The following is a 116,405-nucleotide window of genomic DNA, read 5'->3' as shown; positions in this document are numbered from 1 at the left end:
AGTAGTTTTGAGAACATCTTCCTTAGCACTTATTAGTATCTAAAAGGAAGATTTAACTTAATGAATTAATATTTTTTCCTTAAATGATCTAGAAGATTAGTAGTGTGAGTAAGAGGGTATATATTCGGTAATTCACTTCATTTAATGAACGATAATCAATATTTCTCAAAACCCTAAACTGCTAGTAAACACTCCTTTGTCGTGGAGTAGTTCACCATTGCTGGTTGTAATGTATAGCTAAAATATATGAATGCTAATAGTCATCATGCTTCTTTGCCAATAACCTATAAATGTCTAAACATGAGAAAAGAATAAATCCCTTATAAAACAAGAAAAATATTTTGACTGAAAAGGCAATAAAAAATTCTAGATCAATCAGATCTAGAATTCATCCAAGACAAAAAGCCAATTTATTAAAATCAAAGAAATTGCAATAAGATCTTAAATATGTAAAAAAAAACTAAGAGAAATAGTTAGTTGAAATTTACCATTATTGATTCTTTGATTTATCTCTATAAAAGACATGATGTTTTAATTTAAAGGATCCCACTACATTTGCCATCTGTTGTGAAAGAGTCTCAAAACCTCACCATGCACCTAAAATTCCTTGGAAATGTTCTCAATCAATTAAGAAAATGCTCAATCTTTCTCTAGAAACCTATGACCAATTTGTTATTAAATTCTAAGCTATGTAAGGAAGATGTGTTGCCTCTACTAGGCATTTTGTGCATCAGCTGTAAGTCCAATTTAATTACAGAAACATATATCTAGTAATTTATAGTCAGATGAAATAAAAATTATTAATTTATAAAATTAGAAAACATCTGAAGCTTTAATTCTTGTTTCAAATATGTGGTAGTGGGACTAGAGAGTGGGCTTATAATAGGAGTTCATTTTCTCAAAATAGTTTAATATTTTGCAATTTCAAGAGACTCTATCTTTTAAGCAACCTATATGATTACTAAGTTTTATTCTCCACCAACTATTATTTGGAGCTGAAGCTTCATAAATGACAAAGTCACAATTATCTTCAATAATAAGATATGTAAGAGAAATGCATTTCTTGCAATATTTGTTTATAGACCATAAAACTCTTTTTGTGTCTGTATATATAACAAGATTTCCATCAATTTGTAAAATAAGTACACAATTGAATTCATAAAATAAAATATTTTCAGATTGCCATAAAATAGTTTTACCTGAAAAAACTACAAGCTGACAATTTGATTTCAAATATAATATATTTCTACCATTAGATGATATTAAAAAGTTGCCTTTATATAAACGAAATTCTTGAAAACCAGCATTTAAAGTGGTTAAAGTCGTATCACAATCTTGCCTAGAATAAATATTTTTATAAGAAAATGGAAATGCCTTTATATTTTGTAATTGAAGAGTCCACAAAAATTGAAGAATGTACTCAATTATATATTTTGTTAATGTTATTTTACATTTATCTGATCATTGTGATAATAATAGTGATTTATATTCATCTATTATATATTTTATTCCAGATTTTATTCTTGATCCAATCACTTGTTTATTTGTTGATTTACCAGATTTACATTTATCTCCTAAACATTCAATCCTTTCAAAAACAGCACCTTTACTAATTTCAACCATTCTTGCATCTTTATAATTTGCTGGATAATTACTATTATAATTTAAATTACTTGTTGTGAGTGCATGGAATATGGAAAGGGAATACAGAAATGTGCATATCAATTAGCCCAAAAACCCTAGCTTATATACAGGAGCGAGTGGTCCGGATTGAAACCAATCCGACGGCTACCAAAATCCACTACGCTAATATTAGTATACGGCATCGTAGCCGTACACTTGGCCCTCACATCATCCCCTCCTCTTGGAATAATGGAAGGCCGTCAGGGTTCTCTTGTAGATGGGCCGGGATCTGGAGGAACGTCAGGAGGAGGCATTGGTGGATCTGTAGACGGTATTAACTGCTCCTGATCCCTTTGTATGAAGCGTTTTAACCGCTGCACATGCACAATCTCTGGAAGATCGGCCTGCTGAACGTCATGCCGAACCTCATAAACTTGTGGTCCAACTTGCCGCAACACCCGATACGGTCCTTTCCACTGCGCAAGGAGCCCCTTAGATAAACCACGTACCGTAAGATGGGGAAAACGGACTAACACCAAATCATCCACTTTGTACTCCGCAGGTGGACGATGATGGGAATTGTAGCGCCGTTGTTGTCCCACTTGTACGCGGCCTAAGTGTTCAGCAGACTCTGCTCGGACAAGTGGAAGAATGCTTGTCAAATATTGATCCCATGACCTAGCATCAGGAGCTCGTGGCAATCGCGAAGGTAAACCCAGCTCTGTTGGTAATATTGGATCATGACCATATAGAAGTTTATATGGTGAAGCACCAATAGAACTCTGCACCCCTGTGACATAGGCATACCGAAGAGACGGCAAATAACCATCCCAATCCGAATGTTGAAAGTTCACATACTTCGCAATCATCCCTTTGAATGTTCGAATGAGCCGTTCCACCAGACCGTCTGATTGTGGATGATAAGCACTCATAAAAGTGTGGCGTATCCCCAACCGAGATGTCAAAACATGAAATACCTCAGCCATAAATACAGGACCATTATCCGAAAGAATCCGCTCTGGACAAGAATGCTGGAACACCACTCGATTGAGGAGGAAGTATCCAACAGCAGTTGCAGAGGCACTAACAAGAGCACCAACTTCCACCCAACGAGTCAAGTAGTCAGAAGCAATAATAATATACTCATTGCCAGCAGTCGATCGCGGAAAAGGTCCCATAAGATCAAACGCCACCAACTCAAACGGACGAGAAATTGCAATTGACTCCAACCGTCCTTCCGCAGCACAAGGGGGAGTATTACGAGCTTGGCACCAAACGCAGCTACGCACATACCGGATAATATCACGTCGCATCTCTGGCCAATAGAAAGATCTACGCAGCTTCTCGGTGACATGACGGTGTCCCATATGCCCACCTAGAATAGGAGAATCATGGTAGGCATGGAGAAACCGCGGAATAAACACCGAAGGCACCACCAGCCATAAATGATCAACAGGATCCGTCCCCACAAAATAAAGAAGGCCATCTTCAAGGCGATATTGAGAATGTAAATGCCGAAAAGGCAAGTCATTAGCAAGTGATGTAGGATTCTCAAACCCATCTCAAAGCCTTCGAATCCACGGCTCAATCTTTTGAGCCTCGCGAACCTCATCAAGAGAAGGTAGATCTTGCTCTACGCCCTATGGACACTGAACGTCAAGGACAACAACCGCCGACGGCACAGAATCCTCATCTAGAAAATCCACAGATGCTGGAACAACAGGTTCGTCAGAAACATGAGAAGTGAGTGGAGAAGGAAGAGGAGCTCGAGAAAGGGCATCAACATCAGCCATAGAACTCCTTGGGCGATGAACAACATCGAAATCATATATCTGAAGCTTCAAAGCCCATCGAGCCGTACGACCAACCAGGTTCTTCCGCTTCAATAATGAAGTAACAACAGCATGGTCACCTTCAAGTAACGTCCGAGAACCATGTAGATATGTATGAAGTTTCTCGAAACCCCAGATTGCTGCTAAACACTCCTTCTCCGTCGTGGAGTAGTTCATCTCCGCTGGTTGTAATGTACGGCTGATGTATGCAATGGGATGGCGCTGACCAGGCACACTCGAGCTCTCTTGCATCAACACACCTCCAAGACCAATGTCAGAAGCATCCACGCACAAAATAAAAGGTCGAGTGTAGTCAGGATATGCCAAAACCGGAGGTGTCGTCAATAGCTCTTTGAGATTCACGAACGCCCGCTCACAATTGGGAGACCAGATGAAAGATGACGTTGATGACTTCAGTAACGCTCGCAATGGTGTAGTGCGATCGGAAAGATGATCCACAAAACGACCGAGATACTGCACCTTACCCAAAAAGCGCTGCACATCATTCACACACTTTGGAGTAGGGAACTTTAGAACAGCCACAAGTTTGTCAGGATCAACTTGCAAACCCTCACGAGAAATACGGTACCCAAGATAAGTTGTGTCCTTGGACCCAAACACGCACTTCGACCGCTTCAGCTTTAAACCAACGTCGCGTAGCCGATCCAACACTTTACAAACATCACGAACATGCTCCTCCCACGTCCCCTCCGAGTGGATCAAGATATCATCAATGAAGTCAGCCGTCACCTCCGGCATATCGCAAAGAACCTCGTCCATCATCCGCTGAAAAGTTGCTGGAGCATTGTTCAAACCAAACGGCATCACCCAAAAACTCGTACAAACCAAATGGTGTACGAAAAGCAGTCTTAGGAATATCTTCTTCAGCCATCGGTACTTGCCAATACCCAGAAGCAAGATCTAGCTTGGTGAACCAATGACTTCGCCCCAGACGATCCAAGAGATCAGCAGTGTGAGGAAGAGGGTACACGTCCGGGATCGTCATTTCATTTAACGGACGATAGTCGATGCAGAAACGAATACTCCCATCAGGCTTCGTCACAAGATGAGGTTCACATGCCCAAGGACTCCGCGACTTCCGAATAACACCCTTCTCCAACATCTCCTTGACGTTTGCACGTAAAATCTTGATCTCCTTGGGTGACCGACGACGAACAGGAACCTTGATTGGACGAGCATCCCCGGTTGGAATGGGATGACGTGTGGCAATTTTGGCCCCAGACGATAGGTCAAACTCAAAGAGATCAGAATACTCCTTCATGAGCTGGTCAACAGCTGCAACACAAAGATCATCGGAGGGATCGGAAAAGGGAAGAGCAGAACAAGATGGAAACACAAGAGGAAATAGTGGGGGAACAAAAGTAATGGAAGCAGAGGTAGAAATAGAGGGACGAAGAGGTACGGAAGTGAGAGGAATGGATGAAACATAAGGAAGTATGAGACAAGGGGGAGAAGCTTCAAAGTCACACTTGGCATGATTGTGCTGCAACCAATCCATACCAAGAATGAGGTCAAAAGCTTGACTCGGCACCACCCGCAATGACTGCAACTCAAGCTCGAGATCGCCCACACGCACAACCAGGTCCGCCTCATCTCGTGCACATGCATGTGTACGGCCGTTGCCATAAAGAATGAAAACTGGATCCGCCGCACGACGCAAGTGTAGACGACAACGTGTGGCAACAGGTCGAGCAATAGAAGATAAACTCGAACCTGTATCAACCAACACGGAGAGAAGAATAGGAGACCTCTTGTTATAAAAACGAGCTTGGAAAGTAAACACTGGATGAACCGGTGCCGAGTGAACCCCTTGATGATACTCCCGAAAGAAAGATGGAGGGGTCACTAACTTATTCGCGCAAGGTCCCTCCATTACTCGCGCGACTCCTCGTTTCCCGAATGCACCTCGGTATCCAAACTTTCCACCGCAGCAGCACCAACGGGACGTTGCTGACGCCAAGGTCTCCACCCAGGAAATGGAGGTCGCCAATCCGGAAAGCGCCGACAACGCCGATAAGTATGACCAACTTCATCACACGCCCAGCAACGAACGTCACGGCCATGACCACGTCCTCGCCCTTGTCCTTGGACTCGAGTAGCAGCAGCATCAACCTCAATGGGAACAGGACCATCACTCATAGGAAGTGGAGCTGAAGGACGTGTAGCAAGAAGTGGAAGAGGCGACGTCTCATAATGTTGTGCCAAGCGAAGAGCATCGTCAAGAGTGGCAGGAGCAAGTGCATGCACAAGTCCGACAAGATCTCGACGAAGTGCTGGCCACAGCATTCCTAGCTTGATCCGCTCCGACATATTTGGCTCCGCACGAAGCAAAAGACTTCGGAAACGAACGCCAAATTGCATCACCGACTCAGATGGCCCTTGGCGAAGACGATGCAATTGTTGGAAGGCATCATCACAATCGTCGGCGTGTCCGAAGGCGCGTTTGAAGACGTCCGGAAGAACACTCCAATCGCCACGAGTAGCTGCGCTCAATCCATTGTACCACTGCAATGCCGTCCCTTGGAGACATGTGGGGAACTCACGCAAACGTCGAGCATCATCCCAAGAATGATATGTGGCAATCACCGTGAAGTGATCGAACCAATGGTACACATCATCCCCAGGATTCCCACGAAAGAACTCCAGCCGAACGCGAGGATTGGCACCAAAAGCAGGAGGAGTTGTACCATGTGCCGTGAACACCACCATCAACTGAGTTTGGTTGTTCAATTGCAAGCGCATAGCATCAAGCAATTGAACCAACTGCTGCTCTAGAGTCAAAGGAGGAGATTGCGGATCGGCCATGAAAATGAATGAAAAAGAAAGAGCAAAAGAAGAGAAATGACAAAAAGCTGGAAAGAAATGGTAGATCTAGACAATGCAAAAAGCTAGATCTAAACCAAAATCCTGAAAGGAAAGAACAAAAGAAAGGAAATGGAAAAAGCTAGATCTAGCCAATGCAAAAGCTAGATCTAAACCGAAATCCCAAATCCAAGCACTCCCAGGGACAATCAAAGATGCCCCTCAACTCCACCAATGTGAGTGCATGGAATATGGAAAGGGAATACAGAAATGTGCATATCAATTAACCCAAAAACCCTAGCTTATATACAGGAGCGAATGGTCCAGATTGAAACCAATCCAACGGCTACCAAAATCCACTACTATCCGCTAATATTAGTATATGGCATCGTAGCCGTACACTTGGCCCTCACATTGTTAAATTTAGAAAACCTTGATCAATTATAATTTGAATATCTTGTTCACTAAGAACTTTTTTCCCCCCAGTCTACATTTACTCCATATACAAAATTTATATAAGAAAACACTACTATATATATTCTTAAGACCATTAAATACATTAGAAAACTTTTCTAATAAATAAACAGTTAAGAAATTTTATAACATAACATGTAGTAGGATTTATAATATTTTTTAATTATTTTTTATTATATAAAAATAATTTTAAAAAATAATATAAAATAATAACTATCTAAATACTTTTAAATTTACTTTTTTATTAGCCTTTTAAAACTAAAATTTTAATGTTCTTCCAAATGTAAAAGAATGTTTTTATTTCTCTATATTCAAAGGTGTGAGGGCCAAATGTATAGCTACGATGCTGTATGCTAATATTAGCGTAGTGAGATTTTGGTAGCCGTTGGATTGGTTCAATCCAGACCACTCGCTTCTATATATAAGCTAGGGTTTTTGGGCTAATTGATATACACATTTTCTGTATTCCCTTTCCATATTCCAAGCACTCATATTGGTGGAAGTGAGGGGCACTTTTGATTGTCCCTAAAGAGTGTTTGGATTTGGGATTTTAGTTTAGATTTAGCTTTTGCATTGTCTAAATCTAACTTTTTCCATTTCCTTTTTTTTATTCTTTCCTTTCAGGATTTTTGTTTAGATCTAGCTTTTTGCATTGTTTAGATGTACCATTTCCTTTTAGCTTTTTGTTTTTCTCTTCTTTTTCTCTTTCTTTTTCGTTAATCTTCATGGCAGATCAACAATCTCCTCATTTGACTCTGGAGCAACAATTGGTACAATTGCTTGATGCTATGCACTTGCAATTGAACAACCAAACTCAGTTGATGGTAGCGTTCACGGCACGTGGTACAACTCCTCCTGCTCTTGGTGCCAATCCTCGCATTTGGCTGGAGTTCTTTCACGGGAATCCTAGAAATGATGTGTAGCATTGGTTCGATCATTTCACGGTGATTGTCACATATCATTCTTGGGATGATGTTCGACATTTGCATGAGTTTCCCACGTGTCTCCAAGAGATGGCGTTGCAATGGTACAATGGTTTGAGCACAGCCACTCATGGGGATTGGAGTGCTCTCCCGGACGTTTTCAAACGTGCCTTCGGACATGCCGACGACTGTGATGATGCCTTCCAACAATTGCATCGTCTTCGCTAGAGGCCTTCTGAATTGGTGATGCAATTTGGCATTCGTTTCCGAAATCTTTTGCTTCGTGTGGAGCCAAATATGTTGGAGTAGATCAAGCTCAGAATGTTATGGCCAGCACTTCGTCAAGATTTTGTCAGATTTGTGCATGCACTTGCTCCTGCCACCCTTGACAATGCTCTTTGCTTGGCATAATGTTATGAGACGTCACCTCTCCCACTTCTCTCTGCATGTCTTTCAGCTCCACTTTCTAAGGGTGATGGTTATGTTCCAATGGAGGTCATACTTATCGGCATTATCAGCATTTTCCGGATTGGCAATCTCCATTTCCTAGGTGGAGACCTTGGCATCAGCAACGTCCGTTGGTGCTACTGTAGTGGAAGGTTTGGACGCCAAGATGCATCCGGGAAATGAAGAGTCGCGCAAGTAGCGGAGGGACCTTGCGCGAATAAGTCAGTGATCCGATTCCAACTCGTCCAACAAAGGTTTCTATTCGTCGTCGGTCACCCAAGGATATCAAGATTTTATGTGCAAACGTCAAAGAGATGTTAGAGAAGGGTGTTATTCGGAAGTTGCAGAGTCCTTGGGCATGTGAACCTCATCTTGTGACAAAGCCTGATGGGAGTATTCATTTCTACATCGACTATTGTTCGTTAAACGAAGTGACAATCCCGGATGTGTACCCTCTTCCTCACACTACTAATCTCCTAGATCGTCTAGGGCAAAGTCATTGGTTCACCAAGTTCAATCTTGCTTCTGGGTTGTGGCAAGTACCATGCTCCAGCAACTTTCCAGCGAATGATGTACAAGGTTCTTTGCGATATGCCAAAGGTGACTGCTGACTTCATTGATGATGCCTTGATCCACTTGGAGGGGACGTGGGAGGAGCACATTCGTGATGTTTGTAAAGTGTTGGATCGGCTACATGATGTTGGTTTAAAGCTGAAGCGGTTGAAATGTGTGTTTGGGTCCAAGGACATAACTTATCTTGGGTACTGTATTTTTCATGAAGGTTTGCAAGTTGATCCTGACAAACTTGTGGTTGTTCTAAAGTTCCTTACTCCAAAGTGTGTGAATGATGTGCAGCGCTTCTTGGGCAAGGTGCAGTATCTCGGTTGTTTTGTGGATCATCTTTCTGATTGCACTGCACCGTTGTAAGCGTTGCTGAAGTCATCAACGTCATCTTTCATCTTGTCTCTGGATTATGAGCGAGTGTTCATGGATCTCAAAGAGCTATTGACGACTCCTCCGGTTTTAGCATATCCTGATTACACTCGACCTTTTATTTTGTGCATGGATGCTTCTAACATTGGTCTTGGAGGTGTGTTGATGCAAGAGAGCTTGAGTGTGTTTGGTCAGCACCATCCCATTGCATATATAAACCATACATTACAACCAACGAAGATGAACTACTCCATGGCAAAGAAAGAGTGTTTAGTAACAATCTAGGGTTTCAAAAAACTTTATGCATATCTACATGGTTCTCGGACGTTACTTGAAAGTAACCATGCTACTGTTACTTCATTATTGAAGCGGAAGAACCTAATTGGTCGTACTGCTCGATGGACTTTGAAGCTTCAGATATATGATTTTGATGTTGTTCATCGCCTAGGGACTTCTATGGTTGATGCAGATGCCCTTTCTTGAGTTTTTCTTCCTTCTCCACTCTCTTCTCATGTTTCTGACGAGCCTGTTGTTCTAGCATCTGTGGATTTTCTAGACGAGGATTATGTGCTGTCAGTGGTTGCTATACTTGACGTTCAGTGTTCACAATGTGCAAAGTAAAATTTACCTTCTCTTGATGAAATTCGCAAGGCTCAAAAGATTGAGCCATGGATTCGAAGGCTTCAAGATGGGTTTGAGAATCCTACATCACTTGTTAATGACTTACCTTTCTGGCATTTACATTCTCAATATCACCTTGAAGATAGCCTTCTTTATTTTATGGGGATAGATCCTGATGATCATTTATAGCTAGTGGTGCCTTCTGTCTTTATTTTGTGGTTTCTCCATGCCTACCATGATTCTCTTATTCTAGGTAGGCATATGGGACATTGTCGTGTAACTGAGAAGTTGTGTAGGTCTTTCTATTGACTGAACATGTGATGTGATATTATCCGGTATGTGCGCAGTTGTGTTTGGTGCCAAGCTCGTAATACTCCTCCTCATGCTGTGGAAGGACGGTTGGAGTTAATTGAGTTTCCCATCTATTTGAGTTGGTGGTATTTGATCTTATGGGACCTTTTCCACAGTCGACTGTTGACAATGAATATGTTATTATTGCTTCTGACTACTTGACTCATTGGGTGGAAATTAGTGCTCTTGTTAGTGCCTTTGTAACTGCTGTTGGATACTTCCTCCTCAATCGAGTAGTGTTCCAGCATTCTTGTCCAGAGCAGATTCTTTCGGATAATGGTCCCGCATTTATGGCTTAGGCATTTCATGTTTTGACGTCTTGGTTGGGGATACACCATACTTTCACCAGTGTTTATCATCCACAATTAGACAATGTAGTGGAACAGGTCGTTCAGATATTTAAAGGGATGATTGCGAAGTATGTGAACTTTTAGTATTCGGATTGAGATGGTTATTTACCATCTCTTCGATATGCATATGTTACAAAGGTGCAGCATTTTATTGGTGCTTCACCATATAAACTCTTATATGGTTATGATCCAATATTACCAACGAAGCTGGGTTTACCTTCGCGATTGCCATGAGCTGCCGATGCTAGGTCATGGGATCAGTATTTGATAAGTATTCTTCCACTTGTTTGAGCAGAGTTTGCCGAACACTTAGGCCGCATACAAGTGGGACAACAATGGCACTATAACTCCCATCATTGTCCACTTGCGGAGTACAAAGTGGATGATTTGGTGTTAGTCCGTTTTCCTCATCTTACGGTACGTGGTTTATCTAAAGGGCTCCTTGCACAGTGGAAAGGACTGTATCGAGTGTTGCGGCAAGTTGGACCACAAGTTTATAAGGTTCGGCATGATGTTCAACAAGCCGATCCTCTAGAGATTATGCATGTGTAGTGGTTGAAACGCTTCATACAAAGGGATTAGGAGCAGTTAATACCACCTACAGATCCGCCGATACCTACTCCTAACGTTCTTCTAGATCTCAGCTCGTCTACAAGAGAACCCTAATGGTCTTCTATTATTCCGAGAGGAGGGGATGATGTGAGGGCCAAGTGTACGGTTACGATGCCGTATGCTAATATTAGCACAATAGGATTTTGGTAGCCGTCGGATTGGTTTCAATCTGGACCACTCACTCCTGTATATAAGCTAGGGTTTTTGGGCTAATTGATATATGTAAGCTCCTGAGTTTAGACTTCCCAAGAGGTCATCCAACCTAGTACTATTCAAACCTAAAGACACTTAACCCCAAATATCCCAAGACCTTTAACCAATTGAAAAAAGGGGTGCACTCTTATTCATGGGCCTTTTCCTTTTATATTTGAACTCTATAGATTTTTTCTCGATTCGTTCCCTTTGGTTGCTTATAATCTATGATGTTTCCCTACAAGTTCACACCCTCGTGAACGAAAGCTGAGAGCCACAGCTCACCCGAGAGCCCTGCTCTCTTGACACCCTATTTCTCGGGTCAAGCCCAGCAGGAGCAAATTGGACCAACTAGATGTCAATTAACATATAGTGTGATTCTCTTAGCCAGCCAATAGAGTCGAACCCGAAACCCTTTTGATACCAAATGTAAGCTCCTGAGTTTGGTCTTCCCGAGAGTTCACCCAACCCAATACTATTCAAACCCAAAGACACTTAACCCCAAATATCCCAAAACCTTTAACCGATTGGAAAAAGGGGTGCACTCTTATTTATAGGCCCTTTCCTTTTATATTTAAACCCCATGGATCATCTCTTGAGTCGTTCCCTTTGGTTGCTTACAATATGCACACTTTCTGTATTCCTTTTCTATATTCCAAGCACTCATAATGTTTATTTTATTAATAATAAATTTTAAATATGTATTAGAAGAAAAATTGCTAAATATTTATAGCTCTCCTCTTAGAGCTAACTGAAAAGCTTAATGAAAGAGTGTGTTACCTTTACCAAATTTAACTAGTGGATATATTTATACACCATTTGTGAGTGCATGGATTATAAAAATAGAATACAAAAATGTATATATTAGATTAACCTAAAAACCCTGAAATAAGTAAGTGGTCCACATTGAAATCATATCAAAATCTCATTACACTTATATCAGTATACAATTATAGTTATATATGTGGACCTCACATTATCCCTTGCTTTTGGAAAGATGAAAAGTAATTAGGATCCTCTAGTTGATAAGTCAAAATTCAAAGGAAAATTAGGAGGAGGCACTAATGGATTTGTACATGGTGTCAATTGTTCATAATCTCTTTGTATAAAGTGTTTTAGCCATGATAAATATCATGCTAAACCTAATAAACCTGTGGTCCAACTTGCTACAACACTTTATATAATCCTTTCCACTGAGCAATGAGCCTTTTAAACAAACCATGTATTATAATATTGAGAAAATAAACCAACATCAAATCATCCATTTTATACTCTGTAAGTGGATAATGATAGAGTTTAATTTAGATATTATCCCACTTATATGTGGCCTAAATGTTCAATAGAGTCCACTAGAACCAATGGAAGAATGATTGTCAAATATTAATCTTAGAACTTAATATTAGTAACTTATGGCAATCATAATAATAAATTCAACTCTATCAAAAATATCATATTGTGATTATATAAGAGTTTATATGATGAAACACTAATAAAACTCTATACCCTTATGGCATATACATACTAAAGAGATGATAAATAACCATTCCAATCCAAATGCTGAAAATTCACATACTTCATAATCATTCTTTTGAAGGTTCAAACAAGTCATTCCACCAAACCATCCATCTGTGAATAATAAAGATTCGTGAAAATATGGCATATCCCTAGTTGAAATGATAAACACTCGTGAAAATGTGGCATATCCCCAGATATCAAGATGTGAAATGCCTTATTTATAGATATGGGACCATTATCTAAGAAAATCTACTTTGAGCAAGAATGTTAAAACACCATTTAATTGACGAGGAAATATTTAATTACAATTGCAAATACACTAGCAAAAGCATTGATTTCCACTCATCAAATCAAGTAGTTGAAAGCAATAATGATGTACTCATTGTCAACAATTGACTGTGGAAAAGGCTCTATTAAATTAAATGTTACTAACTCAAATAAACAGAAAAACACAATTGACTTCAATTATCCTTTTACAGCACAAAGGGGAGTATTGTAAATTTGGCACCAAACATAACTATACATATACTAGATAACATTATATTGCATCTTTGAATAATAAAAAGATCTATATAGCTTTTTAGTCATATAATAATATCCCATATATTTACCTATAATAGGTCATGGTAAGCATAAAGAAAATATAGAATAAAAATAAAAAACATCACTAACTACAGATAGTCATTAGAATAAGTCCTTATAAAGTAAAAAAGATTGTCCTTAAAGTGATATTGAAAATATAAATACCAAAATAGCGAATCATCAGTAAATAATGCAAACATCTGAAGCTTTTGAATCCATAATTTAACCTTTTGATCCATTAAGAGAAGGCAATTTTAGCTTTAGACCTTGGATACTAAACAATCAAGTATAAATACTATTGATAATATGGAATCCTTGTTTATAAAATAAAATTCATTAATGGTAGAATAATTGATTTTTCAGGAACACGAAAAGGGAGAGGAGCTCAAAAAAGGTATTAGCATTAGCCATGGAACTCCTCAAATAATGAATGACCTCAAAATTATCTATTTTAAAAGTCAAAACTTATCAAGTAGTACAACTAATCAAATTCTTCCACTTCAATAATGAAATGATCACAGCATGATGAGACATATAAGTCTTTCATGGTGGTGGGAATGTGAGACCCCCTGCATAATTCTTCTTTATTATGGAGGTTCTAACGAGTTTAATAAGAATATATTCTAATGTCATATTAAATATTACATCAATCTGAAGTCAAATTCTAAATATCCTGAAAGGGTGCTCATGAATTGAAAAGTTAAATAATTGAGCTCAATTTTCAATTGTAATTTAATATAAACATTATAAACTAAGTTTGCCATGACCTTAATACTTTAAAGTTTATAATATTTATATTAAACAGGTGCTAACTAATTTAATAAGAATAATGTCATATTAAATTACATCAATCTGAAGTTAAACCCTAAATATCCTAAAACCCATAACCAATTAGAAAAAGAGGTGCTCATGAATTGAAGAGTTGAAGAGTTGAGCTTAATTTTCATTTATAATTTAATATAAACATTATGCCATAACTTTAATACTTTAAAGTTTATAATGTTTATATTAAATTACAATTATAAAATTTAAAGTATTAAGGTAACTCTTTAGATAAAAATGTTCTGGAAGAGACTTCTTTCAGGTCGTTGCAGCCTCAAGTAACAAGAGTGAGGTACATAATTTGCTTAGCTACTTAATGTTTTGATGGAATGGTTTCTTTCCAGGTACATCGAAGATCAACAAGGTGTTGCAAAGAAGTGACTATTAGATTAAAATCACTAAACTTTTATACATTTTGGATATTTACTGCTAACACTTATCCCCCAAATCGAGTGCTTCTCTCACTGATAGTAGTTGTCAGATGGATTTAGGCTACAAAATTCCAGTAGTCATGAAAATTAATTTTAATTTACAGTTTGAATCTTTAATAACAAGTTCCTCAAGACCTAGTACCACCACCGCAAGCTTGTCAAATCTCGTAGTACTTGCACAGACGAAGCCATCTGCTTTGACTGGAGAGCAAGAAAACGAAGAAAAAAAAACCTGCATCCCTACTTGCTTCTGCAGCTAAAGAACTTTGGGCAGCAAACACCGCCCAATCCACCCTTATCCCTGACGCAGCAGCAGTTCCTCCACAATTCTACACGACTAAAGAGAAAGAAGCGATCTTCCAACGTTGATTTTGCCAGCCTAATAAGATCTGAAACGCAGAAGAAAGAGTTCTAATGTACTCCTCTGTGTTGCCTCCATTCCCATTGAAAACCAGGCCCAAAGAAATCATGGCACACGGTTTTAAACCATGAACAATTCTGGCTCACCATGTTGTGTTCTGTAGAGCGACCTGCTTCATTATATCATCTCTAAGAAAAACAACCAAGAATCGTTTAAGCGCAAGAGCTGCAGCTCCCTGTTCTTTCTCAAAAACTTTTAGTAGCAAGGAGCACTCAAATTTGTAATATGACGGCTCCAAACAACCTATCCGTGCCTTGGTTAGTATGTAAATATAATACAGGTATGACAAGAGACCCGTGCCGATTACACAACTCGAAATATGCCCGTGCCGTCATCCTGTGTCCTGTGCAAACGAGCTTACACCCATATTAGGCTTTCTCTTCTCTTTATAACACCAAAATGCTTCGAGGTGTAAGTTGCTCCAGCTGCTGAGAAACTTGGAAAGCAATTCAAACCATAAGTAAGCCTACTTGATTTGGATGGACGCCGTACGCAGTTCCAAAGAATCTCTCCAAAAAACATTGAGAATACGTGCATAGTATATAACAAGCGTAGAGTTTTTTTGCTATCCAAATCTGAGATTCTTACAAACCAGATTAGCTGCTATCCTCGCTTTTTGACTTGTCTTTCTTCAGCACTTTCAGTGCAAGAGAGTACACTGAGTTTCGCCTCACAAAAGTTTCCTCGCTCACCTCTTTCACAGCCTGCATAGAATTTTCAGCGCTTTATAAATCACCACAATATTCACCTCGGACAAGCTCTTTCCAGATTCGAACAGTATTTCAAGTCTATCTTCCAGTTCTTCGTTGCTCGGGAACCTCTCGGCAGCTCTTGCTGGTAATCCGTCAATCAGCAGAGTAACTTCTCCTCGAGGCTCGCTTTCTTTAAAACGAGCTTGCGCTTTGCCAAGTGTTCCGCGCCAAAACTGTTTCAATCGTCGTCAGAAAGTAACAAACTTCTTGAAAACAGTTATTTACCTCTTCGTAGATCTTTGTTAACTCCCTTGCGACCACACAATGCCTGGCAAAAGAGAAATTAGAATGACACAGCCTAGTGCTAACCAACCTGTTCGAGCCAAAAGCAGTGGCGCATTCTGCGAGTATGCTGCAAAGCTTGTTTGGAGGAACGAAAAAAATCTGTGTCGATGTCTCTTCCGCAGCAACAAGGAGCCGTTTGTGCCTGGTGCTCGCATGCGTCGATAGAAATCCTACTGCCTCAGCCTGGCTTTTTGTTAGCAAACGCTCATAAAGAAACAAAACCCGTAGGCACGAAAGACTCACCAAACGAGAACTCGTTTGTTGGTAGTCCGGAGGCGATTAGTGCTGTTAGAGCTGCAGATGGTCCGGGAACTGGTATTATTTTATAGTTCTCCTCGATACAAGCTCTAACCTGATAGACATCACGTTAGCACGAAGAGGAAACTGAGAAGGAAAAAAAAAACGGAGCGTACTAGCTCAGCACCAGGATCACTGATTCCTGGCATTCCGGCATCGCTCACAAGGGCCAATGCCTCACGGTTTGCCAGTCTTTCCAGGATTTCCTCTTGTCTCGTTTGCTCGTTAAACTTGTGATAGCTCATCTGGAAAGAAAAAACAAACAGTTTTTCTTTCTAAAGGAAACATACTTGAGAACCAGCCTTTGGAGTTTTGATATCGTAATGCTGCAACAGCTTTGAAGAGTGCCTTGTATCCTCTGCCAGTATCAGATCAACTGATCGTAATACTCTCAAGGCGCTGGAGCCAGGAAAACAAAGAAACGAGAATACTTTTAGAGCAGTAGGCAGGAAGAAAAGAAAGAAAAAAAAGTAAACGAGAACACACCGCATTGTGATGTCTTCGAGATTTCCTATTGGAGTAGCGACCAAGTAAAGCCCGGATTCGATCTTTGGCTGCGGGACAAGCTGGAGAACGAGAAAATTAAATAAAGGAAGAATTCATGAAGAAAATCATACCGCTTGCTCTTGCGCTGCCGCTAATGCTAGCCTCCCTTTAGCAGAACAGTACGTTGCACGGGTGATCCTCCTATGGCAGCAACTAAGCAGAGCTTTGGCGGCATTCAGCTCCATCGCCATCGCCATTGCGCATCCAACCTAAAACCCCTAACTAGGGTTATTCATAATGAACGGCCAGGATCTCTTCCCGCGCAACTCTCTTCGATTTCACTCGATTTCCATCTCGCTGCTGCTCATCTTCCTCTAAATTTTGACTTCTTTCTCTGACGTCTCGCCCGCCGGGCTGAGCATTCCAAGCAATCCAAGCAAAGAAGAAGGCTTTTGATTTGCCTCCACCAAACATTGAAACTCTGTGAGTAAACCAGCATGAGAACAAAGACATCGTCCAATCTTTGCTCAAGGACACTCGAACTCACAAATTCGAGCTCAGGACTTACCGAGCAAGTGTTGTATACCACTATCTCCGAGGCAGGAACTGATAGATTAGGAAATTTTGTCATAATTTAAATTATTATTATTGGCAAATTTACAGAACTAACCAATTGCCTTCCATAACACTGTACGAGTTTCTAAATTATAAATGAAAACATTTCCTTCTCCTTTTACCACTGCACTTGCCATTGCGAAACAATTTAAATGCAACCTACAATCCACATTAGCTTCCCAGAAAACATGATTTGCAGGGCTCTTTATCACAAGCTTTCCATCATACTGCAAATGTGCAAAGCATCCACTGATAGGATCATAAGAATGCTCACTAATCCACAAGATTAGACCATCTATTTTGCGAATTAACACCAGCTTGCAGTTCTTCTGTTGCATGGTGAGTCTATACAGTCCATTTACTGAGTTTAAACTATTTCCAGCGGGAAGATATGATCCTGAAACTTTGATATGATTGCTTATGATAGATGATCCAAAACTCCAGCAATCACTTATATCATGGTTACTTTGTTCTCTGGTGACAACACTATCTAATCTTTTAATATGCAAATTAGTCTTTGGTGGCACATATACGAGTTGATAGTGTATAGCAAAATTTAAAAATTCTGTACGTATCTCAGCACAAAAGGTTACTCTAGTTCCATTGTCATACATGGCATCCGTGAACATCTGACTCCTGATGTAGCTGAATGCTTGCCGCACTTCATGTGAGGCAAAACGAAATGGTATGGATGGATCAGCCACACAAATACCAATAGAATCAACATGTAAAAGCGGGGCAGTGATGTGAAATGAAATTCTCACCGATGTCGCTCCCAAAGAAAACACAGCAGAGATGCTTCCAACTCCAAATGTATTATATACTCCATCGTCAGCATAAACAGCATCAATACAGTTATCAATCATGTTCATAACTTCTCTAAACTCTACTAGTGATAAGGCATTTAAGCCTACACTGAAGATGGTTGTGGGCAGAGCAGGATACCAGTGTGGCGGGGGCTGACCAAAACTAGTCAAAACTAAAGCTAATAATGCAAAGGTGGAGCAAATTGAGAACATGTTGGCTAAATAAAATCCACTCAAGAGTTTGGAGTTCTTGGTGCTTTCAGAGGCTAATGTGCCGAGTGTGTTGAACAAAGCTACAACGGAAAGACCAAGAAAGTTTACATGGCTAAGTTGGATTCAATACTAGGAAACAAAATTTGGTTGTTTTCTTTCTGACTAGATATATTCAATAAATTAAAGGAATTTACTATTAGGAATTTAATTTAAGTTTATCTGACCTAAAACCGTTTGTGAAACTTATTAAAATCCGCTATAAAATTTGGTGCTTTTCGATTCTGAACAAGCAAAAGTTACAACGCCAAGAAAGTTAAATATTAAGTACACAATATTTAAAAATTAGCTTAACTTGCCCGCAAAACAAAATATCCATCAGTTTAGTTTCTTTTGTTTCTTCTTTTTCCTCTTAGTTTTCCTCTCTTCGATTTCACTCGATTTCCTTTTGCGCTGCTGCTCAAAAGTCTGGCTCCTTTCTCTCACGAAAAGAGCGACGAAAAAACCATCGGTTTTGTCTCGCAAGGCATCCGTCCGCAACAAATGCTGCGCTGAGCATTCCAACGCAAGGCCTCAGTTCCTTTGGAGAAGCAAGAAGAAGAGTTTTGATTTACCTCCATCAAACACTGGAAGTCCTCTGTGAGGCCAATCTGGAAGAACAGTCCCGAGCTTGAATTTGTGAGAGCGAGCGTGCTCGAGCACGGATTGGATGACATCTTCGTTCTCACGCTGGTTCACCGAGCAAGTGCTGTATACCACTCTCTCCACGGCAGGAACTGGGAAAAAGAGGCCAAAGACTTAGCCTGGAAAAACTGAGAGACTGGCTGCTTACAGGACAATGCGTGACACAGAGCAGCCTTTTGGAAACTGGCTAACCGATCGATCCTTTGAAACTCCGGATCGTCTGGAAACTTTACAAGGGCATGAGATTATACAACTGAGAAAACAAATGACTGACCGTTTGCTACTGGAAGCAAGTGATCCATTCTTTGCACTGTAGTCCCGGAGCCAGAGCAAGACGGGTCCAACAAGATCGCACGAACCTGGAAACCACTTTAAAACTTTTTCCGCAAGAAAAGAGAAACGAAAAGAAACAGAAGAGACCTTGCTGTAGTCCGACGCGTTTGGATCGAGTTTAAGAAAGTCCTGATGCTTCACTTGTATATCTTTCAGAGTGTTGTCTAGGAAAAAACGACGGGTTTTTCAGCACAAATAGGAAGGATACTGTTTGCTCCGGCACGTTTGACCGTGTCTTGCAGCACCTGGAGGCGTTTTCTGTGGAGCTCGCAAGCCGTAACCCGACCTTTTCCTTTCATCAGAGCAGCCAAATGCACGGTTTTGTTCCCAGGAGAGGCACAAGCATCCAAAACCTCGAGAACAAAACACCATAAACTTGAAGAATAAGGAGGAGAAGAAAAAAAGTTTAAGATAAAAGAGTACCTCCCAATCTAGATCTGGGCAAAGAACATGTGCTGGAATACAACTTGCTTTGCTCTAAGAAACAAAACAACGAAGAAAAAAAGCTCTTAACACTAAGAATTCAGCTCAAGTAAATGAGTCACCTGTAGGAAAATGCTACCTTGTAGCACAAGAGAATGGTCGTGCAAATCCGTGCCGGGCGGAAGCACAAGCAAGTCAGGAAGCAACTCGTCAACCTTGGCCTGCCAGCTAAACAATGTCAAAACGGAAAAAGATCTCACGAAGGAAACTTACGCCAAGTTCTTCAAGCTTCTCTAGAGCTTCGTCGACTGTCATTTGCAGAGTGTTCACTCTCACGTATCTGGGAATGTCTACCAAAATCGGTTTGAGGCGAGATATGAATGAAAAAATTGAAACAAACTTACCACAAGATTGTATCTGTCGAGTTTCTGGTGGCAGCAACCCATCAATCTCAGTGACATTTTTCTTCATCATCAGCCTCACAAATGCTGCTCGAAGTGCTGCCTTTCTCGACAGCACAAAGATTTCTTCTTTTCCCGACGGCAAAATCTCCTTTTTCCAACGTAGAATCACGAAAACTTCAGTATCATAGCACAAGGAAAAGAAAAAGGAATTTACTTACTTGCTCAAAGAGTAGATCATGCGTGAGCACATAGAAAAGTTCATCCTGACCCTGGCGAAGAGAAACAAAGAACTGATAGAGAGAAACAAACACCCAAACCTTGTTTTTCCTTCCTTGAAGAAGACCCACAGAATGCACAATGTCCTTGATCACGGGAAGATCTGTCAAACACATTTTTTACACGCGAAAAAGTTCAAGAAGACAAGTCCTCTTACATTTGAGAGTGTTGCAAATGAGAGCAAGGGTAGCCTTTTTCGCGACGATGGAAGGCTTGTAGACGAGAGACTTGATAGAAGCGAGCGCCCTGTGCTGCGTATTGCCCGCCAAGACTTGCCTGAGAATCCGAGCTACCTGGCGGCGCACAAAATGCAGCGCGGGCTTCTTAGCTCCCATAACATTTAGGGCGAAAATTTTGCTCTATGTATTGAAAACATCATTTCTTTTACAGCCTTCCACCATTCTTGACGAGTTTCTGTGAATATAACACATTGCTCGCATCGTCTTTGATCATAAGATTCCCATCTTGTTCGAGGTGTGCAATGCATCCACTCACAGGGTTGTGAAAATGCTTGGGTAGCACCATCTGTTTTTGTTAAGACCAACTTGCCATCCATGCACAGTGTCAACCTGTAAAGCCCAGAGCTGTTTCCCTCTAGAAGATAGGATCCTGGAATTCTTTCTGGATTTCCAACAAGACAACACCTGAAACTCCAACAATCACTTTCTTTGCTTGCTAAGATGTGCTATAGAAACGTGATCTATTGCAAAATTTAAGTGTTCTGTGCGTATTTCAGCATCTCTCTGTCTGCTGCCTGAGACCTGCAATCGATACCCATCGGATTTCTAATGGAGAGAAATGTTTCTCTTACGTAGAAACGAAATGGCAAAGAGGAATCACCAATGCAAATCTCAAAGTTTGTTCTTATTAGTAGGGGCGCATGGATATGAAAATCAACTCCAATTGATATAGATCCAATTGGAATCACAACAGAGGAGCTTCCTACTGGAAAATAGTTTAAACCATTGTCATCAGCATAAAGCAGATTAACATGATTAACTATTTGGTGGATAATTTGATCAAACTTGGACGTAATGTGATGGTGGAGATTGGCACAAGGCAGGAGCTAGTGTAAAAAGCAATAATTTCAAGAACACATGCATCATTATCTAATTACTCTTCAGCGGGCTTTACTATAACACAACATTAGTTAATTGTCTTTTATTTAAAATAACCAAACTTATAGTGCAAGGTGGAAAAAAGGTAAATAAAAGAAAGAAAGAAAGAAAGAAAAGGTCATTGTATCAATAAGAATTTTTCATAGGGGCATAAGGTTCTGCATTGATGATGAATTTGCCTTCCTTTAGTAAACAGGTCCATCAGAAACCAGATGGAAATTGATGGAGATACTGTGCTGATCCGCATTGAATTGTTCGACTTTGCCATTTGCTATTAATTAGTGCTAAAGGGGTTAGAGAAGACGGTGAATAGTTGAAGTTTTTGATTCCAGGATCCTATCTTCGATCAGGGAACAGCTTAAGTTCTGTGATTGGCATTGCAGGATGTTTTGCACATCTCCAACAGGATCTTGTGATTAAAGGCAATGTTTTCTACGGCAGCCTTTGACCCTAGATCTAATTTAATTTAGCGGTAAAAAGTATAATATGTGACTAGTTAGATTCCAGACAGTTGGAGGGTGGTCCCAAGACACAATTGAGTGTTCAAGATGGAGTCCATTCCAGCTTTAAGCTCACTGAGAGATTTTAGGTAACTCAGGCTCCATTCATCGCTGCTATGGCATTTTTTTAAGGGATGAGCAATGACATGCAGCAACTACCTGGGCGTCTCAAAGACAGGGCAGGGCGTTTTTCGTATAGTCCTTTCTCAGCCGTTTGTTTATCCGTGTGTTACAGTTTAGGCGACAATAGGCAGATTTCAGGTAAGTCCTCAATTGCATCCAGATTTTAGGAAGCTCAGGCTCCCTTGCATTTGTATAAAGATGCACATCAGTGAAGGGATGCATACAGAGGGGGTTTTGGTCTTTGGTTTTTTGTTTATAAATGGTTGCTCATCTTTGGCATTTGTTTAGAGATGCACAAGGATGATGGGATGCTTACTGAGGAAGAAGAAGATGTGTTTAGTGATGCAGACATCCTGAGGATGAAGACGACAAGCAGTACATGTGCAAGCTTGAAAACGTCCTTCTATATCCCCTGGAAGGAGTTTGTGGCGAACAATTCTTTGACAAATTGGCCTTAATTCAGCACAGAATCAGAATCGTCATAAGTTGTTTGTATGCTGTTTTTTTCAAACTGTTTACATTTTCCAGTGGGAATGGACATGGGAAGAAGTGTAAACAGGAGACTTCTTCCAGGTAAAGACTCCTCCTCAGGTAACTAAAAGTCTTTACCTGGTATTTCCTGGAAGAAGTCTCTTGTTTACACTTCTTCCCATGTCTAATATGATTTTACTCCTTTTAGTTCCTTATATTAAAATTTTTATGCAGACTCTGGAAGAACAGTTGCAAAAGCTTGATAATGATAGGCTACTGTGCAAACTGGAGAACAAGAAATTGAAGTTCCTAAATAAAGACATAAGCACATAGATAGCCATGAAATTAAAGTCCTATAGGATCTAAGGACATGGAAAAAACACTATGCCAGTTTGATAGAGTGCCAACATGCTACTCAATTTGAGGTAATTTTCTTATTATCTCTGCAGAAAACACAAAGTAAAAACGATTCAGAAAGAGGAAATGGGAAATAAGGAAGAACCAAGAAGAATGGAAGAAGAAAAAGAGAGGACTGACAAGTAGCCTTTAGTCTAAACTATTCTCGTTTTTAACTCTTTTATATTGTGTAACAGGAGGAGGATGCTCACATTGAGCAGCAAGTTGTCACCTCTCCTGCTTCTTCAGCATCAAACTGGTGTAGTCACATCCTTCGATCATACAGGACTTCAATTTTGCAGCTGTCTTCATTCTCGTCATTGGCAAGCTTTTGCAACTGTTCTTCCTAAGTCTTTAATTTTTATTTTGAGGAACTAAAAGTCTTTCCTACATCCTCCCATATCCATTCCCACCTTCTACTATTCTCAACTAGAACTTGTAAACAGTACAAACAATTGGTTGTGGATTCTGTAAGGCAGACTTATCATTAACTTGCTCACTATGCCACACTCCTAAAGACATTTTCAAGTTTGCACATCTTTCATCCTCAAGATAGTAAATCCCAAGTTGCTGCATGATCCCTTCACTGCTGTGCATCTTTAAACAAATGCCAATGAAGGGAGCCTGAGCTTCCTAAACCTTTGGAGTTGTCGTGGACTGAAGAAAGGACGTTTTAATTAAGTTAAGAAACCCGTCATCTCCATGAAGTAGTTTTAATCAATTGCGCTGCCTTGGCTTCCGGGGTTCTTCCAGCCTATAAAATCCTTTGAGTTCCGTCTTCCATCTAAACACCTCGTCTCTTACGTTCTTGTCCTTGAAAACAATCCTTATGGGCTCGGGCTTTCCAAACACTGGCTCTCGCAATCGCAACCTCTCAGTCTCCACAATCCACTCCATGTCAAACTCCTCCGCCTCGTAGCCCAGCCCGTCGTAGATCACGCTCGCGACGTGATCCCGCAGCTCCTCCTCGTCCTGCTCGTCGCTCTGGAACCAAAGCCGCGGAGCAAACAGGATCAAGCTCCGCTCCCAGCGCTCCCACGCCTTGATCTTGTTCATCTCCTCCATCTGGGCGCGAGTGTAATCCTCAGAAATCGCGAATCCCAGCTTCCGGGCTTCCTCCTGCTTGCCTAGCAGGTGGCTCCGCAGCTTGGAGCCGGCGGCAAATTCGACCAGGATGTCGCGAGGTCTCCTTCGATCCTCGATCTCGCGGCCAAGCCTCTGGGCGCTCTCCTTGATCTTCTTCGAGACGGTGACCAGGCCCAGTTCCTTAAGGATCGCCTCCACTACTTGGCCAACGCCCTCGCCTTGCTGCTCCGCGACGCCTTTGAAGCGGAGGTTATTGGCGCGCCTCTCACGCTCGGCGGCTTCGTCCCGCGACTGGACCATAGTTGACTGGGAGGTTTCGAGCTTTGACCGGACGTGGCTTTTATAATTGAAAACTTGACTTTTCTTCCACGGCACACCAGCCTTTTTAATATTAGAAAAATTAGAAAATAACTTAACTTAGCTTAATAATTAGAAAATTTGTAAACGACAATGAATCAATTTAAATATCCAGAATATTCTAATATATTTAATAGATAATTGTGGGAACAATACAAAATTAATTTACCATTTAGTTGTTCTCTAAATCCGTCACTATATTCGTTTTTTTAAGTTTTGTGAACAATGATTCACTTTTTGATTGTTTTGCTGGTTTTTATTTTGCAAAAGTTTTCTCATTCTTTAGTTCCACCACCACCCTACTATTCCAATCCCACAACAGTTTTTCAGCTGGCTTCAGGTGCATTATCACCTGAACAATTCCAAGATGTAATTCGGCTCATGTCTAATTTTATTACAACTCACTACGCTGATGCTACTGGGAATAATCCTTACAACCTCTTTCCAGTGGGAAGCACATCAGTGGAGTTTCATATTGGTGCAATGACACTCAGGATCACATTTTATATCAACGCCCCTGTTGTTATGTTTTGTGTTGCAGATCCCTTAATAGCAATTGATTTTCCCTCCCATTCAGTGCGAGCCACTTTCAGAAATATCAGAAATCAAATATTTTCAGATGCCTCGACTTATATTGGAGGAAGGCGGAGGTTTTGTGCCGAAATACGCACAGAATTCTCAAACTTTGCCATACACTATCGAGTAAACTTTGGTGTTTACCAAGCACAAAACTATGGTATGGCCTTTATTTCTCAGACACCCAAGGTAATTAGAAATACGTCTAATGTGATGGAGGATGATATTGCTGGAAGTGAGTGTTGGAGCTTTGAATCATCACTTATAGGGAATCAAAACAAAGTTCCAGGGTCTTTTATTCCTGCAGGAAATAGCTTGAACTCGGTGAATGGGCTTTACAGGCTGACCCTGCGCATAGATTGTAAGTTGGTGTTAATTGAGAAGAGCAATGGAAGAATTTTATTCTTGAGTAAGCACCCTTACAAGCCTATTGATGGATGCTTGGCCCATTTACAGCAAGATGGGAATTTTGTGATTAAAAACCCTCAAGATCATCCTTTGTGGTCATCTGATAAATATTGTAACCCACAACCCAATTGTGTTATAACAGCAAGTTTAGTGGTGAGGGGCGATGGAAATATTTTCATTTTTAACTTTGATACTAAAGAAATAATTTGGAGAGCTAGATAGATAGGGACCATACTAAAATTTGCTAATGTGATGTTTTCTAAGCTAAAGTATACAGTCTGGATCTGTTCTTTACACGCAAATCCTTTCTAGGACAAGAACAATCCTGTCCACCATCTTCTCAATCTTATCAATCCTTTGGGAGAGCTCCTCGATTTCTTTCAATTTCGCGTCAAAACATGCCTGCACCTCGTTGCTGTCATGCTTTCCACAATCAGCTCCAAATCCTAAGCTTTTCTCAAGGTTGTCAAATCTCGAAGTACCACCACATAAATCTTTTACAAGCTTGTCAAATCTCGCAGTACCGCCATTACTATCAGAAGCAGAGTCAATTCCCAGCCTTTGTAATGAATCCATTCTCTTGACAGGACCCTTCTCAAACCTGAGCAAACCTGATTTATACCAAAAACTCGAAAGGGAAAAGGGTTCTTCCGAGTTTCTGAAAGGTTTACGTACCTGCAGCTGCCCAATCCAAACTCACAGCAACAGTAGAAAAAGCTTCGATGGGACACTTTGCAAACCACGCTCACAGCACAGCGGCCGGGGAATCGCGTTCCAGTCGCATGTGGGAACTCCCACACGAGTTTGTTTTAACGATCCAATACTTCCGGCCGTAGCCATGAGAAGTGGGATCTCGTCGTGAAATCCCCTGCCAATTATCATATCGAGATGTGTAAGGAAAGAAAGCCTTTCTTTTCTTACTCTGAAGTCTTGGCGTCCGCGACAGCTTTCACGGAATGCTTTGCAACAGCTTCTAAAGATCTCCCAAACGTTGTCCGATCCCGATGGTTTACTCTGGTTTGAAATAACTTTGTAAAGAACTGTGAGAATGCTTACTCTTTTCTTGCAGCTTCCATGTTGTCGGGTACATGTCAATCTTTGAGAGTCCTTCAGCTTCTATCAAGTAGTCAAACGTGGTCCGGAGTTCCCAACTTACATTCGATGAACAGTTGTGCGGATAGATCCACCTGCAGTCCGGTTGAGATCTTGTTGATTGCTTCCACTGCACCAGCCGCTGCAAATACCCAGCTCCCACCTATCACATTACAAAAGAAGAAAAAAAGCAAGTCAAAAAGAAAGAAAAAGAAGCAAAAGCATACCAAAACAGGCTTGACTCCTGTCACAGCTCCTTCGCTTCTCCAGTCCATCGAAGCTGGAGCGCTCAGCTCCCTGCTGCTGCTGCTGCTGCTTCCGTACATTCTGATTCCCGGTGTTTTCAAAGTAACCAGCGCCTCGTTTAACTCCTCGTTCGAGCGGTCGGACATCTAGTTTAATCCCAGCATGTACGATTTGTCCGACCGCTCGTTGTGCTTGCTAACAAGCTCCAAGTTCTGCTTGAGGATCGCGTACCTCATGACTCATGAGACTCTTCTTCACTGCTGTAATGCCTCTCATGGTCAATGCACCACCGAGCAAACAGCGCACGACTTGCGTAGGAGCAAACCAGATCAGTCTCATTCTTTCGGAAAAAAAGAAAAAAGAAACAAAATGGAGGATATCACGAGAATTGCGCGAGGGAGAGGCTCATAAACTACAAACGTTGACGCTGCATCACCTGCAGCTAATTTTATATTATGGTACACAGAACAAGAGAACGCTTACTTGGTTTTATATTTTCTTTTGGATCATGTTCTCTTGAGGTTTAAGGCTGCAAAGTCAACAACGAAACCAATTTCCATTCCCACGTCCATCATCATATAAGCTCATGTATGATCCCAGACAGTAAACACAGTAACAAACAATCGAATAGTAACAGCAGTAACTTACACTAGCAATCCAATCTGTTGAGCATTCCACTAATCCATGCAATGCCCAGGACTCTGCAAACCATCTGACTACCTTATAAGTTGAAAAAACTAAAATGTACCATAATGAGAAAAAAGCTTCAGACCAAAATCTCCGGCACCGCAAGCTCACTCGGACACCAGAGACGGACTTCGAGGCGCAGGAGACCCTCCCTGTCAAGAACAGTCGTAAGTTGACGTAAATACAGATAAAATACATACATTAGCCTCGGCTTTGGCGCTGGCTTCACTTGAAAAAACATCCCTGGCAGGACTCTTTTCAGCCTACACCACCGCCAACTTGTCAGTACAAGCAACAGGTAAAAGCAGAATTACCGCAGGAGAAGGTGAGCGTGAGCGACGCGGGCTTGGGCTTGGGCTCAACTCCTTCACAGGAGACCTCTACAAAACTCAAGAAAACAATTAAGAAAATATAATGACAATTCACCCCAGCTTACCGACGTCTGAGGCGAGCGTGACCTGCACAACATCAATGAAGGTCAGATAATTGTGAAACCGTACTTCTAAATAATTTTACCTCGACCGTGCTACAGGAGACTTGGACACTGACTTCGAGGGGGACTTGGACCTGCTTCTCGGAGTCCTTGACCGTCTGCATGTACATGGTAAATGGTAAATGCATCCCATAAAGAAAAGAAATGCCATACCCGCGGCTGCGACTTCGGCTGCGACTTCCGCTGCGGCTCCTGCTTCGGGTATAGCTGTGGCTATGACTCCTGCTCCGACTTCGACTCAAGCTGCGTGAAGTGCTTCGTTTCAAGCCCTGAGACTTGTCTTCTTTGACACGAATGTACGAGCGAGAAAATGGATTCCGAAACTCCGAATCATCAAGTTTTTTTATCTGTCAAAAAACACTAGAATCAATCTCCAGTCCAGCAAAAGAGAATATACAGAAAGAAAAATTAACCGCGTATTTCATATCGTCATAATTGGTGAAATCCACAATGCCAGTAGTTCCTGAGACGACACAGTTAAAACAACTTTCCCCCAAAAATAATGCACTGTTACCATTTCCCTCTCGAAACACTTGTGCAAAGCAAACGTCGCCAGCTCGGCGCATATGGTCCTATAGTTGAGAAGTTAAGTGGCGACAACAAACAGCAATGGAAGCGCAATACCTTCAAATCCTGCCACGATGCCGACGAGGGCAATCCAGTGATTATAACTGTCGCCAAGAAACGTTAGGAAACCAGGTAGCAAACTTCATCCAAAGCCTGTATACACACCTCTATACTCCGAACGCCTGGACACACTTCCGCCCCGGCCGCCATAGCTGCTGTATCGATCCGAGGACGGAGGGCCTCGGCCACCGTGAGCGATTTCAACCCGTAAACGGTATCCATCGAAGTTGTAGCCGTCACGTCCGCGTATAGCATCCTCGGCATCTCGAACGTCTTCAAACTCGATGAAGCAGTAGCCTGGAGGCCTCGGTGGGAGTTTCAAGTCAATGTCTACAATGGGCCCATACTGCGAAACAAGATATGTGGGTTGAGCCGAGCAAACCGAAAACGAGAATACCTTGTGAAACAAGTCGTCAATTTCCCGCTCTCTCACGTCTCCCGGGAGGTTCCCGACATAAATAGTTCGGCTGGACCGGCTCATGACTTACAGCTGGCTGCTTGTAACAGCTCAAAGCCTTCACAGTGCAAGGAAACAAAGCGTCAGTGCCACAGAGAAAGAAAATCTAGACACAGACGACCACGCAAACCAAAAAGAGAGAGCCTTTGATCCACACGAGCTCCAAAAGCTCCCTCCATGGCTCGATCTCAAGGCTCCTCCCCAATAGAAGCGATGACATACCCTCCTGCTTCATCATCCTCTTCCTCCTCCCCTCAAGACACACACGCCAGTTCTAAAGTAAAGGCTAGCTCCTGGCTCGAGTCCAAGCGCCACGCATCTATCCATGCACACAGGGGCAGTGAATAAAAATGGGCATTCTTCTTTCTCTCCGGACCACTTCCACAGGCAAACCAGACACGAAAACCAGAAAAAAGCTCCAGCAGCACGAAAGAGAGCTCGGGGAAGGAAGGAATCGGATAATCTCCAGCTCCGAGCCAAGAAATCAAAGACGCAAGCTCTTCCTCACCTCGATTCGCGTGAAATTTCGGTACCGCCGCCGCGCACCAAGCGCCTTCGCTCCGCCCGGGCAAACAAAGAACAAGCGCTCCAAACCCTAGTGGGGCCCAAGATAGAGAGTTTCCGTACAAGCGCACGGACTAGTAAAATTTCACAACAAGAAATGTTCCTTGGAATCTTCCGCGGGCTTCAAATTTTCAAACTTTCCCGCGCTTTTCCGAGCTCCTCCCCCTCCTCGCACCTTTTGCTCGGCCAGCATCCGGTACTTGTCCCGGCGCGTGAATCCTGTGCACTGGAACCCTAGCGCGCGCGCGATCCGGTGCTGGATCATGTTGGCGATCTCGAAGCTGCTGGCGCCGCGATCCGTCAGCTCTTGCAGGCTCAGCCTCTCCAGGAAATTCACCTCGTACCTGGGGCGCGGATTGAGCGCGAAGAAGAAGGGATCCATCGCCTTCCACCCGCGCACCGACGTCCCGTGGAAGAGCTGGATCTCGCAGTTCATGGCCACCGGCACGACGTTCTCGGCGATCTCCACGAAGAGCTTGGAGAAGCGCAGGAGATAGGGCTCGCGGCAAGTGGTGCCCTCCGGGCAGACGATTAGGTCACCCCTCCTCAAGTGGTTGCTGATCGTTCGGGCGTCGTGCGATCGACACCGTGTGAGGCGGACGGTCCGGATGGGCGATAGCAGCTCGCTCACCCAGCTGATGCTATACGTGACGGCCGTCACCCGTCGCAGCACCATGCCCGACAGCATCACCGGGTCGAGGAGCGTCCGGTGGGAGCACACGAAGAGATTCCCAGTGGCGGAGGATATTCTGCTCGGACGGGACGACGGAATATTCTCCGGGGGAGTTCCACTGTAGCGCAGCACGATACCCAGCAGCGCCTCGGCGGCGAGGATGAGGGGGATGTTAGGGCAGAGGACAAGGATTAGGGATCGTGGGATGGCCAGCGCGATGCCGATGGGGAGCCAGAGGAAGATCGTGAGCGCCATAGCGGGCGTGGGGCGGACTGCGAGGCGGCCGTCGTGAAAGATCAGGGGTTTCAAGTAGTGCTTGCGCGGGACTGGGCGCGCGTGGGCGCTCGCCTCCACCACGAATTCTTCCTGGAACAAATTTGAAACAAGGAGCTTGAGCGAGAGCGATAGAAGAAAATAAGAGAGAAGAGAGATTGATTGATTGATTGATTGATTGATTGATTTCGATCTATGGAGTGGAATGAAAATTTTGCCAGAGAGACACAGAGAGAAAGCGATGGATTGATTGTGATGGAGAAAGAGAGAACGTCGAAACAAATATCATCCGAGAGAAGAGGAAATTCTGCGAGAGAGAATGGAAGAAAGACAAGATTTCGCTCACCTTGCATTGCCTGACAAGATCGCGATCGCTGGAGCAGCAAATACCGATATCCGCCTGGACAGCCGGTGCTGGGATCGACGACGCGATGATCAACCCTGTGCAATACCCGCCGTCAGTGATCTGGAGCTCCGGCCCTAGAATCTGCTCGGCCCCCAAGAATTCGCGCAGGAAGGGCTCGATCAGCTGCCGAGGGCTCCTCGTCGCGACGACGCAGCGCCTCTTGCAGTTGACAAGCTTGCTGTAGCAATCCCAGCGCAAATCCTCGAGGTAGAACTTCGGCAGCACGGCCCTGGCCACGGATTCCACTGCCGACACCTTGAGCCCGCCCAGCGCGATGAAGACGAGCGCTTGATCGAGGAGGCAAGACTCGAAGATCTTGGCGGCGACGAGCAGAAAGGGATAAGCAAGAAGCAGCGCAAACGCGCGGATAATGCTCCCGGCCTCGAACGCCACCAAGAACAAGTAGGGAAAGCCGCAAGACGATCGAAGCAGAGCTCCCTCCAAGACGCACAATCCCATCGTCTTTCTCGTCGGCGCCATTGCCGCCGCCGCCACGATCCTGGCGCTGCCGTTAGCCGTTGCTTGTGCCGGGCTCATGATTTCCCCCCGCTCCTCGATCTTGCTGGATTCTTTCTTGCCCGATCCTCCTCGATCGTTGCAGCGCCCCGCAAGAATCTTTAGAAATCCGTGAGCGCTCCTCTATCTACACTACGATCTCATCCGCGACTGCGAGAGAGAGAAACCTTTCTGAGCTTCGCGCTTCCCAATGCGCGAAAGAAACTTTTCTCCTATCACTTAGGTTTGCCAATAGCTTTCTTTCGTCTTCTCATCTCTCACGTGTAGCCACAGCCTCTGGAAATTCCGCGCCGGGAATGTGGTATCGAAATTCCCACCCGGAATGCGCCACCCTTTCAAATGTTTGGAGCTACTCTATGTGGCTTCATCCAAATCTCTACCTAGCCAAGAACCGATTCTACTTAAAATGACTAGCCAGTCAAACAAATTTCACCTGTGCTGTGCGCCTTTTTTTACTCTCTTTTACCGGAGCGATGTATGTATCGTTGTCCGTGAGATTTTACTCCCATGGAACAGATATGTTTGCAGTACTTTCACAAGCATCGAGACGATAAATCTTTTTTTGTCCCGAGAACGAAGAGAAAAAAAAATTGGGACGAATTATCCAATACATTAATCTGTACGGTATATATATACTAAGCATTTTGATCGATTGATCGCCGGTCGGCCGATCAATCCAATCGTTTGAATAAATAAATTCGCTAACTCTTTTGTCCGTAGCTCCAAGAACACATGACCCCCTTGTCCGCTGCTCGCATTTGGCTCTGGAGGATTTTGATCTGCTGCTGCTGCTGCTGCTGCTGCTGGACGATCGAGAGTGGAAGAACAGCGTGAGATGGAGTAGCGGCGGTGGCGATCTGGTGGTGGTGGTGGTGGTGGTGGCCGTGGTGGTGGTGGTGGTGATCGCTGGAAGTGGAAGAAGTACCTGGACCGGCGAGGACGATACCGTGATAGCCGGAACCATCGCCCGGGAGAACCGGAGTGACCAAGATCTTCGCTCCACTCTCGCCACCACGCCCAGCACTGCCGCTGCCGCTGCTACCACCGCCGCCACCCTCGCCATCGTTGCAAAGAACAAAGCTCCTCCCGGACGCGTCCCGGACGAGCCTCTTGCCGAGAGCCATGCTCTCCGCCGCCGCCGCCGCGGCCGCCACAGCAGCGGCGCTCTCCGCCGCCGCCGCCACCGTGATCATCTGCTGCTGCTGCTCCGCCGCCTCCATCATGTGGCCATTGACAAGCAGGCACTGCTGCCCGTCTTCGAGCTCGATGATGTGACAGTCCTTCCCCACCAATAAACTTAGCTGCTGCTGCTGCTGGTAAAGCTGATGGTGATGCTGTCCCAGTCCTCCTCCTCCTCCATGCGTTATATATCCGGGTAGTAAATCACTACCACCACCACCACCATTACCACTGCCAAGAGGAGCTTGGACCGGGATCAACCTGGGAGCTCCTTGCTGCTGCGAGAGCTGATATACACAAGACCCGGGTGGCAAGCTTCTCTGCTGCTGCTGGTGGATCTGTGCTGGATTGGCGTCACCGGAGCTGTGCATATACGCCTTCATCATCGCGATTCGTGCCTTGTACGCTTGCGCGGTGGCTCCGCGCTTGGACTGGTTGACACTGCCGCTGCTGTCGCTGCTGGAAATCATCCAGGTCGGGACCAGCACCGGAATTCCCATCCTGTTCGCCACTTGCGGGGAGTCGCTGGTGGTGATCTTGGCCGCTTTCTCGTGCGGCTGCTGGGTCCAGTCGCCGCCAGCCTCTCTCTTGTGTGGCGAAGCTGTTCCCGGAGCATAAGTGAGTCGAGCTGACGTCGATTTGTCGCTCGGGCGCACAGACCGTTCCCCAGTGAATTCGACCTCTGACGGCGAAGCTCCTCCCTTGGCAATGACAGCCGCCTTTGAAACCGACGTTGGACTGGCCTTCTCTTCGTCCGCGTCGTCGTCATCAATGACAATGACGTTTGCCTCTGCCTCCTTTTGTTTCTTCGCAGCTAGAAGCCAAGGCGGAAGATCGCCAGCGTTTTTCTGATCGCCACCCGGCCGAACTTTCTGCGGTTGCTGCTGCTGTTGTGGCTGATGTTGTTGGCTGCAGCTTTTATGAAGGCAGCAGTTCAGTGGTGCACCTCCCAGCTTGGCGGAACCAAGATTTATCTGGTGTCCATTGACCTGACTCAATATCCCATTCGGCAGAAGCCTCCATGTACCTGGGAGCGGGATCTGGGAGATTGCACTGTTGCTGGTGTAAGGAACTGGCATCTCTTTCCCCAGAGCAAAAGCTATATGCTCGGCTGGTGCGGCCGACCTCGACGAGCAGCAGCAAGGAGTATGATATCCGGTGGCAGCAGCGTGTACGCCAGGAACCGAGAAGCTGTAGGGGCTTTTAGCTCCTTGCACATCTTTGTGACCCGACTCCACCATCACGTTCTGACCGAGGAGCCGCAGGACGGGTTTCTCCGCTTTGGCATCGCTGGACGAAGCCTGAGCCTTAAAAGAAACCTGGTCGACGTCGATCACCGCTGCACGATCGCCGCCTTGCATCCACCCGGGCACTTTCGGAATTTTGGTGGAGGAGCTTGGAAAACACTGCACTGCTTCTGTTGGATGGCCAACATTCTGGAACGGAAACTTTGACTTGTCCAGAGCCGATACTCGTCCGGGTAACGCCTGATAGTATCCATGCACGCCTGTTTCTTTGAAGGCGACTCGATCGGTAGCTGTTGCCTTGGCTTCGCTAACCGGATTGTCTCTGTTGTAAGGACCCGCCTTTGAACTTGCTTCGACAACAGGTACCACCGAGACGCAGATGCTGTCAGAAGCCTGGCTGCACAAGTCGACCCTTGGTGCTGAAGCCTCGCTGTTTCCGATACTGGTAACAACAGAAGCGGGCGTCGAGGGAGTGCTGTTAGTCTTCGCCAAGGAGGCTCCTAACGTAGCCATCACAACCGCTGCCTTCCATGTTGGATTGTTGAAGTGGCTGTAGCCAGTTACCGAGTCGACTGAGGTTGATCTCAGGCTGGATATCATAGAGTCGTAGAGCGGAATAGACCTGGGACGCTGCACAGCATTCTGCTTACAAGGCGACAGCGTCATGACCTCCGCTACGATCTTGTTCTGCATGCATACCTCAGATTGCGCGGCTGTTGACACAGCCGGAGGGGCACTTGTTGCGACTACTGCCGGATCAGCAGGTGGAGGATCAGGGTTTGCAGCTTCCATACACGCCTTGGCTCCCTCCGCTGATCTATCAGCATCCGCTTTACTTTCCACCACCGCAGGTACAGGAGGACCTTCAGGAATCTGCGTATCCGGGGGTGGCAAAGCGTCCGGAGCATCGATGGACGTATCAGTCCGGGTAGGTGCCTCGACTCCTTGAGGCTTTTCGCAATCTGCTTTGTTGGAGGAGGAATCGTCAGTGACATTGACTGGCCCCGTACACGCTGATCTTTTCGCTTTTTCTGGCGTCTTCTCCTGCTCCACACCAGCAGGCTGCAAACTCGACGGATCCAAGCAGTTCGCAGAGCCGTGGCTCTCCGAAAGCTCGCAAGACTTCTCCAAGTTGTCTTGGGCCTGCATCGGGGGCAAGTTATTAGAGCAGAAGAGAGCAAAACAAGCAGAAAGCAATCGCAAACTAGCAAACTAGCTCTCATCCTGCTACAACCAGCCCTGCTTCACTGTCCTGGTAACTATAGAAGTCCAAGTGGCGGACACGCCTGGCAAAACTCTCGTGATCACGTCCCGTCTAAACAATTCTAACAACGATGTCTCGGCTGAAACCAAGTGGCAAACCCGCAAAGTCCTCGTTGTTCCCGTCCCGATGCTTGAATGCAGGCATCCACGTGGACAGGAACCTGGACCACAAGGATTGCCCACCAACCAACTCCTGCCACCTGGAAAGGCCAAGCTCCCCCGCCAATGGGCCCTCAATAATGCTCTCGACGACGTTGCCATGCCTACTCTTCCCCTTCTCCTGTCGTTTCCGTTGCTCTACAACTCATCCATTTTGCGCTCTCCCACCGCATAGATGCCCATGCACCTCTACTTTCAACCTCGCATCGGCCTTACCTATCCCTAGATCTCGCAGCATTCTTCGTGCCTGATCCTGTTCTAGTGCCTGTATCCCCCTGGAGTATCCCTGGAAATCCCTGCTTCCACCTCTATAAACTCTAAAAGCTACGAGCATATCAAGCATGAAATGAAACAAGAGTAAAGAGAACGTACCTTGGAATGGCAGTAAGTTCCCGAGCTGATGGACGGAGTCCATGAGCTTGTCACCTCCACGGAGTTGCCGGAGCAATGACGCATCTTCTTGTGCGGCTCCGACCACTCGCCCGACTTCTGGACGCAGTTCCCTGTGCACTCCCGCCGCCGCCTGCGAGCCGCCCGCTCCCCGGCGTCCGGCTTGATCGGGCTCACCAGGATCATCGACCGGGAGCCGCGGGACCTTGATCTCAAGTTGCGCTGCGCTTGCCCCGACGAGCTCTTGCTCACGGCCGCCTCCTTGTCAGCCAGGACGACGACATGGTTGGGCGCACGTCGCTCACGTACCACTGGCTCGGCGTGCTTGGCAGTCGAATCGGACTTGGGAGATGGAGCCGGATCGGCAGCAATTATATCTGTTATGGACCGCATTTTTTGCACCTTTGCGCAGGAGCCCTTGTTGTTGGCGGTGGTGTTGGTGCTGCGCAGCGCTACGACTCTCTGGCACTTGTCAGTTCCCGGCGCCGCCGAGAGGCACCCATCGATGTGAGCGTTGAGAGCTGTTACGGAGTGACACGAAAACGAGGCGCAAACCGGGCATACATTCTGCTGCTGCCCATCCTCTCCCACGCCGTCGTCACCTGTGGCTGGCTTGGAAGCACCAGCGTCATCTTCCCTGGCCGACCCTTGAATTGCTTCCACCTCTTCTGCTCCCGTGTCGGAGGCCTTGTCTTCTATGCAGTCGAGGCCCTTGTCTTTCGCTTCCCCTTCCTCTCCCCCCGTTTTGCCTGCTGCTAAAGTCTCTGACGCCACAAGCGAGACACCGGCTTCCATCCTCTTCGATTCCTCCCCTGGGCCGTCCAACCCCTTGGACCCATCACGGGCCTGATTCTCAAAGTGGAATTGCACCTCGAGCTCTTGCTCGCCGGGATGGACCACTTCCGTCACCACGGCTCTAGCGTCGACTTCGTCCTCCCCAGAAGAAGCTCTTACGGTTGCCACACTCGTCGGCGGGGTGGCATCTAGATGTGGCAGTGACTTCCCCTCACTCAGGTATCTCTGCAAGAGCTCCTCGGAAAACGGCCAGGTCTGCCTGATGTCCTGCTTGCGAACTAACGAGACGAAACCTCTGCAGTCACAATGATCAAAGAAATGATCACTAAGAGAAGAAGAGAGAGAGAGAGAGAGAGAGAGAGAGAGAGAGAGAGGAGCTTCGCATCTAAAAGTAAAGGAAATGGGAAAACGTACCGTATGGTGAAATTTGACGTCAAGCAATTCTTCTCGGGAAGAGCTAGATCGAATTTGTTGCTGCTATCGGTGGCGGTGGCGGCGCTCGGCGCCACTGCCGTTCCTCCTGCAGCCTCTCCAGCTCGAAACGCAAAGATTTCGTCTCCACACGAATGGCGCTGCTGGTGCTGCTGGCATATCGGCGGTGCCACCTCCATACTCGTTCCCGCACCTTAATCCCGCTGCTGCGCCATTCGATCGGTCGCCAGGGTCAAGAACACGACGAAATATCGGCCACTGCAGAGAATGGAGACGGCCCTGCCGAAGAAATCACCACTCGTTCTTCTGGAAAACCTTGCCGCCGGGCCTTGGCTTCTGGAAATCTAGATATTCTCCATCCCAAACTACAATGCGCGCTCTAGCTATGCCGATCTACAGTCCATGACCTAGCGCCGCCGAGCGCCAGCGCTCCATCGCGGATCGATGGCACTAGGGCATTCGTATCGAGAGAGAGAACGAAGAGAGAAGGAAAAGGGAGGAGAGAAAGCTAGGTAGACCGATGAATGGAAAATGAGAACTGGAACACCACAACAATGGGGGTAAAATAAAAATGAGCGCGGTGACTTCCCACGCGGTGTACTGCCAACCGCTGTTCACATTCACCGCGAAAATATCCTAGTGCCCATCCCCGCCGTTGAATCGACGCCGCCCTAGATTCGATCATGCTGACGTGGATATTCCTGTCATCTTTGCCGTCCACGTGGCCAGATATCCGGCCCTTGCAGTCTTGTCAAGGAAGTGGCGTTGGGTCCCAATGCACAAATTCTTTCCCGGTGATAGTTCGCGTAGAGATTATTTTTAGGGCTATATAAACAACAGCCGGTGCTCGATACACCAAGAGCTCGATTGACTTGTATAATGCGAGGAGCTCTCTTTTGTATTATTGAGTGTTTAGTCAACTCGAGGACAAGGCAATGGCCTAGATTGCTCCCCCAATCGTTGGTTGGACTTGGGAGCCGTCGATTGACGTATGTGCCCCAGGGGAGTCCGCCACCTTTCCGTTTGGAAAGGGCATGCAAACAAGGGGTTAAAAGGGGCGAACGCTTCGAAGGTCCAGGAACCATCCGCCCTAAAAACCGTCGCCACCAAAAGTCTCCTCACAAGGCGACGCTTTGGTGCCCCGCCAATAGCATAGCCGGGCCTCGGATTTAAATCTCGGAGCGTGACGGCTCGCATGAATATGCGAATGTTTCGGTCGGCTGATGCCTCCCCCAGTCAAGACGCCGCCAGTCATTACCTGATGGCCGAATAGGAGTTTGTGTGTTTTTTGACAGGCCCACGTACGAAACTCCCACGTGGCTGTCCCATCTGGCTTGAATGTATGGTATGGCCGGGCCATGCATTCATCGGCATGGGCATGGATGGCCATGGGGCCGTTACCAAGGGCCTTTTCTCGGAGTCTGGAGTTTCAAAACTGGGGCTATCGCATCGCTCCATTGAATTAAATGCTTTTGCATTGTTTTCTCACACTCTTTTTAATGCTTCTTTTTTTCTCGATTTTGAAACACACGCCCGACAACAACTTGTTACCGCCCCATGGAGGCTGCCCGTGCTGCCCGTACGAGAGGGAGGGTGCTATGTGCAAATACGTACCTTGCTGCCCATCCCGCCCTAGCTACTTTTATTGTAGGTTAGTTGAGGTTAGTTCAAAAGGCTGGGAAATATCCTACAGTCCGTGCTGGCACAAGAAGCTTTTCCTTTTTCAGAATATAAAATGACTGTATAAATTGGTCTAGATATTATTTGGATAATTAGAAGCTCTTGACCATGACGTTTTCATTTGTTAAACTACGAGGATGACTATTATTTAAGGCTTACCATAACAATCTAAAGAGTATTAATTTAAAAAGTAAATACTTTCAAGAGAGTCAAAATTATTTCTATTTTTGAAGATCACTATATAACTTTATATTGACACTAAGATTATCGTGCATTAACTAGATTTAGTTCTGTTAATAATTTAAATATAAATCATATCTTAGATATTCTTAAATATTTAAATGATATTTTTATGTAAATTTTTGTAAAATACATTAAAACTTAATATTTTTTCTTATGGTGAAAATTTATTAAACCTCCTTTTTTTATGTGTAAATGCCAAAAAGTTATATACACATTAATTTTGAATATATATAAATGGCACAGATAGATTATTAAAAACATTAAAAGTTGCACTATAAAGATTATTAATAAGGTTTTTGTGTAGGATATTAACATTTTTTTATAATTTATTTTATTAAAGCTTATTAAATTAAATATAATTAAAAATATTTTATATTTTTTACAGTCCTATATTTTTTAAATCTAAAGATTTATTTAACTAAGTGGCTGATTTATGTATGCCTCAATTAATTTATAAAATTTTAATTTTTAATATTTTTTATTAAATTGGGCCAACTGAAAGAAAATTGTAAATTACTCTTTATTTTGGACAATGTTTTATAAAATAATAGTCCCATATATTATGGTATATATATAATGATAGTCTAGAATGATCATAATTACATCATATAAATAAATAAAATAAAATAAAAAGTTAAAGTTTTTAACTTATTATGATCCAAGCCATTTGAATTTTCATTATCCAAGTTATTTTAAATTTTACTGTAGTCATCTATTATAACAACAAATATAATAAAGAATATAAATAATGTAACAGTTAAAGATAGTAAAAGCATGTGATAGTTAATGTAATAATTACCAAAAAATAAATGTGTAATATAATATAATAATAAATTATATGTATAAGGTTCACTTTTATAATTTAGGAAAAATGTAATAAATACTTCTTGTTTAAAGTAAAAAAATTAGTAAAGCTTTAAACTTAATTCTAAATAGCAAAAACTTTACAGATATTCCTTAAACAATTTTATACAATTTCCCAGTGTTATTTCACATTGATGGAGTAATGTATGATGTTCTTTCACTCTATAATGCTTAAGATATACTAAAAACATGTATATTGTTGGGCATGCTCTCTGAGTCATGGCAAAACCAATCTGCCAAGATGGTTGCAGCATCCATCGAGGCCTATAGATGTTCAGAATTTAGAATATTTCAGGAGCAAAAAACTACCACCTATGGTCCTCCCAAGATTGCATTCTCCAAGTCTTCCCTGCAAAGTGCATAGCTAAATTTCCGCTCAATATCTCTCTCCAAGTTACCAGGGCCGCCCTTGAGGTATCTTAAATCCAAAACAAGAGGTAGGAAGCAAATCAATAAAAGAAAAGAGAAAACAAAGAGACAACAAGCCACCTGATACGAAGCTCCGTGATCTCCAGAGACAATTGCGCGTGCCAATCCGACCTCTCAATCACCCACGAAGCTCTCTCCTCGGCCGACTGTGAGAATCCCAAGCTCTTCAGCCACGCCTCAATGCAGGGAAGGCTGTGAGAATACAAAGCCGACTTCTTGTCCGGGAGGAGCTTCAGCCATTTGTCCGTCGCTTCGGCTTCTGGCGCATTGCTTCGCTTGTCCGCCCTCACTATCACTACGCTACTTCCATAAGTAACACCCTTTCCTCGTCGGCAGAGGCTAAAGTATCTCTTCCTGGATAAAAGTGGAACCCCCTGCTCAAAGTACCTGATTCTAGAATCGAGAACCCATCCCGCTCCACCGGGAAAACCACCAGGAACACTAACCAGCGACGCCATTCTTCCTGGAGCAGCCCTAAATTGAAAAACCGTATTCGCGGTTAGAGAAATATAAGTACCTCCGAAGTACCTGTGATGGAAGCTTTCACTGAGCTGGTGACTCTCTACGTTGGAATCCATTAACTTGCGATGAGAGGGTGTGATTCGCGATCCCGTTTGGTGGTAGAAACACCCCTGTTCCCAGTGACACTCCACGTCCAAACTCGAGGCTCTGAAAAGATGAAGATAGCCTGGCCAGTGCGTTTGTGGATGACGATTGACGAGCGGGTCCCTGTGGTCTAGACGAATCTACCTGCGGTTTCAGCCTTCCAAAAGCTATCAGCACTTGCCGGCTCTGGGAGGGAGAAACCGCGCACTGAACTAGTTCCTTGCTGTTTCTCTGGAGCACCAAGAGGGACCTGTAAAAGGAGGACTAGCATTGTTGTTGTCAGAGAGAGAGAAGAGCAGCGTTTACCCCGGAGCAAGTGTCAGATTGAATAGTTTACCGGCGCTTCTCATTTCCAGATTCCTTTTGAATGTCAACAAGGACAGATCTCTACCGAAAGTCAGAAAGGACTGAGACAATGAAACCATGTATACTGGTTGGTCAAAACTATGATACGCACGAAGGAGCATAAAATCCTCCTGTAAACAGCACACAGCATTAAAAAAAGTAGAACCAAAACCAAAAGCTGTAATACCGGCTCAAACACACTAATGCTGCACGAGGTTGGCCTTTTATCTGGAGGAATATCTTGTAGCTTGAGCACGCGCTCGAGAAGAAAATCCAAAAACGGGGGAACGCCACCTTCTGCTACAATTTCCTCTGCAAGGTTTCCGTCAACAGAATAGCTTAGTGTCGATAACAAGATCAAAAAATGCGTTTTCTTTTCTGTACCCCTTGGCATTACCCTTTGGCATGGAAGACAGTTCTTGTTCTTGTTCTTCGGCGATAATTTCTGACGGTATCGTTCCAAACTGTATCGATCGCGATCGCTTACGTCCTGCTCAAAGCTCGTAAGCGCTGAATCGTTTTAGAGATACAAAGTTACCTTCGCCACTTTTCATGATGTGAGACTGAGTCACCGCAGCCAGCAATTCAGTAGTATCAGCGACATTTTCATACACCTCCAGTCCTTCAAGAACATTCACCTGTTGAAAACTATTAGCGATGCCAAAAGCTCGCAGCAACGCAAACAAAAGCTTGCCTAACAAACAAAATCAAAAACCTGTTCGCCTTCAACGTCTTCCAATCCAACAATAAACTTAGGGGAGGAAAGGTTTGCCGCAGAAAGAGAAGACTTACTAGCAGCCTCCTCCGCCACAGACAAGGTGGACACCTTTCTTGACAAAGCTTGATCTGTGTAAACCAAATCCATTAGAGACCACCCAAGCAAGCAAAAACTTAAAGAAAAAAAAGTTTAGAGATGTTCTTCCAAACCTTCGAGGAGTAGTTCCTCTTTACTGGATGAATCCTCCTTGGCAGGCTCGCGGAGATCCTTGTTTTGCTGGAAGCTCGATCCTCGAAACTCGGAGAATTTAACAGAGCTTGGCAACTTCTCGCTGGCTTGAGCGTGATGGATCTTCTTTAGAGTCACCTGCTGGAGCGCCATGAGAACCTCCGCCACGGAGTAGTAGTGCTGCATGTGGAGAATGGGATTCCAGCTGAATCGCCGCTGCTGGATGCAAGCCACCACCAGATCATACTCCCCGGGCGAGCCGCTCATCTGCAAATGCTGGCAAAGCGCATCGATAATCGCATTGGCGGCCGCGAATTCGCCCCTCAGCCACGAAATAAATCCATCCCTCTCGTCGGGAATCCAGTGCTGGGGATGGATCTCGGCGGCGCGGATCGGCATTGGCGCGGCCGCGGAGGGGGGATTTGCCGCGTCAGCGGCCATATCGGGAGCTATCGAGAGGAGATCGCCGCGAAAAGAGAAATCTAGCCAGATCGTGAGGAGAATCAGCGGTAGAACACGAAAGGCTGGAATATTTTGATCCCTCTTACCATCGATCGCGATTCTTCCTCGCAGCGCCTCGTGGACACCAGGCAAAGATGCGAAGATCCAAAGTAGAATAAACCCTAAGCGTCTTTAATCCGTGTTAATAAAGCACTCGTTAACCTCACTTTACCAGCTTATCTATTTGGTGCTCTTTCGGAGAGCCTCTTCCAAAACTTTTTGCAGTGTTTTTCTTCTTCTCATCGCGAGCGCAAGACAATCCTGGAAAAACGAGGAATCGAGGATGCCAAGCTTTCACGATTTTGATTCTAGGGGAAGAGAACGAACCTGGATTGTTGCTGTAGAAGCAGTGGTCGATCCACCAGCCTTGTGGAGAGCGATGATTTTCTGGGAAGAGTTGAGGATCACGATCATCTTAGTGTCTAAAATGGCTTCCTCCTCGGCTGTGGGATCCGCGATCAAGGACTTTTGGTTCATGGCTACTGTCAGCGCGAATGGAAATTCACCGAGGTTGAGGCGTCGCGGTTGAGTAAACTCGATCCCATCGGAGCTTGCTTGGGCATCTGGAGGAGCCTTCGTGATCTTTCCCTCACTTCTTACACAGATCGCGGGTACCTGTACTGTCCTGAAACTCTCAGCGAAAAAACAGAAGAGAACAGAGTGGCTTGGAGAAACTTACAATGCGCTAGAGCAGCTACTGACGCGAGCAGTGCTGCGTCAAGAAGTGATCCATCGGCGTCTAAGCAATAAACGTCCTGGGAAAGTTGCAAAGAAAATAAGAACCAAATATGAATCACTGTGGTGACGCTACCAGATAGATCATCCAAGCGGCTTTACCACTGACGATCGAGAGCTCACGTAAATCGACAACACCGGAGCTGGAAGAAGAAAAAATCGCAGCTTTGGGCATGAAGGAAAAAGAAAACCATCATACCTCAAGAGGGCATTTTGCAGCTGCTCCGTTATGACATATGCCTCCTCTGCTGGCCTTCCTGGCCTCACTCGAGGCGAGCAAATCGGTGGCATTACGAAATCTACAGCTGCTCGAAAGAAAATTCATACAGTTCAAGACGTCGTTTGAGAAAGGACTCACACAGGCAGCCTTGATCGGGTGTATCAGCAGCCGGCTCCATCGTCTCTAGCTTCGCTCCAGCCAGCATTGTCTATCGCAAAACCTCCCGAGTCCATCCAATCAATCGATCAAATCAAAGAGCAAAGTCACAAATCTTACCGTGTTTCCAATCTTGACAAGCGCCGATCCGTCCGCCGACGACACAGCGTCTAGAAATCCACAAATGCGTCAGAATACTTCGGAAGAAATCACGAATCCTCCTGCCAGGAAGAAATTCACTCACTGAACGACACCGACGTCGGGCGCGATCGCGTGAGCGGCCTCCCATCCGGCCGCACCGATGCATCCAGGTAGCGCTCGAGAAACTGCGCGGGATACAGGCGCTTGAACGCATCCACCTCGACATCGTCCGCCATAGCCAAAACCCTAAGAATTTCCCTTGTGTCTGCCTCGTGTGCCCTAATTAGGGCTGACGTGACACATCACGCCACGTAAGCAGGAGTAGGACAAGCAGGGTTTAAGAAGGGACCCCATTTCCACACAAATATCACCCCCTGGGCTTTCTTTTCTATTCACAAAATTTGGGGGCTTTCTCTCTCTCCTTGGGCGCAAGAACACCATCGCTACAGCAGCGCGAGCAAGGGTCATGTCTGGGCGATCTTACATGCACTACTCGCCATCGTCCGCATCCACTGGCAGCCTCTCGCCTCAAATCGGCGGCCTTGGAAGATCTCCCAACGCGCTGCTGGAGCATGACAAGTGAGTAATCCATACCTCGCATCTCCCATCTCTTCCATCCCATCTTGCTCGCGCTCGCGATATTTCGGCCGATCGCTGGCGATATTTCGATCGGTAGGTCATCGAGCGTCGCGGATCGGAGGCTTCCGGCTGGATTGGGGCCGCGCTTAGAATGTAGGGAAGAATGGGGTGTGGTGGAGCTCAGAGATCAGAGATCTGGGTTTTCGATCATCTTTTTTCTCTCCCTTTCTTTTTTACCTTTTTATTTCTTCTCTCATCTCGTTTCATCGTTTCTTTGTCTCAGGTACTTCACAGAGTTACTTATGGAACAAGAAAGTCTGCGACCTTTCATGATGGTTCTTCCTCACTGCAGCTTCCTACTTAATCAGGGTACGTTACATACACTTGTATCGATTTAAAGTTTTGATATTTTTTCTCATTTCTCGAGCAGAGATTCTTCGAGTTTCTAAACTCATAGGCCAGTCACAACTTCTAGAACAGGACACTTTGGACATGGGAAGCCCCCTGGGGTTGATTTCTAATGGAGGAAGCAGAGATTTAAATGCTTGGGCTGCCATGCAGCACGAGGTTGGTCATGCTTTTCTCTTTGGTTTTTGTTCGTTCTCTCATTTTGAGCTCGATCTTCTGTTTCTTTTTTTCTTTTTTTTTTTTGATATGATCCATGCAGAGGACTGTCTTACCTCTCTGGCATGGCAGCCCTGCCGGTTCGCCTGGACCGATTATAAAGAAGACCTTGCGAATCGAGATTCCTACCGATGATTATCCTAACGTAAGTGTTTATCATTTCGTGCGTTTTGCGTATGCGAGACGAGCTCTTTCGTCATTCTTGCTTGCTTGCAGTTTAACTTTGTGGGCCGCCTTCTTGGGCCGAGAGGACTGTCGCTGAAGCGTGTCGAGAACGAGACCGGGTGCCGCGTGATGATAAGAGGGCGAGGGTCGATCAAGGACGCAGCAAAGGTATGGGTTTTTCTCCCCGCGCACGGCCGTTTCATTTTGTTGCTTAGAGCTCTCTCTCCAGGAGGAGAAGATGAGGGACAAGCCTGGCTACGAGCACTTGAACGAGCCATTGCACGTCCTCGTGGAGGCGGAGCTTCCGGCCAACCAGATCGACACGCACTTGCAATACGCGCAGGAGATAATTGAAGACGTGCTTCGGCCACCTCCGGTATCGCTTTTTTTCTATTAAGGTTATCCTCTCTAGTTCTTAGCGCACAGAAGTCATTAGCTATCTTTTTTTTCACAATAAGTTTCCGTGACTGCTGTCCACAGGACGAGTCTGTGGACGCCGTGAAGAAGGCGCAACTCCGGGAGCTGGCGATGCTAAACGGTACACTACGAGAGGATAGTCCATACTTGACAGGTTCGCTGACTTCATTCAACAATCCCGGCATGAAGAGACCGAAAATTCGAAGATGACGAGGTGACTCTTTGGTATATAGCTAGGAAGGAGAGAGAAAGAAGTACTAGGGAATGAGCGACGTTACTTTCTCGTACGTGGTGGAGGGGTTTTTGCAGATCCAATAAAGTGGGATGAACTCGCTGGACCTCTTGGGGGATGCATCCTTGGATTGGCACGGTACGTAGCTTTGCTCTTCACTTTTGATCGATCTCTTTTCATCTCTTCTTCTCAGGTAGGATTCATCTAGTGCTCAGGAGGAGTTTGCATCCTTGCTGTGTTCATCCCGCTCCACACTTGAAGAGTATAGCTGGGTACGTGAGAAGTTTGCGAAGTTTTTAAGGATAGCCAAGAAAACAGGAGTTGGCTTTCGTTTTGGTTTGAAGATATTTCGGTACCTTTTTTAACAGCGAGCTTAGCCGAGAGAGAAGAATGAAGAAGAATTAATTAGCCCAGAGATGAAGATGACGAAGAAGGGGAAAAAGGACGAGTGTGTAAGCGTGTGTGTGTGTAGTGTTGACCTTTTTGTGGGAAAAAGAAGATTCCAAAAGTGTTTGATTCCTGGATTCGCTCCAGATTGATTGATCACGTATCCATGATCATATTGGTGGAGGGAATGGATTTGAAGGACTTGATCTTGACTCTTTTTTGACAGTGTCAAAAGCAAGTCCCCTTGCTTGTGTGCACTACACTGCATGATTTGGACGTACCAATGCTGGAATAAATTGTACCAAATGGACGCCCAGATTCTATTCCCATTCTCTTGCGACTGTTTACCACGGGTTATCGAAGCAAATACCTCGCTTAACCACGTTACTAAGGTGTGTGTGTTCTTCCAAATCATTGTGGTTGGAACCTTGATGATTAAAACCAAGGTCAGGACGTGCACGCGATCACATCATTTGTTTGGGCGATTCTCTGCGAGTGGAGGGCTAAAGTCAAACTTTGGGTGAAATTTGTCAAAGGGTAAAAACCAGTCTCTCTTGACTCTATATTCTAGATTCCCCATGGATAGAAAGTTCTCTCCCCCCTCCCCCCCCCCCCCAAAACAAGTTGCGGTACTCCCTAGAAATCGAGTAAAGTTTATATGCTCTCACCATATTCTACAGTATTCCCCTCTGGATCGAACCAATGTTTCTTTCCTCTTCTTTGGTACTAGAAAGCATTGATCTGTCCCACTGAGACTTGTATCATTTGCGCATTCCGGATGAGAGATTTCTCCATTTTATATTCTTTAACGCTCAAAGGCATAGTTTAAGTTTTCTTTCAATTTTATTAAGTTAATATTACTATAAATGCCAGGAACACAATGTTATATTTGATATTCTTTACTTTGATCATAAAATTCTCCATGCCAGTGACCACCAGCCCAGCATTTCAAAGTTCTTCCGTGCAGCACAAACTCGACTTTGTGTTCTTCTGGACAGACCCGGAATTGTTCTCCTGCCACGTGGCGGCCGTATGCGGAGTCCCGCCTTTCCTCCGGTCGAATATTCTCTGCACCATTCCTATCCGGAATCCGGAATGGTGGTGGCATCCACGGCCCAGATTTGCCGGGTCGAGCACAGGGACCAAATAAATAGTTTTGGAGGCCTTACATTGTTTGCCTCATTCAATCTCTTTGGTGGGTTTTCTACTTTGGTAAAAAAAACTATCGATGCTTCGCTTGGGTTGCTTGAGGATATTTTTCGAGTTTTTAAACTTGAATTCCATGGGAGCAGTAGTGAGAGTAGTGACAGTGGCGATCCTCTTCTAGTTTGTTTTTTCTAGCTTTCTTTTTTGGAGAGACTCACCCTCACTCCTCTTGGATATGTATCAAGTGAAAAATTTCTCTCCGGGTACGAATTTCATGTCCCAGCAGCAGCAGCAGCAGCCAACTTTGTACACTGGATTGAGCGTCGAGCAGGCGAAAATCTCTGCGTCCGAGCCTAAACCAAGGCTCCGATGGACACCCGAGTTGCATGAGCGATTCGTGGAGGCTGTCACTCAGCTGGGAGGAGCCGAGAGTAAGCCGAAAGTCCCAGAAATCCCAGAAAGTTCCACTAAAAAGTTCTAATGTTATGCCTCTTTCTCGATCACTGCAAAGCTAATTCTAAAATTTGGATTGGAATGGATGTAGAGGCGACACCAAAATCCGTGATGAGGATCATGGGAGTCAAAGGCCTTACTTTGTATCATCTCAAAAGCCACCTTCAGGTTTTTTGCTTTTTTTCTTGGATTTTTTGCCTTCAGTTCTTGATGCTTTGCTTTCATCAGAAATTTCGTCTTGGGAAGCAACTCAACAAGGATACAAACGTCGCAAACAGAAATGGTAGAAAAGCTTTCCTCGCATTATACTATAATGTTTCAAGCAAGCATTGAGTCCCAAACATTGCTTTACATTTTGTGTGCAGCCAGCATTGTATCATACAACACACCCAATGCTCAGGATTTGATAGCCCAGCAGGGTCACCTTTCCTCATCCTCATCTGAGTAAGCTCCATCCTTTTCCCCCAAATATTCTGTAACAACTAGCTTGTCCTCATCACTTTGCAAGTTCTCAAATCACAGAAGCTCTGAGGCTACAAATGGAGGTGCAAAAGAAGCTACATGAACAACTTGAGGTAAAGTTTTCTAATTTCTGTAATTAATTATAATTTTTAATTTTCTTACAACTTATACAGGTTCAAAGGCATCTACAGTTGCGAATCGAAGCCCAGGGGAAATATCTCCAAGCTCTCTTAGAAAAGGCAAGGGAGACTTTTTCTGTAGGAGGCCAGGATCTGAACGCCTCAGTAAAACTGGAACTTTGCAAAGCTGCATCAAGTGCCGAGACCACGCTGGAGCAGCAGCTTCTTTTTGCGAGGGAACAGAGGCTTCAGTCACACAATCTTCACCAGGTATTAGCAAGCCAGCAGCAAAGTGGGATCAAGAAACCAACGAGGATATTTGGTGGAATTGAGCCCTGGATGCGTCTCAAACGCGAGGAGGGAATGTTAGATCAAGGTTTAGTAACACTTTCTTTGCAAAAGCCCCAAGCTCATCATATAATGGGCAACAAGATGGAGCAAGGTCTGGACCTGAACTGCAAAGAAGTGAACGGTCTTGACTTGAATGAGTTTGGTTGGGCAGCTGGCCCAACAGAATCTTAGCAAAAGTTAAGAAGTTAATATAATTCCGATTAAAAAGTTATAAAGATAAAGTTCGGTTTACTCCAAAAGGTAAGAATTGTATATAAATCAGGGTTTCGGGTTGTGACTCTATATTTGTGCCCATGCTTCATAGTGAGGACCGATCTTGCAGTCTGACGAAGAGTTTACAGACTTGGTTGAACAAGAGGAAGCGTTCTCCACAGCTCCGTTCTTCGATTCAACATCCATACCCTAAGTCCAGCATCACAAAAACGTTGACTTGGTCAAACCAAGGAAAGCGTTCTCCACGCAAGGCGGCTCTGGAAGGACCCAAGATAAGTTCTTTCGATAGCGAGATGGTGGACCAAGAACTTAGAGAGCCCAAGCGAAGAAAGGTGGACGGCGATGAGGGTGTCAATTTGGGCAAATATTCTTGCCATCAAATGGATTCCACATCTTCTTCGTACACAAAGTGGAGACCCCAGAAGTACGACAGGCCTCTAAACATCACGGACAAAGCTCACTGGTTTCCACTGTTTGGCAAGAGACTGACCAAGGGGGACGTCGATACACTAGACACATTGATCTTCTCTGTCCACGAGGAGTCGAAGCTCCCAAGACTCGATGATGACGAGAAGATTCCCATGGAGTTTGTGGACGAAAAGGGCGCTGTTTGGGAGTTTGGATACAAGAAGGGGAAGAGAGGGCCGAGCTTGGTCACAAATCAGTGGATTCAATATGTGAGAGAGAACTCGCTCCAAGAAGGAGACATTGTGTGCTTCTACAAGAAGATGCTCATGAATCCCTTGGCACCAAAGTTTGGAATCACCTTCTTCAAAATTCCAAAGTCCAACTAGAAACAGAAAAAATAAATCAGAGTATTATTAAGGTATAGCTTGTAAGGTTGGACTTTGATTGTTGATGATACTGACTAATCTAAGTCAAAAGTTCCCAAGACTGTCTACCTTAGACAAAGCTCCAGGCCAAAATAGTTTAATACTTACCGTCACAGCTCATTTACCTGATCTCTTCACCCAACGAGATAGAGAAAGAGACCCAACAGATGTGGACTTGAGGCTCGGATATTTTTCTAAAGCTTTGGATTGGATGGGGTGTTTTGGACCCTTCTGGCTTCCAAGGGGTGTGCATTTTCGCCACCTTTTCAAAGAGTTTTCTTTTATAAAATTTACAACAAAAATAAAAAGCTGGAAAAGCATAGCAGCTTTTCAAGGGCATCCATCATCTTCCACTCTGTCTGTATACCTCTGTGCCCAAGCTGGGGAAGTTGATAACTAACTTACTCAATATCCAAAACAACAAGGTTGGAAAGGCCAATCCTATGCCAAAAAGACATTGAATAGCAACGTTCACGTTCACACACAAGTTGCTTCCAGAACCCAAATGAGCTGGCTAGCATGTTCAAAAGTCAGTGCTCCAGTGCTGGACCACCTTTGACCAGTCAACTCTTTGTTTTCCTCTTCTGTTTTTTTCAGCTTTTTTTTTTCTTCCTAAATGAATGGTTAGAGTTCTACATTATAATGTAAAATTATGTAGAATGCCTGGGTCCTCTCTTGTGTTACTTATTCTCTTCAATGTTGTCTGTGCCGAGTTGAGTTCTACCCTCTATTCTTTCTGCCTGTTTTTTCTTGTTTTCTTTCCTGGTTTGATGTGGGATGTGGATGCGCTTTTTGGGGCTTTTGCGGGATGGAAGTGAAGAATCAATTGTGTGAGGACGAAGATGAGCCTCCTGCAGCTGCAGCTGAAGTGCCCTGTGACGATGAAGTTGGCGGGTATTGTTGATGTTGATGTTGTTGCTGCTGTTGTTGTTGCAAGGACCTTGAAGATGAAGATGTTGTGGGGTGTGTTGTCAACCCTGAATGAGAACACAAACACCTGCTGAATTGGTACGTCTCAATGGCGAATTCATTCCCACAGAAATGCAAGCTTGACTTTAGAAAGTCGGAGTTACCTGGTTGTGTAGTGGAAGCACCACCAGCTGAAGGTGGTGGAGAGATTGCAGACGCACCAGCAGCAGCAGTAGCGTTGTACATAGCCGATGCGGGCGGCGACGACGAGGACGACGGCGATGGCAGAGGTGAAGTTGGCGCTAGGGGTGAATACTGCACAACTTGAGGGTGGCCATGGTGGTGTTGCATGCCTCCAGCAGGAGAATAAGGCTGACCACCACCAGAGGGATAGGTGGATCCAATCTGGTTGAAGCCAGAGTATGTATACACTGCTGCTGGATTGCTTATGGTGCTGCTGCCACTACTACTTCCACCATAGACAGCTGAAAGTTGTGGATTCCCGTAAGGATACAGGCTCTACAAAAAAAAAAAACAAAAAAAAAACACAAGGCAAAGACGCCATAGTACGAAACGCTTGAGAACTATGGCCTCCTTGGGATTGCATAAAAAGCGAAAAAAAAAAACGAGGGAAAGGGATAAAGAAGAAGAATGTGTAGAGAGTATAGAGCTGGAGGAAGATTAGGGATGAGGGTGGTGGTAAGGTACCTGGTAAGAGTACTCCGAGGGGACGTAAGCGTATCTGGAGGAATAGGTTGGAATAAAACTTCGTTTCGATCGATCGATCGATCGATCGATCGTGGAAGGAAACTTACCCGTATGGAGTGGCGGCGTATGAGAACCCGGCTTGAGGATACGAGAATGGAGCGGCGGGCATCTGTGGAAACGATGACGAGGCCCCGCCGGGAGAATAGCTTGCTGCCCCGACTTGAGAGCTCCCGAGAACTGGGGAGAAGTGACGAACTCTCGAAGCACCTGAATTAAAACCAAGAATGTTTTTAAATGTCGAAAGCGCGTCGAGAGAGGGAGTGAGGACACAAGAGAACTAAAAAACCAGTTTTTTCCACGACCAACAATCAAAGCTGATCGATCTTGTAGCTAGAAGTTCGAGAAATGGGAAGGAAAAGACTCGTACCTTGATGAAATGGTGGGAACCTCGGCCTCACTCCAAGTGCTGCAAGGTTGCAGTTTGCTCGCCGGCCATCGATAACCGGCGTTGGATTCTCGCAAGCTCGTCGTGCCGACTCGGGATCCTTGAAAGTTACCTGTTCCAACCAAATTTTTTATCATTTCCAATGCTTGTGAAGTTACTGCAGCCAGGCATTTCGATCCACATTCGCTCGAGAAGACAAGATAAAAAAAAGGGTGGGGAAAAAGAGAAAATGGGAAAAAAAAAAAGAGAACTTTGCCGGATTCTCATCCGTTAGTTCACTTGGGTCCGTCACGAAAAGAACAAAGAAAAATCACCCAAGCAAGCTGGCAACTTGGCAAGGATGGGATCCACAGACAACCCAGCTAAGAAAAGTTCTTAGCCCAAACAGTGGAGGAAAAAAAGAAAAAGAAAAAGAAACAGCCAAGCAAGAGATAGATCATGGATAGAACCAAAACCAAGAAAGAATCGAGGAGACAAAGGAGAGAAGAAAGGAGTGAATTCACGCACAAAGCCATAGCCTTTGGAGCGCCCAGTGTTCTTGTCCGTGATCACCACAGCCTCTAGAATCTCGCCAAACTGCTCAAAGTATTGCCGCATCGTGTCGCGCTGCGTCTCCCAAGCCAGGCCCCCGACGAAGATCTTGGTGAGAGTGGTGTCGCCAAACTGAGATCCCCCTAAACCTCCGTGATGGACGTGCTGGGAATGAGAAGATCCTCCTCCTCCTCCCCCTCCCCCTTGCTGTGGCTCGGCCATTCTTCCTTCTTTTCTCCGGAAATCTTGGAGCTCCAAAATCCTTGGAACGATTTTCTAGAGCTACTGAAGATCAAACCCACCGGAGAGAGATGGTTCCTGCGCCAGCGCTTGCGCTCAAGCGGCGCTCAAATCTATAGCAAAGAAGGAGATTTCTCCGTGCGCTCCATGTATCCACCTGTGAGCCTTGGATCCAGGAAAAGAGGAAAAAAATCCCTAGCGCTGTGGAGAGTGAGGAGTTTTAATAAGTGGGGAGGGGGAAAAGCGAGGAGCTTGCGAGCACTATGTTGGTCTCTTGCTGCTGCAGCGATCCATCGTCCATATGATGATCAAAGCCAGGCAGGGATGATCGAAAAGAAAGAAGAAAAAGAGAGAAAGGATGCGATTTTATTTTTTTTTTCCGGCGAAGAACAGCGAATGGACAGCGGGGACAACGTGCACGCAAGTATTACGAACAGCGAAGAGAAGCACACACACACACACACACACACACTCACTCTCTTACAAAAACTCTTGGAAAAAAATCACCCAAGAAGGCAAACCAGGAAAAAAAAAGGCTGGAGCGAAGGCTGGAGGCAGCAAACAGCAGAGGAAACCAGCAGAGGTGAGATAATAGCAAGACAGCTCACTAAAGTCCAGCAGCCAGCCAAGCACAGGAAAACAAAAAAAATAAAACGATTTATTTTTTTTTATGGCTTTTCACATTTTTATTGAGATCATGGCACCCCAGTGACAAAAAAATGGACAAAATCGAGAGGGGAAAAGAAAGAGGGAATGTGGATAAATGTGCCAGGATAAAACAAGGATGGATGCTGGGAATGCAAGCAAAAGGGGAGAGAAGAGAGGGCGGTCCACCAAAAAAGGGAGAAGGGAATGAGAGCAGCAGCAAGCACTGGTGGATCTGGCAAGAGTGCGAAAAAACTTAGTTTTGGATCGTTTTTACAGTTGGAAGAGTTCTTCCTCTCTTCCGGGTTTGTGGGAAAATCTCATACGAGAAACTTTGGATAAAATCACTGTGATCTCGGTTACCATAGCTGCCCGGGCGGGCAGCGGGCAAGCCAGCAGCGCGGGCCCACACACGTCATCCGTTGCCGGTCGCTGACGTGGAAGATTGCCCCACGTGGCGGCTCCTGAGTTGTTGCCGTGATAAGTAAGGAATTTCGAAAGATACGGCGGTGGGAGGTAGATTCGGGGAATCCCCGGCGGGATTTGATTTCTTTACGAGGAAGCAGCGGCCACGACCATGAAGATGGCGCGGAGTGACCTAAAAATCTTGGTTTTAAAAGATTCTAACGTCCATGTGGACCATTGGAAATCGACAGCGATGTTTGCTTGCTCGCCACAAGTTTGGGCGACGCGCGCCATTGTTTGGTGTAAAGGGCGGTCCAAAATCGAAAGCGTCGAGGCACATGTTGGGCGATTATTTATTTCCATGATCGAGAGCCCGAATCCCCCAACTTTTGCCTAAATGCCTGTTCCCGCGCTTTTTCTCGTTCGCATTATAGGGTTCTAACTCCCGCTCTTTTTATTGTTTGAATTTAGGGCTATAAAGGCTTCGACCTAATTAGGGTTTAGGCTTTTGCGCGACGAGGATGAAGCAGGGGCGTGGGAAGAGCGGTAGCGATGGCGGCTTGCTTGGCGCCGTGCGCATTCACGCGGTGGCGCTTCGCAGCACGCTCGAGGTACGCCTCCTTTCCGGGTAAATTTCCACGCGAATTTCTCCGATTTTCAGATGCTCAACGAGCCAGCGCCGTCCGCCTGCGAGAGAGTACCGTGGAGTGATGTCAAGAAAGCGGCGGAGGCTGTCTCGAAAGAAGCCACGACAAGTAAGTTTCAATCTCCTCGATGTTCCTTGATGTTATTCCCCTCCTTTTTGGGAGTTTTTTAAGCTTTGTTTCTCTCACTCAGCTGGAATGCTGTGGAGTGGGACTCCATCGGCGCAAGAGGCTGCGGACAAAGTGGAGAGCTACATCAACACACTGCAAGGCTTTCTCCTCTTGTGCCATGGGAGCACTGTGGGGGCTGGCCCGACTCTTTTATCCACCGTCCAGGCCGTCGCGAAAGGAGCGTTGGAATCCAGCTTGTCGCTGCTGGAAAGTGCCTTATCTCTCGGCTCTCAAGGTGATGCGAGCTTTTCCACGATTTCTTTCGATTCTTTTTCTTTGGTCGACTGGGTATTAAGTAAGCTTTTCTCTTTCTTTGTTGCAGCTGCGAGGCTGGAAGCACTACCGCCTCTTACAGGCTGCGTGTGGGAAGCTTGCGAGCTTGTACTGAAAGCTCCGTCTGATAATCGTACCGCAGTGGGAAGGGCCATTGTGCAAGTTGGGACTTCCATAAAGGACGTGGTACGTGAAATGAATGAAATTGAATTGGAGCGAGCGGAAGGAACGATTGATGACGATGATGGTGATGGAGGAGGCAGCGGCAGCCATTGCAGCAGCGAAGTTGACCCCGAGACACTGAGCTTTGACGCAAAGTTTTCACCTGGAGAAATGGACGTTGCCAGCGCTGTCAAGGATGTTATCAGCGCCGTGCTCGTCGTGGTAAGGCAGCTGCTCTACGTGGTTACCAAGGCACAGGATACCAGCGCTCCCGGGAAGCTCGAGAGCTTGGAAAAGATCTTGGAGCAGGCTAGAAGTATAGGTGTGGACGTAGACGAGCTGGGAGCTTCAGTGTATCCGCCGCAGGAAATCCAGGAGATAAGAGCCAGGAGCCGGGGGATCGAGAGTAGCATCCAGATGGTTTTGGCGGAAGTTATAGCGCTGCACGGCAGCGTGCCCGACGACTTGGCTGTGGCTTGCGACAAGTCACAAGAGTCTCACTTGGGATTACACGCGAGGCTTTTGGCACTAGCATGACAAAGCCGAAGTTATGAGAATGTGAAGCTCTTGCGACCGACCCTCGTGTTCTAGATGGTCTCTTCGCAGCAAAGCTCGAGCAGCGAAGAAGACGAAGATGGGAGGATTGCTCCTGACTCTGATGGTGCTGTTGGCGATGGCTGCAGTTCGCACTGGAGCTCAAAACAGCAGCGTCGAGGCAAGACCCTTCTTTCCAAAGCTAGACTTTTTCGTTAGTACTTCGGTTGTTTGTGTTCGTTTTTTCGTTCACGGCAGCTAGCGATGGGAGATTTGCTGGGGACTTTTATCGGAGCTTCTTCGTCTCTAAACGTATGGAATCCAAATGTGGAGATGACGAACGAGTACAGTGCCTCGCAAATCACTTTGGTCTCCAGCAACCTGACAAACCTCATTGAAATTGGCTGGCACGCAAGTACCTTTGCTTCTTTGGTAAAGTTCCTCTCTTTTCTCTTTTACCAGGTCTATCCTCTACTGTACGAGGACAATGAAACTCATCTCTTTGTTCGCTGGACGGTAACTGTCTCTCTTTGTATCGCTGCTTTGCTTGGAGACTGACTTTATAGCTTGATAGATACTCGATGAAAGCGGCCGGATTGGATGCTTCAACACCAATTGCCAGGGATTTATCCAAACCTCTACCAACATAATTGTGGGACTCACACTGGACAACATGGTCTCGGATTTAAATGGAACGCAGTACACTACGGCTCTGGCTGTTCTCAAGGTACAAAAATTGCATTTGATTCTTCCAGTCGTACAAAGATCTCTAAACCACCACCATTGTCTCAGGATGGTCAAGGAGACTGGTGGGTCTACAACGATAACGAGAAAGTTGGATACTTCCCTTTCGGCCTGTTACCCGAGATGGACAGCGGAGGAGCCGCTATCGTCTCTTTCGGTGGCCGAGTCTTAAACAAGTGGAACGAGAACCGCCACACGTACACCGAGATGGGCAGTGGCTTCTTCCCTCTCGCAGGCTACGGCTTTTCTGCTTTCCAAGTCGATCTCGTCGTCACAGATGCTGACAACGTAACAACGAAACTGGTTGGCGAGCATCTCATACAGCTTACCTTTGACAACGTTGGCGATTGCTACTATACGTACGTCGAGCAGCGGACTGGAAGGCTTTACTTTGGTGGCACCGGGTACAATCCCAGATGCCAGACGACCACTTGATAGATCTTTGTAAGAATCCTTCGCTTAAGGTACCCTCCCTCTATGGAGTTTTTCTCTTGGATCCTTGTCTCTTGTCACGGTGTTTAGAAACCATCGAGAAAACCTGCGTGGTGGTGTTGTGAGAGTTTTGAGAAACTAGCTTTGCTTGCTTACCTTTTTCACGCCACTAGTGAGTCCCATTTTCTCCAGAGCCGAGTACTTCACCCATTGTGTTCTTGGAAGTGTTTTGGCCTCCATAGCAGCGTTATCGTCTAAACCCAAGAACTTGGTAAGAAACTTCATAAGAGACTATATCGCTTACCGGTGGAGGAGATTTGTAACCATTCCACGAACATATTGAGCCGGATGTGCGAGAAGACATGTCTGTAGCTTCCAACTTCTTCGCGAGTCTTGACACTGGACTTGTCCAGGCTTAAGCCGAGAGAGCTTCGCAGGTACTTGTTGACGCTTGTTCTTCTCGTCTTGGCGGAGGTCTTTGGATCTTTAAGCAACACGGCCGGAAACTCCCACAGTCCGGCAAGCAAACCATTCTCGGGCCTTTGTACGAGGAGGAACAACGAGCCATCGTCTCCAAGTGGAAGAAGTTCCACGACGCACACGGCAGTAAACTCTTCTCGCGGTGCCGCTTTGATGGACTTGGCTGGGAAATCTGTGACGCTCACGGCCACTTCCTTGTCAGCTGACTGCTTTTGAAGAAGAAAAGCCTTGCAAGAGCCGGCTATGGGACACCCCGAGCACAAAGGAGCCTTTGTCTTGCACACCGCGGAGCCAAGATCCATGAGCGCTTGGTTGAAACTTCCGGGCCTTTCCAAGTCTACAATCTCTCCCGCTAGTTTCCTGGAAGAAAAAAATTTGGCATGAGAGTTCCAACTTGCGAAAAGCTTACCATAAAAGTTTGGACTCTCGTGTTGCATCTGAGATAGCTCGTAGCCGAGAGATCACACGGATGACATTCACATCCACTGCGGGCACCGGCTGTGAGAAAACAATGAAAACAAAGCAATGAGATAACAAAGAACAAAAAAGAACTTAAATGGGAAAACAACGAAAACAAAGCAAAGAAGTTACCTGCTTGAATGCAATGGAAGCAATAGCACCGGCTGTGTAGTTTCCAATGCCAGGGATTTGCCGCAGCTCAGCTGCATCTCGAGGGAAAATGCCCCCGGAATTTTCCACGATGTGCTTCGCTCCCTGATCGCAAGAACTCGTGAAGCACAAGCGAAAAAAAAAAGAGTTTGAATACCTGCCTCGAGAAGGAACCTCGCGCGTCTGTAATAGCCAAGTCCAGCCCATAGTGAGTTTACTTCCTATGACGAAAAAAGAAGAAGAAAAAAAAATCCTAAGAACAAAAGAGATTTTTTTCTTTGTATACAAACCTCTTGAGAAGCTTGCGAGAGATGGCTCAAGCTCGGCCACTTGCTCATCCATCTGGGAAAATAATCTTTCACTCTTCCTACCGTCGTTTGCTGGAGCATCATCTCCGAGACCCACACAGAGTAAGCTCTCTCCTCCACATTCTCTCCCACAAAATCATCCGGCCGCCATGGAAGATCGCGCTTGTTTCTATCGTACCAATCCAGCAAATCCCTCCTGATGCTCGTCACCTCGTGCTCGTGGAAGCAGCGCCCGTCCAGATCCTCAATGTCGGGTGGATTTGGAGCGATCGATCGCATTACCACGAAGAACAGTGAAAAACCCCAAAAGTTTGAAGAACCCTAAAATTTGCCGTTGATCGAATCTTATTGCAAAAGAATAGAACATTCTCACAATGTACAAAAACAATTTACACCAGCCTATTTCACGCAATCTCTCTGGAAAGCCAAAAAACCAAAGTAATCAACCTTTACACGCCCTTTCCATTTGCTCCATTCGCCTCTTCTTTCTTTCCAAGCTCTGGAACAGCGCTCGCGGCCGTAGCTTTGTTGGATTTGGACGAAAAATCCCAGAGCATGATGCTCGCTGCGAGCGTCAAGATCATCTTTGGCCTCACCTGGATCAAACAATGGATGGATCAAAAGTTTGTAACTAAGAAAGAAAGGAAGAGACATCTTCTTTCTTTACCTCTACAATGTCATCCCACAGGAGGAAGATCGAGCAGCCAAGTTTTCGTGCCACGCTGATGATATAGTTTGCGTTTTGCTTCCTATCCTCGTCTGGATGAAAAGCAACAAAAATGAAGGTGGACAACAAAAACCAAGCTTGCCTACCTGTTTCTCCCTTTGTAACTAGATTCCAGTTCACTACTCTTGGCTCCACAGCAGCAAGGAGATCGAGAAAGAAGATACCATTCGCCAGACTTTTATCCTATCGCAGGTCCAGGAAAGATTTATGAGATTGACAGAAATCGTGCACAAAAGGCGGGCTTACCTTGAAGCTTTCCATTCTCGACTCTCTACCAGCACGCTTAACTTTCTCATTTGTCCACTGTAGAATATCCGCATCGGAGACCTCTTTGCCGTGCAGCCTCAGCTTCTTAAGTACGTGAAGCATGCTATATCTCATCAGTTGCCACAAAAAAGCTGCACAACAAGTGCAATTGTTAGGAGTTCTTCGAGCTTGAGGTAAGCGAGAAGCACCTAAAATGAGCTTTTTGTTTCCTTGAACAATGTCGTTTCCTGCTACGTTCACTAGCGACAGCTTCATGCCTTTTCCAATGTCCACAACCTGATTGCAGTTCTCAACTTTCTTGAACGGCATCTTGATCGGGGGTCTGTTTGCGTGCTTCCAGTTGACACATCCCGGGTTTAGCTTGTCAAGAACCTCGAGCAAAACCCATCTGCAATCGTAGATTCAAATGTTAGAAGGCTCAAAATTAAAAAGAAGAAAACTTACCCATCCCGAACATCCTCGAAGAGATGATGAAGGTAAGTGTCCATTCCCAGGCTGTTGATCCACATGCGAAACGCGCGTTCCTCTCTCGTGTCCTGCTCATCGTCCTGGATCATCTCGGCAAATGTTACTGCCACCTTGCTGGTGTCCAGCGTCAGACCATTTCTGAAAAGAGACAGAAAATCAAGAGGATGCAACCTTGTTCAATAGAAAAACTACTACCGCTCGTGGAAAAGGTGCGCTATGAATGCCAGGTTCAAATTTGCAGAGCCGTCAACAACATCCTTTGGTGATAAGTACTTTTTGCAGTTGATTTTCTCTGCTTGAGACAGTAGTAATGCCGCCCTTTCCAACCCATCCTTTTCCAGAGGAGCCAGGCTACAGCTTTCAGGTGCTAACGCATGCAAAAGCAATGTATAAGCTTCACCATCCTATCCATAAAAGGTTCACTTATTAAGTCCTATTACCATGTTTCCAAATTTTTCGAAGACATACCTTGACATCAGAAGAGAAATTAGTAACTTCTTTCTTGTAGCCACATTTTTTCAGATGGAAGTTCATCCACTTTAACAGCATTTTCTCGGCTGGTAGATGCAGGAGCTCTTCAACTTCCTGTGTACGATAAAAAATGTAAGAAAATACCTCTATCTACATAGATCGTGAAACCATACCTCGCTATCGTTCAGCACCTCCACTAGTTCTGGTGTCTGTTTCAGGTTGACAACCGAAAGAAGCTGAATCTGGAAAAGAAAAATACAAAATGATGAGAAAGAAACTTTAACGTCTAGATTACTAGCTTACCTTCACGATTTGAGAAATCAAACCAAGAACCAAATGCGGCTGGCAGGACAAAGAAAAGGTCTCAGTATACTTTAAAGCACATGATCAGAAGTACTAACCCTGCCCTCTGCAAGATCTTCCGTTCCTATATTGACAACAGAACAACCGACCGCTTTCGCTGAATTCAGGCACAGTTTATGATTCTCGACTCTTTCCCAAGGATTTAGCCTGCTCTTGATGTTTAATGCTCTCTCGTCGATAGTTCCAGGAGCCGCCACGTTGATAAGCTTGCTTTTCAAACGAAACAGTGATCCATAAGAAATCAAATAGCCGTGTGAGATAGCGGCACTTACCACAGCAAAATTCCATCCTTGACAATTTCAAACAAGTCGCCCCCGGATGCATCGATCGGCAAAACAGGATCCAACACGGAGTCGTCGGCCAAGTAGCTGTTGATGTGATCAACGTACGCTTTCTTCTCCGAGTCACTGATCGTATGAATCAGCATTGTTGTGGCATCCTTTAGAAACGCGGAGGTTCGGTGAGGGCCGATAACTTTCGGGCTTCCAATCTTTTGTAGATGCAAATACATCTACACACGCAAATCACCACACTTGTCAATCCAAAGATCTCTCTAGAATTTTTTTTCCTTCGTTACCTGAAGGAAAGATTCGAAATCCAGGCCTCCGGTAAAACCTGGATCGTGCTGCTTCATGATTCCAACGATCTCCTCTTGCGTTAGCGCCTGCTGGAAAAATCCCAGCTTCGAAGTGCCATGCTCCAAACCAGCCGCGGTGATCCGTCCAGAGTCATCTTTGAGCAAATCAAACTACGAAAAGGAGGAAGAGAAGAAAAACCATGAGAGCTAGAGAAATTTCTATCGCGAACCTGCGTCTTCAAGTAGCGCAGCTCCTTCTGCGTGAGCTGACTCGCCAGAGATGGATCCGACACCACCACGCCTCCAAATCCCGCCATCGCTGCTGCTCTAGACGCGCAATCTGATGCTACATTCTCGCCCTAGGGCAGACTCCTCCCAGATCGATCGCGGGGGCCCTTAAGACACGATATTTCGAGGAAATCGAGCGCGACGGAGTGGAAGCGCCGCCCTCTCCCCCATCGCTTGACCTGGAAAATTAGTCTTTAGGATTTGGCCTCGCCGACCATCGTTCGATTCCCCCTAAAAGAATTTTAAAAAACCTGGGACAGTTGTAAGTTTAATTGAGTTGCCCTAAATCGGGATTTGTCCATAGGATATACCATGTACGGAAAAGAATAAGCTTCGTGACCGTGATCATTGGGCTTTCAAAGTTTTTAGCGCTTTTTGTAGAGGCAAGGTTTGAGCTCCGGCCAAGAGAGTTTCTTGGAGGAAGAACGATCGTCTTTGTCTTTGCGGAGGTAGAAAAGTAAGAACATTCTGTTCGAATCATCCTGCCAGGAATCGAGAGATGAGAACGTCTTCTACTTGCAATTTACCTGTTTGACGAGACTGAAGCCAAGAGATTTCAATCCCCTGAGGAAAACTTGAGGGTCGGCGCCGTGGTTTGCAGGATCAAAGCGGCTCTTCACTTCTGCTATCAAGAGCCATCCTCTGGCACAGCAAAAAGTTTAGTTTCGCAAGCAAAAACCTAAGAAAAAGCTTCCTTCTTACTTGGCCTTTAGAACACGATGAGCTTCTTTGAGATAGCTTGGATAATCCGTTCCCATGAGGGAGAGGCAAAACACTGCTACATCCACCGAGGAACTGGGAATAGGCGTCTGAAAATTCATGAACAAAAAGAAACAACAATGGATCAATGGACAAAACAATGGAACAGTGAACAGTGGAAAGTTTTTAAAGGAGCTTACACTGGCCATGTTGCACGCAGTGACTACAGGATCATTGGAAACAAGATCGAATGAAAAGACTTTGTTCTTGACGCTTTTGGCGAGCCTAGCATCACCTAGAAATCACACACAAAAAAACAAACACGATCAACAAGAGAGAACTCTGGAATTGATATACGTACCACAGCCAAAATCCGCGACTACCAAGTTGGAGTTTCTGGAATTTAGCCACTCGATGATCACATCGACTGGAAGCTTGGGCCATCGAGACATTTGTTCTTGGTATCCTGCGTGGTACTAGTTGATACAGTTAGCTTGAGAAAAAAGAATTCGAGGATTCTCGATCAGTTCTCACCAGTTTAAAAGCGTCGGGATCCTTATCAAAGTAGTCTTTAGCTCCTTCTCCACTGCATTGAGAACAAGAAAGCTTTTGAGCTAATAAAAAAATCGAGATCTCAAACCTGCGAGTGTAGAGAACTTCATTGAGCATGCGAAATTGGCCGCCAGAAAGCCTCTGCCGCATCTATGGAGAGAGGCAAATCGGATTCAAGAAAATTCTCTCGATTCATACCTTGTCTAGAACACTCGTGGATTTCTTCCGTGAATCTTTCCTCCCGGAGTGCTGCCGCTTCTCCAGGCCATCACAAATCCCTGATACTTGATGCGCAGCGCCGCCATTCTCCTTCCCCTTCTTCCCAGAATCCCCATTCTCTCGCTTGCGCTTCATCGAAGAACCCTAAACCTCGTGGCGAATTAGGGACTGCCACGTGTCTCTCTTGCTCCCCAGAATTAGGGAATGCCGTGAGCTAGGGCAAGAAGCTCCGGCGCGCGGATGAGCGAGAATGCAGGGTCTCCGGCGGGCGGGGGATTGATGGCACTGGCAGGGCGGAAGATCTTCCTCAGCACATTCATGCGCCGCGGCTCAATCTGGGCGCCGACGCTGCTGCTACTGCTCGCCTATCTCGTCCTCCACGGCGCCAGCAATGTGTTCTATTTCGAGTCTCGGGCAGTCGTCCAGAGCATCGGCCCAGCTGCCAGGCACCTCAAATCCTCCGAGAGCTTGATTGCGCTGCCGGTAAGCGAGTCCCGGCCTCTTAGAATCTTCATGTATGATCTGCCTAGCAAATTTACTTACGGGGTAGTGGAGCGCTATCTTAGATCCAGAGGGATTGCCAGGAACGACAAGAGATTGAGGTATCCAGGGACGCAGCACAGCGCCGAGTGGTGGCTTTTCTACGATCTAGAACAGGGAGAGGACAGGAGGCTGAGTGATGCGTCGGTGAGAGTGATGAATCCGCAAGAGGCCGATGTGTTCTACGTGCCGTTTTTCTCGTCCTTGAGCTTGGTGGTCGGGAATGGCAAGAGTGAGGACGATGAAGATCCTTACAGTGATGAAGATATCCAGGAAGAACTCATGGCATGGCTGGAAGAACAGGAAAGCTGGAAGAAAAACAAGGGAAGGGATCACGTAGTGATTTGCCAGGATCCAAATGCCTTGAAAAGGCTGAGGGATCGTCTCAAGAACACGGTTCTTTTGCTCTCCGACTTTGAGAGGTTTAAGCCGGATCAAGCTTCTCTAGTCAAGGACGTGGTTCTTCCATACACTCATCGGATCGACTCATACTTCAACGAAAACGTAACTCTCGACCGGGACACGCTTCTGTTCTTCATGGGAAACCGCTACAGGAAAGAGGTACTATGAATTATCCGAAGCTTTTCGATAAAAAATCTCTTTTTTCTTTGTTTCCAGGGTGGTAAGATCCGCGACCAGTTGTTTCAAGTCTTAGATGTCGAGCCTGACATGGTGATGAAACACGGCACGCAATCTCGCGAAGGACGCAGGCTCGCGAAAGTTGGAATGCAAACTTCCAAGTTTTGCTTGCATCCTGCCGGCGATACTCCATCGGCTTGCCGGCTCTTCGATGCGATCGTAAGTGTTTGCGTGCCGGTGATCGTGAGCGACGACATCGAGCTCCCGTTCGAGGACGAGCTCGATTACTCCGAGTTTGCGATCTTCGTTCCTTCGATCAACGCTTTGGAGCCAGGATATCTCGGCTCCTACTTGAGGAGTATCTCTCCAGATTTGCTCAAGCAAAAGCAGCAGCGGCTTCGCGAGGTGAGATCCATTTGTTCTTTTTAAAGTTGGAGAAAACTCTGCTTTTTTTCGAGTTTTTCACTAAAAGTAATCGTTTTTTTTCTTGAAGGTGAGAAAGTATTTCGAGTATGAAGAGAAAGGGGGCGCAGTAGAAATGATCTGGCTCGAAGTGAAGAAAAAGCTTCCTTTTATACGGACGATGATAAATCGTGACAAGCGCCTCGTGGAGAGGAGCTCGGGGAACTGCTCGTGTATATGTTCGTAGAATATACTTTGTACGGAAAAGGAATAATCCTGACCAAAAAGATTCGCTTCCCGCCAGAATTTGTACTTGGCGCCTTTGGGGTGGAGTCTTTAGCATCCTCCCGCTTTCGCCCTAGCTTAGCGCAAGATATTTCGATCGTCCCGCGATAGCGCCCAGCATTTTGATCTGTCTGCGCTGTGAGGCCGTGACTCGGAAGCTCGATCGATGCGCTTTCTTCTCGGAGATGCAGGTAAGCAGCGTGGATTCTTTGCTTTTAGAGAACTAGAACTGGTTCTCGTCTCGGTAGATCTTTCTGGCGCTGGCGCCATGGAGCTGGGACTGGAAAACGCGTTGCCGGATGCGATTCTCAAGCGAGGTGAGAAGATTTTGAGATTTTTCGCTTGATGGAAGCTTGTTTCATCGCGGCAGATCTTTCTGGTGCCGGCGCCATGGAGCTGGGGTTGGAAAGCGCATTGCCAGATGTGATTCTCAAGCGAGGTGAGAAGATTTGAGATTGTTTCGTTTGATGGAAGCTTATTTCGTCGCGGCAGATCTTTCTGGTGCTGGCGCCATGGAGCTGGGATCGCTAGACGCCCAGCAAGGTAAGGCCATTTCGAGAACCTCACTCCAGCGCATTCACGCATCTCCATACACAGATCTTTCTGGCGCTGTGGAGGGATTGATGGACGTGCTACCGGACGCCATCGTCCAGCATTTGCTATGCCTCCTCAGCAATGCCGAGGACGTAGCGGCGTGCTCGTGCGTTTGCAAGAGGTGGAGGGAGCTCATGGGCAGCGTGAGGAGGCTGGTCTTTCCAAGGAGTCTCAGCGACAAGGGGCTCCATTCGAGCGCCCTTGTGAACCGGATGGTCCGCAGCACGGCGGAGCTCGAGGAGCTCGTGGTCTACTGCACGCTTACCTCTGCCGGGCTCATGGAATGCGTAGCGCACGCTGCCAAGAGCTTGAAGCTTCTCGAGTTTCGGGTGGAGGAGGGGTCGGACAAGGCTTGCGTGGGCAAGCTCGAGGTTCTCAGCCGCAGCTCCTGCGACTTAGAGACACTGAGGCTGTGGGGAGGAATTCTTCTTCACTCTCCGGTGGGCTTGAGGAGTTTCACAGGCTTGAGGACGCTCGAGGTTGTGGGTGCTCGGATCCGGGACGGTGCTTTGAGGGGGATTCTGGCGGCCTGTCCGGCTCTCAGAGAACTGGCTTTGCTGGGCTGTGATGGGATAAGGTCGGTGTGCGTGGAGCTGAAAGAACTGGAGAAATGCCGCCTTGATTTTTGTGGATCTGGAGATAATTGTTTCGTCTCAGTGGCCGCTCCGAAGCTCAGAGTCTTTGAAGTTCAGGGGGCCTCGTACATTCGTATCGCGGAAGATTCGTCTCTACAGCATTTGTCTATCGCAAAACAGACAGGTATTCGTTCTTTGTTTCAATCCAGCTTTGACATAGTGTTTGTTTTCATTTTTGGCAGGAATGCTTGCCAATGTGGAAGTGGGAAAACTTCCCGCTCTGGCGTCCCTGTCTATCAGAGGTCTTCAATGGGATTGGGGTGCTATCCAGAAGATGCTGCAGTCTGCCACTCAAGTCGAGACGCTCTACATGAAGATTGAATTTTGTGGTGATGATGAAGCTTTTGAGCCTTTCCGCGACATCGACTTTGGAGATTTTCTCACGAGCCATCCTAAGTTAAAGAAGCTTGATGCCCATGGGGCATTGTTTGCTTCCTTGGTGCTGAAGGAGGAGGTAGATTTGTATACTCAAACCATTGCTCTTAGTCTGACATCTTTTTTGTTTTTTGTAGATTGCCACTCCTCCGCTTGCTCTGTGGTTAGAAGAAGCAAACATAACCATTAGATCGCCTCTCAATGCAGAGAGGAAGCTGCAAGTCTTGAAGAGTATGATAAGTTGGAGCCCGCTCTTGAGGAAAGTTCGGCTAAGAATAACGCAGATGAAGTGCACTGACATCGAAGCTGACGAATTCTTTCTCAATCTCATTAGATTGAAACGAGTCTACGATTTCATCACAATCGACTAAAAGGTAAGAAACATTTCACAACTCTCTATCCATCAGTAACCAACACTTTCTCTCCTTTCGCAGATTGATAACCACAGCATTTAACAGCCAATGTAACTTCTTCCCAGATTGATAGATAAATGGATGGATTCTCAGCTTCTCGGTGCTATCAAGTCGTGCAACACGCTCCAAGAAGCCAGAGATTTGCACCGCCTCGTCCAGCCCAGCAACTGCAGCGTCTTCCTGGCCAATCACCTCATTCAGATGTTCGGCAGATGCGGCAGTGTCGACCAGGCACGCAATATCTTCCACTCTTTGCATCCAAAGAACTCCTTCTCATGGGTACTAATGCTCTGCGCATGCACCAGGAACGGGCATCTGGAGGAGGCCAAGGCGGTCTTCGATGCAATGCCGCACGCAAACAACCTGGTGGCACACAACGCCATGCTATCAGCATACGCCCAGCACGGGTACCCACAGCAAGCCATGGACTTCTTCGCCAGCATGCCGGAGAGAGATTTAATCTCGTGGAATACAGTGCTGGATCTCTCCTCGTCCACCAAGTATCCAGACAACGCGAAGCTGATCTTCGAGACAATGCCAGAGTGGAACTTGGTCTCCTGGACAGCAATGCTCGCCGCGTATGCCCAGTCCGGGCATCTCCACCAGGCTAGAGAGCTCTTCGCCGCCATGGAAGAACGCGACGTGGTCTCCTGGACAGTGATGCTCACAGCCTACACTCAAGCCGGCAGCTCCATCACAGAGGCCAGGGGGCTGTTTGATGCAATGCCAGAGAGAAACTTGGTATCATGGACAGTGATCCTAGCCGGCTACGCGCATAGTGGCGAGATCGACCAAGCCAGGGAGATCTTCTCCGCGATGCCAGAGAAGAACTTAGTGTCATGGACGGCGCTACTCACGGCCTGCACACGCCGCGGCCGAGTGGAAGAATCCAGGGCGGTGTTTGACGCTATGCCGGAGAGAAGCCTCTTCGCGTACACGGCTATACTCGCGGGCCACGCACAGGACGGGGACCTCGACCGCGCAAAGGGCGTGTTTGACGAGATGCCCAGCCGGGGCATTGCGGCGTGGACAGCGATGCTGGTGGCATATGCCCGGAGGGGGCATCTCTCCAAAGCCAGGGCTCTCCTCCTCGCCATGCCCGAGAGGGATATCATCTCGTGGAGCTCCATGCTCGCGGCGGTAGCTCACAGTGGAGACTCCAGTGGCGCGGCGAGGCTCTTCCAGTGTATGCAAATGGAGGGCGTCGCGGCAGAGAGAGCGTCACTGCTGTGCGTGCTGGTGGCGGTGAGCGATGCCGGGGATCTTGCCAGTGGCTGCCGATGGTTCGCTTCCATGGAGCTGGACTATGGCGTGGCGCCGGGGAGGATCCACTACTGCTGCGTGGTCGATCTGATAAGCCGTGCTGGGCGATTGGACGAGGCCGAGGAGGTGGCGCTGGGAATGCCGGTGGAGGAGCGTGGAGAGAGCCCGGACTGGTGCCTGTGCTTGCTGGGCGCTGCTGGGAGTCACAACGATGCCAGAGCCGGTGCCCGGGTTGCGAGAGCGGCGTTGGAGATGGATCCGGGTAGCAGCCAGTCGTTCGTGTTGCTGGAGAAGCTTTGCGGCTTGTCAATGTGAATGAGAAGTTACTTACTTGACGAGACTTCCATCTACCAAGAAGAGTTGGGAGTTCCTGGCTGGCTGGTGATTGTCAATAGATAAACGAACTTCCAAGATCTTCCATCCACCAAGAAAGTTGGCTGGCTGGCTGGCTGGAATCCTTCTTGTGGATTGTCAATGGATGAAGCTCGCCTAAACTTCCACCTTTTGGCGATTTGATTCCCCATCCAGAGTTCCTGACTGCCTCGATCGAGAGAGAGAGTCGATCGATCTCGCGAAAACTGCGTCCATCGTCTACTACTTTACAAAAGCTGCCAGAGGAAGAGAGCTATTAGATCACCCACCAAGGACGAGCGAACTTCACACGACAAACCTGTGGAGAGAGAGTCCGGGATGCGCTAGCAGCAAATCGGGCAGCGAATGAGTCCATTCTCGTTGCAATCCGGGCAGCGGCTCACCTGGCTCATCCCGCTGGGAAGATCACGAACCACCAGCTTGCAGCTCCCGCTACACTCGAGGCAGGGAATGAACCGGAGCCCGCCACAGCCATCGCAGACGCTAAACGGGTCTTCCTTCCGGATCCCTTCAAGCATCTTCACGAGCTTGCCTTCCTCATGTAGCCTCCTCACCTCCTCCGCGCCACCAATGTAGCGCCCCCGGATAAACAGCCGTGGAACGCAGCACGCCGCCGCGGGCTCTATGTTGTCCAGCAGCTCTTTCAGCTCCAGGCGGAAGTCCGAGTGCATGGAAACGTCCCTCTCGTCGATGTAGACCCCCAGGCTGTGCAGGATCATCTGGACGCCGTGGCACTCCTCGTAAGTTTTCCGGATCCCCCTCAGGCTGGTGCAGTAGAGGACGACGTTGTTCTCTCCCCCTGGCGGGCACCGCAACTCGAATCGCTCCAGAGGATCCTTTGCATCGTCCTCGTCCTCCTCGCTGTCGAGGAGTCCCATCTTCTCCATTGGAGACGCGAGAACTTTGGAGAAGGAGATCTTCTTGGCCGTGCCCGAGGCCGCGAGGCTGTCGCGGAACGTCCAGAAGCTGTCCCACAGCACCAGGCCGGACGAGGGAGAAGACTTCGCGGTACTGCCACCTTTGCCGCTGCCTTTGGCCGGGATGGAGTTGTAACGCGGCCCTTTGATGAGTGGCGCCTCTTCGTTGCTCGATTCATCGGAGTAAGCTGTTGCTGTCCCAGCTGTCGTCGTTAAGTCGTCCTCTTTCCCGGAGCACCACTCCTCGGCGGACAGGCTCTGGAAAGCTCGCTCGATCGAGGCCAGGAGCTCCGGATCAAACAGAGGCCCGCTCGCGTGCATGGGGCTCTTTATGTCCCCACTAGCGCCACCGTCACCGCCCACAAGGTACTCGTTTTGCTTCCTTTGGCCTCTGTCGGTGGTGGAGCAATAGCAGCAGCACTTACACGGCCTTCTCATCCCAAGGCCGCATTTTTTCTCCGCCACGCTGCTCCCTCGTCGAAACAAAGGTGACAGCTCCTCTCCCGGCCCCTTCCTCGTCACCAGAGAAGTTAATGGCGTTCTCGTCGGCGTGCTCGGCCCCTGCTGCTGCTTGCGAGGAGTCCGATCAAACTTTGGCGCGCTGTTCTCCTTGTTCCCGGACGCAAAGGTGGCCGTTTTCTTGGCCTTCTTGGTGCCAGTGGAGGCGGCGTTGGTCTTCTTCGCAGTTGGAACACTGGGAACGACACGAGCAGAAGGAGAGTTGGACAAGAGCTTGCCGCAGCTGCGGTTCCGGCACCGGCTGTTTACGTAGAAGTTGTAGATCTCCTTGAGCACCTTCTCGAGCGCAGCGGGCGATATCCCATCGATGGTGAGAATGGAGTCGAGCTTTTTGGCCGAGTGCATGGCCGCCGACCAGGACACCGAGCGGTGGTACAGGCGCCTCTTCCCCGCGTGGCGAGCCGAGAGGAAAGGGCTCTTCTTTCGCAGCGATGCCGAGGCTGGCGACGAGCAGCTGTCGCTCAGCAGCAGTGACCTCGAGCAGTCCTCCTCGAGCCCGTCCATGAGCTCCCAGATGTTGATCACCTCCGGTGGCTCCACGGGCTTGTTGATCTTGTCACAGCTGACGAGCTTGTTGGCGCAGCAGGCTGTCGAGGACGATGAAGCCACCGATGCGCCGGAGACGTCTATGGAAGTACAAGTTTGAGGAGGAAGAAAAGCCGCCCCCCCTCCATCTCCTCCTCGACTTCCATTCCCAGTAGCTGGAGCTGGATTGATCGAGACCACCACCTCCTTGTCCGTGCAGTCCTCATAGTTCGTGATCGCTGGAGACGAGTAGCAATCTTCGTAGTTCGTGGGAGCTGGCGAGGGGGACGAGGAGATGTTGTTGCTAGTGTTGTTGTTATTGCTGTTCCATCGCAGTAGACCATAGGTTGTGGACGTGAGCGCAACAAAGTGGTGGTGGTGATGTCCACCGCCGCGAGATCGCCGCTTTCTCAATGGCGTGGAGACGCTCCTTAGCAGTGAGGATCTGCTGCTGCTATGGTGGTAGTTCCTAAAATTGCCGCTCCCAGATGTCGGTGTACAGTAGAGACAACGCGATGAAACGCACCCCATGTCCTCGATTCCTGGCACAATAGAAAGAAATGCTGATCAGAGCTTGCATAGACGATGGAAATCTTCGCAATGTGCCTCGATCTCTCACAATCCACCTGAAATCGATCAATCCAGGCTAGAATCCATCGATCCAGGCTAGATGAAGCTAAATATTGATCGATCGTCTAAGCTGTGCTCGCGAAACCAGAAAAATGCGATCGAAATACCCCAGACTGCCTACATTCTAGCAATGCGCTCTCCAAATCCCGAAATATCACCTTAGCAGCGATCGAAGACCATCACATCGATCGGCGCCTCGTCGTCATCCATCCACGCCTCGCGAGAGAAGAAGCGCATTCCTCTCAACCAAAAACCCTAAAGTTCCTCCTTGTAAATGGCACGATCCCAACGGTTGGATTCCAGCCTGACGTTCCCCAGCGTTTTTTTCTTAACCCCAACGGTCAAGAAGGAAGGCCACACCAACGGCCAGGATCCCTCCAATCCAAGCCGTCCAAACAAGTTTGTTACTTAGTGCTAAGTGTCTCATAACTTGGATAAGCTTCGCAAGTTTGATCGATAGGAGCGGGATTCTACACACGCAAAATCATCACAAACTCGAACAAAGCCTCCTCCAATTAAAATCATACTTACTTCCTTGTGCCGATCAATCCAAATAGCTCCCAGCACCAATCTATAACTCGATGAGCTACAAGTTCTTGCAAGATCACACGAACTTACTTTCGTGATGACCGAATCCACTCAAGCAGCAGCAGTACCGGGATCTGTAAGAACACCAAAGTTTCGATCTTACTGTTAGACTAACACCAAGGTCTGATAGTAGCTTACCGCTGATGCGATAAAAATCTCTTTTTCCTGCTCTTCCGTTTTCCTCGAGTTGATGGTAGAACTCCACGACGAGGGGATGAACTCTGATCTTCAAGGCATTGAATCCCAGCAGCCGGATCCCCTCCAAGCTCCTGGCCCGCGAGAGCGCGACGTAAACCATCCCACACTCGAACGATCGCGTCAAGTCCGTTTCCACCAGATCCAGCGTCATCCCCTGGCACTTGTGGATGCTCAAAGCCCAGGCCAGGATGAGAGGAATCTGGCACCTCGTCGCCACCTCTTTCTCTCCATCCATCACGCTCCAGCTCTCGCGTTTCACCACGATCTTCCGAAGCCCTCCACGAATCCGAAACACCACCACTGGCCACCGCCGCTGTTCACGGCGCTCAACATCTCGTTTCTCTCCTCCCTGTTCTTCCTTGCCTTTGCCGTCTCGCCAAGAGAAGTATCTTCCCCGTGCTCCCTGTTCTTCGTGTTCTTGCGAAGAAAAATCTCGTTTTGGAGACTCTGGGACCATGAAATCCACCAAGACGCCTCTGGTTCCGTTCACCAGTCCTCCCAGTGTGTCGATGTTCTTGACGAGCATCACCTCCGCGCCGACGGCTAGAGTGATCTGGCTCTCGGCCCGGCAGCCGCTCAAAAGATGGATCTTTCCAACGTCGCGAGCGATGTAAGTCACGGTCTCGCCACCCAGTGCGGCAAGCTTCTCCTTGTTCACTCGATCGACGCTCTGGAGATGAGGAAAGAGCCGCGTCGGAGGAGGAGAAGACGATGAAGCAGCGCTCACCACACTGCAAGCCTTGAGAGACTCGATCGTCGACGGCGAGCATCGCCCACGACGGATCTCATCCAAGATCGCCACAAAGTTCCTGTCCGATTGTCGGAACACGTACGTGAGCTCCATCTGGAGATCGAAGCACTCTCTCCAGCACCGCGCCTGGAACGCAAAGTTCTTGGTCTCGCCAGCTTTCTGGACGGGCGGGAGCTGGAAGAAATCGCCAGTGACAAGCAGCTGCAAGCCCCCAAATCTCTCCGGCCGATTCCTCACCGCCCTCCCAACGTAATCGATCTTGTCCAAGAGCTCCGCGTCGATCATGCTGATCTCGTCAATCACCAGTGCTTTGGCAGTCGTCCACCGCGATCGCGATTCCTTGCTCGCCATCACCGCCGCCGCGAGCCGGCGTTCATCCAGCTGCCCCAACCCCACGCCCGCGAATGAATGGAGCGTGGTCCCGCCAATCGAGCACGCCGCGATTCCAGTGGAGGCCGTGACGAACACCGCGAACTCCCCGTGCAACTCTCGCAAAACCTTGATCGCGTACTCGAGGATGAAGCTCTTTCCTGTTCCCGCCGATCCAGTGACGAACACCGATTTCTTCGCGGCCACCGCCTCTAGAACCCGCAGCTGCTCCAGCGACATCGTAATCCTGCGATCGCCTTCCCTCTTGTGGATGGAGTCTTCCAGCTCTATCTTGCTTGGATCGATTCTACCCCCAAAATGCTCGCCTAGATCGATCCAGTCCTCCGTAATCCCTACATTCTCGATACCTTGCCGCGCAGGACTCCACTCCATCGCGGCCGGGGAAGCTTGACTCGCAAGCCTCGCATTTCTCCTCGCGATCGCGAGCTCTCGCTGCCGATGCATTCGATCCCTTTGCTCCTGGGTGAGCGTCGACGCAGGCGTCGACACAGCGCGCTCCAGCGATTCCTGCGATAGATTCATCGCTCACAAAACCCTAAATGTTTTTTTCCGAAGTATCATCTAAGACACGAACCTTTTATTTTATCTTCCAAAGAGATTTTTTCTTCGTCTACGCAACTCCAGACCTTTCTCTCTCTCTCGCCAAAATCTTAGAACCTCCTGGAACTGGAAAAAGGAAGAGAGTGAGTGAGAACTTGCAAGAAAAGAAAAGAACTTACGCCAGGGAGATCCAAATCCTCGTTGCTACTACTGCTACAGCTGCTCACGCCTTCTTCCATCCGTGCCTCAGAGCTCGATCGAGGAAAACTTCGCAGCGCTCGGATCTGGTCGCGCAAATCAATCCCAAAGTCGTGAAGTTCTCGCAACTTCCCAGCGCTGCTGCTGTAGCTATAAGTTCTTCGTCTGCTGCCAGCCGCAGCGCTGCTGGGGCTGCTCTGGGAAAATTCGAAGCCTCGGAGATTTCTTCCAGGCTGTGGAGTAGTTTCTGACGATCCGGAGGACCCTGTGATCGAGCTGTGGAGCTTCGAGCACGATCCTGGCGATATGACTTCCTGGAGAAATATATCCTGTTCTTCGTCACGATTGTACTGAGCTCTTGGGGACGTAGGCTCGTCGATGATTTCTTCTTCTTCTTCCAAGCTCTCGCAGCCATAGTCGTAGTAGTCGCCAGCTTGTTTCAAGCAAAACTCCACCACCTTCATGCACTCCTTTGCATCGTCCTCCCCGATCGAAACTGGAAGTCTTGACTCTTTCGAGAAAGATGGCAAGCTCTCGTCGTCATGAACCTGTCCCGCTCTTGCTACGCGACGAGATTCTTTTGTCTCGCTCTCCTGTCCTGCTGCTAGAAAAGGATGTTCTTCCTCCAAATTATCCCCCGAGTGCTGCCTGGAGATTTTTGTCACGGATTCATCTGCTTTCTCGCGAAAAGCCTCCTGGAATCTGGCCTCCTGCGTTTCCTGGCTAGAATCCACCATCACTACCTGGCCATCTTTGAAGAGAAGCGATTTATCATCATCAAAGCGTTGTTCGTTGCTTGACGACGAGGTTGTCACTCGAAAAGCCTCCTTTTGATCGTGCAAACTCAAGATCTCCTGATGTGCTTCCCAGTTTGTTATCCCATGATCATGATGTGCTTCCCAGTTTCTTATCCCATGATCATCGTGTTGCTCTTCTGGATTTCTTACCATCGGATCATCAAACTCCTGCACTATGACGTCCGCATCACCATCTTGTTTTTCCAGGCCAACATTACCATGTTCGTCGATACTATCACCCTCGATCCAAGCATCACCACCTTGTTCTTCCAGTTCTTCCAAGTTATGATCATCCTCCCGAGCTTCACGATCATCTATCCTGTCTCTAGTTCCTTCCCCATCACTAGATCCTACAGCTTCTTCTCCATCTTCTCGAGCTCCTCCGTTATAAACATCTCTCTCTCTTTCCCCAAGAACTAGTAACGCGTCAAAGCTCGCAGCGGCCACTCTTAGATCCTCCTCTACCAGCGCTCGGACTCTGGCAGAGATCTTCACACTTCCCTGATTCCTTTGGTTTGAAAAACACGTCAAGAGGAGCGCTCTTAGCAGCGCTAGCCCCAACGCACCACACGCCGCCTGGAAGAACACGGCCAAGCCGATGAAGGAGGCGATGGAGAGATAAGGCAAGAGCAGCGGGAGGCACGACAGCAGCACCGTCCACAACATCATCTTCTTGGCGAGATCATAGAGATCGCACAGAAATCTGGTCAGATTTACCAGCAGCAACCCCATAATCCCCGGCCTGGATCGCGATCGCGGCCTCGCCTCAAACCCTGGGAGAAATCTAGCAAGAATTACCTCCAGCATTTCACTGATGACTGACAAGAACACGAGGAATCGCCCCCTACCATGCACGATCGATCCAAGAAAATCTAGCCCCCACCGCACGCTTCGCTTGATTTCTTTCTTTCTCGATCGATCGCGAAGGAGCGCTCTTGGGGCCCCTCGCCGCCGGGTAAGAATGGCTCTCCGTTAGGTCTGCTAACGTGTCACTTCCAGCAAATGCCACGTAAACAAGGTAAATGTAGGTGATTGGTCAAATGACAATTTCAAAGCTGATACAACTGCACTATTATTTAAATCCTTATAGTCAAATTGCTCAGTATTTAGATATAAAACTTTTAATTCTGTCATAGATATGTATAAGTTTGGAGTATAATTAGATTTCATCATGACTATCGTGGTTGTTTTTGTCTAAGTATACATGTCTGGAGTATAATTAGGTTTCATCGTGACTATCACTAAGTTCATGTCTATTACTCTAGAGGTGATACACTTAACATGACGGAATGATTTAGGTAATAAAAAAAGCATTCAAATCACTAGTATTTGATATTTGGCCACATGTCTCCACACTTAACAACTAATATCTAATTTCTACCAGATGAACATATATGAAATCTAGAGTATGGTTAGATTTCATCTTGACCAGAATATACATATATTATGTTTATGGTGTACATTAGTTATCTCATAGGAAAGTCTTAGAAAGAATGATCATCATAATGCTAGCTCTTCTTGCAAAATCCTCTATTGTGAAGATATACTAAAATTGAATAATTTAAATAAATTCTTTCATTCAAATTGTGGATATTACTTACATTGTTAGATATTTAGATGGTATTCTGAAAAGTATCAGAAGAAAATTTCTGAAAGAGACTTTTGGTATAAAACACAAAAGTAATTTTATAAAAGCTACTAGAGATGAATTTATCAAGTTTGTAGATGTTTGGCTTAGATTATACTTTTATTCCAAAAAGTACAAAAGATGGTAGTTTGAGCTCTTGCTTAGATTTATTTAGAAACTATATGTTGATATGCTAACCAAAATGAGTAAGGATATAAGCATTTTCAATGTTACAAAACTATTCAGCCCAAAAAATTACTCAAATGATGAAGAAGAGTTGAATAACAATTGTTACAAATGATTTACTAAACTATTATAGTACTTTTATTGATAAGGGATTTGTAAAGATGATATTTGCATGATACATATATGTTTTAATTTGATGGAACTGTAGAAAATCATTTTCTTGATTTACTTATGCTGAATGTGATTTTTTTGGTCAAAATTAGCTGAAAACTATTTTAAGATGCTCTCTAAAGATTGGAACTTTAGTTAATTTAATGTTCATTTATTTAAATGGTGATAATGACTACAACAAGATCAACTTGGGACATATTTATAATGCATGACATCAAAAGGAGAGAAGGATTTTATGTGATTGAATTAGTTATATAAATATTTATATACATTTTATCTTGCACAATGAAAGAAACTCTAGCAGGGTAAAAAAAAATAAAAAATTCTCTGCAAAATGAAAAACTTAATTACCTTTTAATTTTGAGATCATATTATTTAGGCACATTAGAATTAGCCATATTGATGATGTTTATACTTAATTTAATTCTGTAAGGTGGCTTTATATCAAATTCATTCATTAGATATTTAAAATGTCTCCTAGCACCCATCAAAAAGTATGGATTATATTAAGCTATTTTGATGATTTACTAATGCTTATATTTTTCTGGTCAAACTAAACATCAATGTATTCCATCCCAGATTTGTTATAAAAAGTTTTATATATATATATATATAACTTTTTATAATATATTATAAACTTATATATTATATCATATATATAGTATATGATACTGATTTCAATGATTTAGGTTTCATTAATAAAAATAAAATAAAATCTACCCAAGGGAGCTTCAGATTATATAGTTTTGGGAAATATTTCCTCCATGTTTGCTTAGTCAATGGGCTAATTGTTGAATTTTGTGGGCTGCTAGATTTAGCCAATTAGAGGGGAATAAATTTGTTTTTTAACCATGTGTTATTTTGAAAAATCTTTGCAATGTTAGGCTGGCCAATGGGCTCATTACACAACCCTGGGCTAGGGGGAGTGAGGGAGCACTTGGGTTTTTGCTCTCTCCAAGAGAACTTGCAAGCAATAAAGCTGTACCTTTGTAGTTGGGATGTTTCCTTCAAGTAGGGTAAAACTTTTTTAGGTTTTACATCTCACTTCTCCACAAGTCTTGTGGCACTTCTCTTGGCTTTCACTACTTTCAACCATAGAGACGTCACTTTTTTTTGCACACCTGGTGAATATTTTGTGAGAGAGTGTTAAAAACTAAAGCAAGCACTACTGAGCACATGCTCCAAATGAATGCTCCAATTTGTGGGAATCTAAGGATTACTATAGTTCATGGGTTGGCCTGGGCTTCTTCTATGGGTCCTGATAGATAGCATTCAAAGTTCCTTTCTCAGGCCATCACTAAGACTAGCATCTATACAGATGGAACATTTATAGTGGAATTTGGTAGTGTCGCAGGTGAATGAAGGAGTGTTGTTCCATGCTTAGGAGAAATCAACTAGTAAATCAGCAGCAATTTTGTCTTCTGTTTAACTATAGCTTTTTGGCACTTATGGCATGTTCCAATGTCTTATTGAGAGCTAGAAGAAAATTGAGATTGGGGACTTTACAAATGACTAAGTACATGTTAAGTATGATAGCTTAGACCATTGAAGCATGAGCTACTTGCTTGCACACTAGATTAATGCTGTTTGGTGCTCCAAAAATACATGTAAAAGGGGAGAACAAATGCCTTGAAGTTGGATTTGTATATGAGTAAAAGTCAAATTCTTAGGATCCACTACCTCATACACAGGAAAAAAAAATTCTTGGAGATAAAATAGATATGTTGATAACAAGAACCTAGGATTTGGATTGGGAACCTTAAATTTTATATCATTTCTCTGTTAACTCCTTAGTAGTACTAAGAGGGGTGTTATATGTATCTGTGATGACTTGTTTATTTATATATTATAGCTCTTTATTTGTTTGTTCTCCTATTTTTATTTTATTTAGAGCTTTTATAAAGATTATATAATCGTTTTACCTCATTATTTTAGTAAGTTCATAGATTTTAAAATTATTTTTCCATGGGTGGTGTATGGAGACATCATTTTGAGGTCTATATAATTTTCTTTCTTTGCTTCTAATATAATATACTCTTCTTTTAAGTTTTTCATCTGATATAGTACTCCCTGTTCTTGGATCTTCAATGCAGAAAGTAGATTAAATGCAAATGGTTAGCATGGGCTTATACAAGCTTGATGATTTGCCAAAAAATATTTATTTTTTCATTTGTTTGTTTTTGTGAGTTCCAAGTTTCCATAAGTATTTTGTCTTCTTCTGTTGTATATATATATTTTGATTAATTTTAATAAAAATATTCTTATTCTTTCTAAGCGTCTTAGAATAAAATCCATAGAAATACTTTTCCAATATTTCTTAGAAATTTCAAGTGAATGGAAGTTTTCTAATGCAGTAATATGTTCAGCCTTTATGGCCTAACATAAGGCATATGACTCAATATAGCCTAGAACTTGTGCTTCTAGTTAAATTAAAAATTTATAAATTTATAAGTTTTGAAATGTTTAGTAAAAAGACTATTATGCAATTTATACATGACATGAAGCTCTTTTATCTTGGGTATATAAATATATCCCTTTTAAAAGAGTAATCCATCTTAAAATACAGAAGGAAATATAATGTTCTTGTGTATATAAAAATTACTTTTGATCTCCTAAGTAAAGTATTATTAACTTTTGCGATGGAATTCAAACACAAAATTTTATAAATAGTATCAACAACTATTGTTTTCCTTCCTATTGCAAATTTCTATATCAAAAATTTTTTCAAAGAAAAATTTCCAATGTGCATATCAAACGTTTAAATCCTTCTATGAGCAAAAATAGTGTAATGGATTATAATCACTATAAACCATAAAAGGTTGACCATTATAGAGATAACACTTCCAAAGAAAGTAACTAAAGATATTATTGCTTATGAAAGTCATATATTTAATGATGTCAATAAGAAGTATTCAACTTATAAACAAGATTGTCAAATTTAAACTGATCACAATCTAAGCTTATTTGAAGTATACAATCTAGAAGCCTAAAAGTTCATGACTCTTTTTTTAAAAGTATCCAACCATTTATAAATTTGATTGCATAGCTTTTCAATAGCCACAAATGCATGCAAAGCTTCAATAGCCACTAAATTTTATCTATAAACTAATGCACTCTAAACAAGTATGAAATGTCTTGTTTTAATCTTATCACTAGATTATATTGTTCTCCAACCATAACAAAAGCTCTATAAGTTCTAATAGCAATATATTTTTTCTCATTAAGTTTTATTTATTCTAAAACCTTCTTTATGGCTTTGTATTTACTTATAGTAATAGAATTTTCAATTACCATCAATTTCAGAAAACAAGTTTTTTTTTTCTTGCATGTAGAAGAGATGTATATAATAAGATGAGCTTCCAAACTTCTATTAATATTATCATCCACCATATTCTTGAATATGATGGCAAAAGTCTTTTCATCTGACTTCAAACACGAACCAAAATGTCTCTTGACGGAGGTGGATTAACAAGATACTGCACTGAAATAAATACTGAATTAACATTCTATATACACTATTACCTAGTCTATGGAAATCAGCAGTCACCACCATCTGCGTATGTGCAAGTTAGCAGTAGCAAAGCTATAGCATTCCAAAATCAAAAGCAAAATGGCAATGATGAAAGTGTTGTTGGAGTTTTACGTGTTGCAAGGATTGTAAGTTGGTCTTCACAAGAAAAGGTGGAGCACCTTTCTGGGTGATTAAGCTCTTTCGCAACCCTGTGAGTGGATGCTTTGCACACCTCCAACAAAATAATTGCAGAGTGACAACATGTTTGGTTGTGAGAGGGGAAGGAAATGTTTTCATATTTGATCTAGAAACTCGTCAAGAATTGTGGAAGGCTTTAGAGTGATCGTAACTTTTTGAGTAATATAAAACTTTCTTTGAACTCCCTGTTCTCAAGTTGTCTCTAGCAGGCAGAGAGCTTTTAAAAAGACGAAACAAAAAAGAATCCATGTACATTTCTCCCTGTCCGCTTGTTTTCAAGGCAAGCGCGTGTTCTTCAGCGTTTTGCAAGTGATCTTTAACTTTTTTGACTGAGAAAAACTTTTCAAGTGACCAAATCTTCAAGTGTGGTTCGTCTCTGGCCATTTGTTCCCAAAAAAAAAGAGAGAACGAAACAAAAAAGAATCTATATACATCTCTCCAAAGCGTGCGCTTTCTTCAATCGTCCTTGATGTCAATGCGTGTCTCCTTAGACATAGAGGCATCGCGTATAGTCGATAGCACCTGTTTGATATCGAAAGGCTTTGGCAAATAACCATCCATACCCGCTTCGTAGCATATATCTTGGTAGCCTTTCATTGCGTTTGCCGTGAGTCCTATAATCGGGATCTTGTGCCACCCAGAGCCCAACTCGTCCTTTCTTATCCGCCGTGTTGCTTCCAAACCATCCATTCCAGGCATCTGTAAATCGAGAAAAGACAACAACCGAGCACAGCCGAGGTTTAAATCTGTTTGAGTCTAAACGAGTGAATGGAAATGAACAAACCTGTATATCCATGAGCACGAGATCGTATGCTTTGTGATCTGACTTGAGCGCCTCGACAGCTTCGAGCCCATCTGTAACCGTGATCACCACATGACCGTATTTTTGCAGCAGTCGTGATGCAACTTTCTGGTTCACTAAGTTGTCTTCCACGAGAAGTACACGCTTTCTTGTGGGTGACAACGGCGGCGTCGTAGTCGGGGAGGTTTTAGCTGGCTTTATAGTTGGTTTTGGTGTTGTTGGTGATGGCATTATAAGCTCCTCGTTTGGCGAGGCCATGACTTTACTTTCATCCACTGCAAGTTTTTGAATTATAGACAATGTCAGTGCAGAGTTTCTCATTTCTGTACCTGCAGTTTCGCTCGGCGCCTCTGGTGCTTCGTAGTTTGATGTCTCTTCGACTCTGGTTCCTTCGATCAAATAAAATGGAAGCAGGATACAAAAGGTGCTGCCCGTACCATATTCACTCTCAACGCATATTTGACCTCCCATAAGCTCCACAAATCTGTGAATCGTGACTTCTGTTAAACAGGATCTTGGATGAGGATTTCCTTTTTAAGTTGAATCTTAGAAACTTCGTACCTTTGGACGATGCAAAGACCCAGTCCCGTGCCTCCATACAAGCGAGAGATCGAGGGGTCTGCTTGAGTGAACGGCTTGAAGATATTTGAGAGCTTGTCTCTGCTGACCCCAATACCGCTGTCAGATACTCTAAACACCAGCTTCATCTGTGCACCATCGGATACCGTTCGCGGTTGATTCTTGATAGTGCAGTGAGGTACAAAAACGAACTTTCTTTCCGTGAGCCCCATAACTCGGTCAGTGCTTTCTGGATCCACCGAAGGATACAGCCCGTCAACGTATGGAGCAACCGTCACTTGGACATACCCCTGGTGAGTAAACTTTAGTGCATTTCCAACTAGACAAGTAAAACAACACTTTTCAGCACAGAAATGAGCAAACAACCAAGAAAACTCACCAAGATTCAGTAGACAATGTCTCAGCTTCCCGGAATCCCCGACTAAAACAGTCGGAACTCTAGCATCAACGTCCCATTTGAGCCGGAGCCGCTTCTCCCTTGCGCGGGGCTCCAGAATGTGCAAAGTGCTCTTGATAACATGACAAAGGTTGAAGGACACGAGCTCCACCTCAAAACGACCAGCCTCGATCTTAGCAACGTCCAAAATCCCGTTGATAAGGTGTAGCAGCATATCTGCGCAGTCCTTGACAGTGGTCATGTTATCTCTCTGTTCTTCAGTAAGACCGGTGGCCAGCACCAGTGCCGACATGCCGAGTATTCCATGGATCGGAGTCCTGGCCCCAGAAGAAAGAAAATTAACTACAAGGCAATGCAAAAGATTGGAGAGTACCTGATCTCGTGGCTCATGTTCGCAAGGAAGTCTGATTTTGCCTGGCTTGCCTGTTCTGCGGCCGTCCGAGAGGCCGTCAACTCCTCGTTCGCCTTAAGCAACTGAGTAGTTCTTTGCAGCACTAGAACCTCGAGTCTCTCGTTGAGCCTCTCGAGTTTCTTGGAAAGGTGGCGCTTCTCCCTCACAGCAGCCGCGAGAGAGATCGCCACAAGCGCACCGACGGACACAAAGAGCTCGATCTGGATCAACAGCCGGGGCTCCACGCGGCTGGCCCCGGAGATGCTGTAAAGAGCGCCTTTCCTCCTCACGGTCGCCCAAGCAACGAACAAGGAAGACGAAGCCACCACCAAAGCCCAGCCGAGCCTGTTGAACCGAAAGGACGTGTAGAGGATCACCGGGAAGATCAAGTAAGGCAGCGGCTTGAAGTAAGTGTAGATGGTCACTGTGTAGATCACGACCAAGAGTCCCAGAGTCACCACCATCACCGCGAAACCTTCGACCATCTTCGCGGGCTTGAGGAACTTCCTCTGCGGCCTCCAAACCAAGCAGTGGATGAGAAATGGAGACACGGTGATGATCCCAGCCACCACTCCCAGCCACCAAGTCATCCAAAATGGCATGAAATCGGCCCAGAGAACCAGTCGTCCAACGCTGGCGACGAGCGCCACGGATGCCTCAAAGATGGCGGAGATGGTCACGACGATCCCGAAGAAGAGCATCGCGTCTCTCTTGGAATCGATCGTCGGCACCACCTTGGACTGCTCAAGGCAAAGGAATCTCCGGAGCAAGCAGCTACACAGGTACGTCTCTGCCGCTTGGAGCGATGCCACCACGAACAAGATCACAAGCCTCAAGGCCGTGAATCCTCTTCGATCGCCTCCTCCCATGCCACAGTAGTACATCTCCACGCCGTAGAAGCCGAGAAAACAGCCCGCGAGCACGCGATGGTCCCTCTTCGCGAGGAATGCCATCGCCACGGCGTGAGGCAGCGACAAGGGAAACACGATCGTCTCCCACACTCGGTGCTGGAGCTTGGGAGCCGACAGTTCGAATGCCGCGATCCCTGATCCCACCTCAGCTGCTATGGCGGCCAGATTCCATGCCAAGAACACCGCCAAGAACCGCGGCTCCCTCAATCGCTTGAGCGCCGAGCGAAATGCCGGATGTGGAGCTGAGATCGCGTCCCCCATGTCTCGCCCTACATTGCCGATGCTGAAGAAGGCCATGGACGCGCGCGTCGGTCGAGCTTAGCCCCCAGCTTCTTCCATGCCCTGCGATAAAACCGGGCGCGCAAGCTTGTCTGCCCTAGAGGATCCGACTTGACCATGCCGCTAACGCCCCCTATCCTTGCTACATGAATTTCCGTTTATAGACGGAAAACTAAATTCTCTTGAGAATATACCCCTCTAGCCGTTAAGATCAGCTTCGCTCACTTGAGCTCGTATGTTTCCAGCTTATCTATTTTCTCTCTTTATTTATTATAATCACACTAGTAGTCTGGAGGACAATGGCCTTTCAAGTTTTCATTTGTACATATATCTACATTTCTTCTGTAATAACGAGTTCGGTATTTGTAATTTTTTAATTAAGTTTCTTGTACAATAACTATGTAGCTTCACCACAATGCGAGCTGACCAATGGTAATGAAAGGTCGTTATATATATATATATATCAGAATGGTACTTAATACAAACAGATATATGCTTTTATTGAATCTTATTGTGGTACAAGCTCAGTCTGGCTGTACCCCAGAAATACATATATAATTCCACACACAGGCTCACTTAACGTCAACAGCAACCTGGACGTTGGTCACTGTTGCACCCGAATACACCCCACTTACAGGGTAGCTGTAGCAGTGGCTGTCTTGGGTTTTGATCACAATGGTACCATTGTAAAACAAGTTGGAAAGTTTGCCCACCTGGGTGAGAGCAGATGCAGTAACCCTCTCACCGGGCCGCAGAACACCGCCTGTTGACCACTTGAGATCAGTCACCTGGCTGTGGCTGGCTGTCCTGGTGGTTGAATTGCTCACCTCCCACTGGAAGCTCCCTGTTTCTCCGAGTCCAATCTCTGGAATCCCAGCAGAAACCTGAAAGCCTACAGTTGCAGTGAGGCCCTCAGCCTTGGAAAACTCCCATGAGATTGTCTCGCTCTTGGAGCCTTCCAGAGTCCAATTGAGGTCGGAATTCTTGCTGTCGTTAGTCTCGTCGAGACTGTCAAGGGTGACGGGTACAACACCACCCATCTCATTGAGGCTGGGGTACTCCACATCAGTGAGAGTGAGGAGAAGCAGCGGCTTGAGGAAGACAAAGCCCCACTTGTTAATGTCTGAACCGGTAATAGCTTCCACGCCAACCAGGTAGCCCGACCCAACGTCAAGTTTGGTTTCACTGCCCCACTTGCCAGGCCCCGCATCGAAGTTGCGACCGTTGCTGGTGGTGAACCAGATGTGGCCTGCTCGGACGTGATTATTTGGTCCCCATCTTCCAGGCCAGAGTGACATGGAGGTGATGCGCTCGCCGGGCTGGAACTCAAAGGTGTCTGAATCTCCAGCAGCAACACCGAAAGTGGCTCCATCGTACTGGCCCTCTCCATTCTTCCACACGTAGGCACCTCTCACTCTGTTCTCCTGCTTGAAAACGGTGAGCTTGGTGATGAGTTTCCCGACCTTCCAGGCTTGGACTTCCTGGTATTGGCTACCGTAAGGGCCCCCAACCATGGTAACATCTACAATCACAGACATGTTGGCGCAAATCAAGCAAATGCAATATCTATAATGGATGATCGTCAAGAAAGGGTTGAACTGCTCAACCAATGAAGTCCTGAGCCAATGCTGCTTGGCAGCCCGTTTTATAGAGGTCTTTTGGCACAATGCAGATTCATGTGAACAGAGCTTGCCAATGCACTGTACATTTATCGGCACGCGTTTGGTAATTTTGTCTTGTATTTTAATGAACATCTTCTAAATTTGGACCACTAAAACAATCCATCACTCACATTCAGCTTTGCGGCCGCCTCTGTTTTATGGTCCTTCCGTCCCTGGGTTCATGTTGCTGACATGGTTATGCAGCTTATGTGTCAGCTCACGTCACGCAATTGATTTGTGTGTTTTAGCTCATTTTGCGATGTGCTCTATGGAATCTTCAAGGTTGAGTTGATTAATGTGCAATGTATTTTCCATTCAAGTAGTGCCTGAAATTGGCAAACACGACCATAGGGAAGAATTGAGTTTAGTCCCAGAGCCTAAAACTAGATTCTACAGCCAAGCAGACCACATCAACATGGTTCCCAAGTGTTGCAAACGTTTCACTTGATCCTTCGTTTGAGTTGCAATGCCACAAACTATTCCAATCCACAGACCCTGAAAAGAGACAGAAAACTGAGATGCATGACAATTAGTTTCCAATATATGGTTTATTATGGAGATAAGAGAGGTTTCTATCTGTTTTTTTACTTGCACTCGAGTGTCAAATGAACCCAGTCCGCAAAGACCACAGTGTGTGTGACAATTAGCATTGGACTTGTGGATTCCTGCCTAGTTGGAACACTCTTGCTCTCGACGCGGAACGTCCTGGGATATGCCTTTAGCAACGAGGAAGAGCTTGACAAGTACGTCATAAAGTTATACATTCACAAGTGTGGTCCTCATTTGTGCTAAACTTCAGGTGTAGCTAGAGGTTGCGGATCTTTAGGCGCCTTTGCAAACCTTGGAACATATTATAACCATTGGGACCAGAAACTCTATTTTCCACACTTGAGAAAGAAAGCTGACGTTTCAAGTACGAGAGCTTTGAACGACTCAGTACTCTAAAGTTGCCCACAAAACGAGAAGTCCAGCACAGCTTAAACCATAGACACTTTCTTACCATATCATAACTGCTGAAGGTATAGGTGCTGTTCTTCTGTAAGACCAGTGGCCAGCACCAGTGCCGACATGCCAAGTATCGGAGTCCTGGTCACAAAAGAAAGAAAAATACTTGGACAAGGCAAGCAAAGATTGGAAAGCCTGATATCGTCATCTTTTTCTACCCTTTTTATTCTATCATCTAATGCTTGATATGCCATAATATTAATCTTGTGTTTATAAATTACAAACATGCTTATAATTATAAACTTTATATGATCAAAACTACTATTAAGCAAATTAAATGTTACTACATGCAACCGTAGCAATTTATTTATTTATTAATATCACATCTTTCCATGCATATATTTGCTACTATAGGATTCAAACATCAAACCTTTATTTATTACCCAGATTAAGTCTTGGATTAATTTTAAAACTAAAACTTAAAAATGATTAAATTCATGCTAAAAAATTTTAAAGGGTGCACTTTAGTTCCTTTTATAATTAAATATTAAAAAAATTTCTTTGGTTCCTTATAAATTTTTGTAAATCCAAAAAATAGTGATAGTATTCTTCAATACTACCTTGGTCATAAAAATAATGTGTTACATAGAGGAATAATAATGTTATTTATGTTTAGTATTATTTATTACCTTCTTGCTTTGGCATTTATACTAGTGTTTCAAAAGTTAATAATTATGTAAAGATGGTTGTACATCCAAAGGCAGAGACTCGGAAAGTCGTCACTTTCATTGCTTGGGTGTGAAGGCAGAGACTCGGAAAGTCGTCACTTTCATTGCTTGGGTGTTTGAGATCATTCGCTCCAATCAGGATAGGCCAGAAATTTATAGTGCTTCCTTTATGTGGAAGGAAAAAAAAAATCTCATCAGGAGATTTTCCTTTGTTATCCAGCTCCAAGAAAACTACAAAACAGCATAGTAGAGCATGAAGAAGCAGCGCAGGAGAATCGAGCAAATCGAGTGGTCGCTTTGGCCTGGTGGCGGACGTGTCCTGTTGCATTTCTCACTGCCAAAACTGCAGCCTCTTGAGCAGATCTTCTCTAGAAGACGATTTAAAAGATCTGAAACGCCAAAAGTTGTAAGACTAGTACTTGCCCAATAAATGCATGGTGGTAAATTTGGTGCTAAAACTGATGCAAACCATTGGGTCTTTATTCCAGGGTTTGTTAATTTGAGCTCCTTAAAATCGTGAAGATCTTCGTACGCAAGACGGTTTTATTGATCTACAAATGATGGAGGATCATCATCTCTACACTAAAAATGGAACCCTTTCTTCTCGTCCTCCTTGTCCGTATGCTTTGAATCTTCATGATCCATAGACTTCTTCCTGCAAATGTTGATATTGATGTTGATGTTATTGTTGTTGTTGTTGCTCCTCTTGTGCTTGCTTTGGCCATGAACCCCATCTTCATGATCACCATCCATCTCAAGGGGATGCATTGTAGACTCTGATTCTACCATTGATGAATCCTGATCAGCAACACCATCATCCACAGACAAGAGCTCCCGTCTGCCCAAAGAAGAAGAAGAGACTGCTATCTGGAGAGTGGCAAAGGCCAACACCAGAAACAACACCAAAGCAGCCTTCATTATTGCGGTAGAGGTTAATAGAACTCGATCAATTCTTGCTGAATAATCGCTAGACCTTAGAGGCCTTATATATTATGTAACACTCCAGCATGCATTGCCAAGTGGTTGAATGCTTCATGCATTCAACCATTGCTAGGTAAAACTCTCTCGCTGTAGACATGTAATGTCAGGATGGCCGAGCGGTCTAAGGCGGCAGGCTCAAGTTCTGCTCCTCTCACGAGGGCGTGGGTTCATATCCCACTTCTGACTAGAAGTAGTTTTGTATTTATGGAAAGGCTATCTAAGAGAACACAGCTATAAGGCAGTTCTTGTGATCCCAACTATAATGCTGGAAGTACATTGCATACTTTAAGTTCGTCAGGAGAAAATGTAAAGGCCAGTACCTATGCAAAGCTCAGCAGCCGTGAAGAAGCTTGGGAGTTCTACCAAATGATCACACTGCCAAAAACATGTTCTTGGGTGGTGATGCTGTTGACTTATGCTCAAATGTTAAAATTGAAGTAGACCTTTGACAACTTGTAGGCCTGATCGCATAGTATAGTGCATTCTGTGGGGTTTGGAGTCCTCGTATGATCCAAACTTAAGAAGTCCGGCGGTGACAAAGCCTTCCCTCCCTATAGAGATTGAAAAGGCATTAATAGATGCATTTTCAGCTGGAGAGTTACCAAAAACTCTAAAGCAGTTGATGAGATAGAGGTGCGACACTGTAAACATCTTCTCCTGATGAAATTGTGTCGTGAAACTTTCTGGAGCGGTTTCCGTCTGGCAGCTTGTTCTCCTTGTCTTCTTTCAGGGCTTCTTTCACGCAGCCAGATCTTCCCAGAAGAGAGGATCTTCAGCTATTGGAATCGCAATCCCATCTCGTATGAAACAAGCATTTCCGTACGCAACCCAAACACTAATTCACTAATATTCTTGTATAGCTATGCTGTAGAGCAGAGCTCGTTCTTCTACCCCATATTGTCAAACACCTTCCGGGGGGCCGGGCCACAGCCACACTTAATTCCATGCATGTCCACGAGTGCGTACATCTTGCGCAACGCAGCTAATGGCATCAGCCACGATCTTCGTGGACTCCAGGGCTTTCAGACTGGAATGGCCGCTGTATGCTGCTATATCATCTTGCTTCAAAACTGGACCACTGTGAGCCTCGAACATCATCCAAGCTTGCACACCAGCGAAGAGTTGACGAGATAGTTTGCTCTGGGAGTCATAAGACCTGTGCAGTCCTACAGGTGCTCGGCGATCCGCATCTGGACGAGCTGCTCGTGGATCCACCACTGCCTTGAGTCGCGTACGGTTCACAGGCTGACAATGTAGACGAAGTTATTCCTCTCCAACGAAGCACAATCCCGGCCAGTACCCTGTTGAGCCATTCCAGATTGGCACCGGAAATGCAAGTACAGCGAGAACCTGATCAAATTCTAGCGCACCTAGCCAACTCACAATGCATAGACAGAAATCCTACTTGGGATCCCGCACGTCTTCACAGAAACCCGGTGTCGAATTGTCTTGAAAGTCAGTAGAAAGGTCACAACAATCTTTTTGGTAGCAACAACATCACGTTTTTTATTAAGCGTGGATAGATCACTCTAGATATATGGTTTTCTAAGCGAGCTTTTCTTCCATTAAATATTTGCACATGGGCTCGATCGTTGCCTACATTCTTCTAGCCCAGACATTGGTTTTTTTTTATCAATCTCTACGGAATATATAATCTTGGGTGGTGGAACCGTGGGATTGCCCCTTGCTGCAACGCTCTCAAGCAAATAAAAATTTCTCATGGTCGAGAGGGGGGATCAAACTACGGCAATGGACGGCAATCCAAACATCACCAGGACTTAAATCAGTTCCAGGAAATAGAAGGATTTTCCTAGGGATGATTACTCGCACAAGGTGGAGAGAGTTTGCATGATTTACATCAAGCTTCCATCAGAGTAGATTGTCAGTGTACATAATGTTTACTATGTTTCTGGGGTAAACAAGACATTATTTTGACTATCCTGACTTGGACATCACTTTCAAGAAGTAGATATGTATGATTGCAAACTCAGTAGGAAATACAATTGCGTGTGGGAGGAGATATACTAAGTTGTATCATCTGAATGTTGAAGTGGTGCAGCCAGAGTGGACGTAAGGAAAGAAGTAGATTTCCAGACATGCCATCAATAGCTTGGGGACACCAACCAGCAAGACATCAAGGTCTGTATTACGCCAAACATCACCTATTTAGTGGGAGTGTTTTCACAGTTCCTAGCAAATCCCGGCTTCCAAGGCAAGCAGTTAAGCAAGTGTGTTGTTACCTGAAGGGGACAGTTGCTTATGTTTTGTGCTACATAAAACAAGAGCAACCTCAACTCAAGCTCTAGGGATTCCTGGATGCAGATTAAGCAAGGGAAGTTGATCAGCGCAAATCAACTTCTGACTATGTCTTCAGCCAGGGTGTTATATAAAGTAGCCTGATCATAGCACTTTCAAATAAAGAGGCAGAGTAAATAGCCAAGGAAATCCTTTGGCTTAAGACTTTTCTCAACAGACTAAATTACGAGCAGGCAGAGGCAAAGTCCTTCATTGTGATGATCAAGGAGCCATTGCATTGACGAAGAATCCTCAGTCTAGACTTCGGCATCTTTCAAGTATCCCGCCAGCCTTGTTCTAGCCCTGGTTTCAGCGTACTGCGTACCCGGACGATGGACATTCCTTTCGATGCGTCATTTTTTACCACAGAGAGTACAGAATCTCAACCAGGGAGAGCTCCAAGAATAATCTCAACTCATCCACATGCTGCCTAGTTTAGGTATATGCTGCCATTAGTGAGATCCAAGATACCAGATTCCCTTCTGGATAGCTTTAGTGAGTTCTATGTGGCCCAATCTAGAATATGATGTTAGAATTGAATTGTATGCTACACTCTGGCACGTAAGAAAGCCATGAGTTTGAAGAGTTTGGAGTACCCGCTAATGGCAAATGCTGTACTTCACCGAGTATCACGTATTTCAAATCTTTCTGAGTTGCACCGTAAGCATGGACCTAAATAATAGATAGGTTATATTCCATGAGATTAATAATGGAAAGTTAAATTTATTTTCCCAAATACAGTAAAATATAAGTTTATGGTTAAACTTTAAACCACATGAAGGTTGATACTAAATTACAGTAACTCTTAAAGGTAAGAAAATTTTAGATTTTTAATAAGCAAATGTTTACAGAGTATACCGAAGTTATAACAATGTCCTACAAAATGCAAATGTGAAGCCACTGCCACAACATACACGACTTCTTTGGCATTGTCCATATTTTACTACCTCTCGTCGCTGAAATGGCCAAGCCCAAGCTGCCTGTGTTCGCCCCATCCCCATGTATACAGGTCACCAGCAGCTGAAAACATTAGGCCTTTAGCATGAATAAAAAGATCAAAGCTCTCCACAAACCATCAACAGCGGCAGAGTGCTTGGATCCAGCAGATATGGAAACTACTCTGTATTTTTCCAACCCTTGTACTCTGTAAAACTTGATGTTCGACCTTTCGCTTATGCTGCAACATTTGTCACAGATCATATTCTTGTTTTGAAACAAACAAAGAAATAAAGGAAAACACGAACCATCTAGAGGATCCGACTTGACCATGCCGATTAGTCCCCCAAGAAATAGCTTCCTCGTCCTCTGCAAGACACTGCTTGCACAAACGGGTTAAAATGGTACCTGGGTGTGGTACCTGTAAGACCAAGGCCATTGTTCTAGCTGAGAGAAACTTGGTGGAACTTAAGCTCTTCGCTTGCGAGGAATGGTACGTAAGCACTTGATTGATCATCAAATGCTTTTCCCCAGAAATAAAGTTGGCCATTGCCTGCCAAAAGATACACTTTATACTCTTCCATATTCTTGTTGAAAACAAGAATATCGTCCAAAAAAATCTCCACAAACTCATGAAAATAATGCTTAAATATCTCTGTCATCAACTGAGTAAATGTAGCTGGTGCATTTGATGTGGAGAATTTAAGAGCTTCTGGATCAAAAAACAAGGAGCATAATCAGAAAAAATGGCTCAATCTCATCATCTCTCACAGATTCCCTTCATTGGAGAGGTTGCTTTCACAGCAGATTGCCCCGAAAAGATTTCCTGGAGAAACAAATTTTCTTTGAGGACTCACCACTCAAAGCTGCACTGTGGTCTCCATTTGCTGCCACAATCGAAACACTGTAGGAGTCGAGCGATGGAATCGCTAGTGGAGAAGCCAATTTGTTAAGCTCTTTGGACGAAAGGCTGCCGAGCTGACCACGCTTGGCTAGTCCAAAAGCTTTGACAACTCGGCCGTCACCTTCTCCTGCATCCCTCATTGTCAGAAGATAAAAGAGAAAGAAACAGATACATAGATTCACTCACGACTTGGATGCAAAGCACGCAAGCAAGCAAGAAGGAAATTTTTACCGTAGAGAACCAGTGTGTGGCGCAACTTTGAAAGCATTGGAAAGAGCCAGAACTTTACAGGGAGTTCGTCGACTTACAAAGTCTCCATGGCCGAGTTGTCCAAAAGCTCCATCTCCACAGGTGAAAAGCTCCCCGGATTCTTGGAGGGAAAAGAAAAGAAGAAAAGTCACAAAGAAAGAAGAAGAGAATTGATCTATCTTACCAGTGAGAAATGCGGTGTGGTTTCATCCAGCAGCTACTTCGCAAACTTTGTGACCTCCAAAAAATTCTACTACACTTGGAAGAACAACAACAGCGGCAGCATCCTCGCCCCCACGTCGCCACACGTCCTCCATCTCCATACAAGAGAGATCAATCCAGAGTCAAACAAAATCTCGCGAAAACCATACCCAAAATCGCTGCGGCATGGGCGCCTCCACAAGCCATGTCCAGAATTCGAAGTGGTGGCTTGTGGCAGCAGTGCGTCGATCATCGTCCCCAATCCAAGCTGGCGCTGCGTTCCCGCCCCCCAGCTCCACACGGCCATAGCCAAGCCCTAAAATTCAAATCTGGAAGAGTTCACAAGGAAAATGGAATTATAGCTTCACTTATTTTGAGAACTATAGCTTCACTTGTTTGGATCACCCACTCAAATGGAAATATAGCTTCACTGGTTCGGATCACCACTCCATGGAACTTTGTTTGAGATCACTACCCAAGGAATCAACAAAGCAGTCCCTGAGGAATGCCACAATGTCGTCCATTTCTTCCGGCTCCTTGAACCAGTGCCCGTCAAGCTCGGCACCCACGTACTCCTTCCACGTCAAGTTCTTCACCTTCGCAGCCTTGAGCACGTCACGCGCTTGCCTCCCAAACTTCACGTCCACCATCTCATCGTCGGTGCCATGTCCCAGGAAAACCGGCGTCTCCTCAACCCCACCACCTTGAATCTCTTCGTCCAATTCCAGCCCAAGCTTTCCACGAAAATGGGAAGAGACCTCTGCGAGAGAACCGAGTTCTTCCACTTCGTCCACGAAAGGAAGCCATCCGCTAGCACCCACGAATCCCCCGAGCTTGTGGCTTCCTCCCAGCAGGACGTGGAGCGCCGTGGCTTGTCCCTGGCTGATACCGCCCAGCACCACCTTGGCGGCGTCACCACCGAGACGCGCGACCTCGTCTTGGATCACCCCACGCACGAACTCCACCGAGCTCTTCAATCCGGGGACCTGGAGGTGCTTGTTCTTGCTCATGTCCGTCAGCGACGGCGCATCAAACCAGGCGCTCATCGCCTCCAAGAACTGGCTCGACCAGAGAGTTTGCGCGCTTGGGAACACCCAGCGAACGCCTGGGAAGTGGGCAAACAGCGACTGCCCGCTGGACGTGGTCATACCTTGGAGGTCTTCCACAAACTCCTCCGCGTTGCTGCCGCGGCCGTGGAGAAGAATGACCGTGTGCGTGTGCTGCTCCACAGCGTCAAGGACGTGCACACTGAAACCCATTGTTGCTTTAAGCCCTAGAGAAAGAAACCAAGCTATATAGCAAGGCTTTCAAGTGTGGATACCATATTGAGAACACAGTGCAGCTTTTAATTTTTATTTTCTAGCAAATTCTAGGCAGTCTCGAGGTTTGACAATGAAAAGCATTGCCTACTAACCGTTCCAAGTTTGACTTTATGTATTATACGCTTTGTCTGAAGACCATAACAACTTACATTTACATGCATGGCAAGATTGAAGTTATGTAGTTGTCGCGGCAGGCGTCAACTCTATCACTGGAAAACATTAGTTGTGATACTTTGAGCAGCACAAATATGTGACCATGGCTTTGATCCTAAATATGTAAATAGTTTGATCATTTTTTCAAAATAAATGCCATAAAACATTATTAGGAAAATTTGCAGAATATATTAGTTAATTACAGTCACTCTGAATAGTAAATAATGTTGGTAATTCACAATAATTATCTTTATGACAGTTAGTATTAGTAGCCCAGATGGATTCTTTATTATCATATAAAACCAGATTACCATCAAGTTGTAAGACTAGAAAACAATTTTGAAAACCTTTTTATAAGACTTTTATTTTTCCAAATTAAAGTGTTTTCTGAATATAATACAAGGCTACAAGAAGAATCCAATAGCAATAGATTTCTACCATTTGGAAATATCAAAAATTTATCAGTAAATAACTTAAAACCAAAAATCAAAGTACTAGTTTTTAAGATTGCAGTAAAAATCATCAAAATATAAGCTATAATATAATTATTTTTTCAATAAAAATCCAGGACTGCCTCTGAGTTATATTGTATAAAATAATTAACAGCAAAAAAGTCAGATAAATTTTCTTTTAAAGAACTAATCCTACCATATAAAAGATTTTCAAAACCTAATTTTAAACTTTCACCATTAACAGTTTCAGGTGTAGATGTAATACTACATTGATACTTTGTTTTAATAATGGTATCAACAAATCCTTTAGAAGTTAGTACATTAATATATTACATGTTCTCAAGTAAGGTTTTTTATATTTTATTTTAGATAAAACATTTGTCACAGCTTCTACAATATTGTCAATATCATGTGGATTTAATATTCCAATTCATCCAAAAGTTGCAGGAGCAGTACTACAAAAAGTAAATAAAACATAAAAAAGTGATAAGTATGGACTGTAAACCATTATAGATATTATTATGAAGGTATCTATCTAACCTAAAAAAACTGATTCATATGTCTCTCTCTCTCTCTATATATATATATGTATGTATGTATATATATGTCTTTATTCTGTTTACTTGACAGATTGATATAGATAAAAATTAGATTCTTGTAAAAAAATATTTCTAATAATTAACTTTGTCTATCATATTCTTGTTGGAAAAATAAATTTATTAAATATTAGATTAATTTAAAATAATCATTACGACCTAATATTTATGAACTAAATGGCCCAAATAAATAAGTCATTTGTGATGAAGTTTATGAAAAGATACATTGTGTTGAATAGGTTTAAAAACCTTATTTTTATTGGTTCTATTCCAAGCTTCACATAGCACTATGTATTTGTCTTATTATAGTACCTAATTTCGATAAAAAAACATCATACTAGTCAAAAGAAATCAATTCCATTTTCTGGCATAATCAATTAAATGCTTATGTACCATTGCTTGCATATGGAGATGCCAAGTTTCTATTGTGCTTGGTCTCATACTATCTTAACCTGTTTTTATAAGTGTGGAGAAAGGGGGACTAATCTGCATGCATGATCAACTTGGATCCTCTCAATGGTTTTTGTTGTTATTTATTTAGTAAAACAAAAATATAATCTGTGATAAAATATTACAGCATTTATAAGTGGGAGATTGAACATCAAATTTACAGCATGGTACAACATTCCATAGGTGCTAGATATGAGCACTTTGCGGTTTATGGAGAGCTTTATTCTTTCAATTCAGGCTAAAGCTCTAATGTTTTCAACTACTGATGAATTGTATACTTTGGGCAAACATGAGCAGCTTGGGTAGGGGTATTCCTGTAGAGTCATAGAAGTTGGATAATGCTAAAGAAATTATGTATATTGTGGCAAATGGCTTCATATTAACACAAAACTTTTTGTACTATTGCTAGCATGATACTATCTTTGTAGGGGCATTCCCAAATGTATAATTGGGATAGAATAACTGATTGCCTTAGACATTAAAATAATACCAATTATGCTATGTTGCTACTTGTTCTATCATATGTGTTCCCAAATGTATAATAAGGATAGAATGGGGATTGCTTTTGAAATTACTCCAATACTAAATAGGTGATGTTTTTGGTTTGCTTAAGCAGGAAGACTAGGATGGTAGTGGATAAACTTAGAATATGCTTGGATATTTTAGGATATTCTACCATCTAAAGGTTGTTATTTATTTAGATTAATCTTGTATTTATAATTTATAAACATGTTTATAATTTATAAATTTTCTTAAACCCTCCTAGTATATTATTTTTTAATCTATCATTTAATGTAATAAGATTAGTCTTGTGTTTATAAATTACAAACATGCTTATAATTATAAACTTTATTTGATCAATTAGATTAATAAGTAAGAATAACACTACTATTAAGCAAACTAAGCGTTGCTACATGCAACGTGTAGCACTTTATTGTAATTCTAATTCCCAATTTAATTAAATTTATTAAAAACCTAAATACAAGAATAAATTTAATGTATTTATATTTTATGATTTTTTCAATTACATCCAGAGTTAGTATATTCATATTTTATATATAGTTACACATTATGATGCAAAAAATTTTAAACAGTTTTGTGAGTGCATGAAATATGGAAAAGGAATATAGAAAATGTGCATATCAATTAACCCAAAAACCTTAACTTATATATAGGAGTGAGTAGTCTGGATTAAAACCAATCAGATGGCTACTAAAATCCCACTATGCTAATATTAGTATATAGCATTGTAGCTATACACTTGGACCTCACATCATCCCCTCCTCTTAGAATAATGGAAGACCATCAAGGTTTTTTTGTAGATGGGTTGGGATCTGGAGGAATGTTAAGAGGAGGCATTGGTGGATCTGTAGGTGGTATTAATTATTCATAATCTCTTTGTACGAAGCATTTTAACTGTAGCACATGCATAATTTTTAGAGGATTGACTTGCTGGACATCATGCTTAACCTTATAAACTTGTGATCAAACTTGCCATAACACCCAATATAAACCTTTCTATTGAGCAAGGAGCCTCTTAGATAAACCACATACCGTAAGATAGGGAAAATAGACTAACACCACGTCATCCACTTTGTACTCTATAGGTGGATGATGATGGGAGTTGTAGCGCCATTATTATCCCACTTGTATATGGCCTAAGTGTTCAATAGACAAGTGGAAGAATGCTCATCAAATACTAATCTTATGACTTAGCATCAGCAGCTCGTGATAATCGTAAAGGTAAACCTAGCTCCGTTAGTAATATTGAATTATAACCATATAGGAGTTTATATGGTGAAGCACTAACAGAACTCTGCACCTTTATGATATATGCATATTGAAGAGACAATAAATAACCATCTCAATCCAAATGTTGAAAGTTCACGTACTTTGCGATCATTCCTTTAAATGTCCGAACGAGTTGTTTCATTAAACTGTTTGACTATGCATGATAAGCACTTGTGAAAGTGTGGTGTATCCCCAATCGAGACATCAAAACATGAAATACCTTAGCCATAAATGTGGGACCATTATCCAAAAAAATCCACTCCAAACAAAAATGTTGGAACACCACTTGATTGAGGAGGAAGTATTTAAAAGGCACTAGCAAGAGCACCAACTTCCACCCAATGAGTCAAATAATCAAAAACAATAATAATACATTCATTGCCAACAGTTGATTGTAAAAAAGGTCCTATAAGCTCAAATGCCATAAGCTCAAATGGATGGGGAATTGCAATTGACTCCAACCGTCCTTCCACGGCATGAGGGGGAATATTATAAGCCTAGCACTAAACACAGCTACGCATATACTGGATAACATCATGTTGCATTTTTGGCCAATAGAAAGACCTACATAGCTTCTTGGTTCCATGACAATGTCCCATATGCCCGCCTAGAACAAAAAAATCATGATAGGCATGGAGAAATCGCGGAATAAAGACGGAAGGAACCACCAGCTGTAAAGGATTATCAAAAACCATCCCCACAAAATAAAGAAGGCCACCTTCAAGGCAATATTGAAAATGTAAATGCCGGAATAGCAAGTCACTAGCAAGTGATGCAGGATTCTTAAACCTATTTTGAAGCTTTCAAATTCATAGCTCAATCTTGTGAGCCTCACGAACCTCATCAAGAGAAGGTAAATCTTGTTCTACACCTTGTGGACACTAAACATCAAGTACAGCAATTGCTGATGACACAGAATCCTCATCGAGAAAATCCACAGATGCTAGAATAACAGGCTCATTAGAAACATGAGAAGAGAGTGAAGAAGGAAGAGGAGCTCAAGAAAGGGCATCAGCATCAGCCATAGAACTCCCCAGGCAATGAACAATATCAAAATCATATATATGAAACTTCAAAGCCCACTGAGCAATATGACCAATCAGGTTTTTCTGCTTCAATAATGAAGTAACGGCAACATAATCACCTTATAGTAACATCCGAGAACCATGTAAATATGCATGAAGTTTCTTAAAACCCCAGACTGCTATTAAACACTCCTTCTCTGTCGTGGAGTAGTTCACCTCTGCTTGTTGTAATGTACGGTGTATATACACAATAGGATGGCGCTAACTAGGCACACTCGGGCTTTTTTGCATCAACACACCTCCAAGACCAATGTCAAAAACATCCATGCGCAAAATAAAAAGTCCAGTGTAATTAGGATATGCCAAAATTGGAGGAGTCGTCAATAGTTCTTTGAGATCCATAAATGCCCTCTCACAATCCAAAGATCAGATGAAAGATGACGTTGATAACTTCAACAATGCTGCAACGGTATAGTGTGATTAGAAAGATGATCCATAAAACAATCGAGATATTGCATTTTGCCCAGGAAGCGCTTCATATTATTCACACACTTCGGAGTAAAGAACTTGCAAACCCTCACGAGAAATACGGTACCCAAGATAAATCATGTCTTTGGACCTAAACACACACTTCGACTGCTTCAACTTTAAACCAACTTCTCATAGTTGATCCAACACTCGTACAAACATCATGGATATATTCTTCCCATGTCCCCTCAAGTGAATCAAAACATCATCAATGAAGTCAGCAGTCACCTCTAGCATAGAACCTCGTCCATCATCTGCTAGAAAGTTGCTGAAGTATTGTTCAAACCAAACGGCATCACCAAGAACTCATACAAACCAAATGGTGTATGAAAAACAATCTTAGAAATATCTTCTTCCGCCATCGGTACTTGCCAGTGCTTAGAAACAAGATCTAGCTTAGTGAACCAATGACTTTTTCCCAGATGATCCAGTGGGAGGAAGAGGGTACATATCCGGGATTGTCATTTCATTTAACGAACGATAGTCAATGCAGAAATGAGTACTCCTATCAGGCTTCATCACAAAATAAGGTTCACATGCCCAAAGACTCCACAACTTTTGAATAACACCCTTTTCCAACATCTCTTTGACCTTTGCACGTAAAATCTTGATCTCTTTAGGTGACTAACGACGAACATGAACCTTGATTGGATGAGCATTCCCAGTTGGAATCAAATGACGTGTGGCAATTTTGGCCCCAGACGATAGGTTAAATTCAAAAAGATTGGCATACTCTTTTATGAGCCGGTCAACTGCTACAATACAAAGATTGTCGAAGGGATCGAAAAAGGGAAGAGTAGAACAAAACGGAAATATAAGAGAAAATAGTGGGGAGACAAAAGTAATCAAAGTAGAGGTAGAAGTAAAGGGATGAAGAGGTATAAAAGTGAGAGGAATAAATGAAATATAAGAAAGTATAAAATAAGGGGGAAAAGTCTCAAAGTCAACATAATTGCACTACAACTAATCCATACTAACGATAAGGTCAAAAACTTGACTTGGCACCACCTACAATGACTACAATCTAAGCTTGAGATCGCTCACATGCACAACCAGGTCTGCCTCATCCTGTGCATATGTATGTGTACGGCTGTTGCCACAAAGAATGAAAACTAGCTTTGCTGCACAACACAAGTATAGACAACAACGTATGGCAATAGGTCGAGCAATAGAAGATAAACTTGAACCTATATCAACCAATACAGAGAGAATAATAGAAAGACTTTTTGTTATAAAAACGAGCTTGGAAAGTAAACACTGAATAAACTGGTGTCAAGTGAACCCCTTAATGATACTCCTGAAAGAAAGATGGAGTGGTCACTGACTTATTCACACAAGGTTCCTCCGTTACTTTTACGACTCCTCATTTCCTAGATGCATCTCGGTGTCAAGACCTTCCACTACAACAGCACCAACAGGACGTTGTTGATGCCAAAGTTTCCATCTAGGAAATGGAGGTCACCAATCTGGAAAATGTCGACAATGTCGATAAGTGTGACCAACTTCGTCACATGCCTAATAGTGAATATCATAGCCACAACCACATCCTCACCCTTGTCCTTGGACTCGAGCAACAACAGCATCAACCTTTATTGGAACAAGACCATCGCCCATAGGAAGTGGAGCAGAAAGACGTGCAGCAAGAAGTGGAAGAGGCGACGTCTCATAACATTATGCCAAGCAAAAAGCATTGTTAAGGGTGGTTGGAGCAAGTGCATATACAAGTTTGACAAGATCTTGACAAAGTGTTGGCCACAACATTCCTAGCTTGATCTGCTCCGACATATTTGGCTTCGCACGAAGCAAGAGATTTCAGAATCGAACGCCAACTTGCATCACCGACTCAGATGGCCCTTAACGAAAATAATGCAATTGTTGGAAGGCATCATCACAATTGTTGGCATGTTCGACTGCGCATTTGAAGACGTCCGGGAGAACACTCCAATCCCCACGAGTGTCTACGCTCAAACCATTGTACCACTGCAATGCTGTCCCTTGGAGACACATGGGAAACTCACACAAACATCAAGCATTCTCCTAAGAATGATATGTGGCAATCATCATGAAGTGATCAAACCAATGGTACACATCATCCCTAGGATTTTCACAAAAGAACTCCTACTGAACGTGAAAATTGGCATTAGAAGCAGGAGGAGTTATACAACGTGCCGTGAATGCCACCATTAACTGAGTTTGGTTGTTTAACTGTAATGACATAGCATGCACCAATTGCTACTCTAGAGTCAAAGGAGGAAAAGATTGCTGCTCTACCATAAAGATGAATAAAAATGAAAGAGCAAAAGAAGAGAAATGAGAAAAAAACTAGAAGGTAAAGGAAATCTAGACAATGGAAAAATTAGACCTAAACCAAAATCTTGAAAGGAAAGAACAAATAAAAGGAAATGGAAAAAAGTAGATCTAAACGATGCAAAATTTAGATCTAGACCAAAATCTTAAATCTAAGCACTCCTCAAGGACAATAAAAAGTGTTCCTCACCTCCACCAATCTGAATGCATAGAATATAAAAAAAGAATACAAAAAATATGCATATCAATTAGCCCAAAAACCCTAACTATGAGTAGAAATCAATTTAACAATTACCAAAACCCATATGGTTTGCGATAGTTTCGGGAAGATTGGAGGATCCAGAAACTCTCCTGATAGAAATGCCACTATGCTAATATTAGTATATAGTATCATAACTGTACACTTGGACCTCACAGTTTTAAAAACTTTATATAATAATTTTAAAATCATTATTTAAGGCAAACACTTTTTGGGGAAAACATGACGAGTTGACCTGTTTGTAAGTCATAACACCTTGCAACAAGAGAGCTGCCACATAGGCAGTAGGGCAGAGTAGACACTTCGTCAATTCTTTAAATTAAAATGCAATTTCACGCACAAAATCACTGGTTTTCCTTTCGTTCTCTTTTCGAAGTTCCCATATTTTCAACAGTGTTGAGATCCTGAAACCAAAAAGTGATGAATCAAACAGATGATTTGCATTTAGCGTTACCTGTTTTAGGTTCCTCCAGACCTTCTTCTTCTCTATGCACTCTCTCCCAAGCCTCTCGAGCCTGCAAGATGTTAAAAGTTAGTATCATGACCTCAGTAGCTCTTTTCCTCACTTGTTTTTGCCAGTTTGTCGAGAGGGTAACGATTGTGAGGAGAGTCGCTTGAGTTGCAATGCCGCAAACTATTCCAATCCACAAACCCTGTAAAGAGAGTCAGAAAACTAAGATGCACGAGGATAGCTTTTGAAAGTCAGACATACCCTTCCCTTCAGATCGAAGAAGAAAGCCAAAACTGATCCCAATGGTAAACCCACAATATAATATGCTCCAAGGTTTGCAACGGCGCCTAAACCTTGCCATCCACAGCCTCTAGCTACACCTGCATACAATCAAAGTTTAGCTAGAGAAAAACTTAAAACAACAAGCGAGGACCTGAAAAAATCCCTTGAATAGGATCCAGAACACTTATGAGTGTTGTAAGTGGCATTAAGCTTGCTACATACTTGACGACCTCCTCCTCGTTGCTGAAGGCATATCCCAAGACGTTCCGCGTCGAGAGCAACAGTGTAGCAACTAGGCAGGAATCCAAAAGTCCAACGCTAATTGTCACACATACTGCAGTCTTTGCGGACACTGGGTGCCCAGCTCCAAGTTCATTTGACACTCGAGTGCTGCCAAAGCAAAAACTTATAAAATTACAAAGGAAAAAAAAGGTTTTTTGAGTCAATTCTCCTACCTTGCTGCTGCACTCAGGCCATAAGGAACCATATAGCACAGAGACAATGTGTTTAATCTGCAACAGAAGAGATGAGGACCACAAACTCTAGTTTCCCACAAACTTACATAATCGAGAAAGCTGACGTTTCAAGTTGAGGGTTGGGCAAAATTCCGGAAAGAAGTACGAGAGTTTCGAACGACCAGTACTCAAAGCTGCCAGAACACGAAAAATTCAGCACTGCTTTAAACCATAAACACTTTCTTACCAGATCATAACCGCCGAAGGTATAGCGAGCCGGAAAAAGCCTCTGAAGTCTTGAAAAGCCTCCGCCGAGAAAGTGGTCCACGTCTTCTGACATGTCTTCGAGAACTTGACATAGCTCGCCAGTAGTATGGCATTGAGCCAGTTGGAAAAAGTCGCCGCTATGGCTGCCCCCTTGACACCAAACTCAAGCTTGTAGACAAAAACCCAGCACAGTGGAATGTGGACACTCAGCGTGAACAGCGAGCACAACATCATCGGGATCACGGCACTCTGCGTCTGTAGGAACTTGACAAGCGGCTGGAGAACCGAGTAGGCAACCAGTCCCGGGATCAACCATCGAGCGTAGATCCCAGCGTTGTAAGAGATGACCGGATCCTGTCCCAGGGCCTTGAGAAGATGTTCCACGTTGAGCCACACCACGGCAATCGGTACGCATAGGATGAGGAGGACTACAACAGCTCTTTGTAGATAAATGCCAAGTAAGTGATACTGCCGTGCTCCAAACGCTTGTCCGCAAAGAGTTTCAATACCACTTGCCATGCCCATCTAGACAAAAAAGGTGTCAACAACAAAACTGTGAGCGACACGCCCTGACACGATAGATACACATTGAAAGGCTGACTGGGAGGACAAAATAACCAGTCAAGACGATAAACTAAAGGACAAGGAAGCATATGTGAGCCATACGTACCAGAAAGAAACCCTCAAACATCAAATAGGAAACTCCAACTTACATGCTTCACACGAAGAACACACTAGGAAGCGAGAATGAAAACGAAAAATCTCCTCGCGATGATGCAAAAGTTATGCGGTTGAAATGCTCTAGCTCTCGAATTTCGCCGAATTTCGACACGTACCAGGAAGCTGAAGCCAGTGACAACGCAAAAGGATGTGGCGAGGGAAGCGCTGGCGAGCTGGAGCTCCCCCAAGTGCCCCACGAGCATGACCGACGTGACCTGGATCAAAAACTGGAGGAGATTGACGCAGATCATCGGCAGCGCAATGTAGCACTGGCGCTTCACCTCCTCCCACAGCACCAATCGGTCCTCCTCCTCGAGGCAATCCAATGCTCTGGCGTTGTCAGCCTTGCGATCGTCATTCTTGAGCGCCGGCGCCGCCGATCCGGAGCTCTCTGTGCATGGTGTGGATTCCTCGCCGGGCAGCAGCGCCACGCGAAGATCCGCGGCCATGACCTAAAATAAGAATTGCGCTAGGCGCCAATTCCACCGCCTTTTCTCGAGCTTAAAACCCTACAATTCCAATGCCCAAGAGTGGCATTATTAGAATTTCCAAAAGAGCAGAGCACATACCCTGTCGATATCACTAATCGGAGTTCCTGCCATACACGAGTTCTTCCTTCCTTTCTTCCTTTTGTCTGGATCCTTTAAAGTAGTTGGCGCGATGGACAGGGTTCGAACCTATGACTTTCTGCTACTCTTCTTAGATTTTACTAGGGAATTCGGGCTGGACAAAACAGGTGGTCGGCTTGATATGCTTACAAGTGTTGAAAATTCTAGTCCGATTTAAGGTACAAGCAAAATATGTTTTCAAGCCAAGTGTACCAAGCAATCACACCAGAGCTTTGGTGCTCGCATATCCAAAAGCAAATTCTCTCCTTTATATCCGCAGTTCTCTTTAAGTAAATCTCAGGAGGACTCATGCAATGAGACAGGCAACTCTATGGCATTTTCTCGTTTCATGCTCTTGCTAATACTTCTCTCCCTCTGTGCTCTTCCCGAGTTGTATAACGCTGCGGATTTTACTCATCAGCGCCCCAATTCCATAACACCGGGGATCCGAATGTTCTTGTTCAAGGAAATCGTCAAGCTGATTGATGGCATACCAAGGCATCTATCTTACTACAAAGAGATGGGATTTATAATGATGCATCTCCCCACAGGAGATGGTAGGCTCGCAGAGGTTGCCATCCTCTGGGGAGAGCTGGAGAGACCTTGGTACAAAGAAATTATGTGCAGTATATTTCCCACAGTGGGAATCCAGGCTCCAGCAGTTGCCCTGCAAAGAAATTTCAGGAAGCTCCTCGCTATCATGATGCATGATATTGCGAATCATCTTCATGGCAGTGTTGAGGTCATCCAGGGAAGATACACTATGAGCTACACAGTTGCTGAAAGGAATAATAACGTAGACACGGTTTCAACAGAATTGGGCGATCCAAAAATTGTGTCTAGTAACAACATTACCAATGTTTATAATATTAATCAGTTCCAACATGATCCGGATTGGGGATTTTATAATGCTCCAAACTGTGATATCTACAAGACATGCCGGCGATCAGCTCCTCATGGATTCCACCAGGGTGTGCTGAGGATTGGAGAGGTGTTGGTCTCAACCAATGGGGAATATTTTGCCAAGATCCAAAACGATTGCAACTTTGTGGTTTACAAAGGCGATGCTATGAAGGATGATACGAGTCATCCAGTCTGGGATCTTGGCACGGTTGGAGCTGGAGCTGGATGTTTTGTTCGCCTGCAAATGGATGGCAACCTTGTTTTGTATGATCAGAACTTTAAGGTGATATGGACATACGGCTTCTATTGTAAGAGGCCTTGTTGGTTGGCACTGGCCTTGTGCTTGCAAAACAATGGTCTTCTTACAGTGGAAAATACTGATGGGGAAAGAATGACCTTATGGTTCAGCAAGCCTGGATTTCACCATTGACATAGCAGATGTTGTAGCAGTTAACTTAAATTTTGCAATTTTAAAACTTTATCAAATACTAATTGCTGCTAGACTGAGCCTAAAAGTGTTTGCTAAAGAAAAATCTACTGACTTTTCATATATACGAGACTAGAATGTGGAGCAGAAAGGGCGACGAGTGTTTCCAACTGGATGGAGTGTTTTTCATCGAGCAAGTTTCGATTTTTCTGAAGTTGGTGGTGCATTCTTCTGGTAAGTTTTCTTTCATTTTTTCTTTCCTACATTGTGCCAGCTGATCGTTTGAGTTTCTTTGGGGGCTTTCAACTCCCAAGCTCAAGAGATCTCTGTCTTCACTAAACATTGTTTTTTTCCTGTCACCAGGCTCAACTCTAAATATCATTACTTTTCGGTAGTATCAGTGCAACATCAAGTCTCTGATTGAAGCTTCCTCGAGAAATAAATCTTTCCTCAGTAATTTTTACTGTAAGAATACCATTATGTTACAAACAAGGCCAGTCCCAATCAGCAAGGCCTCCTACAATAGACGCTGTACGTCCATATCACTTTAAAGTTCTGATTGTACAACAAGGTTGCCATCCAGTTAACTCCAGCTCCCTTTGTTAGCAAAATTCTCTTCATTCATGGAGACCAACACCTTTCCAATCCTCAGAACACCCTTGCAGAATCCATGTGGAGTTGATTGCTGGCACGTCCTGTAGATATTATAGTTTGGAGCATTATAAAATCGCCAATCTGGATCATGTTATAATTCCAAAATATATTCTTTGCTACAACAGGATCGTGTAATTCTCTTGAAACTTTCTTTTCAGCAACAGTTTAACTTAGTGTATCTTCCCGCTAGCATGAAATTTCTTTGCAGGCCAAGTTCTCTCCACAGAGGATGGCAACCCCATGGCTTTATAGTAAGATAGATACTAGGCAATCTTGTCAATCAACTTGAGGATTTCCTGGAACAAGAACTCTCGGACCACCGGTGTTATGGCGTTGGGGTGCTCACGAGTAAAGTCCGCGGCATTACAGAACTCGAGAGAACGAGCGCCAAAACTCTGGTGTGAATTGTTTGGTACATTTGGCGCAGAGGACTACGCAAAGTCAAGAATGTAACTTCTACAATGAAAACATTTCAAAATAGTGGGTCTGCATCGGGTCTGTCCTGTATAATCCTGTTTTGTTTTATGGGTGAAAAACTTTAATCCAAATATAAATAATAAATGGTAAATATACTTATCTGTAGTTTTAAGTTTACAAATAAGTTCATGTAATTATATCAAATTTATTTGGAGTTTGATTGTATCAAAAGGTATCAAATATCTTGATTAAAATTATTTTTAAAAAATCGCGACTACCAGAAATGCGATGAATCGATCTTCTTGCTGCAGCAAAAGCAAAAGCCCACCGTCGTAAACGGGACGCTGGAAATCCTCCTCCACCTCGGCGATCCCTCGGAGAAGTCACACACCCCCGCCAGCGCCGAGTCCTCGCAGTAGCCCACAACGTAGAGCAAATCCCCGGCCGTGGCACACGCCAGCTGAAAGAAGCCCAGCCGCGATCCAAAGCTCAGCGGGCACAGCTCGCTCGTCGCCGTCACCTCCACCCACGCATCCCTCTTCCTCTCCAAAAACTTGTAAACCCGGATGCACAGCCGGTCCGACTCGCACGACGCCGCCACCAAGTGAAGATAGCCGTGGAACTCCACGATCACCGCGTCCTCGGCCCGCTCAAACGGGAACATACTGTACTCCTCCCAGAACCCCTCCGCGGCGTCGAATCCCAGCAGCACGATCCGGTACTCGATCTGCTCAAACCCATACGGATCCACCCCCGCGTCGATCTCGTCCTCCACCAGCACGAAGAACTTCTCGTCCCGGACCGAGCACGCGTACTTGGAGTCCCTCGAGTCGCGCAGCTTTGGATGCCCCTCGCCAACCTCCTCCCAGTCGCAGTCGGTCGGGCAGTAGAGCCGCGTCCCCCAGCCGTCGCAGCTCGACGCCACCAGCAAGTGGTGGCACCGCGAGTGGGACGCATCGTCGCCCAGGAACGTCCACACCACCGGCGTCACCGGCTCGCGGGAGCGCGGGTATCCCGAGTAGGCCACCGTTCGCTTCCTCCTCGTGATCGGGCTAAACACGTCGATCAACAGGTCCCTGCACGGCTCCTGCATCACGTAAACCAGCCCGCCGGTGCTCGAGACCACCGTCCAGCGAGGTCCCGAGTGGTTCTTCACCAGGAAGTCGAGAGGGACGCTGTACCACCTATCCGTTTCCGGGTCGTAGGCATGGAGGTCGTCCTTCACTGTGTCGTCCAGTGTCGTGGAGACGAACAGCCACGGAGGTTGCGACGACACTGCCTGCTCGAAGTGAGGGGACTCGATCAGCTTCTGCCAGCGCTTGCACACTGTTCTAGCACGGACCACCCCTGCCCACGGTAGCCGCTCAAAAACACGTACCCAGACATCGTCGGGAACATATGATTGACAAGCCATTGACGACGAGCTAGCGACTTCTTCTTCTTTGAAGACTTCACCATACTCGAGCTCTCGGGCAGCACTTGTCCCTGTCCCTGTATCTCCTCCTTGTCCTGTTTTTTCCACTTCCACTCGAGCTATTTCCTCGAGACTGGGAGTAGTTCTCTCGGCCAAGTCTGCCATTGTTTCTCCTGTCCCTATGTACACTGGGAACTTCAGTCCACACTAGTATACAAGTGCGTCTCTTCGTAGCGGAGAGGCACCAGTCAACCAACGGTCCAGATCTATAGCTACAAATTAAAAAGAAACCTGGAAATTACAGTAAAAAATCAGCAGCCAGCAGAACTGTACCTGCCATGGCCGCTCCTGTGATGTTTAGAGCTATATGAAGCAGTAAGAAGCCTGCGAGCAAACTGATGTTTAGCATTCTACTATTAGAGGCTCAGAAGTACCTGAGAGTTTCTCTTTTCGGAAGCATCAGGAGTGCCGCAAATTCAAGCTGGACCTCTGAGCGCGAAGAAGATAGTTTACATTACACCAGTTCCGCGTAAAGCCTCTGGAGGAACCGCTGCTCCATGGCAGCAATGTGCGCCTGCCTTATTGAGGCTGGATTATGCACATTCAGAGCAGGCTGTTGGAGCAAGCTTATAAGAGTGTTAACGCGTGCTCGGTCACCTGCCTTTGCGTGCATGTGAACGAGCAGCTCCAGTATTGGTATCTAGAAGTAGAAAAACAACATGTCATTCATCTTGTGACTACATGCGAAGAGAAAAATAGAAACATACTCACCTCCCATACACAGTCGAAGTACAATGCAGCGTCCTGATCGACAATGAGCGGATTCGCCTGTAAAATCTGGAAGGCAGACTCATAGTCTGGATCAGGAAGACACTGACAAAGAATGGCAGCCTGTAACTGTGCACCAATTTCCTTGCACGCAGCAATCATTCTTGTTATCTGATCAAGCATTAGCATCAGAAAAAACTGTATAGCACGCACAACAGGCGGCAAAAATAATGCAAAAATGTCAACCAGAAATAGCACTTACCACCCAAGGAGTAAAGAATTCACGGGCCATGGATGCCACCCGATCGCAATAGAAGCTACTCCGAACAGCGCCGGCCTACAAAAGCGCACAGTCATCGTTTGGAAGCTCAGCAAACAACTGGAGCACTAGCAACACAAAAAGGAAAAATTAACATGCCTGCATTCACCACAGCCTTCCAGGAGACAATCCAGAGCCTTCAGAAGCGAGCAAGCTAATGACAAGAAAAAAGATTCCTGTGATGGAAACCACCATTGGAAAAAAGACCGTCAAAACTTTTTTCTCCCAAGCCGCCCTCTCGCTGCTTAAAAGATTTAGACAAATAAAGTATGGATGCATGCACACTGAACTCAAGCACAGCCACCCTACGTAAATGCAGAGAGAGTAGAATACGCACCTCTAGATAGAATTGTAGAGAGCTCAGGTACGCATGATCCACAAATGCGAGATCCGCAAGACCAAGTAGCCATCGAGAGCCCCGGGAGTCGTCCCTTGTGCCTTTCGAAAGTTCCAGCAGCCGTTGTAGCAACGAATGAAACATCTTTCCCCAGTCGCCAGATGTCCTGAGAGCTTGACTTTTGGAGTCCGCAGCAGCGCTAGCCATACGAGCCAAGGCGCCATATCTTGCCAATTCTACCGGCGGTGTTGCGTGCCATCTGTTTATCCAGCCTGCTAGGAGATTTTCCACAACCTCCAAAACTCGAACACTGGAAAGTTTGGAGACGACTGGCAGCACCTTCATCCCCGGAAGTAAACACCCATCTTTCGTGCTGAAAGACAAAGTCATTAACTCCTCGAACTTCCGAAGGATTTCGTCTTCCCGCGCATGCGTTTGGCCAAGGCACATAGGCATCAGAACGCCAAGGATTGCTGCTTCCCTGAACACTGAGGCAACGTCCTTGTGATCCATAAACTGCCTCCGTTGAGCCCAGCTACAAAGCTCCAGCACTAGAGACCATCGTTCCTCATCAGCAATCCGCACCACAATGTACACTACGGCGTCACTGCTGAGATATCCTTCGGCCCTTTCAGGTAAGGCCACTCCAAGACTATCACCGCCACCACCTGTCCTATCTACAAACCATAGGAAGAGCTCACTGTCGATTGCCTCGGGATAAATGCGCTTGGCCAGATCATACAGTTGCCTAGCCAGATTGTAATCCTTTCCTCTGTCCAGAGCATCGAAGGCCCTTAGCTGCACTGCTTTCGCTATACTTTCAGCTGACATTTCAAATATTGGCGAAGTAGCGTGCTCGACCGAAGCTAAATTACCACCCTGTAGAATGTCTAGAAGAATCAACCCACTTTTTACAGCTTCCCCTTTGTCAGGTGGAGAGACCGTTTCCCCCTCTTTGCTGTCTGACATGAATTCAGGGGAGACCAACTTTTTCTTGCAGACCAGCTTCCAGCACCAAGACTCCTCGAGGGTGCAACAAAAGTAGACGGTGAACTGCTGCAATCGTGGTAGCAATTGGAGGTCTTCATCTCCACCTGAATCCCTGACCTCCGAACTGACGTTGGACACAAGCTGCATCAAGAACTGTACAGCCTCCTTGTTATCCTGGAACTGTTCACTAAAGCGCTGCAACGAATCGAAAGAAGCTCCTTCAATCACCCTTCGCAGAATGTTGCACGCAGCAACTTTACAACGGACTGATGCAGGCAGTGTGAAGTCTTTTTCCAGAGAGAGGCAGTATTCCCAAGGCAAGCGATGGGCTAAGACATCATCAGCCAGAACTTTCACCAGACCTTTATCTTCAACAGCATCCTGTCCCAGCTTCGCTCTGTAACCATTCGAAACCTGTTTCGTATGATCCTGGCCGCTCTCAAAACTAATACCGTTCTGCTTGACTCTATGATCCACCTTCTTATGAGGACTTTCCTCGTTCACCCCATTGCAATGATCGGAAAGCACAGTTTGATTCTTTCTTTTACTCGAAACCCGGCTTCTTTCGCAAATGAGAACGGCTTCCACTTCGTCTCCTTCTGTCTGGTGCTGCACTGCTCCTGAACTAGCCACGGCTCTACAAGCAACTATAAACCCATGAAGCCGGTCTTCAGGGACAGGGGACGACTCGTAACCATCTGCTAGAGAGGCACACTTGCTAAACAGGTCGTGTGCTTTCTTTATCCTTCCCCGCATGAAGTGTGATTCTGCAACGTCGAACAAGATCTGGCACAGACCATCCTCCTGCAGCCCATCCATCACAACCCCGTTTGGCACCGCCTTCCCCACCTTTTTCTTTGTCCTGTCAACCTTATCAACCTTGTCCCCCACGGAAGCCAGAACATCCTCCAAGAACCTGACCGAGGGGCCTTCCTGTTCCGATTCTCCGCTTACCGGCAACAATCCATCTTGAAAAATCTCTGCAGGCTCACCTGTGGCTGCATCACGAGCACGAACTGCCGGGCTCGCCATGGAAAGCCTCAAAGCCTCGGGTGCTAGAGCTTTGTGGATCACCCAGCGATGGAAGTTACACTCGTGGAACAGGGACCTATCCTTGTCATACTTTACCGAAGCTCTAAGGAGCAGCGACTGGAGATGCCTCGGAACAAGTACCTCGATGTCCTCAAGGCTAAACCGTGCTGCCGATGCGACCCTGACCGCTCTCTCGCAGAGCAACGACGCTGTTTTAGCAGCCCTCGATGGTGCTGGTGCTGCCGCAGCACCGCCCTGAGGATCCTACGAAGATAAAAGAGAGAAGAAATCCAGTCAGCTCATAGCAATGCAGCAAATTTTCTAGATATCACAACAAAAATGCGATGCAATGCAGAGAAGAGCGTACCGGTTCTTTCCTCGACAGCTTGTGATTCGCCACAGCCTGCTCCAAAAACATATTGACAAGCTCGGCATGCCCGGGAGACAAAGCCCTGCCGCTCGCCAATCCATCCAAATGCTCCTCCAATCTCTGCGGAATCAGCACGAACTCAATCCATAATCCAGCCACGTCCGCCTTCCCGCCGCCGCCGTCTGGAGCCATCACTCCCTCCAACCCTAATTCCACGGCCAGGCCACCAGACTATCATTCCTACACCAATCCCGGCCGCATTGTCGACCAAATTCCAGCCGCCAGCGCCACTGCCTGGCATGAAATCGGTGACCTAGACGCCCGCTCGAGCAGCAGCAGCGCTTCGAGACGACGCCCCGGAAAAGAGAGAGAACAAGATTGGATCATCGGGACACCATAAACCCTAAGAGGAGGAGCCACAGACACGATACAGGTGCCTCGACTGCCCTGTGAAGAACAGAGCAAAATGCAAAGCCCTGCCCTAGTTATATAGGGTTAGAGCTGCGGTGCCGCGCGGGTGCCGCCCGCACTGGAGGTGTCGGGTTCGAATCTAGTGCTTGACATATTAAAAGGATACTTAGTATCTATTAGCATCTCCCAAGTTTCTTGGAAGCACACATTTAAATACCGACACGTGTCACATCTCTAAACCCTAAAACTGCGTAAAAGCGTAACACGTGTCAATCTGTGACTGTGCCAAGTGTCACGCCTTGACACGTGTTCCCTCCATTTAACGGCGATGATCGTTTTCTCTGCATTCTTTTCCAAGACCACCGGCCCTAGCTCTCTAGCGAGGAGTGATTCTTCTTCTTGATCGATCAACAAGCCGCTGCGATTCAATCGATTAATCTCACCAAGGTGGGTAATCGCGAGTAGCTAGCGCCTAGTAAAACTTACTCTAGGAATCCCTTGATGGGGAAAAATTCGAGCTCCACGCAACCGCCTCCACAAATGCTGGGGGAGATGGCCAAAGAAGGCGCTCTCTCCGATCCCGCCGTGGTGGATCTGGACGGGACGAAATCAGTCGGCGACGCCCTACAAAATGGTAAGCCTGGTGACCTTGACGACGTTTGGTCGATGATATCGGCAAATGGCCACTCCGAGAAGCCCGAAAATCGAAAGAAGCTTTGCATTCTTAGCCTGGATGGAGGGGGGATGCGCGGACTGATCGGCTCAAGAATTCTATGTCGACTGGAAGCATTTCTCCAGGTAAACTTCTTTCTTTCTTTTATAGCTAAAACTTTAGTTTTCTCTTTGTAACACTTGGAAGTGTTCCTCTTCCATAGCTATGGACTTATATAAGTTGAACTTCTCTTGTCTTTTCAGGAGAAAACGATGGCAAGAGTTAGACTCTGTGACTACTTTGATCTTCTCGCTGGAACCAGCACTGGAGCTCTGATAGCTCTCATGCTCGCGACACCGGACGAGGCTGGCGAGCCACTCTTCACGGCGCAGGAGTGCTGCCGGTTCTACGCCGTGAACGGCCGCCATATCTTCCAGCGGAGATGGTACGATCCTTTTCATTTCTCCGTGCGGCAGATGTATAGGCCGAAGTACTCTCCTCGGAGATTGGAAAAATTGCTCAAGGACTATCTCGTTCGAGACGGGAGGGAGCTTACGCTGAGAGACACTCTCAAACCGGTGCTTGTGACGGCGTTCGACATCTCTCAGGCGACTCCTTTCTTTTTTGTGCGCCAGGCAGCCATGAAGGACGAGAGCAAAAACTTCCGGTAAATCCCCACCTTGGTCTTTTGCCTTTAAACAATTTGTTTGTTCATTTTCATTCCAGGCTTTGGGAAGTCTGCCGTGCCACGGTTGCAGCACCGACATACTTTCGTCCGGCTCATGTTACTTCAGTGGATGGTAAAGTCTCAGCAACACTCATTGATGGAGCAGTAGTGCAAAACAATCCGGTACCGGGCACCTCTTAGTTTTGTTGCTCCACTGAATGGCTTCGCTGTTGGCCTTTCAGGCGCTTGTTGCAGTCACTCATGCGTGGAGCAACAACACGGATTTCCCTGAAGCGACTGGTCTCCAAGACGTGATGGTACTTGTTTAAAGAAAACTTTGCTTTTTCGTACGTAGAGATGGTGTGGTGGCTTTGTCACCGTGTACTTAATTAATCGCGGAGGGATCTTTTGCAGGTCTTGTCGCTTGGTGCTGGCCAGCTCGACGAAAGATACGAGCTTGACGCTGCCAAGAAATGGGGATTAGCAGGATGGATGCGTCCTCTACTCAACATTATGATGGACGGCACCGCAGGTAAGAGAATTATCGCTAGAAACTCTTAGAAACTCGCATCTCTCATGTGTCTTTGTTAAATCCAGATACTGTGGACTATCAATTGTCATCCGCGTTTGCTGGATACGATTGCTCTGACAATTACTTGCGAATCCAGGCACGTTTTTTGCATTTAGTCTACATGGCTTGTTTTCTTATTCTTGTCTTGTTCGTCTTGGCAGCTCTCCGGCCTGCCTAAGAGCATGGCGTACATGGACTGCGCGAGCCAGAAAAACATCGAAGACTTGACACGCCTCACGGACGAGCTCTTGATGCAAAAGGCCGTGGCACGAAATGCTTTCGGAGAGAAGATTGTCCTGGAAGAGACGTATGAGCAGCGCTTGTCGTGGTTTGCGGACCAGCTGATAGAGCAGAAGAAGCTCCATTCTACTTCGGCGTCTGGGGATAGAGCGCAGCCCAAGGGAGGAGACTCGACGCCGGGGCATTTAGGACGCCTCATCTCGCCGGTCTTAAGTCACTTGCTCCAGCATCAAAGGAGCCAAAGCGGTGATCTTTAGAATGGTTTGTTTTTATGCTTTTCTTATCCCCGGAAGCTGAATCTCTAGGTGGACGTGGAAGATTTGACGACCGACGCTGCTCGTTATAGAACACACAGATGTGAGTTTAAGTTTAAGCTGGATTCTTGCTTCCCGTCTCACTCCACTGCAGTTTACAGATATACAAGAGTTCAGACGAGACTTATTCTTTTCATACACTCAAGCGAAAGAAATAGTTACGGGACTTTTCGCCCCGGCTTGAAAGGATTTTGATTTGGTAACTTATTAAGTTCATACGTTTTTCTCACTCTTTTTGTTGCTGAATTTGCCAGGCAGAGCTCTGAAGCTCGCCAGAGTGTTGATGTTTAGAATGGTTCGTTTGTGAGAGTAAAATGCGGTGATTCTTCAGGTGGATTTTCAAGGATGTGGAAGAATAGAACCCAAAGATGTGAGTTTTAAGTTCAAGCTGGATTCTTACTCACTCCATTGCAGCATACAGATTTTCAGCAAGTGTTCGTTCTTGAAACAAACAATTAAATTTTGATTCGGTAACTTTCAAGTTCAGGCAAAGCATTGAAGCTACCGAGTTTTTCTTCTCCTCCTCAATATACATCTACATGCCACTGCTTATTCCTTTTCCAGCCAGAGAGTTTCTCATGCCAAGAATCCCCGCAAAGCTTCCTGAAAGTCTCTTGAATCCCCTCCATCATCTCCTCCCTCCCGCAAAAGTAAATATGTCCTCCACTCTCGAGCAGCTCCAACACCTCCTTGCCTCTCTCCTTGATCCTGTGCTGGACGTAGAACTTCCCTCCACTTCGATCCACCATCTCTCGACTCAGCGCAAGATCATACCGAAAGCTACTCGGGAAGTCCCTCGCGATCCTCTCGAACTCGTCGTGATACAAGAGACTCTTAGAGCTGGCGACGCCGAGGAACAGCCACGCCAGTCCATCAAACTTGAAAGGCACCTCCTCGACGAACATCCGGCGAAGAAATCCTCGAAACGGCGCCACTCCAGTTCCAGTTCCAACCATGATCTGAGCTCCTCGAGGATTTTCCTCGTTGAGCAGTAGCGAGCTTCCAAACGGGCCAACGATGCGAACTTGATCTCCAGGACGAGCGTCGCAGAGGAAGTTGCTACAAATCCCCGGTATGGTCGAGTTTGGATCGTTTGGATCATAGCTCACGATTCTCTTGACGCACAGGCTCGCGGTTCTCCCGGACAAATCATCGCCATACCTTGATGACGCGAGAGAGTACAAGCGATTTGGAGGAGGAGCTCCGGGTCTCTTTGGATTCGTCCCTGGCGGGAGAATTCCGTACGATTGTCCCTCCCAGAAAGGAACGTTGCCTCCATGGTCGATCACAATGTGGTACGTGTCTCCTCCATTTTCTCCAGTGGTGAGGCGATGGACGGACTCGATCGTGGCGATGTAGGGCGATTTGCGCGTGTAGAGATTGGTGGGCGCTTTCTTGAGAAGCTCCAAGCTTCGCGGAAGAACAAGCCGCCTCATTAGGAACCCTAAGAACAGAGGACTGCCCCACTTTAAAGGCCCTTCACCTTTGTCAGTACCTTTTATCCTTTCCTCATTTAAACTTAATTGATTTTCCTTTTGTCTAGGGTTGATCACCAAGTAGGATTTGCAGATGGGGAGTTTGTTTGTGATGACGACGATGGAGGCTAGCACAGTGAAAGGTTCTCCCAAAGATTCTAGAAGCAAATCTAGCAAGGATAAGGAACTGCCCCCACCAAAGGATCAACCAAAACCGAGATGGTTTCCTTCGGTGAAATCATGGATGGTTCAATTATAAATTATTATGTAAGGAAAATATCTATTAATACATATTTCTAGATGTCATAATACTTCTATAGTTTGCAAGATGTGTTGTTACCATTGGATCTGGATTCAATTAATACCCTTTTTTGCTGCACCATGTCAAGCCCCCATTCTTGAAAGCCTGGATTATGGTGGCATAAGCAAATCCATTACCAAAGAAACTAACTATCCTAGGAAGAAGAAGCAAAGTTGATATTAATCTGAAGTGAGGAACATCAAATGGTTTTCTCATGGAAACCTTAATTTCTAATATAT

The 116,405-nt window shown here is 45.2% G+C and overlaps 27 protein-coding genes and 1 pseudogene across 43 annotated transcripts; 9 read left to right on the top strand and 19 right to left on the bottom strand.

Annotated features, from left to right (window-relative positions):
- Positions 1-15,455: 15,455 nt before the first annotated feature.
- LOC9656462 (ribosomal RNA small subunit methyltransferase I) lies at positions 15,456-17,060 on the bottom strand. The gene is made up of 9 exons (XM_024682760.1): positions 16,904-17,060; positions 16,773-16,852; positions 16,589-16,685; positions 16,403-16,531; positions 16,233-16,341; positions 16,018-16,162; positions 15,930-15,972; positions 15,701-15,877; positions 15,456-15,656 (listed from the first exon to the last, which is right to left on the bottom strand). The coding sequence occupies exons 1-9, from the start codon at positions 17,027-17,029 to the stop codon at positions 15,549-15,551; spliced, it is 1,014 nt and encodes a 337-aa protein (XP_024538528.1). The 5' UTR covers positions 17,030-17,060; the 3' UTR covers positions 15,456-15,548.
- Positions 17,061-18,714: 1,654 nt separating this feature from the next.
- On the bottom strand, positions 18,715-20,860 carry LOC9656461 (annotated as a pseudogene).
- A 6,446-nt stretch (positions 20,861-27,306) lies between these two features.
- Positions 27,307-29,757, bottom strand: LOC9656459 (serine/arginine-rich-splicing factor SR34). Of its 3 annotated transcripts, none has more exons than XM_024682767.1 (13): positions 29,669-29,757; positions 29,383-29,479; positions 29,101-29,218; positions 28,809-29,049; positions 28,701-28,747; positions 28,490-28,648; positions 28,230-28,423; positions 28,100-28,174; positions 28,020-28,041; positions 27,898-27,963; positions 27,784-27,846; positions 27,380-27,735; positions 27,307-27,332 (listed from the first exon to the last, which is right to left on the bottom strand). In XM_024682767.1, the coding sequence occupies exons 3-12, from the start codon at positions 29,182-29,184 to the stop codon at positions 27,691-27,693; spliced, it is 996 nt and encodes a 331-aa protein (XP_024538535.1). In that variant the 5' UTR covers positions 29,185-29,218; positions 29,383-29,479; positions 29,669-29,757; the 3' UTR covers positions 27,307-27,332; positions 27,380-27,690. The 3 variants fall into 3 exon arrangements, with proteins under 3 accessions (XP_024538535.1, XP_024538536.1, XP_024538537.1); XM_024682768.1 differs by lacking the exon at positions 29,383-29,479 and having other exon boundaries at positions 27,380-27,597; positions 27,645-27,735; positions 29,669-29,754; XM_024682769.1 differs by lacking the exon at positions 29,383-29,479 and having other exon boundaries at positions 28,490-28,539; positions 28,591-28,648; positions 29,669-29,753.
- Positions 29,758-29,773: 16 nt separating this feature from the next.
- LOC9656458 (glycerol-3-phosphate 2-O-acyltransferase 6) lies at positions 29,774-31,797 on the bottom strand. The gene is made up of 2 exons (XM_002977649.2): positions 31,017-31,797; positions 29,774-30,763 (listed from the first exon to the last, which is right to left on the bottom strand). The coding sequence occupies exons 1-2, from the start codon at positions 31,611-31,613 to the stop codon at positions 29,810-29,812; spliced, it is 1,551 nt and encodes a 516-aa protein (XP_002977695.2). The 5' UTR covers positions 31,614-31,797; the 3' UTR covers positions 29,774-29,809.
- A 385-nt stretch (positions 31,798-32,182) lies between these two features.
- Positions 32,183-37,582, bottom strand: LOC112349087. Of its 2 annotated transcripts, XM_024682819.1 has the most exons (4): positions 37,040-37,582; positions 35,813-36,920; positions 34,718-35,161; positions 32,183-34,660 (listed from the first exon to the last, which is right to left on the bottom strand). In XM_024682819.1, exons 1-4 carry the CDS (start codon positions 37,234-37,236, stop codon positions 32,294-32,296), a joined length of 4,116 nt encoding a protein of 1,371 aa, XP_024538587.1. In that variant the 5' UTR covers positions 37,237-37,582; the 3' UTR covers positions 32,183-32,293. The 2 variants fall into 2 exon arrangements, with proteins under 2 accessions (XP_024538587.1, XP_024538584.1); XM_024682816.1 differs by having other exon boundaries at positions 32,183-35,161.
- A 3,048-nt stretch (positions 37,583-40,630) lies between these two features.
- Positions 40,631-42,775, bottom strand: LOC9656457. Its single transcript, XM_024682813.1, has 9 exons — positions 42,719-42,775; positions 42,152-42,652; positions 41,940-42,070; positions 41,763-41,862; positions 41,622-41,714; positions 41,412-41,536; positions 41,186-41,355; positions 40,802-41,129; positions 40,631-40,747 (listed from the first exon to the last, which is right to left on the bottom strand). Exons 2-8 carry the CDS (start codon positions 42,609-42,611, stop codon positions 40,817-40,819), a joined length of 1,392 nt encoding a protein of 463 aa, XP_024538581.1. The 5' UTR covers positions 42,612-42,652; positions 42,719-42,775; the 3' UTR covers positions 40,631-40,747; positions 40,802-40,816.
- A 7-nt stretch (positions 42,776-42,782) lies between these two features.
- On the bottom strand, positions 42,783-44,185 carry LOC9657199 (exosome complex component RRP43). The gene is made up of 8 exons (XM_002977647.2): positions 44,027-44,185; positions 43,903-43,952; positions 43,765-43,834; positions 43,606-43,711; positions 43,483-43,549; positions 43,351-43,426; positions 42,999-43,291; positions 42,783-42,932 (listed from the first exon to the last, which is right to left on the bottom strand). Exons 1-8 carry the CDS (start codon positions 44,157-44,159, stop codon positions 42,852-42,854), a joined length of 876 nt encoding a protein of 291 aa, XP_002977693.1. The 5' UTR covers positions 44,160-44,185; the 3' UTR covers positions 42,783-42,851.
- Positions 44,186-44,281: 96 nt separating this feature from the next.
- Positions 44,282-46,483, top strand: LOC9657198 (KH domain-containing protein At5g56140). Of its 3 annotated transcripts, none has more exons than XM_024682825.1 (8): positions 44,282-44,502; positions 44,786-44,871; positions 44,933-45,069; positions 45,170-45,271; positions 45,343-45,459; positions 45,521-45,667; positions 45,772-46,078; positions 46,134-46,483. In XM_024682825.1, the coding sequence occupies exons 1-7, from the start codon at positions 44,390-44,392 to the stop codon at positions 45,916-45,918; spliced, it is 849 nt and encodes a 282-aa protein (XP_024538593.1). In that variant the 5' UTR covers positions 44,282-44,389; the 3' UTR covers positions 45,919-46,078; positions 46,134-46,483. The 3 variants fall into 3 exon arrangements, with proteins under 3 accessions (XP_024538593.1, XP_024538596.1, XP_024538595.1); XM_024682828.1 differs by having other exon boundaries at positions 45,750-46,078; XM_024682827.1 differs by having other exon boundaries at positions 45,521-45,689.
- A 1,054-nt stretch (positions 46,484-47,537) lies between these two features.
- LOC9657197 (protein PHR1-LIKE 2) lies at positions 47,538-49,079 on the top strand. The gene is made up of 6 exons (XM_024682785.1): positions 47,538-47,904; positions 48,018-48,094; positions 48,155-48,209; positions 48,292-48,370; positions 48,435-48,501; positions 48,562-49,079. The coding sequence occupies exons 1-6, from the start codon at positions 47,709-47,711 to the stop codon at positions 49,027-49,029; spliced, it is 942 nt and encodes a 313-aa protein (XP_024538553.1). The 5' UTR covers positions 47,538-47,708; the 3' UTR covers positions 49,030-49,079.
- Positions 49,080-50,392: 1,313 nt separating this feature from the next.
- On the bottom strand, positions 50,393-53,292 carry LOC112349089 (RNA-binding protein 24-A-like). 3 transcript variants are annotated; one of them, XM_024682824.1, is made up of 6 exons: positions 52,474-53,292; positions 51,949-52,078; positions 51,629-51,788; positions 51,522-51,555; positions 50,978-51,332; positions 50,393-50,901 (listed from the first exon to the last, which is right to left on the bottom strand). In XM_024682824.1, exons 1-6 carry the CDS (start codon positions 52,717-52,719, stop codon positions 50,876-50,878), a joined length of 951 nt encoding a protein of 316 aa, XP_024538592.1. In that variant the 5' UTR covers positions 52,720-53,292; the 3' UTR covers positions 50,393-50,875. The 3 variants fall into 3 exon arrangements, with proteins under 3 accessions (XP_024538592.1, XP_024538590.1, XP_024538591.1); XM_024682822.1 differs by having other exon boundaries at positions 50,393-50,881; positions 52,474-53,291; XM_024682823.1 differs by having other exon boundaries at positions 50,768-50,904.
- Positions 53,293-54,299: 1,007 nt separating this feature from the next.
- On the top strand, positions 54,300-55,614 carry LOC112349100 (cyclin-D1-binding protein 1 homolog). Its single transcript, XM_024682862.1, has 4 exons — positions 54,300-54,398; positions 54,449-54,542; positions 54,625-54,837; positions 54,925-55,614. The coding sequence occupies exons 1-4, from the start codon at positions 54,309-54,311 to the stop codon at positions 55,572-55,574; spliced, it is 1,047 nt and encodes a 348-aa protein (XP_024538630.1). The 5' UTR covers positions 54,300-54,308; the 3' UTR covers positions 55,575-55,614.
- LOC112349101 lies at positions 55,589-56,806 on the top strand. Of its 2 annotated transcripts, XM_024682864.1 has the most exons (5): positions 55,589-55,752; positions 55,830-55,982; positions 56,034-56,087; positions 56,146-56,298; positions 56,364-56,806. In XM_024682864.1, exons 1-5 carry the CDS (start codon positions 55,672-55,674, stop codon positions 56,748-56,750), a joined length of 828 nt encoding a protein of 275 aa, XP_024538632.1. In that variant the 5' UTR covers positions 55,589-55,671; the 3' UTR covers positions 56,751-56,806. The 2 variants fall into 2 exon arrangements, with proteins under 2 accessions (XP_024538632.1, XP_024538631.1); XM_024682863.1 differs by having other exon boundaries at positions 55,830-56,087.
- On the bottom strand, positions 56,773-58,454 carry LOC112349099 (adenine DNA glycosylase-like). 2 transcript variants are annotated; one of them, XM_024682858.1, is made up of 7 exons: positions 58,127-58,454; positions 57,998-58,057; positions 57,819-57,941; positions 57,637-57,725; positions 57,052-57,587; positions 56,904-57,001; positions 56,773-56,853 (listed from the first exon to the last, which is right to left on the bottom strand). In XM_024682858.1, the coding sequence occupies exons 1-7, from the start codon at positions 58,421-58,423 to the stop codon at positions 56,791-56,793; spliced, it is 1,266 nt and encodes a 421-aa protein (XP_024538626.1). In that variant the 5' UTR covers positions 58,424-58,454; the 3' UTR covers positions 56,773-56,790. The 2 variants fall into 2 exon arrangements, with proteins under 2 accessions (XP_024538626.1, XP_024538627.1); XM_024682859.1 differs by having other exon boundaries at positions 57,994-58,019; positions 58,127-58,260.
- A 38-nt stretch (positions 58,455-58,492) lies between these two features.
- LOC9656455 (fimbrin-5) lies at positions 58,493-61,477 on the bottom strand. The gene is made up of 14 exons (XM_024682855.1): positions 61,248-61,477; positions 61,018-61,188; positions 60,713-60,951; positions 60,479-60,650; positions 60,381-60,419; positions 60,251-60,319; positions 60,075-60,191; positions 59,802-60,010; positions 59,583-59,744; positions 59,327-59,526; positions 59,118-59,269; positions 58,958-59,054; positions 58,812-58,903; positions 58,493-58,740 (listed from the first exon to the last, which is right to left on the bottom strand). The coding sequence occupies exons 1-14, from the start codon at positions 61,332-61,334 to the stop codon at positions 58,594-58,596; spliced, it is 1,953 nt and encodes a 650-aa protein (XP_024538623.1). The 5' UTR covers positions 61,335-61,477; the 3' UTR covers positions 58,493-58,593.
- A 75-nt stretch (positions 61,478-61,552) lies between these two features.
- On the bottom strand, positions 61,553-62,933 carry LOC9657196 (ribosomal RNA-processing protein 8). Its single transcript, XM_002977645.2, has 8 exons — positions 62,755-62,933; positions 62,645-62,706; positions 62,539-62,590; positions 62,366-62,480; positions 62,205-62,299; positions 62,008-62,114; positions 61,833-61,947; positions 61,553-61,787 (listed from the first exon to the last, which is right to left on the bottom strand). The coding sequence occupies exons 1-8, from the start codon at positions 62,908-62,910 to the stop codon at positions 61,671-61,673; spliced, it is 819 nt and encodes a 272-aa protein (XP_002977691.2). The 5' UTR covers positions 62,911-62,933; the 3' UTR covers positions 61,553-61,670.
- A 27-nt stretch (positions 62,934-62,960) lies between these two features.
- Positions 62,961-64,599, top strand: LOC9657195 (probable arabinosyltransferase ARAD1). The gene is made up of 3 exons (XM_002977806.2): positions 62,961-63,876; positions 63,934-64,299; positions 64,388-64,599. The coding sequence occupies exons 1-3, from the start codon at positions 63,016-63,018 to the stop codon at positions 64,541-64,543; spliced, it is 1,383 nt and encodes a 460-aa protein (XP_002977852.2). The 5' UTR covers positions 62,961-63,015; the 3' UTR covers positions 64,544-64,599.
- Positions 64,600-64,672: 73 nt separating this feature from the next.
- Positions 64,673-66,697, top strand: LOC9657194 (F-box protein At1g10780). The gene is made up of 8 exons (XM_002977805.2): positions 64,673-64,772; positions 64,830-64,898; positions 64,952-65,020; positions 65,074-65,124; positions 65,179-65,934; positions 65,993-66,264; positions 66,323-66,559; positions 66,620-66,697. The coding sequence occupies exons 1-7, from the start codon at positions 64,748-64,750 to the stop codon at positions 66,554-66,556; spliced, it is 1,476 nt and encodes a 491-aa protein (XP_002977851.2). The 5' UTR covers positions 64,673-64,747; the 3' UTR covers positions 66,557-66,559; positions 66,620-66,697.
- A 33-nt stretch (positions 66,698-66,730) lies between these two features.
- LOC9656454 (pentatricopeptide repeat-containing protein At4g02750) lies at positions 66,731-68,196 on the top strand. The gene is made up of 2 exons (XM_024682860.1): positions 66,731-66,829; positions 66,904-68,196. Exon 2 carries the CDS (start codon positions 66,944-66,946, stop codon positions 68,174-68,176), a length of 1,233 nt encoding a protein of 410 aa, XP_024538628.1. The 5' UTR covers positions 66,731-66,829; positions 66,904-66,943; the 3' UTR covers positions 68,177-68,196.
- Positions 68,197-68,426: 230 nt separating this feature from the next.
- On the bottom strand, positions 68,427-71,457 carry LOC9656453. 2 transcript variants are annotated; one of them, XM_024682853.1, is made up of 3 exons: positions 70,983-71,457; positions 68,532-70,736; positions 68,427-68,469 (listed from the first exon to the last, which is right to left on the bottom strand). In XM_024682853.1, the coding sequence occupies exon 2, from the start codon at positions 70,723-70,725 to the stop codon at positions 68,557-68,559; it is 2,169 nt and encodes a 722-aa protein (XP_024538621.1). In that variant the 5' UTR covers positions 70,726-70,736; positions 70,983-71,457; the 3' UTR covers positions 68,427-68,469; positions 68,532-68,556. The 2 variants fall into 2 exon arrangements, with proteins under 2 accessions (XP_024538621.1, XP_024538622.1); XM_024682854.1 differs by lacking the exon at positions 70,983-71,457 and adding an exon at positions 70,821-70,965.
- Positions 71,171-73,333, bottom strand: LOC112349096 (ATP-dependent DNA helicase pfh1-like). 2 transcript variants are annotated; one of them, XR_002993281.1, is made up of 4 exons: positions 71,551-73,333; positions 71,443-71,486; positions 71,356-71,395; positions 71,171-71,294 (listed from the first exon to the last, which is right to left on the bottom strand). XR_002993281.1 is itself a non-coding variant. In XM_024682856.1 (2 exons), the coding sequence occupies exons 1-2, from the start codon at positions 73,271-73,273 to the stop codon at positions 71,464-71,466; spliced, it is 1,746 nt and encodes a 581-aa protein (XP_024538624.1). In that variant the 5' UTR covers positions 73,274-73,332; the 3' UTR covers positions 71,171-71,463. The 2 variants fall into 2 exon arrangements, 1 of the variants encoding a protein (XP_024538624.1); XM_024682856.1 differs by having other exon boundaries at positions 71,171-71,486; positions 71,551-73,332.
- LOC112349097 lies at positions 73,312-75,229 on the bottom strand. The gene is made up of 3 exons (XM_024682857.1): positions 75,135-75,229; positions 73,471-75,059; positions 73,312-73,417 (listed from the first exon to the last, which is right to left on the bottom strand). The coding sequence occupies exons 2-3, from the start codon at positions 75,016-75,018 to the stop codon at positions 73,334-73,336; spliced, it is 1,632 nt and encodes a 543-aa protein (XP_024538625.1). The 5' UTR covers positions 75,019-75,059; positions 75,135-75,229; the 3' UTR covers positions 73,312-73,333.
- Positions 75,230-83,328: 8,099 nt separating this feature from the next.
- LOC9656451 (aerolysin-like protein) lies at positions 83,329-84,876 on the bottom strand. Its single transcript, XM_002977642.2, has 2 exons — positions 83,915-84,876; positions 83,329-83,476 (listed from the first exon to the last, which is right to left on the bottom strand). The coding sequence occupies exons 1-2, from the start codon at positions 84,874-84,876 to the stop codon at positions 83,329-83,331; spliced, it is 1,110 nt and encodes a 369-aa protein (XP_002977688.2).
- A 7,802-nt stretch (positions 84,877-92,678) lies between these two features.
- On the bottom strand, positions 92,679-93,497 carry LOC9656450 (acyl-protein thioesterase 1). The gene has a single exon (XM_002977641.1). It carries the CDS (start codon positions 93,495-93,497, stop codon positions 92,679-92,681), a length of 819 nt encoding a protein of 272 aa, XP_002977687.1.
- Positions 93,498-101,409: 7,912 nt separating this feature from the next.
- On the bottom strand, positions 101,410-103,793 carry LOC9657193 (protein DETOXIFICATION 16). Its single transcript, XM_024682869.1, has 9 exons — positions 103,413-103,793; positions 102,557-103,101; positions 102,417-102,503; positions 102,310-102,366; positions 102,006-102,244; positions 101,834-101,952; positions 101,688-101,774; positions 101,576-101,636; positions 101,410-101,525 (listed from the first exon to the last, which is right to left on the bottom strand). Exons 1-9 carry the CDS (start codon positions 103,743-103,745, stop codon positions 101,509-101,511), a joined length of 1,545 nt encoding a protein of 514 aa, XP_024538637.1. The 5' UTR covers positions 103,746-103,793; the 3' UTR covers positions 101,410-101,508.
- Positions 103,794-106,215: 2,422 nt separating this feature from the next.
- On the top strand, positions 106,216-107,832 carry LOC112349029 (serine/arginine repetitive matrix protein 1-like). Its single transcript, XM_024682608.1, has 2 exons — positions 106,216-106,337; positions 106,641-107,832. Exons 1-2 carry the CDS (start codon positions 106,216-106,218, stop codon positions 107,350-107,352), a joined length of 834 nt encoding a protein of 277 aa, XP_024538376.1. The 3' UTR covers positions 107,353-107,832.
- A 59-nt stretch (positions 107,833-107,891) lies between these two features.
- Positions 107,892-111,981, bottom strand: LOC9657192. Of its 4 annotated transcripts, none has more exons than XM_024682777.1 (7): positions 111,533-111,981; positions 109,144-111,429; positions 108,750-108,824; positions 108,491-108,658; positions 108,154-108,419; positions 108,053-108,103; positions 107,892-107,991 (listed from the first exon to the last, which is right to left on the bottom strand). In XM_024682777.1, exons 1-5 carry the CDS (start codon positions 111,725-111,727, stop codon positions 108,234-108,236), a joined length of 2,910 nt encoding a protein of 969 aa, XP_024538545.1. In that variant the 5' UTR covers positions 111,728-111,981; the 3' UTR covers positions 107,892-107,991; positions 108,053-108,103; positions 108,154-108,233. The 4 variants fall into 4 exon arrangements, with proteins under 4 accessions (XP_024538545.1, XP_024538544.1, XP_024538543.1 ...); XM_024682776.1 differs by having other exon boundaries at positions 107,933-108,010; XM_024682775.1 differs by having other exon boundaries at positions 107,933-108,103.
- Positions 111,982-112,196: 215 nt separating this feature from the next.
- Positions 112,197-114,620, top strand: LOC9656448 (probable inactive patatin-like protein 9). Of its 3 annotated transcripts, XM_024682837.1 has the most exons (10): positions 112,197-112,393; positions 112,438-112,744; positions 112,862-113,265; positions 113,325-113,448; positions 113,508-113,582; positions 113,680-113,797; positions 113,863-113,933; positions 113,998-114,322; positions 114,382-114,433; positions 114,485-114,620. In XM_024682837.1, the coding sequence occupies exons 2-9, from the start codon at positions 112,448-112,450 to the stop codon at positions 114,420-114,422; spliced, it is 1,455 nt and encodes a 484-aa protein (XP_024538605.1). In that variant the 5' UTR covers positions 112,197-112,393; positions 112,438-112,447; the 3' UTR covers positions 114,423-114,433; positions 114,485-114,620. The 3 variants fall into 3 exon arrangements, with proteins under 3 accessions (XP_024538605.1, XP_024538606.1, XP_024538604.1); XM_024682838.1 differs by having other exon boundaries at positions 112,197-112,744; positions 114,492-114,620; XM_024682836.1 differs by having other exon boundaries at positions 112,198-112,744.
- A 192-nt stretch (positions 114,621-114,812) lies between these two features.
- Positions 114,813-116,103, bottom strand: LOC9657191 (ferredoxin--NADP reductase, root-type isozyme, chloroplastic). Its single transcript, XM_002977638.2, has one exon. The coding sequence runs from the start codon at positions 115,824-115,826 to the stop codon at positions 114,915-114,917; it is 912 nt and encodes a 303-aa protein (XP_002977684.1). The 5' UTR covers positions 115,827-116,103; the 3' UTR covers positions 114,813-114,914.
- Positions 116,104-116,405: the final 302 nt, after the last annotated feature.

This window comes from Selaginella moellendorffii, unplaced genomic scaffold (genome assembly GCF_000143415.4).
Source record: "Selaginella moellendorffii unplaced genomic scaffold, v1.0 SELMOscaffold_35, whole genome shotgun sequence".
Lineage (NCBI taxonomy): Eukaryota > Viridiplantae > Streptophyta > Lycopodiopsida > Selaginellales > Selaginellaceae > Selaginella > Selaginella moellendorffii.
This window is presented reverse-complemented; position numbering and strand designations above follow the sequence as displayed.

Bases quoted from the DNA above. Each gene is read 5' to 3' on its own strand.
- LOC9656462 (XM_024682760.1), bottom strand. From the start codon at position 17,029: ATGGCGATGGCGATGGAGCTGAATGCCGCCAAAGCTCTGCTTAGTTGC. The intron at 16,686-16,772 runs GTGTGTTCTCGT...TCCTGGCTCCAG, and splicing joins CTCGAAGACATCACAATGCG to CGCCTTGAGAGTATTACGAT. The intron at 16,342-16,402 runs GTACGCTCCGTT...GATGTCTATCAG, and splicing joins GTGATCCTGGTGCTGAGCTA to GTTAGAGCTTGTATCGAGGA.
- LOC9656459 (XM_024682767.1), bottom strand. From the start codon at position 29,184: ATGAGCCGGTCCAGCCGAACTATTTATGTCGGGAACCTCCCGGGAGAC. The intron at 29,050-29,100 runs GTATTCTCGTTT...CTTGTTTCGCAG, and splicing joins TTGACGACTTGTTTCACAAG to TATGGGCCCATTGTAGACAT. The intron at 27,847-27,897 runs GTAATTCTGCTT...GCGGTGGTGTAG, and splicing joins CACGCTCACCTTCTCCTGCG to GCTGAAAAGAGTCCTGCCAG.
- LOC9656458 (XM_002977649.2), bottom strand. From the start codon at position 31,613: ATGAGCCCGGCACAAGCAACGGCTAACGGCAGCGCCAGGATCGTGGCG. The intron at 30,764-31,016 runs GTGAGCGAAATC...AATTTGTTCCAG, and splicing joins ATCTTGTCAGGCAATGCAAG to GAAGAATTCGTGGTGGAGGC.
- LOC112349087 (XM_024682816.1), bottom strand. From the start codon at position 37,236: ATGGAGGTGGCACCGCCGATATGCCAGCAGCACCAGCAGCGCCATTCG. The intron at 36,921-37,039 runs GTACGTTTTCCC...TTGTGACTGCAG, and splicing joins ACGTCAAATTTCACCATACG to AGGTTTCGTCTCGTTAGTTC. The intron at 35,162-35,812 runs GTACGTTCTCTT...CCCCCGATGCAG, and splicing joins GAACTTACTGCCATTCCAAG to GCCCAAGACAACTTGGAGAA.
- LOC9656457 (XM_024682813.1), bottom strand. From the start codon at position 42,611: ATGGCCGCTGACGCGGCAAATCCCCCCTCCGCGGCCGCGCCAATGCCG. The intron at 41,715-41,762 runs GTAACTTTGTAT...AGCTTTGAGCAG, and splicing joins CATCATGAAAAGTGGCGAAG to GACGTAAGCGATCGCGATCG. The intron at 41,537-41,621 runs GTAATGCCAAGG...GAAACCTTGCAG, and splicing joins ACTGTCTTCCATGCCAAAGG to AGGAAATTGTAGCAGAAGGT.
- LOC9657199 (XM_002977647.2), bottom strand. From the start codon at position 44,159: ATGGCGGACGATGTCGAGGTGGATGCGTTCAAGCGCCTGTATCCCGCG. The intron at 43,550-43,605 runs GTATGATGGTTT...TTCTTCTTCCAG, and splicing joins CTGCAAAATGCCCTCTTGAG to CTCCGGTGTTGTCGATTTAC. The intron at 43,292-43,350 runs GTAAGTTTCTCC...GTTTCAGGACAG, and splicing joins AGTAGCTGCTCTAGCGCATT to TACAGGTACCCGCGATCTGT.
- LOC9657198 (XM_024682825.1), top strand. From the start codon at position 44,390: ATGTCTGGGCGATCTTACATGCACTACTCGCCATCGTCCGCATCCACT. The intron at 44,872-44,932 runs GTACGTTACATA...TTTCTCGAGCAG, and splicing joins CAGCTTCCTACTTAATCAGG to AGATTCTTCGAGTTTCTAAA. The intron at 45,070-45,169 runs GTTGGTCATGCT...TGATCCATGCAG, and splicing joins GGGCTGCCATGCAGCACGAG to AGGACTGTCTTACCTCTCTG.
- LOC9657197 (XM_024682785.1), top strand. From the start codon at position 47,709: ATGTATCAAGTGAAAAATTTCTCTCCGGGTACGAATTTCATGTCCCAG. The intron at 48,095-48,154 runs GTTTTTTGCTTT...TGCTTTCATCAG, and splicing joins ATCTCAAAAGCCACCTTCAG to AAATTTCGTCTTGGGAAGCA. The intron at 48,502-48,561 runs GTAAAGTTTTCT...CAACTTATACAG, and splicing joins AGCTACATGAACAACTTGAG to GTTCAAAGGCATCTACAGTT.
- LOC112349089 (XM_024682822.1), bottom strand. From the start codon at position 52,719: ATGGCCGAGCCACAGCAAGGGGGAGGGGGAGGAGGAGGAGGATCTTCT. The intron at 52,079-52,473 runs GTGCGTGAATTC...TGGTTGGAACAG, and splicing joins GCTCCAAAGGCTATGGCTTT to GTAACTTTCAAGGATCCCGA. The intron at 51,789-51,948 runs GTACGAGTCTTT...GTTTTAATTCAG, and splicing joins GTTCCCACCATTTCATCAAG to GTGCTTCGAGAGTTCGTCAC.
- LOC112349100 (XM_024682862.1), top strand. From the start codon at position 54,309: ATGAAGCAGGGGCGTGGGAAGAGCGGTAGCGATGGCGGCTTGCTTGGC. The intron at 54,543-54,624 runs GTAAGTTTCAAT...TCTCTCACTCAG, and splicing joins CTCGAAAGAAGCCACGACAA to CTGGAATGCTGTGGAGTGGG. The intron at 54,838-54,924 runs GTGATGCGAGCT...TCTTTGTTGCAG, and splicing joins CTTATCTCTCGGCTCTCAAG to CTGCGAGGCTGGAAGCACTA.
- LOC112349101 (XM_024682863.1), top strand. From the start codon at position 55,672: ATGGGAGGATTGCTCCTGACTCTGATGGTGCTGTTGGCGATGGCTGCA. The intron at 56,088-56,145 runs GTAACTGTCTCT...ATAGCTTGATAG, and splicing joins ATCTCTTTGTTCGCTGGACG to ATACTCGATGAAAGCGGCCG. The intron at 56,299-56,363 runs GTACAAAAATTG...CCATTGTCTCAG, and splicing joins CGGCTCTGGCTGTTCTCAAG to GATGGTCAAGGAGACTGGTG.
- LOC112349099 (XM_024682858.1), bottom strand. From the start codon at position 58,423: ATGCGATCGATCGCTCCAAATCCACCCGACATTGAGGATCTGGACGGG. The intron at 57,726-57,818 runs GTAACTTCTTTG...GTTTTCTCACAG, and splicing joins CTTCCATTGCATTCAAGCAG to CCGGTGCCCGCAGTGGATGT. The intron at 57,002-57,051 runs GTAAGCGATATA...TCTTGGGTTTAG, and splicing joins GTTACAAATCTCCTCCACCG to ACGATAACGCTGCTATGGAG.
- LOC9656455 (XM_024682855.1), bottom strand. From the start codon at position 61,334: ATGGCGGGATTTGGAGGCGTGGTGGTGTCGGATCCATCTCTGGCGAGT. The intron at 60,011-60,074 runs GTATGTCTTCGA...TTTTATGGATAG, and splicing joins ATTTCTCTTCTGATGTCAAG to GATGGTGAAGCTTATACATT. The intron at 58,741-58,811 runs GTAAAGAAAGAA...TGTTTGATCCAG, and splicing joins TGTGGGATGACATTGTAGAG to GTGAGGCCAAAGATGATCTT.
- LOC9657196 (XM_002977645.2), bottom strand. From the start codon at position 62,910: ATGAAGCGCAAGCGAGAGAATGGGGATTCTGGGAAGAAGGGGAAGGAG. The intron at 62,115-62,204 runs GTAAGCTCCTTT...ATGAATTTTCAG, and splicing joins CTGCGTGCAACATGGCCAGT to ACGCCTATTCCCAGTTCCTC. The intron at 61,788-61,832 runs GTAAATTGCAAG...GATTCCTGGCAG, and splicing joins GCTTCAGTCTCGTCAAACAG to GATGATTCGAACAGAATGTT.
- LOC9657195 (XM_002977806.2), top strand. From the start codon at position 63,016: ATGAGCGAGAATGCAGGGTCTCCGGCGGGCGGGGGATTGATGGCACTG. The intron at 63,877-63,933 runs GTACTATGAATT...CTTTGTTTCCAG, and splicing joins GAAACCGCTACAGGAAAGAG to GGTGGTAAGATCCGCGACCA. The intron at 64,300-64,387 runs GTGAGATCCATT...TTTTTCTTGAAG, and splicing joins AGCAGCAGCGGCTTCGCGAG to GTGAGAAAGTATTTCGAGTA.
- LOC9657194 (XM_002977805.2), top strand. From the start codon at position 64,748: ATGCGCTTTCTTCTCGGAGATGCAG. The intron at 64,899-64,951 runs GTGAGAAGATTT...TCATCGCGGCAG, and splicing joins GGATGCGATTCTCAAGCGAG to ATCTTTCTGGTGCCGGCGCC. The intron at 66,265-66,322 runs GTAGATTTGTAT...TGTTTTTTGTAG, and splicing joins CCTTGGTGCTGAAGGAGGAG to ATTGCCACTCCTCCGCTTGC.
- LOC9656454 (XM_024682860.1), top strand. From the start codon at position 66,944: ATGCCGCACGCAAACAACCTGGTGGCACACAACGCCATGCTATCAGCA.
- LOC9656453 (XM_024682853.1), bottom strand. From the start codon at position 70,725: ATGGGGTGCGTTTCATCGCGTTGTCTCTACTGTACACCGACATCTGGG.
- LOC112349096 (XM_024682856.1), bottom strand. From the start codon at position 73,273: ATGAATCTATCGCAGGAATCGCTGGAGCGCGCTGTGTCGACGCCTGCG. The intron at 71,487-71,550 runs GTAAGCTACTAT...GTGTTCTTACAG, and splicing joins AGATTTTTATCGCATCAGCG to ATCCCGGTACTGCTGCTGCT.
- LOC112349097 (XM_024682857.1), bottom strand. From the start codon at position 75,018: ATGGGGTTGCTGCTGGTAAATCTGACCAGATTTCTGTGCGATCTCTAT. The intron at 73,418-73,470 runs GTAAGTTCTTTT...TCCTTTTTCCAG, and splicing joins AGGATTTGGATCTCCCTGGC to TTCCAGGAGGTTCTAAGATT.
- LOC9656451 (XM_002977642.2), bottom strand. From the start codon at position 84,876: ATGTCTGTGATTGTAGATGTTACCATGGTTGGGGGCCCTTACGGTAGC. The intron at 83,477-83,914 runs GTGAGCCTGTGT...TCATGTAGCAAG, and splicing joins CAGGTTGCTGTTGACGTTAA to GATAGGGGGCGTTAGCGGCA.
- LOC9656450 (XM_002977641.1), bottom strand. From the start codon at position 93,497: ATGGGTTTCAGTGTGCACGTCCTTGACGCTGTGGAGCAGCACACGCAC.
- LOC9657193 (XM_024682869.1), bottom strand. From the start codon at position 103,745: ATGGCCGCGGATCTTCGCGTGGCGCTGCTGCCCGGCGAGGAATCCACA. The intron at 103,102-103,412 runs GTACGTGTCGAA...TTTTTTGTCTAG, and splicing joins TCACTGGCTTCAGCTTCCTG to ATGGGCATGGCAAGTGGTAT. The intron at 102,367-102,416 runs GTAAGTTTGTGG...CTTCTGTTGCAG, and splicing joins ACGTCAGCTTTCTCGATTAT to ATTAAACACATTGTCTCTGT.
- LOC112349029 (XM_024682608.1), top strand. From the start codon at position 106,216: ATGGCGTTGGGGTGCTCACGAGTAAAGTCCGCGGCATTACAGAACTCG. The intron at 106,338-106,640 runs GTAACTTCTACA...CCCACCGTCGTA, and splicing joins GACTACGCAAAGTCAAGAAT to AACGGGACGCTGGAAATCCT.
- LOC9657192 (XM_024682777.1), bottom strand. From the start codon at position 111,727: ATGGCTCCAGACGGCGGCGGCGGGAAGGCGGACGTGGCTGGATTATGG. The intron at 108,825-109,143 runs GTGCGTATTCTA...GCGCTTTTGTAG, and splicing joins CTCTACAATTCTATCTAGAG to GCCGGCGCTGTTCGGAGTAG. The intron at 108,420-108,490 runs GTGAGTATGTTT...TTCTACTTCTAG, and splicing joins ACTTCGACTGTGTATGGGAG to ATACCAATACTGGAGCTGCT.
- LOC9656448 (XM_024682837.1), top strand. From the start codon at position 112,448: ATGGGGAAAAATTCGAGCTCCACGCAACCGCCTCCACAAATGCTGGGG. The intron at 113,583-113,679 runs GTACTTGTTTAA...GATCTTTTGCAG, and splicing joins CTGGTCTCCAAGACGTGATG to GTCTTGTCGCTTGGTGCTGG. The intron at 113,798-113,862 runs GTAAGAGAATTA...TGTTAAATCCAG, and splicing joins TATGATGGACGGCACCGCAG to ATACTGTGGACTATCAATTG.
- LOC9657191 (XM_002977638.2), bottom strand. From the start codon at position 115,826: ATGAGGCGGCTTGTTCTTCCGCGAAGCTTGGAGCTTCTCAAGAAAGCG.